The 138,777-nt window shown below is 51.5% G+C and overlaps 5 protein-coding genes and 1 non-coding gene across 12 annotated transcripts in view; 3 read left to right on the top strand and 3 right to left on the bottom strand.

Moving 5' to 3' along the window:
* The window catches only part of PCIF1 (phosphorylated CTD interacting factor 1), a 12,454-nt gene extending 683 nt beyond the window's left edge, over positions 1-11,771 (top strand). The window contains exons 1-17 of one of the 4 annotated variants that reach the window (XM_060030716.1): positions 1-565; positions 2,310-2,477; positions 3,835-3,977; positions 4,068-4,192; positions 5,455-5,592; positions 5,770-5,900; positions 6,015-6,169; positions 6,826-6,973; positions 7,068-7,151; positions 7,411-7,510; positions 8,569-8,731; positions 9,439-9,611; positions 9,754-9,840; positions 9,926-10,110; positions 10,764-10,857; positions 10,950-11,125; positions 11,275-11,770. The exon at positions 1-565 is cut by the window's left edge and continues 683 nt beyond it. In XM_060030716.1, coding sequence (XP_059886699.1) covers positions 3,854-3,977; positions 4,068-4,192; positions 5,455-5,592; positions 5,770-5,900; positions 6,015-6,169; positions 6,826-6,973; positions 7,068-7,151; positions 7,411-7,510; positions 8,569-8,731; positions 9,439-9,611; positions 9,754-9,840; positions 9,926-10,110; positions 10,764-10,857; positions 10,950-11,125; positions 11,275-11,329 — 1,938 coding nt within the window. In that variant the 5' untranslated portion in view covers positions 1-565; positions 2,310-2,477; positions 3,835-3,853 and the 3' untranslated portion in view covers positions 11,330-11,770. Of the gene's footprint in view, positions 566-2,309; positions 2,478-3,834; positions 3,978-4,067; positions 4,193-4,703; positions 5,593-5,769; positions 5,901-6,014; positions 6,170-6,825; positions 6,974-7,067; positions 7,152-7,410; positions 7,511-8,568; positions 8,732-9,438; positions 9,612-9,753; positions 9,841-9,925; positions 10,111-10,763; positions 10,858-10,949; positions 11,126-11,222 lie in introns of those variants that run through there. The other 3 variants (XM_060030713.1, XM_060030715.1, XM_060030712.1) reach the window with 3 other exon arrangements.
* A 392-nt stretch (positions 11,772-12,163) lies between these two features.
* On the bottom strand, positions 12,164-31,304 carry ZNF335 (zinc finger protein 335). 3 transcript variants are annotated; one of them, XM_060030710.1, is made up of 28 exons: positions 31,084-31,303; positions 30,163-30,413; positions 28,584-28,824; positions 27,575-27,652; positions 27,021-27,326; positions 26,802-26,933; positions 25,780-25,926; positions 24,238-24,490; positions 23,968-24,145; positions 23,198-23,310; positions 22,248-22,266; positions 22,000-22,116; positions 21,852-21,928; positions 21,609-21,769; positions 20,654-20,886; positions 19,643-19,736; positions 19,431-19,525; positions 16,719-16,978; positions 15,673-15,784; positions 15,208-15,582; positions 14,304-14,446; positions 14,063-14,223; positions 13,821-13,924; positions 13,650-13,727; positions 13,349-13,432; positions 13,195-13,260; positions 13,030-13,111; positions 12,164-12,937 (listed from the first exon to the last, which is right to left on the bottom strand). In XM_060030710.1, the coding sequence occupies exons 2-28, from the start codon at positions 30,361-30,363 to the stop codon at positions 12,810-12,812; spliced, it is 4,038 nt and encodes a 1,345-aa protein (XP_059886693.1). In that variant the 5' UTR covers positions 30,364-30,413; positions 31,084-31,303; the 3' UTR covers positions 12,164-12,809. The 3 variants fall into 3 exon arrangements, with proteins under 3 accessions (XP_059886693.1, XP_059886694.1, XP_059886692.1); XM_060030711.1 differs by having other exon boundaries at positions 26,802-26,930; XM_060030709.1 differs by having other exon boundaries at positions 15,208-15,784; positions 31,084-31,304.
* Positions 31,305-55,805: 24,501 nt separating this feature from the next.
* On the top strand, positions 55,806-63,379 carry MMP9 (matrix metallopeptidase 9). The gene is made up of 13 exons (XM_060032678.1): positions 55,806-55,943; positions 56,450-56,682; positions 57,046-57,194; positions 57,491-57,619; positions 57,708-57,881; positions 58,086-58,259; positions 59,012-59,188; positions 59,310-59,465; positions 60,517-60,802; positions 60,923-61,062; positions 61,411-61,561; positions 61,653-61,756; positions 63,086-63,379. Exons 1-13 carry the CDS (start codon positions 55,806-55,808, stop codon positions 63,202-63,204), a joined length of 2,130 nt encoding a protein of 709 aa, XP_059888661.1. The 3' UTR covers positions 63,205-63,379.
* An 11,836-nt stretch (positions 63,380-75,215) lies between these two features.
* SLC12A5 (solute carrier family 12 member 5) lies at positions 75,216-105,780 on the top strand. The gene is made up of 26 exons (XM_060030704.1): positions 75,216-75,267; positions 80,904-80,998; positions 81,347-81,478; positions 81,854-82,000; positions 82,810-82,864; positions 83,365-83,495; positions 85,461-85,702; positions 86,508-86,719; positions 88,335-88,505; positions 88,815-88,913; positions 89,062-89,119; positions 91,014-91,188; positions 91,763-91,881; positions 92,193-92,291; positions 93,203-93,322; positions 93,673-93,777; positions 95,322-95,490; positions 97,893-98,088; positions 98,920-99,089; positions 99,745-99,876; positions 100,780-100,887; positions 101,807-101,929; positions 102,021-102,220; positions 102,562-102,576; positions 102,839-102,972; positions 103,183-105,780. The coding sequence occupies exons 1-26, from the start codon at positions 75,216-75,218 to the stop codon at positions 103,272-103,274; spliced, it is 3,351 nt and encodes a 1,116-aa protein (XP_059886687.1). The 3' UTR covers positions 103,275-105,780.
* Positions 105,781-106,574: 794 nt separating this feature from the next.
* NCOA5 (nuclear receptor coactivator 5) lies at positions 106,575-137,094 on the bottom strand. 2 transcript variants are annotated; one of them, XM_060030706.2, is made up of 8 exons: positions 136,973-137,094; positions 125,137-125,203; positions 116,137-116,463; positions 114,327-114,463; positions 112,711-112,837; positions 110,640-110,839; positions 108,980-109,300; positions 106,575-108,530 (listed from the first exon to the last, which is right to left on the bottom strand). In XM_060030706.2, the coding sequence occupies exons 2-8, from the start codon at positions 125,172-125,174 to the stop codon at positions 107,941-107,943; spliced, it is 1,740 nt and encodes a 579-aa protein (XP_059886689.1). In that variant the 5' UTR covers positions 125,175-125,203; positions 136,973-137,094; the 3' UTR covers positions 106,575-107,940. The 2 variants fall into 2 exon arrangements, with proteins under 2 accessions (XP_059886689.1, XP_059886691.1); XM_060030708.2 differs by having other exon boundaries at positions 108,341-108,530; positions 108,957-109,300.
* TRNAG-UCC (transfer RNA glycine (anticodon UCC)) lies at positions 129,329-129,401 on the bottom strand. The gene has a single exon. It is a non-coding gene; the product is annotated as a tRNA-Gly (tRNA).
* Positions 137,095-138,777: the final 1,683 nt, after the last annotated feature.

Raw genomic sequence — 138,777 nt, 5'->3', positions numbered from 1 at the left:
CCGGAAGTGGCGGAGCCGCGCCGCAGGCAAGACCCAGGTCCTCTGTACGTCCAGAGATTACGTCACCAGGACTCCGCCCCCAGGTGGGCGTCTGGGCCTAGCCCCCGCAGGTTTCAAGCCCGCTCCGCGCCCCCTGGTGCGCACACTCAGCTCGACTGCCGGCGCACCGCCCACTCAGCTCCTGGGTCCCCAGCGGGTGTGCTTGCGGGGGAAACTGAGGCAGGGAGCGTGCTCGTGGGATCATTCCTGCCTCAGTCCACACCCCAGGTCCCGCAAAGCTGCCTCCCGCTCCTCAGACCCGCATGAACAGCAGGGAAGGACGGCAGGAAGGGGAGGGGGCCCACAGCAAGCGAGGTCTAAAGAGTCGGCCTGTCCTGCCACACTCAAGATGGCGGCGCGGCAGCGGCGAGGTCCCTCAGAGGCGGTACCAGCGCATGCGCAGCGCGGAGTCCCGGCCCGGGACACAAGATGGCGGCAGCGGCGTTGGGGAGGGCGAGGCGGAGGCGGCAAAACGGGCGGTCGAGCAGAACGTGTAGCCGCGTCCCCTCGAGTCCGCTGCGGGCAGGTAAGAGCCCCAGGAAGCCATAGTCCCGCCGCGAGCCGCGCCAGGGTCCGGGGTCCGAAGCCAGGCGGCGGTGGCCCCCTCCGGCGCTTTCCGCTCGAGGCTACCGCTTGCCCCGTCTCTGCCGCCGCCGCCATCTTAGGCCCACTGGGGGGCGGCCGGGCCGGTGACCTGGATGAGGGAGTTGGGTCCGGGGAGCGCGGGCGGACCGGTCTTTAGAGTCCCTCCGCCGCTGCCGCCGCCACCGCCTTTGTGTCGGTCTCCGACTCTGAGTCGCCTCAGCCCGGGGGCGGGAGCGCGCGGCGGGGCGGGGGGCGGAGCCCGGGAGATGGGCTGGCGCGCGCGCGCCAAACAGCCCGCCCCCGCTGGCGGGTAGGGGGAAGGTGCGCGCGCGGCGGGGGTTGGGCCCTCCCCTCCATCGCGCGCCCCCCCGCGCCTGCGCACTTTGGAAGCCCTTTGACTGCTCCCTGTTGGGCCGGAGTATTCTGATTGGTGCGTTACTGAAATGATCCCGCCCCGTCTTCCTCCAATCCTGGAGTCGGACTCTCTCTTCCTTCTGGTGTGTTCCTCTGGTTCCGCAGATACGCTTGTTTATCCTTAAGCTGTTGGGCCCTTGTCGAGCTGCGGTATGCGCGGGGGGCCGGGAAGCCACAGGATAAATAAAAACTTTTCCTTAGTAATAGCAGTTATCTCTTACTTGCAGAGATAACTTGCACTAAGTACAGTGTGCTAAGCTCTATGCATCGAGACCGTAGAGGTTGAGTGATTCTGGTTCTAATTCGGAAAGTGGCAGAAGCTTCTGGAACCGGGGTCTGTGCAAACCCAGGGTTGATGCAGCACCGACCTGCTGCATCCAGATCACCTGGGAAATTAAAAACCTTTTTAATCATAAAAAAGTTGGTAAAGATTTGAAGTGGTGTAAAGTGAGAAGATTAGTCACCCAGTCTCCCAATCCCACTCTTGAGCTGTGTTTAAAAGATACAGATTCTTGTGTATCTCCCCTCCCCACCTCTACGATGTGGAGTGAGCGACAGGAATCTGAGGGTTTTTTTTTAACAAGTTCCCTGGTGGTTCTGATGCACAGCTGGTTTTGGAAACACTGCAGAGTCCCCACTTGGCCTCACTAAGCTGTGCTGCTTGTCCCTCCTCTGCATAGTTCACCTGCTTGGTGCATTGGTATCACACAGTATTTCTTGGGGAAAATATTTCAGTGAAGGTGAACACGCTGTGTTATACAATGCATTGGCATGGATTATTATTATTTTTAAAATTAAAGACCTGATTCAAAGAAATGTGTTTTTCCCTCACTGTGGGTGGCTTGGGACCGTGCCCACTCCCAACCTGTGATACGTATGTTGTTCACTTTCGTCTTAGGGGTACTGTGGTTGGCCAGACCAGCTACATAATTTGTGACGTCAAATGTACAAATGAGAACACAGGCCCCTTGTTAAAAGTTTATTAAAGATGTGAAGACCGTGACAGCAGAGCATTAAACCAGTCTCAGGGCCCTTTTCAACTCAGGGTCCCGTGGGACGGTGCAGGCTGCAAGTCTGTGAGTGTGAACCTGTTGGTTTTGAAGCTTGAGAAGTACTGTTTTCATCCCCTGAATCCCCAGATCTCCCACAGAGTGTCCTGCCCTGTCCTGGGGGCTTCCGCCGTGCCCTGTGTCATTGCCCCTCTTGTTCTTGTCCCTGTTCTGCAGCATTTCACAGGTCTGTGACTCTCTTTTCTTCCCTTTGCTCTGCAGTTGCTGATGCAAGGAATCCCCTGGGCTCCCGTCCACTCCACTGCTGACCAGCCCACACGCCTGCACTGCACGCTTTCCTGCAGGCCTCCCCACTGCCTCTGTGGGACCAGGGGGTCCATCTGGCCGGAGAAGAAAGCCCTCTCATGCTAGCGTTGCAGACCCCAGAGGGTGAGAGAAAGAGGGACCTTGTTCAGCCTTGAGACCTGTGGGTCCGCCCCGAGGCACCGGGAATTCCTCTTCCCCAGAGGACCAAGGCATCTCCCCTTGGTCAGTGGTTCCAAACCTTTTTATCCTGGCCCCCTTTTGTTGTATGTGTGTTCTCTTGTTCCCTGCATTTTTATCTGCCAAACTGTACAGACAAAGTAACCGTTCATTTTCCCCTTTCCAAATTAACAAAGATGTCTGTGACTGGGTGTACAATAAAATCAACAAGCCAGTGATCGCTATGATGTCGCCAACAACCGTCAGAGCTTCTGATTGTCATGAGATAATCAATGTGACATCAGTCAGTTGATAAAATTTCAGTAGCAAAGATAACCAGTGTTTAAATGTGCCTTTGTGGTCTTTTTGTGGGTAAATGTTTGATTTCTTTTGGGTGTTGTGACATTGAAAACAACTTTAGGAGCACCAGGCTGACCTCAGTTGGCCCCTAGGAGTCTGACAGCCAGGTTGGGAACCACTTTGGCCATTGAGGCTTGTGCTGGGTGTGCTTTGGGTGGGGTAGTTAGGAATACAAATCAGAAGGAGCTGACCTTCTTCCTGGTGTTTAAAGTATGTTTTCACCTGGGGATTATGAAGGACTGAACTCGGTATTCCTTCTCAGTCCTACTGGTTCTTCCTGCTCTGTAGCGTAGAACAAGGCATCTAATTAGATGCCATGCCCCTTCCTGGGCTGTGCTGTGTTCCAGTTAGATTTTACTGGATAGGAAAAGGAAAGAGGAGCAGTTACTATTTCTTCTTATGGTAACAGCTTCTCAAGGGCAGACTCTGTTCTGTCTTGTCTGCCACTGTTGGTGCTTTGTAAACATTGGCAGAATGAATACAGCTCCTGCTGGGTCCAGGTACCATGCTGAGCACTGGAGAGAGCTGAACTGTACCCAGTACTGAGGCCTGGGAGTTCTGACAGTCTAATGGGGAGACAAACCAAGTTAGTGGACCAGACTATTTGAGTGCGACAATCCTACAATCCTAGGACTCTGATCACCTAGCCTGGGGAAGGGAGGACCAAGGAAGGGTCCCTGGAGGATGTGGACCTAGTGGCAAGCCAGGCAGAGAAGCGGGGAAAGAGTATTCCAGGCCAAAAGAGCAACGGGAGTGCACCCACTTACAGTTGAGGGAACTGCAACTTAGAGCTGAGGGCTCCTGTGGCACAAGGCTGGCCGTCCAGGAAGGGACTGGATTGGTTTCTCCACATGTGCAGGTGGTCACTGGGGCCCTTGTGGATTGTAACTGGGGTGCAGTGCGGGGGTGGAACTGACCTCCATGCCCTGCTGGCCCTGACACCCTTCGGTCCTCTGTGTGGCAGGTCCGGTGTGGGTGCTGAGATGGCCAATGAGAATCACGGCAGCCCCCGGGAGGAAGCATCCTTGTTGAGTCACTCCCCAGGCACCTCCAATCAGAGCCAGCCCTGTTCTCCAAAGCCCGTCCGCCTGGTGCAGGACCTCCCAGGTACTGGCGAGGGGCAGTGGTTGGGTGGTGGGGTAGGAAGGGTGCCTGGGAGCAGTCTTGACCCTGGCTGGGCTCCGTGCTTGCTTGCAGAGGAGCTGGTGCACGCTGGCTGGGAGAAGTGCTGGAGCAGAAGGGAGAACCGTCCCTACTACTTCAACCGATTCACCAACCAGTCCCTGTGGGAGATGCCCGTGCTGGGCCAGCACGATGTGATTGTGAGTGCCGGCCTCGGGCAGGGGTCTTGGCGGCTTCTGGCATCTGGGCCTTCCCCAAATGTACCCAGAGCAGCTATTACGTACCTAGCCCTGTGTCAGGACCTGGACCTGGGGACACAATGCCAAGCAAGACAGACACAATCCTGCCCTCATGGAACCTATACTTCAGTAGGAGAGACTGACACCTAGAAAGATGATTGTAGTGTACGATGCTGAACTCGTACTGCATGTTGGGCACTGTGCCTGTGATGTGCTTGTTAACAAGATAGGCCTGGTCCTGCCTCTGCATGCTCAGGGGACAGTCTACTGGAGGGGCCAGGAGGATTACAGTGTAGCGCCTGCGTGAAGAATTGTGTCCGAGTACAGCCGGGATTCTTAGCGGGTCTGGGGAAGGGAAGGGGACAGGGAAGGCTTCTCTGTGAACCAGCGTTTAAGGTGAGAAGGTAGGCTGAGTGAAGTCGGGTGCGGGGAGGAGCACTGTCTGGGAACTGGAGTGTCCACGTGATGGGGAAGTGGGGGCACGGGCTGTCTGGCGGGAATGTGGGCTTTTGGATTGCCGTCAGTTGGGGCAGCCTTTCTTGGCACGATCCACCCCCATGTTGCAGATGAAGACAGGCTCAGAGAGGGGAAGTGACTGGCTCAAGACCTCAAGCCAGTAAGAGGCAGAGCAGGACTCGCACCTGAGGGATTTCAGGGCTAGGCCCTGCTGCCCACCATCACACACATACCCTCGGTGTCTCCAAAAGACTTCCCAGAGTCTCTTGAGTTTTCCCTTTATTCCTAATTTTCATTCTAGTTCTTTTTTCTTTTTCTGGCCGCTCTGAGCGGCTTGCGGAATCTTTAGTTCCCTCACCAGGTGTTGAACCTGTGCTCTCAGCAGTGAAAGCTCGGAGTCCTAACCACCGGACTGCCAGTGGAGTCCCCCATTCTGGTTCTTAAGGAAAAGCAGCTAACATGTACTGGGCACTGATCCCATGCCAGATGTCATGTTAAACTGGTCCTTTAATCACCTTTTCAGTGGCGAGGTCGGTCTCAGCTTGGCTGTTCTGAAGGTGAGGGAATTAGGAAGGGGAAGCACTCCCCCGGGGTGCACAGTCGCAAGGAGCAGGCAGGAGTGGAGCCGAGCGTCCCTCCCGCATCCCAGCCCCTCTGCTCTTCTCCAAGGAGTGGGAGCGGGGGCATGGGAGGCGTCAGGCCTCCGCAGTACTGGGACTCCTAAGCCGCTGGCCCTGGTTGCAACTCTGCTGGTCTCCCTCCACCAGTCGGACCCTTTGGGGCTGAATGCGACCCCCCTGCCCCAAGACTCAAGCTTGGTGGAAACCCCCCCGGCTGAGAACAAGCCCCGAAAGCGGCAGCTCTCGGAAGAGCAGCCCAGCGGCAATGGCGTGAAGAAGCCCAAGGTGAGTGTGTGTGGACTCAGGAGCTGGCTGGGCCGAGGCAGCCCAGTCAGGTGCCCTGTGAGCGCTGAGCATCGGCAGACTGGTCAGGAGGGGGCCCGGGGCGCAGCTCACCAGGTGCACACGGCGTCGGCGCGTGGGCCAGCTCTCCTGACCTGACGCCTTTGACTCTTGCTCCAGATTGACATCCCCATGACACCCACGGGCCCGTCAGTGCCCAGCTCCCCCAGCGTCCCAGGAACCCCAACCCTGAAGATTTGGGGGACATCCCCTGAAGATAAACAGCAGGCAGCTCTCCTCCGACCCACTGAGTGAGTCCCTGCTGATTGGCTTGGGAGTGGCGATCACCGATGGTCAGCCTGCCTGGGACCGTGGGGTGGCAGGCAGGGCATCCCTTTCCTCATTGCTCCCGTCTGTGCCCCAAGGGTGTACTGGGATCTCGACATTCAGACCAACGCTGTCATCAAGCACCGGGGGCCATCAGAGGTGCTGCCTCCGCATCCCGAGGTGGAGCTGCTCCGTTCCCAGCTCATCCTGAAGCTTCGGCAGCACTACCGGGAGCTGTGCCAGCAGCGAGAGGGTAACTGCCTCCTGGGCCCCAGCTTCCTTTGCTTCCATCCACCGTTAGCAAGAGCTAGGGCTTGGCCAGTGGAGCCCAGTGGTTGAGCGTGTGCTGTGGAGGGGTCCCGGCTCCACTAACCACTGGCTCTGTGACCTCGGGTTTATCGATTAACTTCTCTGCCCTTGAGTTTCCTCATCTGTAAGATAGTGACAGTAACAGTGCCTACGTAAAGGGTGGCTGGGATCAGTAACGCCCAAACAACAAAACCAATCATTAACACTTCCAGTGCTCACTGTTTGCCAGGCACTGTTCGAAGCCTTGTCATGTATCTGTAAAAGGGCATAAAAACCCGAGCACCTGTACCTCACAGCGTTACTACAAGGAGTAAATGCGTAATAAACTGTAGCTTTTATTTAAGTAGCAGGTAAGCCTGCTTAACTTGGCTGAAATATAGAATCCATCCCTCCCCTCTTTGTTACCCTTTGTAACACCCTTTATAAAACTAGCAATTCTCAGAATACTCTGGGAAATGTTGCCTAGGACTAAGCTCCTGACATAACAGGGGCTGTCTTGTTTACTGTTGCACCTCCAGTGCCCATGCCATGCCTCCTGTGCCGGCTGGCATGGAGCCCGCTGACTCAATCCAGACTTTCATCAGCTCTCCCGTCCCACAGGCATCGAGCCCCCCCGGGAATCCTTCAACCGCTGGATGTTGGAGCGCAAGGTCGTGGACAAAGGCTCTGATCCTCTGTTGCCGAGCAACTGCGAACCGGTCGTGTCACCTTCCATGTTTCGCGAAATCATGAATGACATTCCCATCAGGTACAGCCCCGCAGCTGCGGCTGACCCCGGCAACTTGGTTTGTGTGCCCAGGCCGGTATAGAAGGGCTCTAACTCTGCCTGCTCTCTAACCCAGGTTATCCCGAATCAAGTTCCGGGAGGAAGCCAAGCGTTTGCTCTTCAAATACGCAGAGGCTGCCAGGCGGCTCATCGAGTCCAGGTTTGGCTCCGTCTCGTGACCCTGGCACAAGGGGGCTCTGAGCAGAGTGGGGGAGGAGGGCACAGGCCATTTGGCCCACTCTCAGGGCCCTGTCCTTGCGCTTGGCGGCAGGAGTGGGGCCAGCTCCCAAAGGCAGAACAAGGGTCATGATGTCAGCCTGGGTTTGATGCCCAAATGCCAGTGGAAGTAGGATGGGAGGAGGAGGGAGGGTGGAGCAGACGCTCAACAGCCGGCCCCTTTATGTACCCTCAACTGGCAGGAGTGCATCTCCCGACAGCAGGAAGGTGGTCAAGTGGAACGTGGAGGATACCTTCAGCTGGCTGCGGAAGGACCACTCCGCCTCCAAGGAGGACTATATGGTGAGTGGCCCCAGCCGGAAGGCCAGTGGTGGAAAGGCTCTGTGGCCACTGTCTTCGAGAAGCCCACTCTGCCTGCCGAGGCTGGGCGGGCCCCACATCAGCCTTCCGTACAGTAGTACAGTGGACCTTTGACAGTCATCAGTCCCCAGACTCACATCTGAAGATGTTCCTCTAGGCTCCTGGCTTTCTCCCAGAGAACATTTCCGTTCGCGTTCTTAATAGAATCCTGTGCTCGGCCACACACCATAAGTAGCTGCCTTTTCAACTTAATGAATGTTCAACACCTCCCTTTAGATTTTTGGAAACAGATCGACAAACTGCCTTTTCTTGGGTGTGTGTGGCCCTATTTCAGTTAAGAGCTACTACCAGATTCAATCGCCCACTTTAATGTGTTCAAAACAATTCTGTTTTCTGGCCTAAACCCATCACTTCTTTAACTCTCCACCAGCACTAGCAACGGGCTTTCTTTTCAGGACCATTTTTCACAAGAGACAAGGTTTCGCACTTCACGATAGTAACTGTGTACTTGACACGTAGAGAGTGACAAAGGTAGGTGTACTCACTAGCCAGAGTGACTCACTTTCACCCATCACTTTGACACGTGCAATTCAGTATAATTACAAATTGCTAAAAGCTCAAATTGCAAATCTGCAGTGACCACAGGGCCCCTGTCTTACAACAGTCTTTCTCCCCGTAGACTGCAAATGCCTTATAAGCAGGGATTGTGCCTGGTTTGTCTGTTTCCCCAGCAAGTATCAAGGGATTTGGCCCAGTGTAACCCCAACAATAAGTGCTGGCATTTATCGGACACTTACTGTATGCCAGGAGCTTGGCAAGCCCTTAATGGGAATGATCGCATTTAATATTCAAACTGCCCTGTTAGGTAAGTATTTTGTGTTCCCTTAGCAGCTGAGGAATAAGATTCACAGATGCTGAGGGATTTGTCCAAGTGACACAGCTAGTAAGTAGCAGAGCCTGTTTCGGAACGAGGACTGTTGGAATCTAACAGCCCTCCCCAGCCCGCCCACCAGAGCCCTGATCAGGAGTGTCTCCTCCAGGATCGCCTGGAGCATCTGCGGAGGCAGTGTGGCCCCCACGTCTCGGCCGCAGCCAAGGACTCCGTGGAGGGTATCTGCAGTAAGATCTACCACATCTCTCTGGAGTACGTCAAACGGATCCGAGAGAAGCACCTTGCCATTCTCAAGGAAAACAACATCCCAGGTAAGGCGCCAGGTGGCGAGAAGCCAGCTGTGACGCCACCAACTCGGTATCCCGGGCCCTGACAAAGGGACAAGTGAGGCTGAGCCTCAAGGCCGCCAGCTGGTTTGGGGAAGCCTGTTTCTCCCGGCAGCGCTTGGGGCGAGACATGCTGTGGCCTTCGGCTCTGGGGTTTTAGCACTCCTCTAAGAAACAGAAGAAGGGATGAGAAAGGGAGAGCCGGAGGAGGGAGAGGGAGACAGGCCAGGGATAAGTAGTCAGGTGGACCTGCTTCACATCCGTTCTCTGCAAGCCTCACTGAGGTGAGACACCTGGCCACAGGAGCGTGTGAGGATTCCCTGGGAACTAAAGTGCTGGGCCCCAAAAGATCCCTAAATAAGGTATTGTGACTATGATGACGAAGCAGTGCAGGTCTCATACTTCTGCCTGGCAACAAACCCACAGCTTGGCTACCAGGCCCCAAGGCATGGTGGCCCGGGGGCCCGAGTCAGTACGGAGCGTGTTGACGTGGGCCACTGGTTCTCGCGCCTGCCAGTTGCCTAGCTGTTTCCTTCGTTACCGAACTGTCTGAGCTGCAGTTTGCTCCTCCACAGGGTGAGACTTACCGCCCTTGGTTACTGGGCTGCGCGTGTGAAGCGCCTGGCCCTCGGTAGGCACTGAGGCTGTCCAGGGTGAGAGTTGGCGGCCCCTCACTCTTCTCCTGCCCACAGAGGAGATGGAGGCCCCCGAGGTGGAGCCCCGCCTGGTGTACTGCTATCCAGTACGGCTGGCCGTGTCTGCACCTCCCATGCCCAGCGTGGAAATGCACGTGGAGAATAACGTGGTCTGCATCCGGTATAAGGGCGAGATGGTCAAGGTCAGCCGCAACTACTTCAGCAAGCTGGTAAGAGCTGGGGGGTGGGGGAGGCAGGTGCCCCAGGAGGGGGGTGTGAAGGGCTGATCTTTCTGGACCTGGAGTCCTCTGCAGGAGGCAGTGACGAGGGAGGGAAGGGCTGCTGCTGAAGCCCCTGCTTTCTGTCCTACAGTGGCTCCTTTACCGCTACAGCTGCATCGACGATTCTGCCTTTGAGAGGTTCCTGCCCCGAGTCTGGTGTCTTCTCCGCCGGTACCAGGTACGGGCCTGGGGCAGCTGGAGTGGGGGCTCCTCTGGAGCGGGGGGAGGCTGCGCCCCAGAGGCTGAGCGCCGCTGCTCTGCAGATGATGTTCGGCGTGGGCCTCTACGAGGGGACAGGCCTGCAGGGGTCGCTGCCCGTGCACGTCTTCGAGGCCCTCCACCGGCTTTTCGGCGTCAGCTTTGAGTGCTTCGCCTCACCCCTCAACTGCTACTTTCGCCAGTACTGCTCCGCCTTCCCCGACACGGACGGCTACTTCGGCTCCCGCGGGTGAGGGTCCGGGCCCGGTGGGTTCCCGCTTGCCCAGGCAGCCATCCTCCAGAGCACAGAGCCCACCTGGGTCAGCTGCTCCCCGAGGCTTGAGGGCTTTGGAGCTGGGCAGTCTGGGGTGGAATCCCTGCCCCGCCCCCACCCCCCCCAGCTGTGTGACCTGGGACATGTGGCTCAGTGTCTGGGAGCCTGTGCCACGCCCTCACCCAGCCTGTGGCTCTCAAGGGAATTAGCCCAGGTGTGGAGCAGCAGCGCCTGGTTCCGGGCACTGAGAGGAGTGAGAGGTGTGGCGGGGGCCTGGGGGTGCGGATGGATGAGAGAGGCAGCTGCCGCCCGGCTAGCAAGAGGGCAAGCTCAGCAGCAGGGGATTCCTGGGTGTGGCTCGTGCTGTGGTGGCACTGGGATCAGAACTGGATTGGGGCTCCAGCTCCTCCACTAACCAGTTCAGTGAACTTGGGTCACCAAGCCTGAGCCTCTGTGTCCTCATCCACTCAACAGAGATGGCCACGCCTTGTCCCAGAATTAGGGTGACTCGTGGCCTCTGGCCTGCCCAGAGCCATCTCTCCAACGTGGCTGCCTACACGTGGGGGCAGCGCCTGTGTTTGGTGGAGGGACTGGGTCCTGGGACCTGAAATGCTCGCCTCTGTCCCCAGGCCCTGCCTGGACTTCTCCCCGCTGAGTGGTTCCTTCGAGGCCAACCCTCCCTTCTGCGAGGAGCTCATGGATGCCATGGTCTCTCACTTTGAGGTGGGTGTGTCGCCACGGGTGGGGGGCGGCGAGCAAGATGGCCGGCTGCTGGAGGGCCAGGCCCTGATGGCCACCGTGGGCCCCTCCCACAGAAACTGCTCGAGAGCTCGCCAGAGCCCCTGTCCTTCATCGTGTTCATCCCCGAGTGGCGGGAACCCCCGACCCCAGCGCTCACCCGCATGGAGCAGAGCCGCTTCAAGCGCCACCAGCTGGTCCTGCCCGCCTTCGAGCACGAGTACCGCAGCGGCTCCCAGCATGTCTGCAAGAAGTGGGTGCTGGGCGGGCGGGGCAGGGGGGCTGGGCTGCTGGGCAGGGCTGACCAGGCCGGGCCGGGCCCCTCCCTGAGCCGCTGCCTCTGCCCGCAGGGAGGAAATGCACTACAAGGCTGTCCACAGCACGGCCGTGCTCTTCCTACAGAACGACCCTGGATTTGCCAAGTGGGGGCCAACGCCTGAGCGGCTGCAGGAGTTGAGCGCCGCCTACCGGCAGTCGGGCCGCAGCCATGGCTCTGTCGGCTCCTCGTCGTCCTCCTCGGAGGCCAAGGACAGGGACTCAGGCCGCGAGCAGGGCCCCAGCCGGGAGCCTCACTCCACTTAACACATCCTGCGGGGAGGAGGAGCCCCAGGGTGCTGGTCTGGACTGCTGGCGCTCAGGCCTCCTGGGGCTGAGTGGATCCCAGGACCCTCCTTCTGGGGTGGCAGCAGGACCCAGACTGCCAATGACATAGGAAGATTACAGCTCTGTCAGGGCTTCCCCTCCCTGCCCGCATCCCCCCAACCTCCCACCTCAAACTCACTCCAAGTCCCCTGTAAATAGGCCCCATGCCTTCCCTTCCTTCCTGGCCCCCATCGTGTTGCCACCTTGTTTCATTTGTAAAAGGAAATACAGAACCACCTCCCCCCCTCAAGAATGTGTGAGGGTCTTGAGGGCAGAGAAGGCTGAGGAACCTGGAGCGACTTCTGGGACCACAGTCCGCTACATCCAGGCTCACCTTCTCATGAGCCCTGGGCCCGCACACCCAACCGAGGGCTCCGGTATCTTACTAACTTCTCATCCTGTCGTCTCCACACCTGGGTCCCTGGTGGCCTCCGCCTACGTCCAGGAGGTCTGAAGGGTCCAGAGCCCTCCCTGCATCAATAATCTGCAAGCCCCAAACTCCCACAGCTGGTATCAGCTTCACTGATCCCTCTGGGGAGCAGAGGGCAGGTAGCTGTGTCGAGGCAGAAACCTAGATGCCTGCTGGCCCTGGAGCCAGCACAGTGAGTGGGCAGCCAGCTGTGTTTTCCAGGCAAGGGTCAGGAGGAAGAGCAGGTCAGAGGCACCTGGTCGGGGCATGTGGCCTCTGCAGGCACCTGGCTGTGCTCTGAGGACCTCTAGGCAAGGAGCCAGTGCTCCCCCGAGGCCGGGGAGGAGGCAGGGTCTGAAGGTGCTCAGTGGGGCTTTCACCAGCTTAGCCGTCTCTCCCAGTATCGGGCCTTTGCCCCGAGGGTCTGCCCTGGTGGGCCACTGTACTTACAGAGGCAGGCCAAGATGATGCACTGCGGGGCTGGGCAGCTTCCACCTCGTTCCCACCCTTGCGGGCCGTGGTGGGCTCCTCTTCCTTCCTAAATCCTTGCCTCGTTCTGGCTGCAGCAGCACGTGGACAAAGTGAGCTGGCCAAGGCTGGACTCTGGTCCCTTTATTGAGGCTGAGGGGCCAGTGGGTCCATCCAAACAAAAATAAATCTCTCTCCCAAAGCCTGCCTGCAGGCTGGGGCCCGCAGCATGTCCTGGCTGGGGCCCACGGCTGTCCCCTAACCCCAGCAGCACAGGTCTGGCTCCCCAGGAGTGATAGGATGCTGGCTGCTCAGTATCTGGAGATCCTAGGTGGAGCAGCGAGGGAGTCCCAGTGGGTCCCCCCACCCCAAGCAGGGCTGGCCCCAATATCCATGGTCTTTGTTGGGCCCCTGGGGCTCAGTCATCGGTCAGGGTGATGACGTCGTACTCGATGCCCTGATGTTGCAGCTGTTGGATGTGTTCAGGCACTGCCTCCTCCGTGCCGAACAGGCCTTGGGCTTGGGCCATGGCAGCATCAGCCACCGCTGCCAGGGGAGGGGAAAGGATGGTGAGCCTGAGGCCCAGGAACTAGGCCTGGGCCCCAGGCCCCCAAGACCCTCCGGGTCCAGCCCCATACCTGTGACAGCTGAGTGTGCTGCAGCCTCAAGCTGGGCCTGTGTGACAAGCTGCTGGCCTGGGGACACCGGCACATACTGGATCTGGAGGAGAGCGGCAATGAGACGCGGCCTTACCAGGACCCCTGCCTGTGGCCCTGGCTCCACCTGGTCCCCAAGGGCCCTACCTGGGACTCCTGAAGGAACGGCGCCCCTTGTTCATACTGGATGTGTGTGATCTGGCCCTCCTGTACCTGCAGAGAGAGAGCCAATCCAGTTACTCTCCAAGGAGGATGTACACCCCTCTTCTCACTCCTCACCTGCGTCCCAGGCCTGGCCTACCTGGATGTGATGGCCCTCCGGGACCACGACATATTCCTGGGGGAGCAGGTGCTGGACTCCGTCCTGGGAGATGATGTACTGTACCTGAGGAAGGGGGGAGAAGAGGCAGGTGCTGGGGCCCCGCTCCTTGGGAGCTCAGCGAGGAAGGTAGAGCAGGGGGGTCAGGGACACCCTGTCAGCAATGGCAGCTGGAGGAGGAGTTTGGAAAGTACCGTTCCCCCAACCCCTTCCTGGGAATGGGGCCTGGAGGTTGGGGGGAGGAGGGTGGGCACTCAGGGCTGAGGTGGCGGCAGCAGCTCACCTGGTTATCAGATGTCACCAGGTGCTGGACCATCTGGCCATCTGCTGTAGTGATCTCTTGGATGTAGGTGGCTTCCTCCTGTCAGGGCCAGGTCAGCTCTAGCTTCAGATTTCTGTGTGCCCTCACCCCTGCCCATGACCTGCCAGCAGGGCCCCCAGCCCAGGCTCTCACCTGATCGGTCACTGTCTGTTCCTGGGCCACAATGATGTGTTCCTGGCCCAGTGCCTGCTGTAGCCGCTCTGGGCCCAGGACCCCGTGACTGGACTGGAGTGCAGCTGGGCAGAGAGGGGTGGACGCTCGTTCAGGGGCTCCAGGGGAACCTGAGACGCCCTGGCCCCGCCCTGGCCCAAGGGTGCCTTCTGGGGCAGTGGCTCAAGTCCTTTGTCCACCCCGGGGCCCCAGGCGCCACTCACTGTGCAGCGTGGCCAGCGTCTCGTCGTCACTGTTCAGGATGATGGTCTGGGTGGGGGCCTTGGTCTGGGCCGGGGCCCGCGTGGTCGGGGCTGCCGCCTTCCTCCCATCGGGACTGTGCAGCCGCTGGATGTGGAACTTGAGGTGCCCGTTCCGGTTGAAGCTGAGGGCGAAGGAAGGCGGCTCAGGGGCGGCCCCACGACGCGTGCCCGGCAGCCCCCGCCCGCCTGCGCCCGGCCTCACCGCTGCCCGCAGAGGTGGCACTCGAAGGGCTTCTCGTTGGTGTGGGTCAGCATGTGGCGCCGCAGATCCTTCTTGTTCTTGGAAGCGAAGCTGCACTGGTTGCACTGGTGGGGCCGCAGGCTTGAGTGCTGCGCCATGTGGGCCTGCAGGTGGGGCAGTCGGGGCACCGGCTGGGTGAGGACAGATGGCTCCGCACGGACAGGGGAGCCAGGGACCCTGACCTCAGGCGCGGTGGATGTGGGAGGAGCTGGGTGAGAAGTACCAGCCAGGCCAAGGTCTGGCACTGCTGGGTGTTCGAGAGCCACGAGCTCGGTCGTGAGGCCGCTCGGAAAGCCCTGTGTCTGCTGACACTCAGCTCACCCCTGTGAGACGTACAGGCTCAAAGAGGGGCCTCTGAAGGTCGCCCCCAGCTCTGACACTCTGGGTTCTGGGCCCCGCTCCCCTCACTGAGCCACTGTGAGGATTCAGCACGCGCTCGGATCTGAGAACCGATGATTTTCGGGTGAACAGACGGAGTCCCCGGAACCGACCCCCGCACCTCCCTGGGACACTGTGCCCTCAGTGTTCTGGACGACTCGACTCTCCCCAGCTGCCTCACGCCACCGCTCCTCTGCTCCTGCAGGCCCAGCTCAGCCATCACCTCTGGGACATCCCCCCAGCACCCCAAGTCCACGTGACTCGTTCCCCATCTGTGCTCTGCTGTGCGCACTTAGTTCACACTGGGGACGCTGTCGGGTGTTAGTCACCACCTGGCGTGCCTCCCCGCCAGACTGAGCCCCCTGAGAGCTGGGGCCTTGCTGAGTCATCTCTGACCCCAGCAGGGAGCGGAGGACCTGGCCTGGGGGGGTACTCAGTCCAGGCTTGTTACACAGACGGGTGCCAGCAGGGGGACGGGGGCACCTACCCGGACCTCGGGCCACTGGCGAGCGCTGAAGGGGCAGTCGGGGCACTTGAAGGCACTAGGCCCAGCGTGGGCCCGTTTGTGACTTTCCATCTCAGCTCGGCCGGGGAAGGCCTCAGCGCAGATCTTGCAGGAAAACTTCTTTGACGACGCAGTGGCTGCAGATGGTGGCGAGGGGGGCACTACCAGGCCCAGGGCTTTGCTGGCAGCAGGAGGTGGGGAGGCAGAGCCCTGGGGGTCCCCCACTCGGCGGGTCCTGGCTGGAGACGGGGGCTCAGGGCCGTCTCTGGGCAGCCCCCCACACTGCAGCAAGGGCCACTTGGCTCCAGAGGCCAGGGCGTCTGGACTTGGGAAGGAGATGGGGCCATGTGCAGTCAGCTGTGGACAGGCAGGGGAGCGTGAGGCTTGGAGGGACGGAGGGAGGCAGGAAGAAATGGGAAGAGTAGAGGTGGCTACCCCCAGCCTCACCTCGATGTGGTGCAGCTGGGTCCCGTCGGCGGCCATGATGAAGTGGGTACCAGCTTCTTTCAAGGTGTCGCTCACAACCGCGGCCTGGGCTGCCTCCCCGGGGGGCTCCTCGCTGTGGGCAGAGGAGCGGGGGTAAGGCAGCGTTCCAGGAGAGGATGGAGGGCCACAGGAGTCCCCTTCCCCAAGAAAGGCATCAACTGAGGAGTGACTGCCACCGCAGGTTGACCCCTGGCTCCTCCCTTTACCAGCCGAACCTCCGCTGCCTCTGCGTAAATGGCGACCAAGTGTCCAGAGATCGTCCTTCTCAGAAGCGGTCATCCCTGCCCCCTCGATGGGCATGCTGGGGGGTGGCGAGGTGAAGGGCTCCAGGGGTCAAGCCCAAGTCTGACCAGGTGGGGCAGGAGGAGAGGGCGAGTGGGGAGGCAGGGCTGCAAGGACCCACGGGCCAAGGGTAAAGGGCAGATGCTGAGAGACTGGGCTGCCCAGGTGCCGGCCCAGGGATTCTGACTCCCATCCCAGCTGAACAATCTGGTACTTGAATTCAGGGCTTCCTCAGACTGCCCAGGGGTTCAGCGAACATGCGAAACATAAACGTTTCTGCCCCAAACGTGCTCAGTGTAGAGAAAGCCAAGTGCAGCTGCAGGGCCTCCAATGTCGCTAAGGAGCCTGAGCTCGTTCCTAAAACGACCTCAGGGACCGTCCCATACAAGGAGGACGTGGGCTTTGGAACCACAGAGACCAGGGTCAGATCTACAGCCTGTCTGCCCTTAGGTGGGTTACTTCACCTCCCTCCTCATTTGTAAAGAGAGGGAAACATGCATCTCGTGGGAATGCTTTAGGGAGGTCACGAATGTCACGTGCCCGGCACATCTTCAGTGGCTCTTGACCTCCTGAAGGGACACGACACCCCTACAGCCCAATTGTTTTACGTGTATTAGGAGTTTTACCTCCTGCCAACTAGGCTTGGGTGGGCGGGGTCCTCATCTGACTCCCCCCAGCACACCTATAAACGGCTCGGGGGAGGTCTCGCAGGCAGCAGATCTCACCTGTAAGGTGTGCCAGGAGCCGATGTGCCCTCCTCCATGGTGGGTGCCGTGATGACGCTGTAGCCAGCCCCGCCAAATGGCCCAGGCGCCAGGGTGATCTGCTGTAGGTCCGGGGTGCCTAGCTGGCTCTCGGCGGCCACGCTGCCCCCTGGCTCTGCCATGTGGAGGGCTACCACTTGGGGAGTGGCACCTGCTGGGGAGGGCTGCCCACCAGAGGATGCGAACCCTGCTTCCACGTCCTCTGACTTCACCACAGCCACCTGCAACGGCACAAGTGGCAAAGGAGCTGGCGTTCAAGGCCCTTTTCTATCTCAGGGCCTCAAAGCTCACCCACGGTCTGGCGGGACCCAGTGCCACCACCACGTATTCACACGAGCCCAACTGTGTGTTCCTGGCAACTGGAAAGAGACTTAACGAGAACAGGCTAGAGCGTTACCACCCCCCAAGGGCACTGGGCAACGTCCGGAGACATTTTTGGTTGCCACAATTGGTTGGCACCTAGGGGGCAGAAGCCAGAGATGCTGCCAAACATGCCAGACGAGCAGGACAGCCCCTCAGCAAGGAGTTATCTGGCCCAAAGCGCCAAGGATAAGAAATCCTGAAGTAGAGGAACAAGTGGCAGACCGTTTAAGAAAAAAATGCAATAGTCAGAGTCTACCTCACATTCTACTCCAAAGCCTGCTTCAAATGTTTTCAAGATTGAAATGTAACAAATAAAACTTGAGACATATTAAAAGAAAATATGGATATTCCTATAATCCTTGGGGTGGGAAGTTTCCTAATCATGACAGAATATGTTAAAACCTACAGAAAAACAAACCATAAAATGAGATCAGAAAACAAAGAAGCTGGGGGCGTGGGGGGAGATGGTATTTAATAATTCACATAAGAGATAAAAAGTGGAGTTCCCACACATACAAAGAACCCTTGCAAAGTTACACAAAAGAGATTAATAATTTAATGGAAAAATAGATACAGGGCACAAACATACATCAGAGAAGAAATAAAATGGTCTATGAACATAAAGAAAGAAACTCGATCCCTTTTGTGATCACAAAATTATAAACTAAGACCCTGACATATACTTCCATCACATGGAAGAGATTTATAAAAACTGATGCCCAGCGCTGGCGAGGCTGTGAGGAAGCACACGCTAGTGGTGGTCATGTAACTGACATAGCTTTTATGAGGTGTCACGCCTTGGGACCCACTGATTCTATTTACTTCTAGGAGACTTTTTTTTCCCCCAACTAAAAAACATGTTTATGAGCACCCGAAAATGTATGTGCACTGAAGCACTGCCTTGAGTTAATGACAAGGAAGCCACCCACGTGTAAAGGCCTGACGAAATAAGCTTCAGAACATCCCTAGGACGGAATGACGTGGAGACGTCAGGAAGGAGTGGACGTGTGTGTGTGGCCAGGCTGTGCCTCACACACTGCAGAGGGAAGAAAAGCTAGGCTGCCTGTGAGCGCGGATGGCGTGATCTCATTTTTTAAGGATCAGGAGGTCTCTGTGTTAGTGAGCACATGGACAAAACTGCAGAAACGCTTATTAACCTGTTAACAGTGGAGTCGGAGGGGAGGGGAGGAACCTTAAGGACTTTCACCTTCTGAAGAGAACAATTCTTAACGCTCATTTTGGGTTTCACAAGCGTATGCTTTTGTAATCAGAAAAACAAACCAACCAAAATGGATGATACTGGCATGAGAACGGCAAACAGAGCAATAGAACAGAACTTGTCTAGAAACAGACTCCTGTACCTGGGGGAATCCAGTGCACGATAAAGGGGATGCTTTGAGCCACTGGGGAAAACGGGAGGATTCGATTTATTGCACTGGACAACTTCTGGGAAAAAAGTAAACTTAGTCCCCTACCTTTCTGCACACACCAAAAGTGAATTCCAGGTGGAGTAAAAATTTAAGTGTAAAAAATGAAACCCTAAGAAGAAAATACAAACGAATGTTTATATAATCTTGAGGTGAAGAGGCCTAAGGATGATACCACAGGCAAAAACTATAAAAGCCTGATACGTTGAACTATCTAAAAATGTAGAATTTCTACACACCCCCAGATGCCACAAACTAAACCCTCTGAAGATTCCAGGTCCAACAGCAGGCTCCCCTCCACAGAGCGCTGTCCCCCAGCAGCACGTCACTGTTCCAAGCTGCTGGAATTCATCATCTCAAACACAGTCTCCATCTTTTCAAGAGGCTGGGAGATGGGAGGTGCTAACAAACCTCTCTCCGCCTTAGAGAATCTGGAGAGGCACGGGGGGAGGGGAGGGAGAAGTAAAGATGATGAACCTGGGCGAAGATGTGCTAGGCTTAAGGTGCACGGAGCATGTGAGAGGTCGGAGCTCAGGAAAGCCTTGGGAGCCTCTGGGCTGTGGGAGGTGGCGTGGAATGAGGGTGCTAGGCTAGATGGGAAGCTAGTTCAGCCTCATGGGCACGGGCAGTGCTTACTGCTCAGCATGGCGGAGACCGCTGGTGACTCCGGACAGCGGAGTGGGAGAGCCTCTGCCCTCCCGGGGCCTCCCTGGCACAGCGGTCCCCCTCCTCTGCGTCTGCCCACTGGGTTTCAGTGGATCTGTCTCCCACTGACTGGGAGCTCCCTGAGGGCAGGGCACGTCTGCTCCATCACTAGCCTCCGCTCCCAGCGTCCAGCGCAGACCTGGCACCACGGGTAAAGCCGGGCCGGGGAGGAGCTCACCTGCAGGGCCGCGCTGCCCAGCTCCCGCCGAGCACTCATGTTCAGCAACAGGTCCAAGGCTGTCTGTGTGGCCATGGCCGTCGACTCCTCAGCTCCTGGGTGGGTGGGACCTGAGCCTTAGAAATGGCTGGAAAACTGGCACCCAACGCCCTCTTCCCCAGCTTCCGGCCCCCACCGGCACAAGCCCTGCCCCTGCTCCCACCAGAACTCACCTTGCTGGTAGATGATGGTAGCACCACCCAGGGTGTCAGAACACAGCAGCGGGGGTGTCTCGGGTGACTGGAGAGGTGCTGCCTCTGGGGGGATCTGCGGGGTGGGAATATGGCCAAGTGTGACAGGGGGCAGGCTCAGATTCAAGTGCATTCACCAAGCACCTCCTATGTGCCAGACACTTTACAGCTATTGGCTTGTTTCATCTTCACCCTCTTCAAGATATTTTCAAGATATTTACCAGCTCCACGCAACAGATGAACTGACTAAGGTTAAGGATCCCACAGCCAGTAAGTAGCAGAACTGGGACTTGAACACATGACTATCTGACTCCAGAGCCTCTGTGTTCTACCAGCACATCGTGGTGGTCCATCTTTTGGGGAGGGGAGGGGAGGGGGCAGGCAACATACTCAGCTACAAGACTATATTTCTCAGCCTCCCTTGCGGCTGGGTGAAGTGTGGCCCTGTAGTTAAGCAGGAGCTTCTGGTAAAAGTTCACGAGGAAGGTAAGACGGATAGATGGCGGGCATCATTTTTGCTCTTCCCCTATCCCTTCCTCCTGATTCTTGCCTGGGATGTGGCTAGGAAGGCTGGAGCTCCCGCAGCTATATGGGACCATAAGTCAATCACAAAAACGGGAGTCACATGCCTAGGACGGCTGGGAAAAAGTATCGAGAAAGCTTGGTTCCTGATGACTGATCAAGGAGCTGCCACATCAGCCCTGGGTTGCTGACCTCTGGACTTCTTTTACATGAAGACAATAATAAACTATCACCATAGTCAAGATACTGATATTTCCACGCTCTATTACTAGCACTGGAAAGCCACCCCTACTCTGAGATTAGGGTGACATATCTGTGACCTCAGCTGCTCTTCACCACAATCCAGAGAGGCAGGGGTCATTTCGCTGTACTCAGTGTGCCAGTGAGGATGCTAGGGCTGGGAGAGGCAGCATCACAGCAGCATTGCAGCCAACGCTCCTAACCCCCTTGTCTGCTGTTTGAGCTCATTACCTCAGGAGGTCCTGGGGAGCTGGGCGGAGGTCCAGGGGCTGCGCTATGCTGCTGCTTCAGCTCCTCAATCTGTTGCAGAGAGAAGAAGGGGCGACGGCGGGAAGGGGGCTCCTCGGGGTGGCGCCGCCCCCACTCCTCAAAGCTGCTTGCATGTCGGCACCGTACGTGCAAGCGGAGGTTCTTCTTGTGTCGCGTGCTGAAGTGGCAGTACTCACAGGCAAAGGGCTTGGCCCCTGCAGGCACATGTGTAGGGATGCTTGGGCTTGCCCACCCCCTCTAGGAAGCCTTCTGTGACCCCAAGAACGTCTCCAACTGATTCACTCCCTGCGATGTGTTCCCAAGCTCAGGGAAACCCATGCTCTGTGCCATTTGGTGTGCCAGGACAGAAACGAGCCAGGTCTCCCTCTGCGCTCACAGCCTTCCTCCGAGTGCCTATTTTCAAGGTCAGGTGACCACATACTTCTCTTATGACTCATCTCCCGAAGTGTCCCCCCAGCTCTCTTTCTCTCTTCTTCCCTAGTGTGTCTGCCAGAGGGCTAGGCACCGAGGAGGAGAAAGAACTAAGTTTTGCTGTCCATCTTCTGTGGGCCAAGATGTGATGCTGCTTTAGTGGTTTCCTCTGTCGAGGGCAGGGCCTATGTAAGACCTCTCAAGCCCCAGTGCCCAGAACAGACAGGGCTCAGGGAACAAATGGAACTCACGTTTATAACAACCCCATGGTTGGTACTTCTGATTCTCTCCTTTCACAATTAGGAAAGGTTCAGAGAGCGCCAGCAACTGGCCCTGGGCCACACAGAGAAGAGCTGGCTGCGTTGGAAACTCAGCTGAGGTTAGAGTGATAGTCCCAGGGGGGACTCCCTGCAGTAGAAGGGCTGGGGCTGCCGAGGGGGATGAAGAGGACAGAGCTGAGCCTCCGACAGGGGGCTACGGTGTTTTGGGGGGTGGCTGGCCTGACCTGTGTGCTTGACGGCCACGTGGGACAGCAGGAAGTCCTCTCGGAAGGTGCGGTAGGGGCAAAAGCTGCACTTGAAGGGCTTGTCGCTGACATGGGAAAGCTGGTGGTTCAGCAGCGCCTTCTTGTCCTCACAAACGAACTCGCAGAACTCGCACTTGAACCTGGAGGTGGTCGGAGAGGGGAGAGCTCAGCGACAGGGCGCGGTGGGGAACCGCAGCCCCAGGGGCCTCCTCGGGGATGTACCTGCGGTTGGCGACGGCCTGGATATGCGTGAGCAGGTGCATCTTGAACGTGTAGCGCTTCTTAAAGGACTTGCCACACTGCGGGGGGTGGCGAGGCGGGTCAGACCAGGGAGCCCCCAGGCGGGCCCCCTGCCCCCAGCCCCACCCACCTTGTCACACATGTGGGGCTTCTCGGTGCTGTGAGTCTTCATGTGCTGCGTGAGTCTCTTCTGCATGGGGTAGACACGGCCACACACAGGGCAGGGGAAGGAGCTCAGCTTCGGGGTCTGGGAAGGGACAGAAGGGGCCGGGTGGAGAGAAAAGGGGAGGAGAGAGGGTGAGACCATGCCTCCTCCCCCACCAACCCCCCAGCCGCCCTCAAGCAGGCTCCCTTCCCGGCCTGGGGCCCCAGACTCACCGGGTCTGGCCTCTTCTTCCTGGGGGAGAAAGGCACAGCAGTCAGACCATCTTGTCCCCAAGCCCACCCCAGACCCTCCCCCGCTGACCAGACCCATCCTCGGCCCTGTCCTCAGCCCCAACCCAAGCCCCTTTCTCTTAGAACAGTATTCCCCCAATGGGAGTTCGCTGGGGAAAATGCCAAGAGGTGTGCTGTAAATAAAGTTTTGCAGTCAACTAACTTTAGGCACAGTGCATTCTCCCCCTCTCCCCCTCTCCCCCTCTCCCTCTCTCTCTCTCTCTCTCTCTCTCTCTCTCTCTCTCTGTCACAAAATGCATTTGCATTTTAAAGGCTCTGAGAAGCTCTGCAGGGAAAAGAGCTGTTGAACCAGGTTTTCAACCTGGTGTCCCTAATCTTCTGTGGACATAGAACTCCCCCTCCCTTTTTATTTTTTTTTAAAGAAACACCTAAAAGCGGGAATTCCCTGGCTGTCCAGTGGTTAGCACTCAGCGCTTCCACTGCCGGGGCCCGGGGCTCAACTTCTGGGCGGGGAACTAAGAGCCTGCAAGCCGCACTGTGATACTTCAGTGAACAGTCACTAGGCCCTTGAGGATCTTTGTTTTTCCACCCACTTGTCCTACGTCTGCCCTATCAGTGCCGTGAGAGATGGAGTATGGACGTGGAGCCTGGAAGACCTTCAGATCATTTTCTGAGACCCTTTAGGTACACGATTTCCTTTAATCACCTCAATAGTGACTGTCCCCAATTTACAAAGCTCGAAGCAGGAAAGAGACCAAATAAGGGACCTCTAGACCCTGACACTGCCCTGTTCTGAGCCAAGTGATCTGGGATGAATCGCCCTGCCTTTCCCCCATCTGTACTGTGCTGCAAAGGGGGCTGGCCCCGAGCAGGGGCTCAGTAAGGGGGAATCCATGGTTACCCTGGGCCTCCACTTCCCCACCCCCACTGACCGGTCCCGGCTATGCACGGCCGCGTGCCGGATGACGTCCTTCCGGTAGACACTGGTGTAGCTGCATTCGTCACACTTGTAGGGCTTACTGCCCACGTGGTTGAACATGTGCTCCTGGGAGAGAGGCAGAAGGACAGCGGGCTGGGGTGTAGCCTCCCTTCCTGCCCACCCGCCCTGTGCCTACAGCCGTAGAGGCGCCCCCTCCCCACTGCACCCTGGAACAACCCCCGCTCCCCACCCCTACCGCAGGGGTCCAGAGAACAACTTCTAGGTCCGGGTCTGAGGGAGGAAGCACTGTGCGCACAAAGCACAGGGGCTCTGGCCATCTGTGCTCAAGCTACCCCCGACCTCCACCCGTGGGCAGCTCTGCCTCACTTTGGCCAAGCCAAGCTGCAGTTTCCTGCGTCAGTAAAATGGGGCTCTCAACACCTATGACCTTGTTGGGCTACGTGAGATGATAAAAAGGAACCCCTTTCTTGAGACACGTTCCCGCCACCAGCTGGGAGACTTTCTAACACACTGAATTCGATTAAAGCAGTAGCACTGCCATCTGCCCGCTGTGGTGGTTGTGAGGCAAGTCTAAGACGATGTGACGCCACCATGCAGTGTGAGGCCTACCACAGTGTGCCCTCGGCCCAGACGCGCAACGACACGGGGCTGGAGGGTGACCGCGGGTGCGGTGATCTCCACTCCCCCTGGGGCCTTCTCCCATCCAGCGTCCCTTCTCCCCCTGCCCTCTCGCGCCTCCGCTTCCGCTTCCCTCGGCCACACCTTGAGCGAGGACCAGCGGCGGGAGCGGTAGCTGCACTGCAGGCACTTGAAGAGCTGGGGGTTGCCAGCCTCGTGGGAGTTGACGTGGAAGCGCAGGTCCTCGTGGGACAGGAAGCGGGAACCGCAGATGCGGCACAAGAAGGGCCGCAGGAGGGGTTTGGGCGACTTGTAATAGTACCTGCCAGGAGGGTGTTGGGGAGAGGTCTGGCTGGGCCAGGGGCCTGGCCACTTCCCCCTGCCCCCAGCCCTCATCTCCGCTTGCCACCGTACTTGCGGTATTTCTTGCCGAGGAAGCGCCTGGAGGGTCGCCCACGGCGGCGGGGCGGGGCGTCGGGCTCGTCCTGGCAGGACGGTGCTGCGTTCTCCACATCTGACTGGCTCATGCCGGGTTCCACAGGGGGCCGGTTGGCCTTGCCCAGGGCCACCAGGCGTCCCGGGCCTGAGGAGCTGGGTGCCTCGGGGTCTTGTGGCTCCAGAGGGCTCTGTCCAGTCTGGGAGCTGACCAGAGGCTCTCCTTCCACACCTGCCATGGACACACCAGGACAGATGTGGACAGCTGTGCCAGAGGCCAGCCAAAATATCCTCCCCCACACACACCGTCACAGACCACTGATAGGCCCGTCAGGTCACGGGACAGACGCAGGCAGCCCGTGGTTAGAGGGCAGCGTGGACATACGGTTCCTCCTGCAGCTGACGGGCTGTTAGCACAGCACGACTTAAATGGGACAGTCTGGAGCAGCACTGGGAGAGCTGGGACCTTGCGGCCAGGAGACCTGCGGGTAGGCTAAGCTGTCATCGACTTGCTGTGTGTTCTCAGGCAAAGCCACTCCCCTCTCTGAGTCTCATTTTCCCCGTCTATCAAATGGATATAATTGTTGCTCTAGTGACCTCATGGGAACGTTCTAAAGTCTGGGGAGCAACAGCAACACTTAAACACTGGTTTTCCCAATGGAGGCTGTGTAGTTGGAGGGCAGACGGGAGGAAGGGAAGAGACATCACCGCACACACTCGCAAAGCCTCTGACGTCTGAACATCTGAATGCGTTACCTATTCAAAAACACTAACAGCATTTCAATGTAATGTTTTAAAAATTCAAAATTATATGCCATTTTGTTTCTTAATGGGGTGCCAGGTTATTCAGGTGTGTTCACCTTGTGAAAATTCACTGAGCTGTGAATTCACTAAGCTGATTCACTTAGCATACATGTGCTTTTCAACACATATACCTCAGTAAAAAGTTATTTGAAAAATAAGACTAAAAAAATACAACACCCACAACTGCATGTACAAAAACAGCTACCATGTATTTTTTCCCTGTCTATTTAAGCCTCAAAAAACAATCCTAAGAGGCGGGTGCTATCACCTCCATTCCTAATAAGGGAATGGGAGATTCAAGAGGCAAAGTAACATGCTCCAGGTCACAGCTGGTAGGTGGCAGAGCCGGCATTCATGCCCACGGCGGGTCTTTCCTGTCCCCGGCTTGTAATGCTCCAAGTCCGTGCTCCTCCAACATAGTCTCAGACCTCAGACTTATTCTCATTTTAGTAATAATTCTTAAAACTTATTAGTTCAGTTACAAATACTCAAACTTCTGTGCTGCGACAGCTTACCACGGAAAAGCCGTTTCAGAAAGCTAACTCTCAAGCTTGGTATGGGAGAGCTTTCCCCTTTACGAGGAGGCCTGCAGGTCACCCCGGTGGGATTGAGACATGCTACTCTGCAAGCATGTCTGCAAGGGCTCCATGGAAGCAAGCGGGGAACGAGGCCACCCCTGGGCCCCACCGCACAGCCCCACCCACAAGTAAGTCTCACCATCCAGGAGATCCGAGGTCTCCAGGCGAGGCAGCTTCCGGGGCCGGCCAGGTCTCCTGCGGGGTCTCGGTGTACTGGGAGTGGGGCGCTGGGGCCGTAGCTGCCGGCCCCGGGGCTCATCCTCAGCAGGGTTATAGTCGCTGTCCTCTGTGGGGACAGCAAAAGAAGGGGGGCATCAGCCTTGACCTTTCAGTCCTGACCCCTTGCCAGCTTCCCTGGAAAGAGGCCCACTTCCCTATCCCTCCCTGCCTGTTCCTCCCTTCAAACCCACCAGTAGTGCCTCCTCCGGGAAGCCCTCCTGATGTCCCCCTGGCTAACTGTGAGCGCCACTCTCTGGCCCCTGCAGTCCTTTCTCTGTACCTTTCCTAACACCTACCACTAGCTCAGATGGCATCTTTATGTGAATCAGAAAAAAGCACTCCTTCCTCAATACGCTTTACGGCCATTGTTAGAAAACAGCTGTCTAGTCACTCCAGTCTACAAAGCAGGACTATGCTATCCATTGAGGGAGCCAGTAGCTCCCTCACTAGCCATATGTGGCTACTGAGCACTTGAAATATGCCTCGACTAACTGGAGACATAAGTATAAAACACAACAGATTTCTGAAAATTAGTATGAGAAAAAGAACGTAAAGCTTACTAATAACTCTTTATAATCATTGCATATTGAAATAATACTTTAGACATAATGGGTCTATAAAATATATGACTGAACTTAACTTCATCTTTTTCATTTTACTTTTAACATGACAACAAAAAACACACGTGGCTTCCATTCTGTTTCTGCTAGACAAATGTGAACGTGACCCTCTTGGATACAGTACTATTTTTCAGCACGTGGCCCGTACAGCTGCACATAGAGCTCCTGGTCCCAGAGCTCCAACTCCTCTATCTTATGCTGGAGGCACTCGTGGCTGCGTGTGCGCCAGTTCCTCGTCCCTGGCCCTCCCTACAGGCCAGGGGGAGCTCCGTATTTGCAGATGTGGGTGTGGGTGACAGGACCGAAAGCCACGGTAGCCTACCTTCCAGGTCATCGATGGCGCCGGCATCTATGATGTCATCATCGTCCTCCTCCTCTGGGCCCTCTTCCTCCTGGGTCCTGGCAGAGGCACCCCACTTCCGCAGACGTCCCTTTTTTCCGGTGGCGGTGGCTGCTAGCGGTACAACAAGCTTGCTGCATCTGACTCTTGGCACCCCAGCCCCACCTGTGGAGGCGGCCAGGCAGGCCACCGTCAACGCACCTGGGCAGAAGTGCCGCTCCCGCATGTGGCGCAACAGTGTGGCCTTGGCGCTGCTCCGGTACTGGCACATCTTGCACTTGAACTGCTGCACCACCACCACCTCCATCATGGCCTCCAGGCTCTGCAGGTCTGGCTCCTCGGCGCCAGAACCCAGGCATGGCTGCGCTGGGGAGCTGGGTCCACCCTGTACCTCCTCAGGGGGCTCCAGGCACGTGGATGTGGACGTGGGGCCATCGGCTAGAGCTTCGATGGCTGCCAGGCTGTGGGCCAGGGTGGAACTGGACATCGGTGATGCCATGGGGGCCCCTGGGAAGGTGAGGGAATGAGAGGGGAGGAAGTGGAGGGGGAGGCTGGCCACGAGCTACAGCTGCCCCTCCCAGGCAGGCCCAGGGATCCAAGAACCCCACTCCTCAGCAGAGTAACAGTGGAGGAACTGAGAGGCCCAAGGCAGTGGAGAAGCTGCCAAGATCACACAGTGAGTGTACGGCAGAGCCTCCCTGTCCTACTCCCCCGCCCACAGCAGGGTTCCCTGGGTCTGGCGCCTGGAGTCTTACCATCATCTGGTCCCTGCAGGATCAGGTACCGTGTGGTCTCGGACCCACCGCCCTCAGCACTGGTCACGGTGATGCAGCCTGGGCAGAGGTGTGAGGAGGGGATGCACAGCTGATAATGACAACTGTCACTGCCCACACTCATTCTGACTCACCCGTGAGACTGTGAGTCCGCTGCCCCATTGCCCACTTCCCGTCCAGGGCAGGGCTGTTGAGAGGTCTGCTGTGTGTGACACGCTGGCCCAGCAGCCAGTCCACAGCTGCCCACCTTTAACCATTAAAGGAGGACTGGCTTTTCAGGCCATCCCAGGGCTTTTCCAGGTGCTACAACCCTTACACGGATCATTATTAATAGAAAGTAGTTTGGTAAATCACGAGCACCCGCTCTGGAGTCACTGTCTGAGCTCACGCCCCAACACTTGCTGATGACAGCGGGTACATTAGTTTACGTCCTCTGTGCCTTGGCTTTCTCATCCAGACTGTGAGAATAACAGCATCTACCTTTTGGGGTTACCAAGAGGATTGATGAACTACTGCAGGTAAAGTATTTAGAAGAGACTCCAGTACAAAGTTAGGTGTCACTGTTTCTATATTTATTGAGTGCTTATCATATGCCAGGAACTATACTGTACTATCTCATTAAATCCCCACATTGGGGCTTCCCTGGTGGTGCAGTGGTTGGGAGTCCGCCTGCCGATGCAGGGGACACGGGTTTGTGCCCCGGTCTGGGAGGATCCCACATGCCGCGGAGCGGCTGGGCCCGTGAGCCACGGCCGCCGAGCCTGCACGTCCGGAGCCTGTGCTCCACAACGGGAGAGGCCACAGCAGTGAGAGGCCTGCGTACCGAAAAAAAAAAAAAAAAAAAATCCCCACATCGTTTACCACTATGAGACGGGGTTACTGTTTCCATGTTACAAACTCAGAGTGGTAAGGTTATCTGCCTGAGTCTGCACAGCTGCTTCTGCAGGGAAACCCTTATGGGGCAACTCTTGCCTCCTGTGGCCTGACTCACTCTGGATGAGGTCGGGCCCGATGGTGGACTCGATGATCTTGTCAATGGCTGAGCCGAGGTCTGAGGAAGAAGCCGTGCAGTCGGACACCAGCATGTTGGGGTCTGGGAGTGCGCTGGAGTGCACCAGGGCTGGGGGGCCGCCTGTCACCCCTGCCACTGGCCCATGGGAAACAGAAGATGAATCAGGGAGGTAGCCATGGGGCAGGGGTTCTGTGCTGGAGCTGCTCTCGGATACCTCCTCCTGGGGGACGGGAAACAGGGGAGTTTAGGAGCCAGGGATGGGGCAGGGCAGGCTGCCCCCACCCTGGCCCAAGGACGTGGTAGGTGGAGCCACCCACAACCTCACCCCCATTGAGGACCAGTGAGAGAAACCCTCTAGTCACAGAGCTCCCCCAAGAACAAGCGCCAGGGTCCCTGGCTCTGGGCAGGTACAAGGCCCCATGTTTCCCACACCTCACACAACAGCCAGGTGAGGCTATTCTCGTCAGGCTTTCAAATAAGCTGCTCCCTCTGCCTGAAATGCTTCCTAGCATCACACCGTGGCTAACTCCTACTCAGCCTTCTCACTGCCATTCACCTGGTACCTTTCCTGGGAAGATGACCCTGACCCACAAAGCCAAGTTAGGACCTCTCCATCCTCAGTGCTATGGTCGCCTGTGTCCCGCCATCACATTATGGTTCACTCTGCAATGTTAGGTCTCCCAGGTCAGACTCCATAAGGGCCAGGACCGCATCTCTCGTCTCCTGCTGTATCCCCTGGGTCCAGCACAAGCTGGGCACATGCTAAGCCCACCTCTGCTGAATTAATAAAACCCCTGGACCCCAAAGTGGGGGCTACTGTTGTGCACCTCTATAATGTGATGTCCTGAAAATGATCACTATCTTGCAGACAATGACAACGGTATGGCTGATACTTATTGGCTGCTTACCATGTGCTGAGCCCTGTGTTAATTGCTTTGCATATATTAATTCATTTAGTTCTCAAAAAAAAAAAAGAGAAAAACCTATTGAGGCAAGTATATTTATTATTCCCATTCTATAGATGAGAAAACTGACAGCTAAAAGTTTGGGTGGCTTATCTAAGATCACAGAGCCAGGAGGCGGCAGAGCCAGGAGACTATTTTACAAAGCGTTTCCAAGAAAATGTCTGGTGGTTGCTCACAACAGAGCACCCTCAGGAGTAGGTATTTCTGCTCCGTTTTAAAGATTGACGACCGAGGTTCAAAGAGGTGTCCCAGTGAATCAGTGGTACAGCCAAGACTTGAACCAGGTCACCTGCATCCCAAAGAGTGAGGACAGTGGGTAGTGCAGTGGGTCAGCCCACAGCCTAGATTTGAATGCTGGCGCTGTGTCTCAGTTTGCTCCTCTGTGAGATTTGGAAAACAGTGGTATGTGCTTTACAAGGTATGAGACTTAAATGAGAAAATCCACGCAAAGGGCCTGGCATGGTGCCCGGCTCACAGTAAACCATAATCAAATATTAGCTATAAGCAAGCCTTGCTGGCTTCTTCCCCTTGGCCGCCAGGCACTGCTGCCTGCGGTCCCTGCCACCACCCACGCCGGCAAGCAATGTCCATACCAGAGAGCTGGTGCCGCGGTCCGAACTCTGCCCCACGCCAGAGTCGTCGGCCTCGGCTGGCCCCGAAGCGGCCGCGGCGTCGCTGCTGTCGGCCGACACGGCTTCCGAGGTGCCCACACCCAAGCCGCTCTCAGAGGGCTCCTCGGGCCGGCCAGGACCAGGGGCCGTGTCGCTACTGCTCTCCACCTCGTTCTCCTCCATCGGCTCGGGGGGCGGCCTGATAGGGGGGCCCAGGGTCCGGGGCCTTTACTCTGCGAGAAGAGGTGACGGGGGCTGGAACAGGTGGGCTTCATCTCGGGGCCCCGCGGCGCACGCAGCTGCGCCCATATGCCCATTTCGCAGATGCAAACACTGAGTAGCCGACGGGGCGGGGCTTTCTAGTGTATTGCGAGGGGAGCTTCGAGAAAACAGGACCAGGAAGCCTTGCCTCCCAGTCTCGGGTCCTTCCCCCATCCCCGGAGGGTGGTCAGTGGCGGGTAATCTTGACCCTTTGCTCCTCCCCTCCATGATTCCCGCAGAGTGGTTCACTCTACGGGCCGCGGCCGGGCTCAGTGGCTCAGCCCTTCGGTCCCCCGAGTCCCCCCGGGTGCAGAGTCGGTGGTACAGCCCGCAAGCCCCCTGGGTCAGCGGCTCGCTCCCCCCTCCCCTGGTTCCCGTGCGGAGGGGGCTGACAGCGACGGTCCCGGGGCCTGGAGACTCGGGGCTGTCCCCGGCGCTGCCTGCGCTCCAGGCCCGACGCCATCTTGTGGCGGCTCCGGGTTTCCGCTCAGGCAAGTGCGAGAGCGACTAAAGGGCCTGGGACCCCGGGGCCCTGTTCGGACAGCCCCGCCGGCCCGGGACCTCTCCACCGGGTATCCCCGCAGTGTGGCCCCACTTCACGGCAGGGTGCAGTGGGGCGACCTGACTCCACCCGACGCTCACCTGACGCTTTCGTAGCCGCGCTTCTCTCCGACTCCGGCATCGACGAAGTCGCCATCCTCTTTCCCCCGCTGCGGAGGGACCCATCGGCCTTCCGTAGGCCGGGACTACTTCCTACGCCGGCCCGGAGAAAGACAGGCTTCCAGTGTGCCGGAAGGTGGCCCCGAGGTCTCAAAACCATAATAGAGTTCTCAGAGAATATAGGATTTTACATGTCTCCTAGTATGGGTGACGGAGTCCTCTGTGGGTTGAGAGCTACTTTCTCTCCGGCGGAGGAATACATAGGAGTGGCTACGTGACGTCACTGCTGGGTCCCTTCCCTGGGCCGCAGGGCTGGGCGCGGCTAAGGCTGGCCCCACGTCCGGGGGCGTGGCTCCCAGTGGCCTGACCACGCCCTTCCCGGAACAGCTCAGAAAAGCGTGAAACTGGGATGTTTTGGCTTGGTGGGAGAGGAGTAAACGTTATCGGTCTTTTCGCCTGGCTTTCAAGCGATTATTTTACGCTCTCATCGAACCCAATCAAATCCTTCCCGATTAGGTTTGACGTGTCCTGGGAAGAGGGGAGCATATAGTCCTTGTTTTACCGATGGGGAAACTGAGCCCCCGAGATGGGAAGTGGCTGGTCCAACGTCACATCAAGTAAAAGGACTTGGAATGCAAGCCCCGATGGCTGGAGTTGGGGGAATGGAGAAGCGTCAGTACAGGGCCCTTACTGAGCTCTGTACACGTATTTGTTACATAATAGAGCTGGGAAGTCAAGGCATTCTCCATAGACTTCCTCTGCTCAGTGTAGATGTATTAAAGGCCTGCAGTCTTTCAGAAAGGTATGACCGTCCTTCTGATGCCCGAAATGCCACTTTTGGCAACACCCTCTGCTTAAGCCTTTTTAGCATTTTGCGCAGGAACCTGGCGCCCCGGTTTGTCCTGAAGTCTCTTTGTTGCATAAGTTGTTTTCGTCGATTGAAAAATACAAATTTGGCGGGGGGCGGGGTGGGGTGGGGAGGGCGGGGAGAATCTAAAAAAAATCCTGCAAAGAAAACCTATTTTAAAAGATAGGGTGCTTTGAGCTGTTATGATTTGTTGTACCTGAGTATGAGAGGGTTTCCCTGCTCCTTTCCTAGGAGCAGGTTTTTAGGGGGAATAGAGCATGAGGTCTCTGGATTGGCTATGCCTCTTCGTTCCCCCTCACCCCCATTCAGCAGGACCAGGCCGCCGAGCAGCCCTGGAAAGCTGGGTAAACAAGGGCATGACAGCAGGTTGGTTTTGTACCCACCAGGCAGTTTTCCAGCGTAAACTTGATTCCTCAGCCCTACAGAGCCACCTCCAACCCCCATTCCATGGGAGTAGGATGTAGCCTGCCTCCAAACAAGTCACCTCCCTCAAGGATGTCAGGGTACTCAGGAGTAGCTGCACACCACCCAATCCCATCCCCAGCCCAACTAAGGCTTAATCTGAACCTTGGCCTTTGCCACCAAATCACAAGATTGCAAAATATCGTGATACAGAAGGTAATAGCCTCGTCATGGAGCTCAAGACCAGAGAGGGAAAGCTCATGGCCTGAGGTCATGACTCCTTGAAACAATATATCAGAATTCTTCCATTACAAAGAGAAGGAAGCCAACCTGGTTTTCTGACTGCCAATCAAGGGTTCTTCCCACCAGAGCATGCCGTGTGTAGTTCTGGCCTCAGCTTTGATGGGGAGATTTCTAGAAGCAGTGAAGGGGCTCTGGGTCAGAAGGACATTCAAGTAGAGCATTGAGAAAAATGCTGAGGAGAGGAGCCAGGAGGAAAAGAAGAGGGAAGGCATTTTCCATGAGCACCTACCACATGTACCACATGCCAGGCACTGCACATGTGCTTTGCTGCATCAGGGAAAGCAAAGGGGTTCCTTAAGGAATCAGGGGTTGTTATAGTATCAGGGATTCCAATGTAGAGAGGAGGAAGCTGAAACTCAGAGAGGGGAAGTGACTTGTCCAAGGTCACACAGCCTAAAGAATAGAGCTGGCATATGGAGGCAGGTCTCTCTGATTCTAAAGCCTCAAGCAATTTAGGTACCATGTGAAGTATGCCTAGGAATCATAATACTTAAGGTATTCTGTGCCAGAAATAGAGACACAGATGTAGAGAACAAACCTATGGACACCAAGGGGGGAAAGTGGCGGGGAGGGTGGTGGTGGGATGAATTGGGAGATTGGGATTGACATGTATACACTAATATGTATAAAATGGATAACTAATAAGAACCTGCTGTATAAAAAATAAGTAAAATTCAAAAATTCAAAAAAAAGATATTCTGTGCCTGTGACTGTACTAAGCACTTTACCTACATTATTTTATCCTCACAACTACTCTATGAGGTAGTCGCCATCATTATTTCCATTTTAAATATGAGAAAACAGGCATAGGATAGTAAACGAATCTAAGGGTGGAGCTGGGATTGAAAATCAGGCAATCTGGCTCTAACCTCTGCACTTTTTTTTTTTTTTTTTTTTTTGCAGCACCGAGCAGGTTTTGGGATCTCACTTCCCCAGTCAGGGGATCCAACCTGGGGCCCAGGAGTGAAAGTGCTGAGTCCTATCTACTGGACCACCAGGGAACTCCCATAACCTCCGCACTTTTTTTTTTTTTTTTTTTGTGGTACGTGGGCCTCTCGCTGTTGTGGCCTCTCCCGTTGCAGAGCACAGGCTCCGGATGCGCAGGCTCAGCAGCCATGGCTCACAGGCCCAGCTGCTCCGCAGCATGTGGGATCTTCCCAGACCAGGGCACGAACCTGTGTCCCCTGCATCGGCAGGTGGATTCTCAACCACTGTGCCACCAGGGAAGCCCCCTCCGCACTTTTTGATTGCTGTACTATTTCTGTACTGTTTCTCGTGTAGTTATAATAATAGTACTACCTGGTTTATATATATATATAAATATGTATTTATATATATATAAATATATATATATACATATATTTGGGGTTTTTTGTGGGGTTTTTTTTGTTTGTTTTTTTGGGTTTTTTTGGCCTCACCACATAGCTTGCAAAATCTTAGATTCCCGACCAGGGATTGAACCCATGCCCTCTGCAGTGGAAGCATGGAGTCCTAACCACTGGACCACCAGGGAATTCCCTACCTGGTTCTTAGTTTATCCTTTAACTCTCTTTTCCTGAGCCAGGCAGTTTGGTTACTATTTTTTCCCGTTTTACAGATGAAGAAACTGAAGCCCAGAGAGAGAAAATTACTTGCTCAAAAGCACACAGCAAGTTTTCTGGTTCTAATGGAAAGGGCTGGGAGTCTAGGCCAGATCTCCTGCAGCAAATAATAATCATACTAGCAAATGTTTACTGAGCACTTACCAAGTACCAGGTGCTTCATATGCATTTTTAAACTGTATTCATCACAACAACCAGAGATCCTAGGTACTCTCAATAGTCCCAGGTTACAGATGAGGAAACGGAGGGTCAGGAGCAGTGAAATGACTAGTCCAAGGTCATGTGCTTGATGGTCGGTAGAGCTGGGATTGAAACCCTCGTTTCCTGACTCCCGGCCCAGTCCAGTGCTCCCTCCACTGTGCTAGGTGCCCCAGGAGGGTAGCAGAGCTCGGAGCAGGCAGTCAGCAGGTGCGTGCTCTGGGGCGCGTCTCTACCTTCTCTTTCCGTGTCACTGCCATCTATGGGTTTAGCTAAACCTGATCTTAAAAGACCTATTTATAGCTTAACACTGTACCACCACACGGGATAATGAGTGCCTTAGGTTGACTCCCCATGGTGTAAATTAAGTCTTTGTTTTATTCGTCCTAAATCTTTCTCTGTCAGGATTGGAGGGAGAAAGGGGAAGTGGGTAAAGGCCCTAGGACCAGAACACTTAGATTCAGAAAACAGGCTCTAGTCCAAATAGCGTTTGCCTAATGCTGGCAATTCCTGAGACCCAGGCAGCAGGTGACATTTATGCAAACATCTCGTCTGATCATTACAGAGTCGTGAGGGGTAGGCAACGCCTGGATTTTCATGTCTTTTAATCTGTTTTCTTTCCTGTGATATTCCCAACACTTAGCACAGTTTTGCAGTCACAAGGAACCTACTAGATACCTATTCGTTGAATGACTGGATGAATCTCCTTCTTTTAAAAAAATATTTATTTATTTAGTTTTTTGGCTGTGCCAGGTCTTAGTTGCAGCATGTGGGCTCTTAGTTGTGGCGTGTGGGATCTAGTTCCCAGACCAGGGATCAAACCCAGGCCCCCTGCATGGGGAGCACGGAATCTTAGCCCCTGGACCACCAGGGAAGTTCTGAACCTCCATTTTATAGACAAGGAAACAGAGACAATATCAGCGGTCTGGCCAGGAAAACAAGAGGAAGGCCAGATGATTCTAAAGAGGAAATCTAATTTAGAGAATTAGAAACAAAGTTGTTGGAAGAGCTGAAAGAGTGACTAAGGGGAATTGAGGCAAGCAAACCTGAGATTAGCAACTCAGGAAAGGCATGTCCTCCCGGAGGGCTAGCACTATAAAGAGGGGAGATGGTACTACCTAGACCAGGAACTGGGGCCACCCAAAGGAGACACTGTAGCTACTGAAACCACAGCTCCCTCACCCTGCCCTCCCCAAGACTGAGAGAGGTGGGGAGAAATACCTCAGCTTTTCCCTTCTTCTTACTCTGATCTCTCACCAAAGCTTCCCACTGGCTGGACAGAGCCAGAAGTTAGTTGGCAAGGGAGCCCAGGAAACATGGTTTGCCATAGGAAGTGGAGGAGAAGGGCAGAGAATGGATTTGGGATTAAACAGAAAAATTGGCCTCAATAGTCCCATACCTAGGAAGAGGCCATGTCATGTATGTGTTGTCAGGCAACCCCCCTCTCCACAACTCCATATGATTCTTCTAGGCTCTTCACCTTTTCACGTCTACCTTAAGCATCACCTCCTCCAGGAAGCCTTCCAGGACTCCTTCCCAGTAGTTACTATCTCCCTAGTGTGAGTTCCCCTAGTATACTATATGTGTCACTGTCATAACATATACCACAGTGCGAGGCTGCCAGTTACCCACTGGCTTCCTCAATAGATTGAGCCTCTCAAGGCCAGACCTGAGTCTGATTTGTTTCTCTGCTGGGAAGAAAATGGTTGTAGAATGAGTCAGCTCTTGGTAGGGGTGACGTGGGGTCTGGAGTCAGGCCAAACCTTGGCTCCAAATATCCCAGCACCTACATTTATATGTTGTGTGGCCTTGGACAGCCTTCATTCCCTCTGAGCCTCAGTTCCCTCATCTGTAAAATGGCAACAATAGAAACTTTGAGGGTAAGAGGGAGACTCCATGGCAGTGCAGTGAAGCTCAGGCTCTGGGATCAGACTGTCTGCAGTCAGCCCCCAGCCCCTCTTTGTGTTACTTAACTCTCCATGTCTGTTTCCTCACCTATAAATTAGAGATGATATTAATACTTCAGATGGAATCTGTGAGGAATAAATGAAACCATGAATGGGAAACAGTGTGTACTCAGGAAGTGGGCCTAGTAGCATCACCGATGGTGCTTAGCCCCAGGGCTGAACATTGAATAGGTAAGTTCTCAATGATATACATCGAACAGGGATCTTGTTTTGTTTACCACTGTTGCCCCATTACCAAGAACAGTTCCTGGCACATAGTAGGTGCTCAATCAGTCTCTCATGGGCCACTGAACAATGGCTGAGTTACATATGGTAATGTTATTCTGCCTGTGAGCCAGTGCCTGTATGCCGGTCCCCTCTGCCCCAGGAAACACAAAGGATGTGGCTTCTACACCAGCCCAAGCCTGGCTCGGAGACATCTTATACAGGTTGAGGGACCATCTTGGAAGGGAAGGTTGGGATTTCTGGGCCTGTGAGGAAGGGACATAAATAGCAGGGGACATAGGTCTGGAGCAAAGGAATCTAACATTTATTGAGCACCTACTGTGTACCAGATGCTGTACACACTTTATTGCATTTCATCCTCACAGGAGCCTGCAAAGCACTGATCATTACCCCCATCTCAGAGGTGATGAAATAGGAGTGCAGGGAGGTGATGAAACTCACCCAAAGTCATGCAGAAATGAAGGGGCACAGCTGGATTAGAACCCTGGACTACCTGGCACCAAACTCCTGTTCCTTCCATGGTACCAGCTGCCTCCCAGAGGGCAGAGGGATGGAATCTGGGCCTGCAGCCCTACAGGAAGCCCCAGGAGCCAATGCTGAGGCCAGGTTCAGGCTGACAGCTTAAGAGCACAACTTTGACAGCTGTGCTGAGGCTGGCCTGGAAGCAAGTAGTGCTAAACTTGGGTGCCTGGGAAGAGGAGCTGTGATTATAAAGACAAGAGATGTCCAGGGACTGCAGCAGGGCGCCGCAGAGGTGCTGGGCCCCTGAATAGAATGTCCTTGGTTCCACCCCCAACAGAAAAAGCTCCCTACTAACTGACTCTGTGACCTTGAGCAAGTCACTCAGCCGTCTTCGTTCAGCATCCTCGTTTGTCACACAGGGCCACCATGCCTGCTGGGTTGTCACGGAGCTACACAAGACAATGCAGAGAGACAGAACTGGGGCAAGTCCAGGCCAGGGCTCCAGTACTAATTAGTTGTGTGATCTGAGGCAAGTCACTTCACCCCTCTGAGCCTCAGTGTCCCCAGCTGTATAATGGGCATAGTACATGCCTCCCCAGATTGCCATGAGGATGTAGCAATAAGATATGGGCTCTGGAGTACAACTGCCTGGGTTCAAATAATACTCCACCACCGACAAGCTGTGAGCCTTTGGGTAAGTTGCTTGATCTCTCTGTGCCTCAGTTTCCTCCTCTGTAAGGTGGGGGTGAATATAAGTGCACTCACTGCATGAAGTTGTGATGGTTAAATGATATAATCAACAGAAAGAACAGAGCAGCAGCTGGCACAAGTGATCTCTCTGTCTCGGTGAGAAATCATTAGCCCTGGGTCTGGCATCTAATAGTAACGAGTCCTTGCATGCCGGGCACCACTTGAATCCTCAAAGCAGTCCTGTGAGGCAGGTGACATTACTGTCCTGTTTTATTCTTGAGGAACCTCAGAGTTATTCAGAGGTCCAATGACTTGCCAGAGGTCACACAGCGATCAGAAGATTGATCAGGACTTGAGCCCCATAGATTCTCAAAGGCACTCCTTTATCCCTAATAAAGGCTCCATGAAAGGGAGCTATTAGAATGTCTATTTTATGTGTGAACGTTTTTGAAAGCAGAAGACATGGCAGTCATTTGCATCCCAGCGGAGTTGGCCTTAAATGAGCGCTAGAGGTTGGAGGGAAAGGTAGGTGATGGGGGCGCGGCCGGGGGTGGGGTGGGGCGTAGTGGGGTGGAGGGATGGGGGAATCCATCCGTTCAGCTTGCGTTTATCTCCAGCAGGGGGCGCCCGCTGCCTCCATCACGTCTCCCAGGCCGGAACCAGGCAGCTGGGCTGGTGGCCTGTGCAGCGGCCAGTCCAGGCTGACCTTGGGGACCGCAAGGAGGGGCAGCAGCAAGTGACAGTGTTAGCCTGTGCAAAGCCATGGACATAACAGGAGGGGCTTACCTCCCCGTGGTTCCCAAACCGGGCCGCCTAGCTGCAACACAAAGAGCTTCCAGAAGGGGCAGATGCTTTAGCCCATGGAGCCCCTCCCCTCCATCAGAATCTGCGTCAGGGGCCAGGGATCCGAAACTTTTAAAACTTTAAAGAAATATTGTGTGGGAGCGAAAATCAATAAAGGAGCTATAGCTATTCATATAGATAATGCTCAAAAAATGTAATATTTCTGTGCGTCCAAAGGCACAGAATTTAATGTGGGGAGGGTCCAAGGCAAGAATACCAACCAAGGCCAAGCCCCCATCCGCATCCCACCCCCACTTTCGTGTGAGGGAACACTAGCCCAGGTTCAGCCCCATTTACTCCCCCCCTCCACCCCTTCTCAGCAGTCAGTTCTTGGCCAGCCCTCTGGCCTAGGGGTGCACACTTAGGTTGATGGCCCATCTCAGGAGGCTGGACCCTGGAAAGAGTCCTGCACAGAAGCTGGAAGCAGGCTTGGTGCCATTTGGGCTTGAAGTCCTGGGGTCCTGGGTACCCTGAGTGTGGTCTCGAAGAGGCTCACAGGCCCCAGGTGTGCACATTCCCTTGAACGCCTTGCCCCATGGAGTGGGGCACAGACAGAGAAGGGCCAGAAGGAAACCCCTCTAAAACTTGAGGACCAAGGCCAGATTTGCCTGGGTCTAAGAGCCATACTACATAAATTAACACTATTTGTATAAAGGAAAAACATGCAAAACAATATATTGTTTATTGATAAATATGGAAGTTATAAAAGATTTTTTATATATATGGGAATAAAAACATGTATGTCTGATATCACCAAATTTAGAATGATGTTACCTCTAGGGAAGAGGGGAGTGGGATCATAGAAAAGTGCACAGGAGTCTTCAAATTGTATCTGTCATGTTAAATTACTTAATCTGGGTGCTGGGAACCTGAGTTTGTTTCATTATTATCTATACTTTGCCTATGCCTCAACTATTTCATAATTTTAAAATTAACCTTAAAAAGTAATATATCCAGGGACTTCCCTGGTGATGCAGTGGTTAGGAATCCGCCTGCCAGTGCAGGGGACACAGGTTTGATCCCTGGTCTGGGAAGATCCCACATGCCGCGGAGCAACTAAGCCCATGTGCCACAACTACTGAGCCTGTGTGCCTAGAGCCCGCAAGCCACAACTACTGACCCCTTGAGCCACAACTACTGAGCCCGCAAGCCACAACTACTGAAAACGTGTGCCACAACTACTGAGCCCGCGTGCCACAAATACTGAAGCCCGCGTGCCACAACTACTGAAGCCTGCGCGCCTAGAGCCCGTGTTCCACAACAAGAGAAGCCACCGCAATGAGAAGCCCGCACACCACAACGAAGAGTAGCCCCCGCTTGCTGTAACTAGAGAAAGCCTGCACGCAGCAGCGAAGACCCAGTGCAACCAAAAATAAATAAAATTAATTAAAAAAAACCTGCTTGAAAAAAAGTAATATATCCAAAAACTAGTCTATATTCATGGTAAAAAAAATTTGAGAAGTACAAAAGGTGTGAAGTTCAGGCAAAAATCTCTCTCCCTGTCCGCCAATCTCAGTGTGACTTCCTAGAGGTAACCACTGTTGTCGGGTCCTTGTGTACCATCCAGAAATGTTTTAAGAATCTGCACACACTGGATATATAATACTCACTGTTGCAGACATTACCCCCCAACCCCACCCCAACACACACAATAGTTCTTGTCTTGGATAGTTTCCATAAGCACGTAGAGATATTTCTCATTCTTTTTTTTTTTTTAATTTATTTATTTTTGGCTGCGTTGGGTCTTCATTGCTGCGCTCGGGCTTCCTCTAGTTGTAGCGAGCGGGGGCTACTCTTCGTTGCGGTGCGTGGTCTTCTCGTTGTGGTGGCTTCTCTTGTTGCGGAGCACGGACTCTAGGCACGTGGGGTTCAGTAGTTGTGGCTCACGGGCTCAGTAGTTGTGGCTTGCGGGCTTAGTTGCTCCGTGGCATGTGGGATCTTCCCGGACCAGGGCTCGAACCCATGTCCCCTGCATAGGCAGGTGGATTCTTAACTACTGTGCCACCAGGGAAGCCCTATTTCTCATTCTTTTTAATGACTGGGTAGGATTCCACTTCATTGATGTACCATATATAATCAGTTCCCTACTAGTGGGCACTTAGGTTCATTGTTTGCTATCATAAACAGTGTGGCAATAAACATCTTTGAACCTATATTCGCTTGAGTTGCAAGAATAGTACAATTAATGTGTATGTAAGTATACTGGTAAGAAAAAAAATCTTAGCAGTGAAATTGCTGGGTCAAAAGGTATTTCCATTTAAATATTTCCAAATTACATTCTCAAAAGTTTGCACCTATTTACATTCTTAGCAATGATATATGAGGTTTTCTGTTGCTCCATGCCCTTACTGATTTATTAGCATTCTTTGTATATGAATTCTTTGTCTCCCTTTTGTGTTGCAATTTTTTTTCCCATTGGAGCATTTGGGTGTGTTTTGTTTAGTTAGCTTTAAAAAAAATTGTATTCGTATTTATTTATCTTTATTGAAGTAAAATTCACGTAACAAAACGAATCATTTTAAAGTTTACAATTCAATAGTGTTTTGTACATTCATAATATTGTGCAACCACCACCTCTATCAAGTTTCAAAACATTTTTTTATCACCTCAAAAGAAAACCGCATATTCGTTAAGCAATCTAGCTCCATCCCCCTTAGGGCCATTTTGGGTTTGGCCATTTATTTTTCTGTATTAAAATTTATTAATCTTTTTTGTTTGTTTGTTTTTCCTTTTCTTGGCTGCACTGCACTGCTTGTGGGATCTTAGTTCCCCAACCAGGGGTTGAACCCGTGCCCCCTGTAGTGGAAGCATGGAGTCCTAACCACTGGACCTCCAGGGAATTCCCAAAATTTATTAATATTTTTCATAATAGCTTTGCAATTTTGTATCTTGCATAGAAATGCTTTCCCCACTCAAAGATTATTAAAAAGCAAATAATTTTAAAATTATTATGAATGGTTAGTGAAATCTTAGAACCTGGGAACCACTGTTCTAGACAACCCTCATTAGTGTGAGTTCCCAGAGAACAAGGGTCTCCACTGGTCCCCATCTCTAGCACCAAGCACAAAGTTAGAGAATAAATATTCAGTGAATGTTTGTTGAAGGCAATTCCTACCTGAAGAATATGAAAAAAAAAATGTCTCACATTCTCTTGTAGTCCTTTTAGGGTGTTTTTTTTTTCTTAATTAAATTTTTCATCCTCTGGAATTTATTTTGGTGATTGGATGTAGAGATACAGCTTTATTTTTTTCTGAGTGGCTAGCCAGTTGGACCAACACCATATTGAATAATCTGTCTTCCTCCACTAACGTGAAATGCCACCTTTAGCAGATAGTACATTCTCACATGTCTTCAGCTCTATTTCTGGACTCTCTATCTGTCCTGGTGACCTCTCTGTCTGGGATTCTGTATCTTTTAAAGCTCCCCAGGTGATTCTGGAACAGCCCATCTGCAGCTGGTACTCATCTACTATGAGCTATGTTTTCGGATGCTTAGTAAAATGAAGGAAAAAAGTGTCATAAAGTTAAATGTCATTTGATGGGCCCATCTTTTATTTTGAGATATGTCTTTACAAAACTTCCTCTTTAAAAATTTTAAAATAAATGAATGCCGATAGTAGAGTCATTCTGATTTCTTTATTTTTAAGTACACGTCTCTTTGTAGAGAAACACGCACAGATCTTAAGTGTACAGCTTGATGAATTTTCTTTAAGTGAACACACCGGTGTTCGTGCCCTAGGGCTGCTGTAACAGATAACCACAAACCTAGTGGCTTAAAACAACAGAAATGTATTCTCTTAGTTTTGCAGTTTCTCAGTCTGAAATCAAGGTGTTAGCAGGGATGCACTTAGCTCTGAAGGCTCTAAGGCAGAATCCTTCCTTGCCTCTTCCAGCCTAGGGTGGTTCCAGGAGTTCCTTGGCTTGTGGCAGCATCACTCCAATCTCTCTGCCTCCATCTTCACGTGGGCTTCTTCCCTGTGTCTCTGGGTCCCAAATTTCCCTCTGCCTTTCTCTTACAAGAACAGTAGTCATTGGATTCAGGGCCTGCTCTAATCCAGAATGATCTCATCTGAAAATCCCTCACTTAATTAATCTGCAAAGACCCTTTTTCTAAATAAGGTTACATTTACAGATTCCAGGTGGATATATCTTTTGGGCGGGGGTGCGGAGGGGGGTGAGGAACAATTCAACCCACTGTACCATCATGTAACCCACATCCCGCATCAAGAACTAGAGCATCAGCACAGCCCTCCAGCACCCATCATACTCTGCCTGGCAGTGGGGTAACCATTATCTTGACTTCTTTTTCTCTCAACTTTTATTTAGAAAAATTCTCAAACTTTCAGAAAAGTTACAGGAATAGTACAATGAACAATCCTCTAAGCTTCAGCTAGATTTAGACATTCAGTTGTTAACACATCGACGCACTTGCTTTCCCTTTGTCTCTCTCTCTTTCTCTCTCTCTCTCTATATATATATACACACACATACACACACATATATAATACCTTTTTTTCTGAACCACAAGGTAGTTGCAGACATACTCCTATTTCACCCCTAAAACTCCACCCCTAATCTCCAAAGAACAAGGGTCGTCTCCTACATAACCACATACAATTATCCAATATGCAGTCTATCTTCAAAATTTTCCAGTTGTCCCACGAATATCCCTTAATGTGGGTTTTTAAAACTGAGAACCCGATCAAGAATTTCATATCACTCTTAGTGTCCGTGTTCTTTTTTTAAAAATTATTGTTACTGCTTTTAACATTTTCTGGCAAAATGAAGAGTTGACAACCTTACATCAGTTCCCAAGTACCTTGGAAAATGTACTGGTCCTGGAGTCCCTGCTCTAGACCAGCAGTACAGCCCAAAGAACTTCTGTGATGATTGCTGATGCTCTGTAACGTGTGCTGTTCAGCATGGTCGCCACCAGCCACGTGTGGCTTTTGTGCACTAGAAATGTGGCTAATGAAACCTGGGAATGGATTTTCAAATTTTATTTAATTTTAATTAAAACAGCCACTTGGGCCCCATGGCTATCAGTTCAGACAGCCCAGGGTGTAGACCAACCAGAGCGCAAAGCTCAGGCAGAGCCTGGGTCTGAGTTCTCTTGTCCATCCCCACGACGGTGCTGAGTGATGGGAGAAGGGAGAGGGAGGTGCTCTGAGGTCTAAGGTGGCCCTTCCACCTTGCCAGCCCATCATTCCCATGTCACTCCTTCCTAAGTGCGCCACACATGTTTATTGAGCACCTACTATGTGCTAGGCCCTGAGACTAAGGGATGAATGATCTCTGATGTGGCTTTGTCAGAAGGGATTGTAAATGTCTGTGAATGTGTCTTACACATCCGTTTGCTACCCCCTGAGGTCAGGGGCCCAGCTGGGTGCCTAGTAACTGTTTGCTGAATGAATGAATGGGATGAATAAAGGTGGGGGGTAGAATCTTCCAGATTGCATTCAAGAGGCCAGGACAGGAAGGACAGGAGAGATGGTGCTGTTTATTGAGAAGAGGCTGGTTCAGCTCAGGAGATGGGACTTCCTATCCAGGTGCTGGCCCTGACTTGCTCTGTATTCTTGGCAAATCTCTTCCCTCCTCCAGGCCTCAGTTTTTTCAGCAGTAAAAAGAGGTGGCTGGGCTAAGATCAGGGCTCAGGGCTCAGGGCTTCTCTCAGGGTTGGGGTCAGTAGAGATGGGGAGCCGCACAGCACTTCCTCTTAAACTATCTTATATGCTGTGATTCCCTTGAGATCCAGTTCCTTAAAAGGGTTCAGGGGCTTTAAAAGTTGGGGGACTCCTGAGACAGAGGAGGCTCCCAGAGTTTGTAAGGTCAGACTCAGGACAGCCTGAATGGGGTTTTGGGGAAACTCCCTGGCTCTCCAGGTCTGCTCTGGGCCTGCACCTGCCCGAAGGTGTGCTTGCCGGGAACTTCCCTCTGAGATGATGCTCCAATCCCTGCAAGGAAAGGGGATGTGGTTTGGGAAATGAGCCTCAAATCTGGGGGCAAGAGGGTTGGGGAGTGTACTCCTCATCCATCCAGGGACTGAAGGACTGGAGCCCCAGTGTTTGTGTAACTTGCCTCGCCCACCCGTGGGTGACTCAGGCTGAAACTGGATGCTGTCTAAGGCACTCACTCTGTCTAAGCCTCCTTGGACAGTATCTAGAGAGTTAATTGCCTTCCACTTGACCTTCAGGAAAATGCTGCTGCACTGACAGGTGGAGCCCAGATTGGAGGTTGTTGACGCTGCAAAGCCCTGCTCCTTTTCCACATGGCAAACTCCTATTCACTCCTGAAAACCCAGCTGGGGTGTTGTTCCTGCTGAAGCCTTCCCTGACCACTGACCTCTCTCCCAGAGAGTTAATCACCCTCTTTTCCAATATGCACACTCTGGAGCCAGACTGCCGGGCTTTGAATCCCTACTCTTCCACTTAATAGCTGGGATACCTAGGCAAGTTACTTAACTTCTCTGGGTCTCTATTTCTTCATCTGTAAAATGGGAAAAATAACAGCACCCACTGAACTGTGTAGTCATAGATTAAATGAATTAATACATAGAAGTATTTAGGACAGTGCCTGAGCTCAAAAAAAAGCTGACCACTATTACTATTCTTTTTTTCTATGTTTAAGAAATATCTGCGAATACAGTGAACACAACAGATATGGGTCCTGCCCTCATAATTATCTCAACGTGTGGGGAGAGATAAATGAATAAACAGGAAATTCACTCTGAATTATGAAAAATGCCACAATAAGGGAAGTGGTGAGTTGAGGGGAATCATGGGAGTATGGAAGAGCCCCCCTTCCCAGCCTGGGGGTGGTGGTGATCAGCAGCATTTTTCTGGAAGAAATGACATCTCAGCTGAAATCTAAAGGATGAATAAGATTTAGCCAGCACGGGGTGGGGGGGGAGGGCAGAGAGGGGAGAGGTGGGAAGGGTTTGAGATGGAGCAGGGGCGGCGGGGGCGGGGGGGGGGGGGAAGAATGGAGAGTGCAAAGGCCCAGAGGCCAGAGCATGAGGTTGGAGGAATAGGGGAATAGAGTGTGTGGGTGGACGCCCTTGGCATGTACACTGGTTATTGAATGCAGGTCTTTGTGGTCTGTCTCCCTCCTGGTTTGTGAGTCCCTACAGAACAAAGCTCAAGTCCCCTTTCGTTCCATCTGCCCAACCACCGCCCAGCCTGGCACTCAGCAGGGCCTCAATAAATGTTTGCCAAATGGAAATGAGAGATGAGAAACTTGCCTTTCCCATCAGGGAGCAATCTCCGGCAACCTTTTCCTTTGTTTATACTTGTGAGTTAGGCATTGTTAATAGCCTTGCAGAGTCAAGTTCATTTGTGTGTTCGGAATTGTCATCTGCTGTGCATGCCAGACTCCTGTGAGTTGGATGGTTTTGTCTGGACAAAGTCAAGTTTCTGACCCAACAAGGTGACCACAGGTCCCACTCCTATGAGTCCCTGTCTGGATGCCTTTGGTGTCTGTAAGCTATCAAGCTCAGTGTGAATACAGATGGCCTGGGGTCTGTGCAGGTGACACAGATTCTGATTCAGTAGGTTTGGGGCCTGGCCTGAGATTCTGCATTTCTGACAAGCTCCCAGGTGATGCTGATGCTGTAGGTCCATGAAGTATACTTTGAATAGCAAAGTGCTAGACAACATTGCCATTTTCCCTGGCCTTAATTGCAATGATGATTGTAAGAGCAGTTTGGAGCCTGGCTCTGAAGGGCCTTGGATGCCAGGCTAAGGAGTTCAGCCTTTATCCTGGAGACGTTAGGAAGCTATGGAAGATTTCTCAGCATGGTCAGGGACAGCTGATCAATGAGATGAATCTGGAGTGTCGGTGCTTGGGTACAAGAGGGGCTGAGCTATTGTACTACCAGGTGAGAAGTGGCAGGGCTGCAACTGGAGCAGTGGCAGTGAGGACACAGAGGATGGAGACTGTCATGGGCTGAACTGTGTCCTCCCCATTCATATGTTGAAGTTCTAACCCACAGCACCTCAGATTGTGCCTGTGTTTGGAGAGAGGGTCTTTTAAGAGGTGATTACGTTAAAACAAGGTCATTAGGGAGGATACCAATCCAGTATAACTGGTATCCTTATAAGAAGAAGAAATTAGGACATACAGATGCACAGAGGGAAGACCATGTGAAGACTCAGGGAGAAGACGGCCATCTACAAGCCAAGGAGAGAAGCCTCAGAAGAAACCAACCCTGTCGACTCCTGACCTTGAACTTCCAGCCTCCAGGACTATGAGAAAATAAATTTCTGTTGTTTAAGCCCCCCTAGTCTGTGGTACTTTGTTATGGCAGCCCTAGCAGACTGATACAGAGGGGATGGATCTAAGACGATTATCTAGATTGTCAACTCTCTGGATGACATGAGAGTGGGAGGGCAGCGCTATAGGATTACATGCAGATGGTTTGGAAATTGGGAGGCTTGGAGAGGAGAGAGTGCTGTGAATAGAAGCAGGAGGGGGGAGCCACAAGGGAGGAGCAAGGCTGGAGAGAAGTGCATTTGGGCCATGTTGCACTGGAAGAGGCTTTTGGAAATGAGGCTAGTGGTGCTTACAATCAAAGACACTCAGGAGGGCTTCCCTTGTGGCGCAGTGGTTGGGGGTTTGCTTGCTGTTGCAGGGGACACGGGATGTGACCCGGTCCAGGAGGATCCCACATGCTGTGGAGCAGCTGGGCCCATGAGCCCTGGCCGCTGAGCCTGTGCGTCCGGAGCCTGTGCTCCGCAACGGGAGAGGCCACAACAGTGAGAGGCCCACATACCGCAAAAAAAAAAAAAAAAAAAAAAAGACACTCAGGAAACTGAAGAGAAGGAAGAGAGAATGGTCCTTGTGTCAATGGGGGCCCTTGGCTGCAAGCAACCAACACTGGTTCAGGCTAACTTAAGCAAAAAGGAAGGTATAGAAAAGGTTTCTGGAGCCTCCCAGCAGTAATGTGAGGTCAGACTAGGAAAGTGAGCTGGAGGTAGAGGGAGCTGGTCAGCTGTGGGCAGGGACAGCCTTTGAGAATTCTCAGGGCTGCTGGGCTGGCAATGCCACTTGCACACACTAACAGATTCCTTACCAGTCTCAGAAGGGGCCTAGGAAAGATAGTCCATCACCGGGTAACCAAATAGAGACATGACTCCCATCACCATGTAATGAGCTTATTACTCCCATTCTAAAGATGAGGAAACTGAGGCTCAGGGAGGGAAAGTCATTTACCGCAGTTCAAATCCAGGACTGTCAGATTCCAGCCCCTTCCACGGCAACAGCTGTCACATGGCAGTCTCTTCATGGAGCCTGTGGTTGGATATAGAAGGGCCTTTGCGGTGGTCCCCAAGCCAGGCCCCTTCTAGGCTGGGAAGGAATCTCACCCACCCTTGTGAAAGGGGGAGCTCCTTCACCCTGTCTACTGGTGCTCCCTGTCTTTTCCCGCCGGAGAAATCCCGCATTGCCTGTCATCAGGTGCTAGGCTGTGATTCCAGACCTCAGGGGGCTTCTAACTTGCGTCCTCTCCGCCGGCCATCCTGCTGCATCCACACCGAGTCTGTGCCATCTTCCCTTTATCCCATCGCCTTGGCTTCAAGTGTATCAAAGTCCCAGCGCTGCGTGAGGTTTGAACGCATCTCAGCGGGCTTTTTGAATACATTAATTTTATTTTCCTCTAACATGCCACAGGGGTGTGGGGCGGGGGAAGAAGGGGGGCGCTGGAGCTCAATATGCAAATGTATGCAGATCACATCTAAATGAGGGTGTCCCAGGATTAATGGGAAGGGAAGGCAATCCGCAGGCCTGGGGCTCTGCAGTGGCGCATCCAGAAAACGGCTCTCCTGGGAGGGTGTCTTGGGCTGTGTTTCAGAGTATGTTCTTTGAAGCAATGTCTCCGCAGCATAGGGGAAGGAAGAACTGCGGAAATTGGTTCTGGATACTTCCTGGCAAAATGTTCTCAATTGCTTCAGCTATGTTGGGGGTGGGTTGGGGAAGAGGGGAGTGGAATCTCTGAGCTTCTCTCAGTTACCACAGCCTGCGGGGGTCACCGATTTAGAAATCAGGGGAGCTTGCTAACATCCAGTTCCGGGCCCCACTGATTACTGAATCAGAGTCTCTTGAGAACCTGTATATATATACACATATATATTTTTTAAGTCCCCAGCCTCGGGATATACTGGTGCAAACTAGGAGCTCTTGATCTGGAGTCTCTCACAGAGGTTTCAGGGGCTCTGTAGAGCATTGCTCTCATCCCCAGCTGCATATGAGAATCATGGGGGCTTTAAAAAACAAAAACCCAATGCTCAGGCCATACCCCAGACCAGTTAAGTCAGAATCTCTGGGGGTGAAACCCAAGCATCGCTATTCAAAAGAAAATCCCAAGAGACTCCAGTGTGCAGCGAAATTAGAGAAGCGCTGCTGAACGGTATTCTCATAAGACATTTGTTATACCTGTGCTCTTTTGGGGCTAAATTTAGCTCCAGGACCTCCACTGGTGGTACAAGAAGGAGTCTCTCCTAGGAAGGGGACTGTAGTCAGGGCTGAGGTTCAGCTGGTAAGCATCAGTAGTTAAAATATTGAAATAGTTCCCTACCCATTGGTAACAGATGCTGCTTCGAAACTTTTAAGTGCCCCAGAACCCTAGTCCCTTCCTCCAGACCCCTAGGACTGCAGATCCAGGAATGAAAGGGTTAATAATGGTCTCATACACCACCCCCCACTCCCCAAGGGGCCTCCTGGAGTTCTTTGGATAGAATCACTTCTGACTGGCAGAGAGGGGGGGCCTAGTTGTTAAATATTTGAACATCAATCCTTGTTATAATACTGGGGGTAGGATTATATTAACAGCTTTACAGTCAAAAGGCCTAGATTCCCACCTAATTTTGGTACTAGCTGTGTGACCTTGGGCAAGTGGCTTCATCTCTCTGAGCTCCAGTTTCCTCATCCGTAAATGGGGTCAAAAACTCTCTCTCTAAAGCAGAGGTCTCAAACTTGAAGCCGCGGAATCACTTGGCAGACTTGTTAAAACAGAGGTTGCCAAAAAAAAAAAAAAAAAACAGAGGTTGCTGGACCACACCCAGAGGTGCTGATTCAATAGTTCTGGGCCGGGGGGTGGGCAGGTGAGGGTCTGCATTTCTAACCAGTTCCCAGGTGTTTGCTGCTGCTGGTCCTGGGACCACACTCGGAGAACCGCAGAACTAGAAGGTGCATGAGAAAGTGTGCCCGGCCAAGAGCAGGGGTGCAACTCGGGTGTGTAAAAGGGGCAAAGAAGCTGCCAGTTGCCCTGTGTGCTGTGTGGATTCTTCTCTCCTGCTCTGTTCCCCAGGGTTCTTTCTCCATGTATCTGGGGTGACCACTCCAAGTGACCACTGAATGTTTAACCTGGATTTCCTGAGGGCTAGGGGTTCCCCCCGTCCCCCACCCCCATTGTGAACAGCGCCAGATTTAGACCTTTAGAAGCTGCAAGCACTGAGAATATGACTCCCCTCCCCTTATGTCACCTAAAGTAAAACGACACTAAACCCAAAAATGACTATATAAGGAAGTTCACCAAAGATCTGACTTTTCCCATGCTGGCTACTTTAAGGATATTTTTTTTCGAATATCAAAAACAATCTCTGTGGCAGGAAGGGATGAATGAGCGGAGCACAGAGGATTTTCAGGGCAGCGAAGCTCGTCGGTATGACAGCACAAGGTTGGATGCACGCACGGCATTACACATTTGACCAAACCCACGGAACAGGTACCACCACGAGTGAGTCGGAAACTATGGACTTTGAGTGATGGTGATAGGTCAGTGAAGTTTCATCGACTGTAACAAAGGTACCACTCTGGTGGGGATGTTGATAATGGGGGAGGCTATGCACAGGTCGGGGTAGGGGTAGATGGGAAATCTCTGTGCTTCCCCTTCAGTTTTCCTGTGAACTTCATACTGCTCTAAAAAAAATAAAGCCTTAATTAAAAAAATACAAACATACAAATTTTACACGTGTATTTGGGGGCTACACCTGCTTTGCTGGGACCCCCAGCATAGCCTTACCTGTCAGTGGGCAATCCGATGCCTGAGGAACTGGTCCCAGGTGCATCCTCTTGCCCTCTCAACTCGCACACCTCTCCCTCCACAGCATCATTGCCTCTTTCCTTAAAGGAAACTCCGCTTGACTGTTCCTCTGCCTATTCTAGCTACCTTGATCGTTCCTTTTCCCTCTTTTATTCACCCCCCTCCATTTTTTTTTTCCTATGGAGCCCCGTCAAATACCCCACACCTGTTCTCTCTATTGGTTCCTAGGCTTTAACCCCCTCTAGCCTGACTTCTGGGCATCCTCCACTCCAGAGGCTGCTTCCCCCATCGACTTCCTTCTTGCCAGATCCAGTGACCTGATCTTAGCACGAGATGTGGTGTCAGAAGGCCTAGGCAGGAGATCTGTCACTCATCAGCTGTGTGACAGTGAGCAACCTGAAGCACTTCTCTGGGCCTCGGGTCCGTCACCTTGAAAATGGCTTCCAATCTCTGCCTCCCATGAATGCCAAGGGATTCTGAAAGCTCAGATTCAAATAGGATGTTAAGAAGATCCACCATTAGGTACAAATCAGAGGTGATGAGGTACATGACGGCGCTGGATAAGCTGTCAAGTGTCCCCCCCCCCACCCCCCGACCCCAGCATTGACTATCAGAATGATCACTGACTGAGGTGGCTGGGGGCACACGCGCAATCCCAGACCTCCTCCTTGCTAACTGTGGGCAGCTCCCTGAGCCTCACAGATTCCTCACCCGTAAAATGGGCTCATGAATCCTAATTTGTAAAGGTAAATGAGATCATGAGTTCTACTTTGTACGGGTGAAAGCACTAGAGTAAGAGCGTCATAATCGCTAACATCTGCCCCATCCCCACCCCCGTACCTACTGTGTGCTAAACACTTGCAGCGTCTAATCTCATGGAATCCCTCCACAGCACTATGAAGTAAGGGCTGTTCTCTTTCCCATTTTACAGATGAGGAAATGGAGGCAGAGAGAGGCAAAGTAACTTGCTTAAGGTCACACAGCCAGAAGGAGTAGGAGCTGGAACTTGAACCCAGGAGGTCTGATTCCAAAGTCTATAATTCTATGACTCCCTATAGAAGGAGCTCAACACAGATAGTGGCAGGCATGATGGTATTATTATTATTAGGGCCTCTGCGAGTCAGCATGGGAATTGCCAGCACCCTGGGGCTGGGATGGTAGGTGTGTTTGTGGGTGGTGGGAGCTTGATGATACTTTCCCCTCGGGCAGTGTCTTGCAACGCACACGCTGCCATCCTGCTTTGTCCCAGACACCAGTGTCTTCCTCACATCCTGCCAGGACCTCTCAGGCCTGGCTGCACCTCCCCTCTTGGGCAAGTTTGGGAGAAACAGGCTGGACTTCCCCCAGTCTAGAGAGGGGGAGAGAATCCTCATCCCGTGAGGCTGACCTCTGTCTGGGGGCCTGGAGTTACTAATAGCAGCCTGCAGAGCTGTGTCATCCAGCTGGTGACTCAGGGCTCCAGGATCAGCCCCCTCCCCATCCTGATGGGGCCTCCACGTGGATGAGGGGCTTAGAGTCCAAGTTCTGACTCTAGACAGGGTGAGGGGGTGCGCACCTGGGGGTATACCCTGCTCTCCCAGTGCCTTGGCTAAACTCTCTTGTGGTGTTGGAAGGAGGGGCTGGGGGAAGTGGGGAAGGGATGTGGTGACAGAACCACTTCCTGCCATTGCTGTGTTGAAAGCCAAGCTCCCCCAAGTTCCCCTTCATGGGGGGTTGGGGAGCCCAGAGGTAAAGGAGGAAGTTGGGAGGTGGTGAGGAAAGGAGGGTTGGATTGATTCCAGGAATCAAGCTCTGGGGTTCCTGGCGGGATGCCCTCTCCCTGCTCCCCAGTTGGTAAAAACAGCCAGCTGGCCCAGAGGCAATCACAATTAGGGTTTGGACTCCAACCCCAGCAAGCACTCATTACCATGCGCCAGGCACTCTATATCTGTGAACTCATTTGATTCTCACAGCCCCATGAGGCAAGCACTATTATTGCCCCATTTTACAGATGGGAAAACTGGGGCACTGACAGGTTATGTCAATGGCTCAGATCACACAGTAAGTCGGTGCCAGGTTGGAGACTTGAACTTCTCAGCTGATTTCCAGAGCACAGGCTCTTAGCTACCACTCATTTCTGCCCCCCTCACTCTGTCTCTGGCTTGCTCTGTGACCTAAGAGAGGTAAATTCTCCACTCTGGGCCTCAGTTTCCTCATCTGCATGGTGGCGGTAATTGGAGTAGATAAGTTCACCTCCTTCTTGTGATGTTTGTCTCTCCATTACTAATTACTTATTCAATTTCTCCCCTACTGGACTTTCAGCTCCATGAGCTTGGGGACAAAGCCCATTTTGGCCACTACTATATTCCCAATTCGTAGCACAATGCCTGGCCCATAAAAACTCAACAAATATTTCTTGAGTAAATGGTCTTTAAGGATCATTATCAATGGCTTGAGTATATGATGAAAGTTTTGGACCCTTTACATAGAAAAATCAACATATATCAGTGGTTCTCAGCTGTGGGTGATAGTGACCCTTCCACCCACCCAGGGGACATTTGGTAATGTTTGGCAACATTTCTGGTTGTCATAACTGGCAGGGGGAGGTGCTACCGGCGTGGGGTAGAGGCTGGGGATTCTACCCAACATCCCACAATGACAGGATAGCAAAAAAAAAGATCTGGCCCCAAACATCAATACCGTTAAATTTGAGAAATGTGACGTATGTACATAGATATGGCATTTTGTACAATTGATGGCAAATTGGGGGTGGTTCATGGATTCTCCTAGAGTCCATGTCTGCTACCAGATGAAGATCCCCTCGATTGGAGGGTCTCTCTGTTTCCATCTCTAAAATCATATTGCTCTATGATCCCATACTCTCAAGTCTGGAATACAGTTCCCAAGTCCCCTGTCCTAACCTCTGATTCCCCAAAGACCTGAGCCTCCTCTCTGATCTGAAGTTGGTGCAGAGGATTAGTGGAGAAGGGTCCCAGTTTTAAGTCTCACCCCCGCCCCCAGTCATCTCATTTCCTGTAAACGGTACTAAAGGTGAAAAGCTTCAGAACCAGATAGCCCTAGGCTTGAGTCCTGATTCTGTTGTATTAACTCACTGTGTGATCATAGCCAAGCTCCTTAACCACTCTGAATCTCCGTTTCCTCTTCTAAAAATGGGAGGGGTACTTAAACCTACCTCACAGAGTGGTGGGGATGAAATGAGATGCTTATAGGGAACTTAACATGGTACTTAACACAGTAAATCTCAAAGAATGCATTATTATTATGGTTCAGAGGTGAACTGACTTGCCCAGGGTCACACAGCCAGGAGATGGCAGAGCTGGGACTGAAAACCAGAACTATGCGACTCCAAGACAGATGCTCGTTAATTCGTGAACTCTAGGGCTTCAATTTTCCCATAAAGGAAGTTAACTGCCTCCATCTCATAGACTGATTTATTAGATAGGCATATAAAATGCCTGGCACATAGTAAGCCCTTTAAATACAGCTTGTCAAATTGTTGCTGTAGTCCTTCCCAAATAATGCTTTGAAGAAGGCAAATATAGATCCTGCCTCACACTGGCTGGTTGGAAAGAAGGGAGGGAAGGAAGATGCTTGTTATTGGCATAAGGGGTGATAATTGGGGCTGGAGCTTGTGCTGGGTTGAGCAGTTCTGGAGAAGTGAAAGGGCTCCTGGAGATCATCCGCACCCCCCTCCTGTGATTTTGCAGCTGAAGAGTCCAAAGCCCAGAGAGGGGAAGGCATTTACTCTAGTTCACACAGCAGATTAGAGTCCAAGACCCCGTCTCCTGATTCCAGGTCAGAATCATGGTCTTGGCTCAGATAATTAAAAGCGATCACAGCCATCTCTTGAATACTTGCAACCTACACTGTCCTAAGTATTTTATGTGTTTGATCTCATTTTATCCTCACATCAATTTAGGGACAAAGGGCCCTTTTAAATTTATTTTTATTGTTTATTTATTTACTTTTTGGAGTTCACGTACATTTATTCAATTGACACCAGTGGGGAGTGGGGGGAGACAGGTTTTTCTTTTCTTCCACACAAACCGGAAGACGATTTCACACAGTTTCCCCAAGTGGGCAAGTCTAAATCAACGCACACCCAGTGGACAGAGAGTGCAGATAGCAGCTGGCTGTCCAGATATTTGCACGTAATTATAGGACCCCTGCCATAGGATGCGCCCTGGTCCACCACAGCCCCACCTCTCCAGACCCTCCTCTCCCACACCAACCTCATCGCCTTTAGCTACAGTAAATATCCCAGGGCCTGGGACATAGCAGACCACTTAGGGGGCTGCTGGCCCTGGATGGCTGGACCCAGCCGGCCACGGGAAAGGGGTAAAGGTCAGAAGGGTTTTTTTTACAGCTGAGGAAACAAACTCACTGTGGTGAAGACAATTTGCCCAAGGCACTGAAGGAATGAAGCCATGTCTGCTGGCTTCCAGATGCCGCAAACTCCCCCATTTACTATCCTGAACTATCCAGCCTGTTAAAGACGGGGGGTTGTCCCCGTGGAATCCCCCGATTCCTGTCATCAGAGCCCATGCCTTCTGCTCTCAGATGGAGCAGAGGAGGAAGCTGAATGAAGGAAGGCTTCCAGGAAGGAGAAGAGGACAGAGCCTGGGAGTGTAGGGAGGGGCCCACGAGGGGGTCTGACCAGGAAGGGGGATCATTAGGTTCAGAAAGAAGCCTCAGGGAATGTTCCATGCTTTTCTCTTAGGCTGACCACTTGGGGCCTTCAGATGGAGGGCTCAGGGAGTGCTCGAGCCGTGCCTCCCTCCCTCGCTCTCATACAGTTCTCACAAGCTCTGCAGTTTGCAAAACCCAATCCTTCCCCTATGGGCCTGTGGTTTCCTGTGGGTCTGGGGTCCCGCCTGACTCGGCAATGGGGACTGTGGGAAGGAGGGAGAGGGGGAGGTGGTGTAAGCCCTTTCTTTGCCTTCTCATGTTGGGACTGCCCAACCCCCCCCCCCCACACACACACACCCCATTCCCTGAGTCAGCTCTCGCCCGGGCCTGTCCGAGAGGGGCGGGGTCACTGATTCATTTGACAGCGCCTCTTTAAAGTCCCCACAAGGGCAGCTGCAGCCAGACACTGCTACCCTCACCATGAACCCCTGGCAGTCCTTGGTCCTGGCGCTCCTGGTGCTGGGCTGCTGCTCTGCTGCCCCCAGACCACACCAGCCCACCTTTGTGGTCTTCCCGGGAGAACTACGAAGCAATCTCACCGACAGGCAGCTGGCAGAGGTAGGCACACACTCCAGCCTAGAGTTGGGAAGGGCTGGCTAGGAATCCCAGGAAGGACATGGGCTCTCAGAGGAGATACTTAGGGGCATGTTGGGGGGTGATGGGCACCTCTGGAGAACAGAGGTGTCCAGGCTCGGGCACTGGGATGCTCTGGACAGTGGTTGCCAGGAAGGGGTTAATGAGGGTTTCTTAGATGGGCAATGGGAAGTGGTGAAGGGACATTGGAGGGCTCTGGAGTGGGGATGGGCTGGGGATGAACAGGGGTAAACCCTAGGAGGCCCTGAGGTAGGCATGGGCCAGGGGCATCCGGGGGTGGAAAGGAGCTGAGGATGTCTACAGGGAGGGGAGATTCTTGGGTGGGCACAGGCACTGGGATGTAGGGTACCCAGTCCTGGATACAACGCCTTGTTGCTAGTCCCTGAGAGCCTGGAGGGATGGAGTCCTCACCCAGCAGATCAGAGAAAGGAAGTCAGGGCTCTGGGATGTCTCTGCCCCTCCTTCCGCAGGAATATCTGTACCGCTATGGCTACACTAATGTGGCAGAGATAAGCAAGGATGATCAGTCCCTGCGTCAGCCTCTGCAGCGTCTCCAGCGGCGCCTGGCCCTGCCGGAGACGGGCGAGCTGGACAGCACCACCCTGAATGCCATGCGTGCCCCACGCTGCGGCGTCCCAGACCTGGGCAGATTCCAGACCTTTGAGGGCGACCTCAAGTGGCACCATCACAACATCACCTACTGGTGCGAGGCTGGGCCCCCCGGGGGCGAGCGGGGCGTAGTGGGGAGAGGCTGCCCGGTGGTGAACACGTCCCGTCTTAGGCCCATCCCTGGGTTTCACTAAACCAGGGATTTAGTGAGCCCAGGGCAAGCGGCTCCACCTCTGAGCCTTCGTTCCCCCATGGGAAACGACCTCGCAGTCTGAGTCCTCCTGTCAGGGCCGTTGTGAGAGTCCAAAGAGAAAAATGCATCTGAAAGTGCTTTATAGCTGAAAGCGTGGAGCGCACACAGCGCTGTGTATCTGAAGTTGCTGAGACACGGGGTGTCGCCGCTGCTCCGGATCCCGCCTCTCACTTCCGACCTCTAGCCTCCTGCCTTTCCCTGCAGGATCCAAAACTACTCGGAAGACTTGCCGCGCGACGTGATCGACGACGCCTTTGCCCGCGCCTTCGCGCTCTGGAGCGCGGTGACGCCGCTCACCTTCACTCGCGTGTACGGCCGTGAAGCCGACATAGTCATCCAGTTTGGTGTTAGGGGTGAGAACGCGAGAAGGGGAAAGCCAGGAGAATCGGAGAGGGGACAGAGGAGGGAGGACCTCGGAGAGAGTAGAGGGGGCCCTGGACCCGGATTTCTCTTGCCTGTGCCCGCAGCCCTGGCTGCCGCTCGCCTTTATGGCGCCCCCTGCTGACCGACACCTCATAGCGCGGGGACTCAAATCTTGGACAGCAGCTCCGAGGCTGGATTTCAGCCCGCACTCAGTCCAGCGCCCTTGGGCAGTGCACAACCTGCGCAACCATACGCGGCTAACTCTCTTCGCCACCTGCTTCTTCAGAGCACGGAGATGGGTATCCCTTCGATGGAAAGAACGGGCTCCTGGCACACGCCTTTCCTCCTGGCCCAGGCATTCAGGGAGACGCCCACTTCGACGATGAAGAGTTGTGGTCTCTGGGCAAAGGCGTCGGTGAGATTCCCGAACCGCCCGGGTTCCCATTCCCTTCTCCTCTCACGCGCATCACCAGCCGCCCTGACCCCGTCTCCCTTTCCTGCAGTGGTTCCGACCTACTTCGGAAACGCAAAGGGCGCCGCCTGCCACTTCCCCTTCACCTTCGAGGGCCGCTCGTACTCTGCCTGCACGACGGACGGCCGCTCCGACGACATGCTCTGGTGCAGCACCACGGCCGACTACGACACCGACCGCCAGTTCGGCTTCTGCCCCAGCGAGAGTGAGTACCCACCCTCCTCGAGGGTCCAGAACACTGGGGTTTTATCCCAGCCTTGCCGCTAGTGCTGTGTGGGCTGCAAATCACTGTCCTGTTCTCTGGGTCCGTTCTCCCGTTGTGAAACGAGGCGAGGAGGGGTGGAGGACACAGGTGGTTTGTGGGTCAATAAACTCGTGGCGCCTTCGGGTAATCGCGTGGGCCTCCCAGGACTCTACACCCAGGACGGCAATGCGGACGGCAAGCCCTGCGTTTTCCCGTTCACCTTCGAGAGCCGCTCCTACTCCGCCTGTACCACCGACGGTCGCTCGGACGGCTACCGCTGGTGCGCCACTACCGCCAGCTACGACCAGGACAAGCTCTATGGCTTCTGCCCGACCCGAGGTACCTCTGCCCCACCTACCTGATTCAGCCTCGCTCCCTAATTCCGCGATGGTCCCCGAGCGTGGCTCTTCCACCCATCAGTTTGTTCTTCTACTCCTCGGCGGTCCTCAGGACAGCCGTGACTCTGGCCGCCATCACCACGGCTCCTCCCCCTGCCTTCCTATTGCTGCCGCCGCATTCGCGGAGGCCTCGCCTTTTAGCCCTGCTTGCAGCCTCTCCCTGGGCCTCTGATCCTCAGGTCCCGCCCACCAGTCTAGCCTGGTCTCGGCTGTGTGCGGCACCACGCCCCCTAAGCTTTTTTTTTTATTTTTGGCTACGTTGGGTCTTTGTTGCTGTGCGCGGGCTTTCCTCTATTTGCGGCGAGCGGTGGCTACTCTTCCTTGTGGTGCGCGGGCTTCTCATTGCGGTGGCTTCTCTTGTTGCGGAGCACCGGCTGTAGGTGCCGGGGGCTTCAGTAGTTGCAGTACGCGGCTCAGTAGTTGTGGCTCGCGGCTCTAGAGCGCAGCCTCCGTAGTTGTGGCGCACGGGCTTAGTTGCTCCGCGGCATGTGGGATCTTCCCACACCGGGGCTCGAACCCGTGTCCCCTGCATTGGCAGGCGGATTCTTAACCACTGAGCCACCAGGGAAGACCCCTACCCCGCCCAAGCTTTTAAAATAGGCCTCCAAGTGTCTCTCGCTTCATGATTGGCCCGCCCCTGGGTCTTTATTGGACCCACCCATTTGGCTCACCGGAGGCCCTGGGTCTCTCCAGCTGACGCGACGGTGACCGAGGGCAACTCGGCGGGGGAGCTGTGCGTCTTCCCCTTCACCTTCCTGGGCAAGGAGTACTCGACCTGCACCAGAGAGGGCCGCCGTGATGGGCAGCTCTGGTGCGCCACCACCTCCAACTTCGACAGAGACAAGAAGTGGGGCTTCTGCCCGGATCAAGGTGGGCATGGTTCTGAGATTCCCAGGCTGGGACCTCAGCCAGGGCAGTGGTGTCCGGGAGGGATGGCTGGGGCTGGGAGCTCGGCTCAGGGCTCACGTCTCAGGCTCCCTCTTTCGTCCAGGATACAGCCTGTTCCTTGTGGCGGCGCACGAGTTTGGCCACGCGCTGGGCTTAGATCACTCGTCCGTGCCAGAGGCGCTCATGTACCCCATGTACAGCTTCACTGAGAAGCACCCCCTGCATAAGGACGATGTGCAGGGCATCCAGCATCTGTATGGTGAGGGTATGGGGCAGGGATGGAGGGAGGAGAGGGAAAGGCTGGGCTCTGCCAGCCGCGAGTACCCCGAGAATGCAGAGGAGGGGAAAGTTAGGACCCCAACATCTATCTTCTGGAGACCCTGGCCAATGGGTACAATTGTTGCCAGGTCAGTGCTTGGAGATGGTGATAAAGAGCCCAGACTCTAGAGTGAGACAGACATAGGTTCAAAAGCCAGTCCAGCCACTTCCTGGCTAGATGACTTTGGATATGTTACTTCACCCCTCAACTTCCTCATCTGTAAAGTGGGGCTAACACCTGCCTCATGGGGCTGTTGGGAGGCTTAAGTGAGCTAGAATAATGTCTGGCATATAGTAAGCACCACAAAAGTGTTCGACATTTTTATTATTATCACCACTTATTATCATTAGTATATTTCCTCATTAAAAAATGGGGATATTAAAGAATCTACTTCATAGGTTTTCTTTTATTTTTCTGAAGATCAAACAAGCTAACGTGAATTTTTTTTAATATAAATTTATTTGTTTTTGACTGCGTTGGGTCTTTGTTGCCGTGCGTGGGCTTCTCACTGTGGTGGCTTCTCTTGTGGTGGAGCACCGGCTCTAGGTGCACGGGCTTCAGTAGTTGTAGCACGCGGGCTCAGTAGTTGTAGCAAGCGGGCTCAGTAGTTGTGTCACACGGGCTTAGTTGCTCCGCAGCATGTGGGATCTTCCCCGGCCAGGGCTCGAACCCGTGTCCCCTGCACTGGCAGGCGAATTCTTACCACTGCGCCCCCAGGGAAGCCCCAAATGTGAGTTTATAAAGCTCCTAGCACTAAGTTTGGCACTCAGGTTGAGAGCTCAAAAAACACTTCTCTCCTAGCAGCCTGGGGATGGGGGTGAGTATGTGAAAGGAAACGGCCTGCCCAGGGTTGGGGGAAGGCAGGCTCCAGCATCCAGAGTGGGGAGAGTGAGCGCCAGGGGCCTGGCTGGTAGGCTTTGGGGGAGCAGGCAGTCCATGGGCACAGCGCTCCGTAGGAACAGGGGCTGTCTTATGCGGTGTCTCTTTTTAGGTCCTCGCCCCGAACCTGAACCACGGCCTCCAACCACTGCCACAGCTGAACCGCAGCCCACCGCCCCTCCCACGGTCTGCGCCACGGGGCCTCCCACTGCCCCCCCCTCAGAACGCCCCACTGCTGGCCCCACGGGCCCCCCTTCAGCTGGCCCCACGGGTCCTCCCACTGCTGGCCCTTCTGCGATCCCTACAAGGTCTCTGGATCCAGCGGACGATGTCTGCAACGTGAACATCTTCGACGCCATCGCGGAGATCGGGAAACGCCTGCATCTCTTCAAGGATGGGTGAGGGGCAGGGGCTGTGAGGTTTCGGAAAGGGGCTTGGAGGCGGGACCTGCCTGTGTCTCCCCGCCCACTGACCTTGTGTTCAAGGTTCAGTGCCAGCCATTCCCTTTTCTCGTCCAGGAGGTACTGGCGACTCTCTGAGAGCGGGGGACGCCCGTTGCAGGGTCCCTTTTTTATCAAGAACACGTGGCCTGCGCTGCCCCTCAAGCTGGACTCCGCTTTTGAGGATCCGCTCACGAAGAAGATTTTCTTCTTCTCTGGTTAGTTTCCTCCTTTCTTCCTTCCCTATCCGCCCCCCCCCCCAAAAAAATCCACGCACACACACCAACCTAGAAGGACCAAGAGACCGAGGACAATACATAAAACGTCTTGTGCGCATTAGAAAAAGACGCCCCCTTCTGGCGGATGCAATTTAGCAAATTTAGCAGGGGCTGAATTTCAGCCCTCCTCACCGCACCCTTGCACAATCGTACCGAGAGACTCTGCTCCTCGGGCACACAGACCGCGGGCTCACCGGGCGCGGAAAGGCCTCGCTGCGTTCTCCCTCTTGATATTCAAGGAGAGTATGTGCTCCGCCCCCAGACCGATGTGACTCTTCTCTCCTGCAGGGCGCCAAGTGTGGGTGTACACAGGCTCGTCGGTGCTAGGCCCAAGGCGTCTGGACAAGCTGGGCCTGGGCCCGGAAGTGGCCCAAGTCACCGGGGCCCTCCCGCGCGCCGGGGGTAAGGTGCTGCTGTTCAGCCGGCGGAGCTTCTGGAGGTGAGAGTCCCGGGACCGCCGGCAGGGGGAGCCCAGGCGCCATCCGACTGCCCGCCGGCTCGGCAACTGTCTCCTCGCTGCCGTCCTGCAGGTTCGACGTGAAGACACAGAAGGTGGATCCCCAGAGCGCCACCCCAGTGGACCAGATGTTCCCCGGGGTGCCCATGAATACGCATGACATCTTTCAGTACCAAGGTGAGGGATGAGGACGAGGGTCGGGGGAGGATCCCTCCCTGAGACACCTCCCACGGTAGGGTCCCCTGCCTTAGTGATTGGTCAAATTCTGAGAGAGAAAGCAAAAGTCCGTAGAGATTGAGGCAAATGCCCCAGCACAGGTGAGTTCCCTATAGAGGCAGGGATCTTACCAGATCATTCAGGGACACAGGAGTACAACCAGAACTACGACCCAGATTTCCTGTCTCCCCAGCTGAAAGCCCTTTCCCCTACAAGTAGGGATACTGCCACTGGGGATACAGTGATAAATAAGACAGTTCATAGCTGTGTGTCTTTTGGCAAGTCACTGCTACTCACAGAGCCTCAGTTTCCCCATCTGTAAAATGGGAGTGGTAGCTGGAGTTACACTTGCTTTCTCTTTCTCACTGCTCACCTCCAATCAGCTGACAAGTTCTGTTGACTCAGCCGCCAAAGTATTCACAAGCTCCTCTGCAAACACCCTAGTCCAAGCCGTACTGGTTGTCCAATACCTTTAATATATTCTGTGAGAGTAGGGAGGGGCTAGGAGTGGAGGGCAATGGTTTTGTGGGTGACTCTAGACCCATTCCAAGGTCAAAGAAACTAACATGACCTGATCTGACCCCCTCCCCCCTCCTCATCCCCTCCCACTACTCCTGTCATTCCCTTTGCTCTGCTCCACTCACACCAGCCTCTGGCTGTTCTCTGAACACATCAAGGTCATTCCCAGCTTAGGGCTTCTGTGCCGGTTGTTCCCTCTGTCTGGAAGGTTTTCTCCCCAGATTGTCACTGGGCTGCCTCCCTCTCATCCTTTAGGTCTCAGCACTGAGGCCACCTCTTTGGAGAGACCTTCTCTGACCCTCATTATCTGTTCACTTGCTCGCTCGCTTTTACTATTTCCTCCATCGCTTTCTCCATTGTCAAAACCAGTCTCATTTATTTATGCATTTGCTTGTTAATCGTCAGTCTTACCCCACTAGGGTGTAAGCACCAAAAGAACTGAGGTCCTGCCTGCATTCTTCCTCTGCTGTATCCCCAGTGCCTCTAACAGTGCTTGGCACGATAAATATTGTTGGATGAATGAATGGGATTTGTTGAATGAATTGTTCTGAGTATCGACTGTGTGCCAGGCTCTGTGTCAGTGCTTTGGACAAGGAGGTCTGTGCCCTCCAGCATCTCTGTGGGGGGCGGGGGGGACACAGGTGTCCTATGAAAACCTTGGAAAGATCTCGAAAGGGCAGGAGGGTTGACTGTAAAGATCTGACTCCTGTTTCTGTATGTGTATGTGGGAAGGCTGGAATCACCCCTCTCGGTCCTGCCTTTCCCTTGCAGAGAAAGCATACTTCTGCCAGGATCGCTTCTACTGGCGCGTGAGTTCCCAGTATGAGATGAATCAGGTGGACTATGTGGGCTACGTGACATTTGACCTCCTGCAGTGCCCCGAGGACTAGGGCCCCCCAGCCGGCTTCAGCACTGCAGTGGGAGTCCCCACAGGGGCCATCGCGACAGGGAATGAGCCAGTCTGTCGGATCCAAACTGGTGGGTCTGTTCTGAAGGACAAGGAGAAGGGGAGGTGGGCTGGGCCCTCTCTTCTCACCTTCTTTTTTCGTTGGAATGTTTTTAATAAACTTGGATTCTTTAACCTTTAGGAGCGGATTAATGTCTGTATTGTATGCACGCATGTATGTGTGTAACCAACAGAGGGCTTACTATGCGCCAGGCAATGTTCTAAGCACGTCATAAATATTAACGTTCAATCCTTCCTATTAGGAAGGTATAATGTAATTACTCCTATTTTATAGCTGAGGAAATGGCCAACCTATTATTCATTCATCAAACATTTATTGAGCCCTTACATGGAGCCAGGCCCTGTGCCGGGCACTGGGGATAGAGAAATGAGTTAGACTATGTTTCTATCCTCCACGACCTCTCAGTGGTCCTCAAATTTTCGGGTGCCTGAGAGAGCCCTTGCAACTTGCTTAAAATGCAGGCTCCGGGCTCCAACCCCAGAGAGTCCAGCTTAGTTACAAGGGTGATGATTCTGTGCCTGGTGGGGGTGGGGTCACACTTGGAGAGTGTGCAGCGTGTGACCCTTTTTCTAGAATAATGGCGCACGCGCGCGCGTGTGTGTTTGTGTGTGTGATTCTGCGTGTTGTGGTTGAAGTCAGGAAACATTTCCCAGCCAAGATGACATGTGAACTTGAACTGCATCCGGAAGGGTGAGCAAGAGTTTCTTCTTGTGCAAGGAAGACTGTCTTCTTCGAGGATAATTTACCAAGAACCATTAACCCTAAAAATGTTCCTACTCTCTAACCCTCGCCCACGTGTGCACAAAACAACACCTAGAAGGATGTGAATCGCAGCATTGTTCATAGAATGAGAAACTGGTAACAACCTAAGTGCGCAGAAGCAAGGCAGTGGATAAATAAAATCTGTATTATATACGTGATGATAGGAACTACCCCTAGCACAGCACTGACTGTGTGCCGGGCACGGCTGCACGTGCTTTATGTGAGTTAACACAGCCAATACTTAAAACAACCCTGTGAGACAGGTCCTACTCTTACCTTAGAGGTACTATTACTATTGCTATCACTCCCTCCCCCTGCTTTATAAATGGGTAACTGTGGCACAGAATTACACAGCTGACCTGCAGTCTCCTAGCTGGTGATCGTTCCCTTGGGATTGGAATGTGAGCTCTTGGGGTAAATGCTGGGAGGACAGAAAAAGCAAGGGGGCGTTTGGGGGAACTAGAAATGGCTCAGAACTCTAGTATGTGGTTTGAGCAGAGAGGGTTCTGGAATGGTTGAGATAGGAATGGTGGTGTGGGCTAGATGAGAGAAGGTCGAAGTGGCAGGCTGAGGAGGATGGATTTGACCCTCCAGGAGGGCAGAGGGACTTGACTGAAGGGTCGGGCCAGGCGAGTGGAGGTGATGGGCTTGGTCAGCTTTGATCATCTTCCACACCCGGGGCCCCGGGTGGGAGTGTAAGGAGAGGTTCAGGGAACTTCTTCCTAAGCTTCCTGTGGGTGGGGCCCCTCTCTCTTAACTCACCCATTTTTCACTCAGGAATGACCCACTCCCACTGGCATACCAATGTTCCTTAATATGGCTTGTTTAAAATCCCTCTAGACCCCTGTCTCTCAGTTCTGTTCCATTTCTCTACTGCCCACCCCCATCCACAGGAAAACGTCCCCAAAGTACGGTTTCTACTCACTGTCTCCTATTCTCTTCTCAGTCATCTGCAACCTGGCACCCACTGCACTCCTCCACTGAAATGACTCTCTTCAAAGCCACCTGTGATCTTCCCGTAGCCCGATACAGTGGGTACTTCTCTGGGCTCGTTCCATACCATCTCTCGGCTTTTTTGACCCAGTGGATAATGCCCTTCTTCCTGAAGTGTTTCATCACTTGTTCTCTGGGTCACCCCTTCCTCCTGGTTCTTCTCCCCTCTCGCTAGGATCTCCCTCTTGCCAACCTTTAAATGATGGTGTGCCCCTGTGCTCTATCCTTGGACGTCTTCGCTGTGTACACGCATTCCCTGTGATCTCTTCTAGCCCTGCAGCTTTACACAGCATCTCTCTGCTAAAGACGCCGAAATTTATATCCCCAGCCTTATACTCTCCCCTGAGCTCCAGAATCAGATGTTCTACTGCCACCTCCGCATGATCCTTAGGTGCCAAAGAGATATCTCAATATACCGGGTCCACCTGAGCTCTCGGGCGCCACCTTCCAAGCATACTGCTCCATCGGTTGTCACCACCTTAATAAAAGACAACGTCATCTGCCCTCAATCGAGCTTAGAACCTGATCAGTCTTAAAATCTAGGGATCTGTTAAACTCCTTATTCTGGCACAGGGTATCTCAACCTCGGCACTGTTGACAATTTGGATCAAATTACTCTTAGTTGTGGGGGACTGTCCATACACTGTAGGACGTTTGATGCCTTCCTCCAGGAGGTAGTGGGATCCATGGACAGATGCTAGACCCATTCAGGGTCAGTCTCCCTCCCTCTATCACGGGCCCTAACATGGGGACAGGGTGCAGGGAGGCGATGGTGAATCTGCGGCTCCTGGCTGGCAGTCTTGGTGTAGGACTAGATGGCACAGGTGGCCTCTACCAACTAGATGCAGTGCCACCCTCCTCCAGTTGTGACACCAAAAACGTCTCTGAATATTGCCAAACGTTCCCTGGTGGGCAAAACTGCCCCGAGTTGAGAACCATTGCTCTAATGTAACAAACCTTCAGACAGCTTGACCCATCATAAGTGTACATTTCAACAAACTGAACACGACTGTCTAACCAGCAACCAGATCAAGAAACAAAACATTCTTAGCACCCCAGAAGCCCCCTCATGCCCCTTTTTAATCACTACCCCTTCATCCCAAGAGTTACCACCATTACTTCTAACAGCTTAAAGATACATTTTGACTATTTTTTACTTTATTTAAAGAGTATTTTACAGTATATACTCTTTTGTGTCTGGCTTTTTTTTAAAAAAGTTAATTTATTTTATTTATTTTTGGCTGTTTTGGGTCTTTGTTGCTTCGCGCGGGCTTTCTCTAGTTGCGGTGGGCGGGGCTAGCTTGTTGTGGTGCGCGGGCTTCTCACTGCGTTAGCTTCTCTTGTTGTGGAGCACGGGCTCTAGGCCCGCGGGCTGCAGTAATGGCACATGGGCTCAGTAGTTGTGGCTCACGGGCCATTTCTTTGGGGCATGTATCTTGGAGTGGAATTGCTGAGTAGACAGGTATGTATAAGTTCAACTTTAGCTGACGGAACAATTTTCCCAAGTGGTGTTGCCCATCTATACTCCCACCAGCAGTGCATGAGAGTCTAGGAGTCCTCCTTGACTCCTCTTTCCTTTACATGCAATGTCCAATCCAGCAGCAGGTCCTGTAGGTTCTACTTCCAAAATGTATCTGGAATTGGACAACTGCCACCACCCTAGCCCGGCTAATCATCACCACTTACCTGGGGGTTGCAGGAGCCTCCTAATTGACTCCCAGCTTCCACTCCTGCCCTTAGTTGAGTCTTCACCCAGCAGCCAACGTTCCCCTACTCAAAAACTTCCCATGACTTCCCTTGTAGATTAGAAAAGAATCCAGACTCCTCCCTGAAGCCTTCAAGAGACCATACGATCTGCCCTCCTCTCCTCCCTCATCTCCATCAGTCTACTCTCCGTTCACTCTGCTCCAGACACACTGGCCTTCTTGCTGCTCCCTGAACAGTCCAGGCTTCTTTTCACCCCAGGGCCTTTGCACTTGCTATTTTCTCTGCTAGAGAGCTCTTCTTCCAGATCTTTGCTTAGCTGGCTCCTTCTCATCAGTGAGGGCTCAGGTCAAATATCACATCTTCTGAGAGGTCTTCTTAGACCATCCCCTAAAGTAGTCCTTCCCCCTAGTCATTACCCCTTGGCCCTACTTTTTCTTCTTAACATATACCACAGTCTCAAATTATCTTGTCTATGCGTTTGCTCACTTGTAATCTTTCTCCTCTCACTCATTAGAATTTGAGCCACACGAGGGCAGGAAGCCAGTCGATCTTATCCAATCAGTGCCTAGCACCAAAGCCTCAAACACAGGCGCGCTATCAAGATGTGCTGAATGAGTGAATTAAACCCAGGTGTTTAGGAGACCCCAGCCGAGGAGGGCCCGGGCTCCTGGTGCAGGGGAGGTGCAGGGGTGGCTCTCAGCAGCAGGTTGGATCCTCAAGCGCTTCCAGTGGAATTGACAGCCCAGGGCCTCAAAGCGCAGTGGCCAGATACAGTGGCTCAGCACAGAGGGCACTAGGACCCTGCGCGGCGTCACGGCCGGCGGGGGGCGGCCGGCGGGGATGGGGGAATACGCTCTCTCTGCCTCCTGGAGCCCGGCTGCGGCCACTTGTGCGATCCGGGCCCGTACCGCGGCCGCCCGGCTCCTTTCCGCACCATGAGCCGCAGGTTCACTGTCACTTCACTGCCCCCCGCGGGGCCTGCCGGGACCTCTGACTCGGAGTCCCACCGGCATTCAGCAGCCGATCTCCGTCGCCTCTCAGGGGAAGACGCCAAAGGTAGAGGCCGCAGGGGGCGGGGCCTGCCGGAGTGGGGCGGGGCGAGAGAAGGGGAGGGGACACAGTGGGCGGGCCTTCTGTTGGGAAGGGTGGGACCAGGACTGGTAGGCAGAGGGTCCCAGCCGAAGGCCAGAGAAGGGAGAGGAGGTGGAACCTAGGGAACTGGGGGAAGGCTGGAGAGGAAATGATGAAGGGAGGGACCACATTTGAGGTGGGAGGGGACACAGGGAAGAGGGTGGCGCTAGAGGCGAAGGGGCGGATCTTATAAAGAAGCTAGGGTCCAGGGTGCTGGGCCGGAGCGCAATAAAGGGGCGGGGTCATCTCGGGTAGGGGGCGGGACCAGAGGGGAAGAAGGTGGAACCAGGGAAAGGGAGGGCCGTGTGCGTCCACAGCCAATGGGTGGAGGCAGGACTATCTCGTTTTGGGGGCAGAAAAGGGCGGGACCAGAGACGAAGGGGTTGGGCTAGTAGTATAGGGGTGGAGTTGAGGGAGGGAGGAGACATGAGTCCGGGTCGCTAGGTCTCCAATCTTCAGTCACCCAGGAGGCGTCGCGGACAGCGCCTGGGGATCCCGGGAAGAAGACAGGAGAATGAGAAATTTGGTCCCCGGGCAGCTCGATCCTGGCAGGATTCCGTGGGCACTCTAGTCCCGTCCCTGGGGGATTCGCTTAGCTCCTTCTACTCCAGCTCCACAAGCGGTGGGTGGAGCCAGCTCAGGCTGTACTGGGGGCGTCTTCCTGGAGGGCCCACTGCAGTGGTCTTGTAATGGAAGTTACATGCAGGGTACAGAAGAGAGAGGAGGGAAGGGATCCTTCTAGGCTTCGGTGAAGAATTAGCATCCTGGATGCACACACAGTCTTCTCCGCAGGGGCCACTTTTCAGGGGTCCCCTGCCTGACTCTGGGCCCCTCAGGCCTGAAAGGAACGTGGAGAACTCGCTTGGCCCCAGCGCGGGGAGGAGGAAGAGCCTCCCCGGGCCGCCAGGGGTCGCTGCTGAGCCGCAGGTGAGCTCACCCTGACCCCAGCAAAACTAAGCACCAAAACCCCTTTAGGGGTTTATTTGGCGAACCTCTGCATTGGATAGATGACCAAACTGAGGCGTATATTTCAGCAGGGCTCCAGTCCCGTGAACCAACCGCCTCCTGGACGTTGTCATATTGGGGGGCTCTTTCCTTTCTTCATCTTTCCCATAATCTGCCCCTTTTCTCATTTTCACAGTTGGTATAGACGTAGATACACGAGCATATTTTACATCAGCCATTATAATTATTGCTATCCCCACAGGAGTAAAAGTCAGAGCTCTAGAAGCCATTCTCAACGCCCCCTTTTCTCTTCCCACCAGATCTGATTGGTCCTCATGTCTTGGCCACTTCACCTTCAAAACTTATCCTGAATCTGGCCACATCTCTCCTCCTGTCATCATCACCCTGGTCCAAACCTCCATCATCTCTCACGTGGCCATGACCACAGCCTCCTCACTGGTCTGCCTGCCTCCAATCCTGTTCACACCACACAACGCCCCCCCCCGCCCCCCCCCCCCATCGCTTGTAGGATAAATGGCAAACCCTTTAGTCTGTCATTCAAACCCTTCCCTCATCTGCTCCTGGTATACCTGTCCGTGTTCTTCTCCCACCTCCATTAGCCAGGGAAACTCCTCCTCACTCTGTAAGTTATAGCTCATTTAACCTTTTCTGAAAATCTTTTTCACGTTCCCTCACTTCCAGGCAGAGGCAGACATTCCTCTTCTGCCTGACCACTGCACTATTATAGCACATGTCCCAATGGATGGAAGTTATTTACTTGTGTGTCTCCTACATCTCAAGGGCAGGGACCACATCCTTTTAACTTTGTGTTCCGAGTACCAAGCCCACAGCCTGGCACTTAGTAGGTGCTTCCTGCTCATCAGATAAGAGGGGGAGTGGCTGTAGACTCCTGCTTCCCCTACCTTGCCTTCTCTCCTGTCATTCCCCACCCCCTGGCTTGAGAATAAGATGGCTCGCTCTCTTATCCCAAGGTGACTGTTCCGTCTTTCCATTCCCATTTCCAAGCTCTTGCATAATGAAGTAAAGTACGGCTCCCAGTGTTGGGTGTGCAGGTGTGTGTGCAAATTGGATGTGAATCTGGAACGCTGTGGGCTTGTGGCAGAGGCGGTGTGTGTGTGTGTCTTTGCATGTCTTGAGGGAGAAGCATCCCACGCTAGCTCTGTTGACCTGTGGGGCAGTCAGTGAGTCAGTGCTTACGTGTGTCATTGTATGCCAGTGTGTTGATTGGCATGTTGATGTGTGTATTTCTGTGTCTATCTGTGGGATGGGTACCTGTGTGCAGCAGTTTACTGAAGTTCCATCTTGAGAGTAATTTGGGGATTTTGAACCTCTTAGGCCCTGAGACAGCCTCCAGCACCTCTCCTTTGTAGGTCGCTACATGGGGAAGTGGACAAGGGCTCCCTAGGGGAACATAAAATCTGCTGGTATCTTTCCCACAGCTGTTTTTGTGCCAGTGCTCTGGCCCCAGGGGGATGCTCTCCCCACCTGTTGTCATCACCCAGGCCCCTTAGGGAGAGATGGCAGCATGTGGGAGGTGGGGGAACGCTTGGGGGAGGGTTTGTAGGTCATTTACATACAAGTGTTACCTTTCACTCTGGACCCAGGGAGTGGAGTTTGCCCCTGGAGGTGCTTCCTGCTGCCAGGAGATCAGCTATAGGTGGGAATGCGACTTACAGGGGAGGAAAGAAGCAAGTCAGAAGGTGATCCTTGAATCTACCACTAACACTGGGCAGCAGCCCACATGCCTCAGTTGCCTCATTTGTACCATGGGAAGATGGATGGTGACTTGGCTGGACAGAATTGAACCTGGGACCAACTGTTACAATTCTGAGCGACTCCCCCATCCCTTTGCACCACTCCCTGCTGTGCCTCAGTTTCTCATAGAGGAAGACAGGGCACTGGGAAGAGCGCTGGGCCTGGTTAAGACTAACAGGAGTTGGGATGTGTCCCCATGGAGTGAGAGGGAGCCAACTTACGCTAGGGGACTGGAGCAAGACCACGATGTAGCCTATCCACTCGCTAGCACAGCCTCTGTGGTGTGGCCTTGGGCACATTGCTTCCCCTCTCTGGGCCTCAGTTTCCCCATCTGTAGTATAAAGAAGTTGAACAGGAAGCTACCTGAGGGTCCTTCTAGCCATAAAAATGCTCAAATCCTTTGATGATCTAGAAGAGTGATGTTCTCTGCCTCCCCCATACCCAAACCTCCTGTTGCAGTCTCTTTATCTGTAAATTGGGAAGAATGACACTGAATTATTGGTAAAAATACCTGATCTGGAGATCTCTAGCCCATCCAAGGAGTTCTCCAGTCACCCACTCCTCAAGCCGGGACTCAGAACCTCACGGCCCAGTACCTCAGCCCAAGGTGAGGCCTGGAAATCTCCATGGCAACAAACTGGTTATGAACGGGGCTGTAGTTGCCATGGTGATGGGCTGCTCTCTCTCTCTCTCTCTCTCTCTCTCTCTCTCATCCCCCTCATCTCCCCTCCCCTCTTCTCAATGAACCAGAGCGATCTGCGGGCACCAGCTCTCCAGGTGGGGTGGGGATGGGGGGGTACAGTGAGAAAGGGGTCCTGATTCAGAAAGAGGGAAGATGGGCTGAATCTGCCGAGGAGTGGGGGGCTGTTGGGGTGCCATTTCCATGGTGACAGGGCTGCAGCCTGTTAATTAAGCCCCCGGTTACCACGGAGACGATGGTGGTTGACGTGTCTGCTGCGAGCCCTGTGTGTATGGGGTGTGCTCTGTGCCGGACTCGCCAATTCACTGCAAGGGTCTGGGGTCTGGAGGACGGGGCCTGCAGGTGGGGGAGAGAAGAGTGAAGAAAGGAGTTCAGGGCCTTGGTTCCATGAGGCCAGAGCTGGGGGTGGGTGGGTTAGGCCGTGGGGCTAATGATATAGAGACAAAGATGGATAGGGATTCAGCCATAAGGAGGAACACTGTGCCTGCCTTTCGTGGAAGGAGGACCCAGTCAGGTGGCTCCAGTTTCTTCCAGACAGTTCCTGGTCCTGATTCAGTGGCTGCGGCCCTGGGCTGCAGGTCAGGAAGCCAGATTCTGGCCCCCAATCTGCCACAAGTTCACCTCATGGAGAAAATCTGTACCTTTCCATTTCTAGACTCCAATTTCCCCATAAATGAGGACGATTAAAAAAATAACTTACAAAGTTCCTTCCAGTTCCCCAGTCCTGATATTTAGGAGGCAGCTTCCCTGACCTTTTTTCTCTATGAGAAGCATAAGGTGGGAGGGGAGAGGAATTTTAGAGACTCGGAGTTTAGAAATAAGACCCTGCCCAGCTCTGCATCTCGTGATGCTTTAATGAGGAGATTCCCCTGGCCCTAGATCTTCCAAGGGCTCTGGGTGGGGAAGCGGTGCTGAGCTGGTAGCCATGTTCCTGGGGCTCAGAGCTGAGGGTCATCTTACTGGCCAAGGCCAGGCTGGCAGTGCAGGAGGTGCCTGCAATGTGTTTTCTGAAAGCCTCACTGCAGAGGGTTGGCCTGAAGCCAGAATAGAGATCAGTCTTCTTGAGAGGTGTGTGTGTGGGGGGTGTGAATCAAAGGACCGGGGTCTCCCCTTGCGGCTGTCTCTTCACTTGGTCTTGTCTCCTCATGAAGAGCTCCCTGGCTTTAGTCTGAGATAAATTGAGAGAGCACTGAGAGTTTTCAGGGTGGGAAGAAGGCCCATGGGTTATGCAGCCTAACCCTTTCGTTTCATAGATGGAGGTACACAGGCCCTGAGAGGACGTCAGTTTTGCCCAAGGAAACACAGAGTTTGAGGGCAGAGGACAGACAGCACCAGCATCTCCTGAATCCCAGATGCCTTGTGAGATAGGAGGTCTGGTGGGGGTGGACAGATGGGATGCCCAGGGGAAGAGGATCACCCCTGCCTTCCCCTATACTCCCTTGGGATCTAGCTTTTCTCCATGGGCGGGCTCAGTCCCTGAGCAGCCAGGGCTCTGGACCACAGATGAAGAGAACTACCCCCAGGGGAACATCCCAGATCCGGGATTGCTGAAAAACCTCAGTATTTATTTCACAGCGCTTCTCAGACAAACCTACTGCACATTTTACTATATTACCTGTCTCTGCAGAGTAGTAGAAAACCATAATGGTGGTGATGGTGGTGGTGGTGGTGGTGGTGCGTGGAGTGGAGTGTTTAGAAACTCTTGCACACTGGCCTACCCACCTGCAACCCTTTAAACCTCTGTCACCAATCCAAACTCACTGCACTTTTTTGTGTGTGTGGTTTTCTCTCTGGGAAAGCCAAGAGGACCAGTTCTCACACCCGGTCTGAATACCTAGCTCTCCACCCTAAAGAGTCCTTCTGGCGTCCATAAAACACAGTGGCAGGGATAGCTTACTGGTGGATCCCTCAGAGGGCCCCTCCAGTCAGCTGCTGAAGACTCTGTGGTTGACCGAATCTGAAGCCACTGACAAATAATGCGACAACGGAATCCGAGCAGCGGGCCCTGTCCATGGTCCTGAAAACTCCCATCCTAGAACTGGGCCTCTGGTCGAGTGGACAGTTTTGTTTTGTTTTGTTTTTTAAGAATCCTTGAAGGTCTCTGGGCCCACCTCCAATTGCAAGCTGAGAGGCCACTCCAGCTGCACGTCTGAAGGCTGAGCACAAGAAAAGGGAGAGAGCTCATCTCCGACCCAGTCCCTGTTCCTTTCTTAGTAGCCAAGGATCAGAGGCCACTGAGCAGTTTGGATATGACTGCATTCGTGTCCCTTCTATTGGAGGCAGGACCCATTTAAAAAGAGGTTATGTTGAGGAAAAGAGTCCGAAACTGGAATAAAGGAAACTGGATTCTAGACCAAGTTCTGCCATTCACTGGCATAGTGTCCACAGGCAGTCATCTTACCCCCACCCTTTGGGCCTTAGCTTTTTCACCTGTAAAATGAAAGCTGTGCATTAGCTAAGATGATTGACACGAGCCTCTCCAGCCCTGGAACTCTCCTGGGATTTAGAGGGCTAGTGTTGGAGGCTTGGGTGAGTCTGAAAATCATTTCCCCTTGATCTGCTCTCCTCCTTGGATAATTAGTTTTTTCCAGGGACTCAAAGGGTCCAAACCTCTGATGCCGCTTCCTGAGATCTCTCCACCCCTGGCTCAAGCCTGGATTCTAAGGGTGCTGAGGGGTCCCAGGACAATCAAGCTTCTACGGGGATGATGTCAGGGGAGGGGGAGGAACACAGAAAGCATGTCAGTTCTGGAATCCTCAGAAAGCAATCCTGGATTAGGGGATTAGACACTCTCGCCCCGGGAGAAAATCTGGTCCCAAACGGACAGGCGGCCTCATTCTCCCCTCCCCCACTCTGTTCCTGGCATGCCTCCGACCCGCCTGCCCTCCCTAAAGGCTGCACCATCCCCAGTGGGGAGTCAGCGCTCCCTGAAACCTCACTGCTGCCTTCTCTCTTCCTCACCACCTCTCCTTCCCAGGGTCATTCCACAGTCAGAGGGTCCTTGTCTTTGGGCTCCAGTGATTTGCCTTGGAGGTGAGATGCTAAGACTTCCATCAGTCTAAGCGCAGTAGAGTGTTCACTGCAACTCCTCAGATTCATCCTCCCATTTCAAGACAGGATGAGCCAGACAGTTCAGCCAGTGACCCTGAACCCCACGGGGGGCAGCACAGTGCTTCGGTTAAAAGCTCTGGCCTCCATACATCCCTAGCTCCAACCTCTTGAACAGTGATTATGGGAGAGGGTCTGGTTCTCCACCGTTCTTTGGGGCTGGCCTTCCCAGCTTTGCAGACAGGCTCTCCAGGGACCCATATTCCATGGCGCCCTACCCCTGCCGCCTCAGCCCCCCTCATCTTCCCTCTAGGGGGCGGATGACCCTCGGCCAGGCAGCCTCTGCGGGGCCGCCTCCCCGCGGCCGCGACCTAGTTCCCTGCCGTTATTTTTAGGGCGCGGGATGGCACCTGCCCACGTGCCGGCCCCGCCTGCGCCGGAGAGTGGGGGGCGGGCGGAGCTACGTCTGCTCAAGGGAGGCGAGGTCCCCATCCCCCGCAGCACCCTCTCCATCCCACCCGCGCAAGCCCCCAGTTTTCGTGCGAGGGGGCCTCCAAGAGAGCACTGCCCGCCCCTCGTCCCCTCTTCTTTCTCCCTCCCTCGCTCCCCCCCGCAAAACCCCGCCAGTGGCTCATGCCTCCTGCATACGGGATGAGGCGAGCAGCGCCGCCGCTGAGAGGGGGCGCGCGCGGGTGTGAGCGTGTGTCCGTGTGCGAGTGTGTGTGCGCCGGGCGGGCGGGCACTGCAGCTTCTTCCTCCGTGGAGCGGAGAGCGAGAGAGAGCTAGAGCGAGCGAGAGAGCGGCGGAGGCAGGCAGAGGGGCGCGGGTGAGGCGCCGCAGCCATCCCCGGGCCCGGCGCCGCGCCGCCACCATGCTAAACAACCTGACGGACTGCGAGGACGGCGATGGGGGAGCCAACCCTGGTAAGCAGCGGTCCGGGGGCGGCGAGGAGAGGAAGCGGCTCTGGGGTTAGAGGCAGAGCGGGGGCCGCCTCCTTCAGAGGAGAGGCGGGGATTGACCGGGGCGGTGGGCGCCCAAGGCGGCCTGGAGCCCAGCTCCATTGGAATGCGCCAGGCACTGTACGAGGTGCTGGAATGCGCCGCGCCCGGGGACAGGGCTGGGGGCCAAGGGGCTGCCATTGCCCACGGCCCGGGGGCAGACGTGGGGTAGCTAAGCGGGGGAGGCGGTGGGAAGGGGTTGGAAGAGCTAGAACGGGCTGACGTGTAGCTCGACGGGAGGGAGGAGGGCTCCTCTTCCCGAGGAGGGACCCTGGCGTCCTGGCGCAGAGCGCGGGGGTTGCGGGGGGCGCAGTCTGCGGCAGTCCCTCGCTCTGAGACTTCCAGCTGAAAGATGGGGGGAAGGTGCCTATGGGGGGATTGGAGCCATATGACAGCCCCCGTCCGGCTGCGGTGTCTCCTTAAGGGGTCACTTGATGTGGTCCGGGCCTCCTCCCCCAAAGCTGCCCGGGGTCCGACCTCAGACCGAAGCGTACCCCCTCCGGGGATTTTCAGCTCTACTTTGCGGAATCTCCTTCTCCCTCTCGCGTTCCCGTGGGTTTGGGACGGGAAGCAAGATCACCCTCCTTTCTTCCCCCTTTCCCCTTCCTCTGAGTACCCTGGCATAGCAGTGTGGTTTCAAGGGCGGGGCAGGGGAGAGTCTTTCCAGTCAGCTCTGCTAGCTTCCCCAGTGAGGCCTCGGGAATGGGGTCCCAGCGGCCGAATTCCTGGCGCCGTGGCGCGGACACTGCGGACGCGCTGCGGTGGGTGCGGAGACTCGCTAGGAGCCGAGGGGCTTGGAGTGAGTCCGTTCGCGGCTCCCACTCTCCTCCGCGCTTTCCCTGCTCCGAGGTCTGCGAGGCCAGCCACCCCCTCGGGCTCTCGGGCCCCCCGCCGCCCCCCCGCGGTCTCAGCCACCCAGCACGGCCGTCAGCCGCCCCCAGCCCCCACCCTCCAGCGGTGCTGCGTCCCTTGCGCACTAGCGCGCCTCCCGCTCTGGCTGTCTGCGCTCAGCGCCTCAAACGCTCCCCTGGGCATTGCTTGACCCTCTGGGCCGAGACTCCTGCAGACCTCCCCCAGGGGTGGCCCAAGGCTGAAAGAGCAGGGTCTTCCAGGGACTGGCAGCCTGGCCTTGAAGTCCTCCGGATCCTGGGTCCAAGTCAGAGCCAAGGGGTCGCTTGGGAAGTCTGTGGACACCAGGGTCCCCGATCCTTTGTCTGACACCCCTTCTTCCTCCCTGAGGCTGAGTACGGGTAGGAACTACTGGCTGCCTAACTCATCCATCTCCACAGTCACCCTGAGGTTACCTCAGTCCGCAGCCGCCCCCCTCCACAGCGGGCTTAGGCTGCGGGAGGGAGGGGGTTTGGCAAAGTCGAGTCCGCAGCAGAGCCCGGCATCCCGTCGCGGTTCCTAGGGAACGAAGGGGGGCCATGTCCACCTGGGATCCCCTTCAGATGTCACCACTCTGAGGAGGGGACTCTGTTCTCGCAGACACGGGGTATGGGTCCAATCCCCCAGTCCCTGCTTTCTCTACCCTGAGGATGGCGTCTTACTGGGCGCCATGGGATTTCCATGGGGTCTCACGTGGCCTAGAAAAGTGGCCTCTGGGTGTGAAGCAGTAGTCAAACTAGGAACTCCTTCAGTTCTACCCCTCCCCATAAGTTTCCCAGACTCTGAGTGTAGCAGGCTCGTGGGGAGACTTTCTCCCTAGATATCAGTGTCCAGGATCTGGAACTAGAGTGGCCAGGACCTGGGTCTGGCATGTTGGGTCCCAGAGAGAGAAAGAAGGCCTCCCAGTGGTGCCTGGAGACGATGACAGGCGGCTCTAAGGACCTCCTGGGCTTGAGGGAAGACCACCAGGCCGACAACCACTGGCATCTCTTAACTCAGGTTCTTGGAAATGTAGGAGGGGACCCTTGGTCCTGACCTCGGGGAGGTGGGAATGACCAGAGTAAGAAGGCTCCTCTGGACGAAAGGACACAAGGATATTTATTGTCTCTGGCCCCCAGGTCTCCTTTCCTCTTGGGGTCTGACGCCTTCCCCTACTCGCCCAATCTGGCTTGGGGATTCCCCCAGGCCTGGCCCCAGGCCCCCAGGGGAGGCTCCTTAGCCCGCGCCGCTAGCCTGTTTCCTCCCCGGGAGCTCTGGCCGCCGCCGCTTAATTGAAAGCCGATTCGGGCGGAGAGCTCCCAGGGGGCGGGGGGGGGGGGGGGGCCGAGAGGGCTCAGCCTCAGTCTGGCCCTGCCTCTCGCGCGCGCGCCGCACGGCGCTCTCCCATCATCCTGACTCCTGGCTCCGGGGAATCAGGGCGAGTTCCCCCTTCGTAGTCCTGCTCCTCTGAGAACTCATGAAGCTCACCCCTCCCCTTCAACCGGTGTTCCAGGGAGGGGACGAAATCAGCCCTGGCAGACGAGACCGGGGGCCTGGCGTCCCACCCAGGCGGCGGGTGGAAAGGCGGGACCCAGGACAAGCCTACGAACCGCTCCCTCCCCTGCCCTCATCTCGGGGCTGGGATCCGGCCGGGAGTCCGGCTCCGCGCTGCGCGTCGCGTTACATAAGCCGCTGCGGGCGCGTGGCCGGCTCTGCTCCGCGCGGCGCTCTCTGCCCGCGCCGTCGCCATGGAGACCGGCGCGGAGGTGCTTCGATGCCGGGTCTCGGGCCGGGACGCCCCCCATCCCCGCCCTGCACGCGCCCCGCGCCCCCACGAAGGAGGAGGGGAGGGGGTGTGAAAGGAATGGGGGGCTCTCGTGTCTGGTTGTCCTGCCCCTAAGAGCGGACGCTGTGGAGAGAGGGACCCAGTCCCACAGGAGACAGGGCCCCTAAATCTTGCTGCCGGGGAAGGCGTGTGGGATAGGGAGCCCAGGCTGGACGGGGTACCACGTCTATTAGTAATCGTAATTGTAACAGTAACGGCAGTAGCTACACTTAGGTGCCGGGCACGCCCAACAGGCATTATTTTACTTAATCCCCACAACAGCCCTATGAGTTAAACACCATTATTATCCCTTTGCAAAGTAGGAAACTGAGGCTTAGTTTAAGTGACTTGCCCAACGTGTCGACACAGCCACCAAAGTTGGGACTGGAACCTAAATCTCCTTGGCTCCAGCCTGTTTTCTTAACCATTAAGAAATTTCTTCTCACCTCATCCCCCTTCAACCTCTCTAGTTACCACCATAGTGTGATAGGAACATCTTGCCAGCATTTTAAAAGGAGGAGGGACCCACCTCACTTTTATTTCTCCTTTTCTCTGGCCCCAAACAGCTCTTCTGAGACACTGGGGGTCAGGAAGGGAGCCTGGGGGAATTCACCTCCACAGACTTTATCCTGAGCACCTATTACATGCCAGGCTCCCACTGGGAGGACCGGTCTGCAAGTCCCAGGAACCCACATATGTGAGGAGAAGAGTGAGCTGGTGGAGGCCCCTGTTGGGAGAAGTTCTTGGCTTGATGAGTGAAGTGGAGGTGGTGACAGGAGATGGTGGTGGGTTTCCCTTGAGGATGTGAGGCATCACTTCCACAGTTTTGAGTCGGGATGAGATTGGTTATAGCAGGTCATGCTCTGGGGATGGACCCTGGCTGGGAGATGAAGGAAGGTTTCCAGGAGGAGAGGCTGGGGAGGATTTGGGGAGATGGGGAGAGAGAGAGGGACCAGGAGATGAGGGGACAGGAAATTCAGAATATGTAGGGCCTCAACTTCACTTCTGTTTTGGTCATTGGCGAGTTTCTCCGGAGTCCAAAGAGATGTCTACTGCTGGGGTTCAGCCCTGAAACTGAGAAAGTGTGATGGCTGAAGCCAAGGGAGTGTGTCTGTGGAGGGCCCCTTACATCTCTTTGAAAGGACCCTCTCCTTAATGCCCTAGAGGCTTTCTTCTTGGATGATCTCCAGGCACACGGTTTCACACACTTCCTACACGCCTTTTCATGGGCTACCCCCATGTCTTCCTCCTGTCTGGCCTCTCTCCTGGGACCCAGACTGATCCGTACATCCAAGTGCTTCTGGACATATTCACTTGGGTGTCCTATAGCGCCTCACCAGCAATCAAATTCAGCAACTTCCCCACCCCCAATCTCCTTCTCTCCCCTGTTTATTTATTTATTTTTTTGCGGTACGCGGGCCTCTCACTGCTGTGGCCTCTCCCGTTGCGGAGCACAGGCTCCGGACGCGCAGGCCCAGCGGCCATGGCTCACGGGCCCAGCTGCTCTGCGGCATGTGGAATCTTCCCGGACCGGGGTACGAACGCGCGTCCCCTGCATCGGCAGGCGGACTCTCAACCACTGCGCCACCAGGGAAGCCCTCCCCTGTTTATTAAATAGCACCATATCCACCCATTTACCCATGCTAGAAACCCAGGCCTTATCCCAGATTCCTCCTTCCCACATCCTCAAATATCTGGCATGGAAATGTGTGCCAATAATTCTGGAGTCTATTCATTGTTCCGCCCTGCTTCTGGTCTGGGTATCATTGGCCCTTGCCCAGATTTCTGAAAGTCCCTAACTAGCTTCTGTATTCTTCATCTAAAGGCCAGAGCAATTGCTCTAAAACACAAATCTGTTCATGGTGTTTTTTTGCCTGAAACTCTTCAATGACTTCCCATTGTCCTCTGGATGAAGTCCAAAATCCTTAACATGGCTGGCTAGTCATTTAAGGACCCGGCCCGCAGTTACCTTCCTAGCCTCTTTTTTTTTACATGCTACTCCCCATCCTTGCCCCCCACCCCACCGTACTCCTTCCTTAGACTCCTGCCGGATCAAGCTTCCTCCAGCTCCTCTGACCCACTCCTCTCACTCTCACCTCTGGGCCATCGAACATGCTGTTCTGCTGTTCTATTTGCCTGGAACACCCTCCCGCCTCCCTCCCAGTCTAGCTCTTACTCATCCTTCAGTTCTCAGCCGACACGTCACTTCCTCTGGGAAGCCTTCCGTGACCTCCCAGGCTGGACTGAACACTTCTCCTGTGTTACCACAGCTCTTCTTTCATATTCTACCACGGACCTTATCCTCTGGGTTGGAAATTCCTGGCTGCTGGTTTATCTCCCCTGCCTTTGGGTTCCCCAAGGGCTGGGATGGTGTCTTATTCTGTGTTTTACTCCCCCATGCCCATGCCCACGCTGGCACACAGGAGACATCCAGTAAATACTTGTTGACTGAAGATGAATGAGAGACACAGGAGATGCCAAAGGGGGGTCACTCTTCCAAGAGGTGGAGTATCCTTGGGGCCTCAGCTGCAGGGTTCTCTGCCTTCCCCCCACCCCCAAACACCAGGATGGGCTAGTTGTGGTCAAGGAGGGGACGCTGGAGAGTCTAGGGTGCCCTGGTGAATGAAGTAGGACCCCCAAGAGCAAGGGAGCACTTCCACGTTCATTAAATACCCCGTACGAGCCAGGGAGCACACTAGGCTCTTCGTATGCGCTGTCAACTAAAATTCTGCAAGGGAGGTTGTATTAGCGCCAGTTTTCCAATGTGCAGACCGAGGTTCAGAGAGTTAAAGCGGCCACTCAGCTGGACGCCCAGGTATGTGGGCCACAACCAGCTGGTGCCAGGCCCCTGACTCCTCCGCCTTCTCAGGTGATGGCAACCCCAAGGAGAGCAGCCCCTTCATCAACAGCACCGACACAGAGAAGGGGAAGGAGTATGATGGCAAGAACATGGCCCTGTTTGAGGTGGGTTGCCAGGGGAGTTGGGCCTCCACCCACAGTTCACCTCCGCCTTCGTCAGCCACCCCCTCCCTCCTTCCCTGGGGAACAGTCCCCTCCTCTCCATCTCTCCCTCAGGTCCACCTTCCTCCCTGAACCTCCCTGTCATTTCTTCTCCTCCCCTTTTCCCCTGCTATCCCCCTTCTTACCCCAACCCGCTCTCTCCCTGTTCTCCTTGCTCTCCTCGTCCTTGCTCATCTCATCCTAGCCTCAACGGTTTGCCCCTGGTCTGCATCTCTCTCGGCCTCCTACCGTCTAGCCCCCCCACCCCCGACCAGGGCTTAGCCTCCCAACACTGAGAGCCTCCCTCCACAGGAGGAGATGGACACCAGCCCCATGGTGTCCTCCCTGCTCAGTGGCCTGGCCAACTACACCAACCTGCCTCAGGGAAGTAGGGAGCACGAAGAGGCAGAAAACAATGAGGGTGGAAAAAAGAAGCCGGTGCAGGTGAGGGCCTCGGGGAGGAAGGGCTGAGGGAGGAGGGAGGGTGGGAGGGGAGAGGGGGTGGGGCAGGAAAGATGGATTCAGATGGAGGGGTGCATGATGGAGACAGAGGGATGGGAGGTGGATGCTGAGGGAGGGGAAGGGATGGGAGGTGAGGGATAGACATGGAGGGGAGAGGGAGGGGAGGCTTGAAGGGTAGGTGATAGAGGCCTGAAGGGAGGAGGGAAGCAAGATGAGAATCAGAGGGAAGAGGGATGAAGGGACGGGGATGAAGAGAAGAGGAAAGTGGGGGATGGAGGGGCCGGGGTAGGAGGAGTGGGCCTGGGGTGTTGGCAGTGACTGGGGGGCTGCAGAAACTGACGCTGGCCTCCCTGGCAGGCCCCCCGCATGGGCACCTTCATGGGCGTGTACCTACCGTGCCTGCAGAACATCTTTGGTGTCATCCTCTTCTTGCGGCTCACTTGGGTGGTGGGCATCGCGGGCATCATGGAGTCCTTCTGCATGGTTTTCATCTGCTGTTCCTGTGTGAGTGACACGCTCCCCTCTCCTGACGCCTGGCAGCTGGGGCTGAGCAGGGACCTGGCGGGGGGAGGGGGAGGAGGGGGAAGCATGAGACCTGATCTTTTTATAGGAACCACTGCGTGTAATCTTTGAGAGTAAATTAGGTCTGCCTGGTCCTTCCAGCATCTCACAGGCTAGTCCCTGATGGCTATTAACCAGGTTTCACCTGGCTGTGTGTGTGTGCTTGGCTGTAATTACACAGGTACCGCAGACTCATTGATGAAAAAGATAGGTGTACATTAATAAATAAAACTCACCTACAGTCTCACAGTAGTTAACATTTCAGTAGGTCTTGACTCACAAAAAATGGGATTACGGGTCCCAAACAGCTTTGTAACTGAATTATTCCCATCCTCTCTAAAAAAATCACATGTTCACTAACCACCTACTTCTCACGACATTTACGTTTCCTCACATGTGACCCTTGAGCCCCCTCTGCGTGTGAGTAGCCAGTGCTGAAGCTAGTACACCTGCCTATTTAATAAATGAAGAAACTGAGGCTTAGAGAACTGAAGTGACTTGTCTCCGGTCACACAGCTGGTCAGAGGCCAAGCTGGGGTTTCCAGAGCTCTCTGATGCTATAGCTTGCGTTTCTTTCATGTGCTTGGTGAAGAAGGGGTTTTCTGGACAAGAAGGACTTGGCAGGAGTAGGAGTTGGAACAGGACCGAGGACAAGCTTGATGGAAGAGGACTTGTGGGTCTGGCGGGTGTTTATGGGGTAGAAGGTTTGGCCCCCACCCTACTCGCCACTCTGACGATCTCTCTCCTCACAGACGATGCTCACGGCCATTTCCATGAGTGCAATTGCAACCAATGGTGTTGTGCCTGGTATGTGACTGGGGCTTCTTGGAGGGGAAGGGGCCTGGATGGTTGGGAGGGAGGCCTGGGTAGTTGGAAGGAGGGACAGTGTCCTGGGCTTTGGGTACCATCGGGACCCCAGAGAAGCAATACCGCAGATTCGGGGGCTGGGTTACGGCGTTTTTGTGGGATAGATGGGGGCAGCCGTGTGAAGGTGAGGGGACAGAGGTGTTGATGGCGTTGAATGGGGCAATGCAAGATCTCCTCCCTTTGCCTGAGATCCTCCTCTCCATCATCCTATTTTCTGAGCCATGACCTCCTTAGAGGGGTAATTAGCAACGTGGGAATTAGTGCTAGAGAAGCCACTCAGAGCGTCTGGCTGGGTCTCCCTTCAGTCCTAGGGCTACAGCTTGTAAGGCTTGGGAGGCCCAGAGCATCCTCCTTCCCACCACTGTCTCTGATCCTCCCTCATCCCCTACGGCAGCCCAGTGCCCCTCGAACCTCTTGCTGATACTGGGTTTTTTCTGCAGCTGGCGGCTCCTACTACATGATTTCCAGGTCTCTGGGTCCAGAGTTTGGGGGCGCTGTGGGCCTCTGCTTCTACCTGGGCACTACGTTTGCTGGGGCCATGTACATCCTGGGCACCATCGAAATCCTGCTGGTGAGAGGGGCCAAGGAGGAGGTGTGGGCCCCAGGCTGTCAGTCAGTTAACTGATGCTCCCTGGACACCTCCTGTAGGCTGGGTCACTAAGTAAGGCCAAGGGAAAATCAGACACGGTTCTGTCTGGAAAGAGTTCACAGTCTAGTTGGGGAGACAGGATACACTAATTATGTAACATGAACAGCTGTCGTTTATCAGGCACCCACTGTGCTCTCAGCAGAGTTCCAAGTGCTTTACGGTCATTAGCCTGAATCCTCATGAGGTTTAAGTATTATCATGCCCATTTTACAAATGATAAGCTCAGACAGGTGAAATGACTTGCTCAAGGTCACTCAGCTACCGAGTGGCAGAGGTGGGTTGGGAAGAGTAAAATCATGAAATAAGAAATAATAAGTCATGTCACACAGTGATTGCCTACTGTGTGCCAGGGACAGTGCTAAGCACTCTGTGAATGTTAGTGGTAGGGGGCTGATGGCTAGCGGATGGCAGAGGAGAAGAAGAGGGAGCTGAGAAAGAGATCTGTTAGAAGCAGTGACTGATGAGAAGTCAGGTCCCTGGGCAGTGTTCGAAGTGGACGGCTGCTGACTTTGGTCTCGGTTCTTCCTGCCCCTGCAGGAGGAGGTGAGGTGGGAGCTGAAGAGGGTTCCTTGGTATATAGAAAGTGGGGCTGACATTTATTTCCCAAACCCCTACTCTACCCAGGCCCCGTGGCCTTCAACGTACCATTTTATTTTATCCTCACGACCCTTGCATTAGTTAGAAGATGTCCCCATTTTATGGATGCGGAAAGCAAGGCTCAGAGAGTTTAAGGGATGTATGGAAGGGATATGAACCTGTGTCTTCCTGACCCTGAAGCCCGTGCTTGTCCACCCAACCACTCGGCTTCAGAGAACTAGAACTAACAGATATTGCAGCTTCTGGTTTTGGGATGGAATGGAGGAGTCCAGGGGCAGGGAGGGTAGATGGGGAATAAAGGACCCCAAAAGCCAAATTATGAGAGAATAATAATAGACCTCTATGGCTTTTACAAAATCAAAGAACTATTATAAAAGCAATTCTACCCATTGCATAAAATTGGAAAAAAATCAAAGAATGTAAAAAAGGAAATACCAGTCTCCTAAGGCAAATCATCACTATCATTGGGTGCGTCCTTCTAGTATTTTGTGATATTGTATTCTGTCTTTAGAAAATATAACTCTATAGCTTTCTCTAATCATGCAAGACCCTCTTTGCAAATATCACAAGTGAAAATAACTTTTGTAAGAATATAAATATATTAATATTTAGTATAGAAATTATGGAAAATACAGATGTGCAAAAAGAATAAAGATTATTCACATTTTTACCATTCAGGGGAAACGACTGTTAACATTTTGATGTATCTACACACAGACAGACATATATACACATATGTGTGTATATAGTCACATGTAAGTACACATATATATTTACAAAAATGAGATAAGACACATTCTTTTCAAAAATTGATTGTTTTTACCTAATATAACATGGATAGCCTTTTTGAGTCAGTTCATATAAATCTATGTTGTCCTTTTTAACAGCTACATAGTCTATTCGGAAATATCATGATTTATTTACCCAATCCTCTAGAGATGAATGTCTAATTTATATCTGCCTTTCTTATTGAAATAATAAAAACAATAAATAATCATTAAGAACTATACTTGATAACAAAAGAATAGAACTTAATAATTGCTCCCAACATTTCTGCAATACAATCTTTTAATGACAGTATAATAGTCCTTGCAGGCTAGACCATGATTTCCTTAACTATTCCCCTATCATTGGATGTCATTTCCAGTCTTGTACTACTGTAAATATGCTGTGATGCGTATCTTTTCTCCAAAGCCCTGCCTGCACCTCAGGTTATTTCCTTGGGGTGATTCTTAGTTGGTTACTTAGTGGGTTACCTACTTACTTGACCTCTGCACCCCTTTCCCACAGGCTTACCTCTTCCCAGCTATGGCCATTTTCAAGGCAGAAGATGCCAGTGGGGAGGCGGCAGCCATGCTGAACAATATGCGTGTGTACGGCACCTGCGTGCTCACCTGCATGGCCACTGTGGTATTTGTGGGCGTCAAGTATGTCAACAAGTTTGCCCTTGTCTTCCTGGGTTGTGTCATCCTCTCCATCCTGGCCATCTATGCCGGGGTCATCAAATCTGCCTTTGACCCACCCAACTTCCCGTAAGTGCTACTGCCCTGAGCCTCAGGCATCCTCCCCCTCCTCCCTGGACTGGTTTCAGGGCCTTCACACTAGTGTCTGCCAACCCCCCTGCCCCCATCTCTCAGAATCAGAGTGGTTGTGGATTTACAATAAACTCCCTTGGGAGGGAAAACCTCTCCTGGTTTAAGGGAAATCTCTTTAGGATGGGATAACATTTTTTGGAGGTGTGCACAGTTTTCCTTGTGAGGGTCAAGGGCTGGCTGGTGAGGTGGACTTAGGAAGAGCCAAGTGGAACAATGTCTAAAGGGAAGACCGGTCTGTGTTAGGTAACCTTTCTTGGGTAGAGACAACCTTCTGGAATGTGACAACCTCTTAGTATTAAACACCTTCCCTATCATGGGAAAGGACATAGAAGAGAGGGTCTCGGGGCTCAGATCCCTGTTGGTTCTGCCTCTCTCCCTAGGGCACATTCCCCTACATCCCACTGCCCAGAAGAACGGCACACGGAGACTGCTGTCCACGGTGCTGAAATAGCATCGCCCGAAAGCAGTGGTTCTCTGCCGTGGCTGCATATTAGAATCACTTGGGGGGAGGGAATTCCCTGGTGGTCCAGGGATTAGGACTCCCAGGGCCTGGGGGAAAGAAAAGAATCACTTGTGGGGAGCTTTGAAAGAACACAGATCCTGGGCTCCATCCCAATTACATCAGAATCTCTGGATATGGGGCCCTGGCATCTATGTTTTTCGTGCTCCCATGGCGATTCTACTGTGAAACCAGGGCAAAGCTACGTCCCTCACCACCCTCCTCCCTTGTTTCTCTCCCTAGGATCTGCCTCCTGGGGAACCGCACACTGTCTCGCCATGGCTTTGATGTCTGTGCCAAGCTGGCTTGGGAAGGAAATGAGACAGTGACCACACGGCTCTGGGGCCTTTTCTGCTCCTCCCGATTCCTCAACGCCACCTGTGATGAGTACTTCACCCGAAACAATGTCACGGAGATCCAGGGCATTCCTGGCGCTGCCAGTGGCCTCATCAAAGGTCTGAGGGAGGGAAGAGGTCTGGTGTCCAGGGAATGCTGCAGGGATTGTGGCTTAAACAGGATTAAGGGACTCCTTGGGATTCAGTTAAATTCGATCAGTTTTAATTGAGCACCTACTCTGGGCCATGTTCTATCCTTGGGATCACGGAGAGGTAGAGATGAAAGGGAGCCTTCGCGTACCTTACCACCTAGTGGGAAAGAAAGTTATCAGCTTAACAAGTATTCGCTAAGTACCTGCTAACTGCCTAGCACTGCACTGGGCACCAGGAACACAACATAAATAAGTCACAGTTCTTGGCCTCAAGGAGTCTAATAGCAGAGGCAGAAGTAATAGCAAATAAATTAGGACATCTGTAGGTGTGCATTCAATGAACAGAGACCTCCCAAGGGAGGGAGTGGTCATGTGTATAAGGTGGTGAGACAAGGCTTCCTGGACTCATCTGAGAAGGGTTTTGAAGGACAAATAAGAGATTTTCAGTTATACAAAGGGAATAAGGGAATTACAGGCAGAAGAACAGCTTGCCTAAAAGTATGCAGACACAGAAGAGCATATTGTGTCCTTCCAACCACAGGTAATTTGGTGTGACTGGGGCATAAAGTACAAAGGAAGGAGGGGAATCAAGAAATGATGTTGGAGAGGCTGGCGTGAGCCTGACTGTGGTCAGCCCTGGAAGCCGCGTTGAAGGGTTTGGACGGTGTTCTGAGGGCAACGAGGAGCCACCAAAGGGTTCTGAGTAAAGGGACGGACCGGGTCAGCTTGTTGCTTGTGAAGGTTCACTCTGGCGCTCACGTGGATGGGCTGAAAGCAGAGAGGGGACCGAGTCAGGGAGTCTAGGAGGAGGCTGATGCTGGGTCCAGGTGAGAGCTGGTGGTTTTCTTACCTGGAGTGACGGAGTGACAGCAGTGGGAATGACACAGTGGCTCTCCACCAGGGCTGCTTTGCCCCCCAGGAGACGTGTGGCAACGTCTGGAGACATTTTGCGTTATCACAACTGAAGGCTTATTATTGGCATCCGGCGGCGGAGGCCAGGGCTGTTCTTCCACACCCTACAGCGCTACAGGACAGCCCTCCACACAAGAATTACCTGTTCTCATCACAATTATTGCTGAATTTGACATTTAGTGCAGAAGTGGAGGAACCCTGGAAAGGAGAGAAGTGGCGTATTTGAGAAATATTTAGGAGGAATAAGGGACAGGAGTTGGAGATTTTTGAAACGGAGATGGGGAAAGGGTGCAGTTGAGGGCAATGCCAAGCTCTCTGAGTTGATGGTAGTGTCATTTACCAAAATAAGGGATATAGGAAAGGAGCCATTTGGAGTGAGTAGGTGGTGAGATCAGTTTGGGACACACTGAATCAGCCTGAGATGTGTGTGTCTATGTCCCCCAGTAGACTGGACCATTTGAGGGCAAGGACTAGATCTGATTCATGTGCAAAGTCCCTGCACATGACCTGGCCCAAAGCGGGAGCTTCGGAAGTGTTGGTGGAAATAAGGCCCAGGGGGAGCGAGAGGTGGTTGACCCTGACCCTTCTTTCTGCCCACCCCACCTCCTGGCCCCAGAGCTCTGGCACCCTGACGTCTGGTCTTCTCCTTGAGCATCCTGTCTCTCCCACAGAGAACCTCTGGAGCTCCTACCTGACCAAGGGGGTGATTGTGGAAAGGCGTGGGATGCCCTCGGTGGGCCTGGGAGATGGTACCCCTGTCGACATGGACCATCCCTATGTCTTCAGCGATATGACCTCCTACTTCACCCTGCTGGTTGGCATCTACTTCCCCTCGGTCACAGGTGAAGGGGAGCTCAGAAAGGGAGGACTCTGGCTGGGAGTGGATGGGTAGGGAGAGAGTCAGTCACGATGTGGGGAATTTCTGAGTCCAACAGCCCCATTACATAGGCAGGAGCCAACAGTTCAGTTCCCACTGGACAGACAGGTGAGGGAATTAAGGCCCGGAGAAGCCAAGTAACAAGTCCAAGGTCTCATAGGAGTCAGTGGACCAGGACTAGATCCCCGGCTTCCTGACTCTGAGGCTGATGTCCTTTCTTCTCAGTCTGTCTGGTCTCCTGTGGCTCCTGTCCTAGCTGCTCCTCTGTTCACAGGGATCATGGCTGGTTCTAACCGCTCTGGGGACCTGCGGGATGCCCAGAAGTCAATTCCCACTGGCACCATCCTGGCCATCGCCACCACCTCCGCGGTCTGTATCCTTCACTGCTGGGCAGGGACCACCGTGGGTGGGGAGGGCTAGATGGAGGGCTTCTGAAGCTGCCGCCTCACCTGGCTGGCTCAGGAGGGGTGGGGAGGAAGGACAGCGCCACCCTGGGGATTCTCCTTCATCCTCCGCTGCAGACATCAGCTCCGTTGTTCTGTTTGGGGCCTGCATCGAGGGGGTCGTCCTTCGGGACAAGTAAGTAAGGGGATCAGGGAGGATCCTGTTCTGGGGGGGCGGGGGGGCATGGAGGGCCGGGTTCTGGGAAACAGGCCTGGCAGGGTAGTTGAAACGTGGGCAAGGGGCCTTGTGGGAGGGAGGCCACAGAGTTTGCCTGTCAACTCACTTTCTTATAATTCACCTTTTTCTTGTCACTCCAACTCAAGAAGTATGAGTGGTGTCTGATTTCCTTTAAGATAACGATCCTTTCCTTTCCTTTTTCTTTAAAATCTACTAATTCATTTACTACTTCCTGGATGTCTATGTGTTAGCTACTGTCCAGGGTTCTGGGGGCAGGGATAAATAACAAAGATAAATAACTAATGATTTTTGTTCTGAAGGAGCTCTTTGGAGCTGGTCACCATACTTGTCAAAAGACTTGAAACGCAGAGCAGTAGGGGTGGCGATAAAGCAAAGCCTGGGGGTTATGGAGGCTGCGATCCAGTCCCAGAGGGTCGGGCAAGAGGAGATGCTGTGGGAGTGCCTTATTCACGCTTTCTCATCTCTCCTTCCCACTTTACGCGCTGAGTGGTAGAGACTACCTAGGAAAGTAGGAGGGGGAGGGGCACTCCAGGCAGTGGGAACAGCATGGCCAAAGTAGAGGGGACCCAGAGCCGCGTGTGCGCGCGCACGCATGTAGGTACTAGTGGCTGTAAGCATTCAGAGCTTCTGGAGCACACAGCTCTGGAGGGTGTGTGCACACACGACCAGCGGGGTGAGACAGGAGGTCCTGTCACAGAAGTCAGTTTCCGAGGCGCCATTCTGGCTTCCAGGAAGTGGGGACATGAGGCTGGAGACCTAGGCTAGGGCCAGTCCTGGACGCCTGGGTTTTGGCACCAGGAAACTGGAGCTTTACTTTATAAAAAATGGGGGAAACCCTGAAGGATTTTAAGTAGGGAGGTGACCTGGCCAAATGGGCAATTCGCATATATTACACCTATTAGCTTTTAGGGCAACTTAACCTCCATTTATCTCATTTCATTTCATCGCAGACCTCCCACAAGATTGCAAGGGATTCGGCAGGTCATTCAGGATAATCTTTCATCTGCTTCTTGAAGTCCTTTAGCAACGGCCCATCTGAGTGTACCTTTGCTTGCACACTGAAGGGACAGGGCTCTCTCTACCTACTGAGGCAGCATCTTCCATTTGAAGACAGTGTCATTGTTCGAAAATGCTTTTCTTGATCCTCACACCACATACCATCACTACACGATGAGGCCAGAACCCCCAGTTTTCAGATGGAGACACTGAGGTTCTAATAGTTTGAGACATCTGCCCAGGATGACACAGTATCACACAATTGACCTCGTACTGGAATCACTATTGGGGGGAGGGGCGAGATAAGGGCAGGCGATTAAAAGGTAGAAACTACTATGTACAAAATAAATAAGCTACAAGGATATATTGTTCAGCACATGGAATACAGCAAATATTTTATAACTATAAGTGGAGTACAACTTCTAAAAATTGTGAACCACCATGTTGTACACCTGAAACTTAAATAATCTTGAATATCAACTACACCTCAATAAAAAAAAATAGTGTCACTCTTAGTACCACGTAGCAGGCACTGTGCCAAGTATCTTACATATGCTATCTCCTTATTCGTCCCACCAATTGTATGAGATAGGTTTATAACGATCCGCACTTTACAGCTGAAGAATTTGAGGCACAGAGAGGTTGACTGTCTCGCCCAAGGTCACACAGACAGAAAGTGCCCAGGTCATCAGGGGCTTTGTCTGTCCCCTCTCCCCTGCACAGCCTAGCCTCATAGTGGACGTACAGTTGGTCCCGCAGTTTGTGCGGGAGACCTTGGAAATCCAGGTGGCGGTGCTCACCCAGCATCTCTTGTCCCTTTGCTGCTTCATTCCAGGTTTGGCGAAGCTGTGAATGGCAACCTGGTGGTGGGCACCCTGGCCTGGCCGTCCCCCTGGGTTATCGTCATCGGATCCTTCTTCTCCACCTGCGGGGCTGGGCTGCAGAGCCTCACGGGGGCTCCACGCCTGCTGCAGGCCATCTCCCGCGATGGCATAGTGCCCTTCCTGCAGGTCAGCGGCAGGGGCAGGGTGTGGGGACAGCAGTCCACCGCCTACACCAGCCAGCCAGGCCCCTGCCCAGGGCGGCTACCCAGGGAGCAGGGCCCTGCTGCTCTGTGCCGCCACTAAGAAGAACGGGTGTGCCTTTGGGCCCAACATCAGGGCCATCTCTTTGGGCAGGGTTGTCCACGCTTAGGGGGAAAATGAATGGTCCTCCTTTGGCCTCGTGATTGGGCAGGGACTCAGGGAGGCAGCCAAAGGGCAAGTAAGAGGAGGGTGCTCTCTGTGGTACTTAAAAAAAAAAAAGATTTATGGTAAACTCAGTCATGGCTGCTTGCTGGCCCCCTGCAGCTCCTCATCCATGTGTCCTTTTCCCCTTCAGGGATCATTTGAACTGCACTGCACTGGGGTACCAATGTCAGAGTGGGCAAGATACAGCAAAAACCTGGTATCCCCTTGGGTACATTTAAAGGATGAGAAATACAGCATCCTCTCCCTGCCTCTGCCGTACTGGTCTCCAAGACTGGAACAGAGACACAAGAAGTCCTAAGGTCTCAGCCCCCTGTGATGGTTGCTCTGTCCTCAGGTTTTCGGCCACGGCAAAGCCAACGGAGAGCCAACGTGGGCCTTGCTTCTCACCGCCTGCATCTGCGAGATTGGCATCCTCATTGCGTCCCTGGACGAGGTCGCCCCCATCCTCTCTATGTGCGTGCTGGCCTCTTGCCCTCCCCATCATCTCTGGGGGTCTCTCTACCTGGGTCCTTCAGCTGTGACCCTGGACAGCCCACCCAAACACTTTAACAGTCCCACTGTCGTAGAAACCTGTCCTTTGTTATACGGAGATTCACCCCCACATGCACCAGGGCATGTTGTAAGGGGATTTGGCCTTTGAACCTCTTCCTAAGCCGATGACTTGGCCATCTCCGCAGTTTCTTTCTCCCTTTCCTGTCTCTCCCTGTGCTTCTGACTGTCTCCCCTTGCATCTCTGTCTCTCCTGGGACCTTTCCGTGTTCTAGGTTCTTTCTGATGTGCTACATGTTTGTGAACCTGGCCTGTGCGGTACAGACGCTGCTGAGGACGCCCAACTGGCGGCCACGCTTTCGCTATTACCACTGGTGGGTGCCCGTTCCCCCTCCCTGCCCCAGAGGACCGTCCTCTCCTCTCCCCCTCACCCCAGCCCATCCCCTCCAGGTCTAAGGATCCCAAACTCCACTTTTCACAACTAGCATGAGAAAAGTCCTGGAGAAGGTCTCCTTATAATCACAAGTAATAACACAACACTGTATAAACGGTCTCAGCCAGAATCCCTCTCCTGTCAATAGTGTGCAACACCTTCCAGTCTTGACAAGGAAACCTCAGTTTCCTCAGCTGTGAAATGGGACAATAACTGCACCTACCTCATAGGCCCTTGTAAGCATTACACTGCTTGGTGCACGGAAGATGCTCCTTACGGGGGCTGGACTTCTGATCATTTTCCTTGACGGCTCCTTATCTTCACAATAGGCCTGTGGGGCAGACAGGGCAGGAATGATCATGCTTGTTCTACCAAAGGGAAACGGAGGCTCCAATAGGGAAAGGTGGCCTAAGGCCACCCAGCAAGACTATGGTACACCTGGCCCAGAACCCAGGCTGCCTGCCCCCCATCTCAGTGCTACTGCTGTGCCAGTCACCTCTTCCCTGGGGTCACATTCCTCCTGGGAGATCTTGCCTCCAACTTTCTCCAGACACTCCTGCCTCAGAACCTCCCTGGCAGGGCGGTCTGGCAGGGTCTAAGGCACTGGGACAGGGCAGGGTGGTGACTTAGGAGTTGGGTGGGGCGAGGGGAGGTGCCCTGGCTGCTCGTTCATCCAGAGGCCCCACGTCCCCGTGGTGCTCATGGAGATGACGGTGTGATTTCCCCTAGACCTGGCTGTAGCCTCCCCGGTCTTGCCCATGCCCCGCCCCATCTAACTCCTGCTGTCTGAGCCCAGGCACCAGTGACAGCCCCACCAGGGCTCAGAGGCTGGCCCTTCCTCCCCCTGTCCAGGACACTCTCGTTCCTGGGCATGAGCCTCTGCCTGGCCCTCATGTTCATCTGCTCCTGGTATTATGCCTTGGTGGCCATGCTCATTGCTGGGCTCATCTACAAGTATATCGAGTACCGTGGGTAAGCGCGGGGAAGTGGGGAGGGCTGGGCGAGACTGAGGGATGGGAGGAGGTGAGGAGGGGAGAGAGAGGGGTGATGAGTGCTCGGGGGTGGGGCGGTCGGGGAGATGAGGCAGGAAGTGGGAGAAGGTGGCACTAGAGTGGAGGGCAAAGGGGGATGGGATGGGATGGGGAGAGACGGAACAGGAGCAGAGGGAGGGGCTGAAGCTTTGAGAAATGGAGGTGGCAGGAGCGACCTCCTTTCTGAGCCTGAGATAGACGGCTCTGTGCTGGGGTGGCCACTTCGGGGTGGACGGCTCTCCCTGACTCTCCTTGGCTTTTGCCTCTTGCGATCCCCCTTCCCGGCCCCAGGGCGGAGAAGGAGTGGGGCGATGGCATCCGAGGCCTGTCTCTCAGTGCGGCTCGCTACGCCCTGTTACGCCTAGAGGAAGGGCCCCCGCACACCAAGAACTGGAGGTCAGTGGTGGAGGCACAAGCGTGAGGGCTCAGCGGGGGGAGAGGCAGGGAGCAGGGCCCAACCCACCCCGCTTGCTTTGTTTTGGGGTTGCTGAGTGGTGTTCAGCCTTGTCTGAACCCTTCCCACCTACAACACCGAGGCTGAGCTGAGTTCCAGACATTTGTTCTCCGAAACCCCACCCGCCAGGCCAGTCTCCTGACCATCTATCCATCCATCCATTCATTCCATCATGTGTTAGAAAAAATATACGAACGTGTGATCTATGCCCTGCCCCCTTCCTGTCTCTGGGGATGTAGTGAGCTCACAGTTCCGTGGACAAGGCATGCGCACAGACAGGTAAACGCAGTATCGTGTAGCATTTGCTCTGGGAGAGGTGAATCTTCCACCTTGAGAGTTATGGGGCCTCTTAGAAATCTCTAGATGAATAACAATCTCCATTTTATTCACGTGACAGTCAGGGCCTAGAGAAGGTCTCAGGGGTCATGGAAGGCAGAACTGGACCCAGAATCTTCACCTCCTGCCTCTCAGCCCAGGGTGCTTTTTTAAAAAAAATTTATTTATTTAGTTTTGGCTGTGTTGGGTCTTCGTTTCTGTGCGAGGGCTCTCTCCAGTTGTGGCGAGTGGGGGCCACTCTTCATCGCGGTGTGCGGGCCTCTCACTGTCGCGGCCTCTCTTGCTGCGGAGCACAGGCTCCAGACGCACAGGCTCAGTAATTGTGGCGCACGGGCCCAGTTGCTCTGCGGCATGTGGGATCCTCCCAGACCAGGGCTCGAACCCGTGTCCCCTGCATTGGCAGGCAGATTCTCAACCACTGCGCCACCAGGGAAGCCCCCCAGGGTGCTTTCTAACTAATTGCTCTGCAAGGCCAATCCCTCCTTCTTCTCCCTCAGGTTCGTTTTGCTAAGAGTAAGGCCTGGAACCCTGAACTATGCCTAGGACATCGTTGGCTTGTCCTTGCTGATGTCTACTAAACTGGGCTTCCAGAGACTGGGGCTTTGCATAATTTGTCTGTGAATCCTCAAATGCTTAGCACAGGGTCTAGCCCAGAGTAGGTGTTTAGAGAAAGCTATTAAATTGATGGTGGCTGGCTGGCTGCAGTGGCTAAATGAATAAGGAAATGAACAGATAAATCAATGGGTAGATGGCTGAATGTGTATATGTATGGGAGGGTGGTGGGGTGAATAGGTGAATGTGTGAATGGATGGCGGTAGAAGGATGTGTAGGTAAATTAACATGGATATGAGTGGATAACTGAAGGATAAAATGGGTGGGGGCGTGGATGGAAACATGGGTGAGTGAGGTAGATGGAGAGATGGATGGGTGGGTAGATGGATAGATGTGTGGGAGATGGTTGGATGTCTTGATACTCAAGGCAATGGATGGATGGATGTGTAGGTGGATGGGTGGGTGGTGGGTGTATAGGTGGACAGGAGTATGGAGGTCGTGTGGTTAGTGAACTCACCAGCGTATGGCGTACGGGTGTATGAGTTTATGGCGGTTGGGTAGGTGGTGGATGGATCATGTGACCTTGCACCCTCTTCAGGCCACAGCTGCTGGTGCTGGTGCGTGTGGACCAAGACCAGAACGTGGCACATCCACAGCTGCTCTCGCTGACCTCCCAGCTCAAGGCAGGGAAGGGCCTGACCATTGTGGGCTCTGTCCTTGAGGGCACCTTTCTGGACAACCATCCCCAGGCCCAGCGGGCGGAGGAGGTAAGTAGAGGCCCTGGTGGGGAGGGCGGAAGGATGCAGCACTCAGGAAGGCAGTCCTTGCTCCTTTCCACTTTCCCTCCTGCCACCTTTGCCATCAGCTGGAGCTCAGGCTTTTCTGTCCTCTTCCTTAGAAGAGGAGTCCAAGGGCTCAGCAAGTGAGTTCCTTAGAATCCAACTCGCAGAACCAAAGACGATCAGAGCCGGAAGTGCCCATTTTATGGATAAGGAAACTGAGGCTTAGAGAAGTCAGGTCATTTGTTTAAGGACAGAAAACAGAGACTCACATTAAAACTGCTAGACCCCTTCTCCACCTGCCGAAGCATAAATCTTTTAAAGCGTTTTCACATAGGTGGACCCTTTTGGTCCCCACACCAAGTGGAGTCGGCAGGGTGAATACCCCTGTTTGGCCCAGGGAGAAACAGAGGCCCAGAGACGGAAAGCAGCTTGCTGGAAGTCACAAAGGTGGCTGGAAGCATAGTCAGGATTTGAACCCGGGTCCCTGACTCTGGGTCACCTGCTCTTGTTCTAATCCCCTGGTCCATGTCCACAGAGCAGTGTACACAGCCAGTGTGGGCTGGGGCAGCTGGGCTCTGCATTAAGCGTCATTAACAGGTGTCTGGTGGGTGACAGAGGAAGTGGGTTCTGTCGGCGATTCAGGTCTCTCTCCTCTTGGGGCCATGGCTAAAAGTGGAGAGAGGAAAGGGGGCCTGAGGGAGGTGAGATGAGAGGGGGAGGGACACACCTAATGGCTTGCGACAGTTGCTGTTTCTGCCTCACTGGGCCGTTCACACTGATCTGTCAGGGCCCTGGGCTGGAGGCCTCCACTGGTCCATTTAATTCAACTTGCAGTGGCTGCAAATGTGCTGTGTACCAGGCACCAGGCTAGGCCCCGGGGGACGTGGAGAGGTAGATGACCAAATCTCAGCCCTCAAGGTGGTCACAGGCTGGTGGGGAAGATAGAACACACACAGAAGGCTCTAAACCCGTCCGAGGTTAGAGTGAATAACTGCAGAGCAATAGAACGTGTTGAGTGTTTAGGATCTCTCAGGCTGTATATACTAAGCTCTACTCGCATCATGTTATGTCATCCACCCTCTTCCTGGACGAGGTAGCTGTCACGATGCCCATTTGACTGATGAGAAATCTGAGGCTCATAGAGGGAGGTGATTTGCCCAACATTGCTCTGCAGTTATTAACTCTAACGTAGCACCTGTCAACCTCAGGTGGGCTTGAGAGCCTTCTGTGTACGTTCTGTCTTCCCCACCAGCCTGTGACCAGCTTGAGGGCTGGGGTTTGGTCTTGTGCCTCTCCATCTCCCCTGGGGCCTGGCCCGGTGCACAGCGCATTCTCAGCCACTGCATGCTGAATTAAACAGGCGGGGGCAGAGATAGAAATAGGAGCCCTCTCTTTTTTTTTTCTCTCTCTTTTTTATTTTTGGCTGCGTTCGGTCTTTGTTGCTGTGCGCGGGCTTTCTCTGGTTGCGGCGAGCGGGGGCTACTCTTCGTTGCGGTGCGTGGGCTTCTCATTGCGGTGGCTTCTCTTGTGGCGGAGCATGGGCTCTAGGCGCGTGGGCTTCAGTAGTTGTGGCATTCAGGCTCAGTAGTTATGGCTCATGGGCTCTAGAGCGCAGGCTCAGTAGTTGTGGCCCATGGGCTTAGTTGCTCCGCGGCATGTGGGATCTTCCCGGACCAGGGCTCGAACCCATGTCCCCTGCATTGGCAGGGGGATTCTTAACTACTGCGCCACCAGGGAAGCCCAGGAGTCCTTTCTGTTTGACATCAGAGGCTTGGTTAAGAGTGTGAAGGATGGAGTCAGACCCCTGGACTTGAACTTCTACAGTAACATCCATTATCTGTATGGCCTGAAGCAAGTCTTAATTTCTCTGAGCCTCAATTTCCTTACTTATAAAGTGAGAGTAATAGAACACTTCCCTCATTGTGCAGATTGAATGTGCGTTTTAAATGCTTACTGTCATGCTGACTTTTAAAAACTGTTAAAAACCAAATTGTCTGGCTATGCAGAGGGGCCCAGTTTCATCGTGGTTTGGGTGGACGGGTGGTGTCTGAGGAAGGTGATGGTTGAGTTGGGCCAGGCAGAGTGTCATGGACAATGGGGTCGGCCGGGGAGGGGCTCTGGGTGGTGGGTGAGAGCTTGCAGGGGGACTGTGTGAGCAACGGCAGGGCGGTGGGAAGCGTGGTGTCCCAACATGAAGAGCTCTGACTGAGCAGCGGGGAACGGGGGCCATAGGTGATGGGGTGCCAGAGGCCGACATGCTCAGAGCTGAGCTTCAGGAATGGAGGGTTGATGGCGGGGAGAGATGGGGGCTAGGGAGGCTGCAAGGGGCTGGGCAGGGCTAGGGAGGCCTGAGGCTAGTCCTTTTCAGAGCCCTCCCCTCCCCGCAGTCCATCCGGCGCCTGATGGAGGCAGAGAAGGTGAAGGGCTTCTGCCAGGTAGTGATCTCCTCCAACCTGCGAGATGGCGTGTCCCACCTGATTCAGTCCGGGGGCCTCGGGGGGCTGCAGCACAACACCGTGCTTGTTGGCTGGCCCCGAAACTGGCGGCAGAAGGAAGCTCATCAGACGTGGAGGAACTTCATTGGTAAAGCTGTGTGGGCTTGGGGTGGTAGAGGGCTGGGTGTGTGTGGGGTCCTTCTTTGGGCCTGGGGATCATTTCCCAGGCGTAACAGGTATGGAGTCGGCATATGCAGGTGATGGCGTTCAAAGCCTCCCATGTGCCAGGCACTGTGCGGGGAGCCCAGGGACTCAGGTGTGGAGGAGACAGTCTTGGCTCCGGCAGGGTTCACAACGCTGGCAGGAAGACAGTGCAGGGAGTGGGAAGAGCTACAGCTTTGAAGTCGCTGAGGCCCGGGTCTACATCTCCCCTCTGGCCCTTCCTCGCTGTGTGACTGTTCACAAGTGCCTCACCCTCTCTGGGCATCAGATGCCTTGGTAGTAGTGGGTACTAAGTAATACAATAACTAACACTTACAGACTGTGTTCTGTGTGCCAGACAAGTGGAGGCTTTCTCTCATTCTCTCAGCAGGCCTGTGAGGGCTAGGCATTGCTGTCTCCATTTTATTGGTGTGAAACTGAGGCACGGAGAGATTAAGGTCACGCAGCTGGTAAACCCTGAGGCGGCTTTACCGGTAGATCCTAGTTAGAAGGTGGTTGGGAGGATTAAGTGAGCCCTGCATGGTCGAGTTCTTAATCAGAAAGGGCAGGTGTTGTTATCACCACTTGAACGGTGGGGAAACGGAGGCCCAGAGAGGCTTCCCCAAATTCAAACAAGCGATGAGGCCCAGGTAGGTGGGGTTTTTCTGACTCCTCAGCCCAAGACCAAGGCGGGATGGGGTGGGGGTGGGGTGCTGGGTGCCAGAAGGGGACCAGGGTCACTGTTTTACCGTCTGGCCATCTCTTTGGTCTCCTCCAGAGCTGGTCCGGGAAACCACGGCCGGTCACCTGGCTCTGCTGGTCACCAAGAACGTTTCCATGTTTCCTGGTAACCCGGAGCGCTTCTCGGAGGGCAGCATCGACGTCTGGTGGATTGTGCACGACGGTGGCATGCTCATGCTGCTGCCCTTCCTGCTGCGGCACCACAAGGTGCGCATGCGTGTGCGTGAGTGAGCGTCCGCGCGTGCTCGCGCCCACATCCATGGGCGGGGTTTCTGGGCTCCGGAAGGGGCCAGCCTCCACGTGAGCTCCTGGGAAAGGGCTCCAATCCCCTCCTTAATTCTGAGGTGCTTGGAACTGAAGGTGTCTCCCCTTGCAGATGTCCTTGAACTATAAAGGAGAGCAATGTTTAACTCAATCGAGTGATGCTTTAATGAGGGGACCCTCATCTACGCAGAGGCGTTTTTCAAAACTTTTTTTTTTTTTTTTTTTTTTTTGTTTGCGGTACACGGTCCTCTCACTGTTGTGGCCTCTCCCGTTGTGGAGCACAGGCTCCGGACGCGCAGGCTCAGCGGCCATGGCTCACGGGCCCAGCCGCTGCGCGGCATGTAGGATCCTCCCGGACCAGGGCACGAACCCGTGTCCCCTGCATCGGCAGGCGGACTCTCAACCACTGCGCCACCAGGGAAGCCCCGCAGAGGCGTTTTTGTAGGGAGTGGCCGCTGAGATAGAGGACTGGGGGGCTGCATGTATGTGTGGGAAGGTGCGTGGGAAGGGTGAGGGACAGGGTCCTGTCTACGTTCTGGCCCTGGGTCTCCGCACTGCACCTGGGCTGGACCTTTCTGGGTCCCCTTCACCACTCCAGGTCTGGCGGAAGTGCAAGATGCGAATCTTCACTGTGGCCCAGATGGACGACAATAGCATCCAGATGAAGAAGGATTTGACCACATTTCTGTACCATTTACGTATCACCGCGGAGGTCGAAGTGGTGGAGATGGTGAGTCCCCAGGAGCCACCTCTGACGTTTTGGAATCCCTTCTGGACTCTTTCCCTTTGGCCCCAGAACCAAATGGGGAACTCCAACTCCCATCAGCTTGTGATGCTGGATCCCTTCCCTGCATCCACTTTTTAGCCTCTCACGTATTCACCTGAGAGCCCATCCATCCATCCATCCATACACCCTCCTCTCGTTCGTAAGAATAGCCATGTCTAATAATGCTTACTACGTGTGAGGCACTGTACTATGCACTTTATGTATATTACTTCTCACAGCAATCAATGAAATAGATACAATTATCAGCATTTCCATTTTACAGATTAGGCAGTTGAGGCACAGAAAGGTTAAGTAATTTGCCCCGAACACACACTAAGTGGCAGGGCCAGGATTCAACCCCAAGCAGACTGGCTCTAGAGTCCATGCTCCTCGCACTTACATGCTACAGCCTCTTGTCTGTCCATTTCTCTCAGCTTATTTATCCATTTACCCATCTCTCTGTGTATTCATTAATCCACCCACATATCCATTAATGTATTTATTCACTCACTCATCCATTCATCCATGTACAAAATTCATTCATCTCTGTGTTCCTTTTTATATTTCTCCCCCATCTCCATTCACCCAGGTAATTAATTAATCCACTCATTCATTAATTCACCCATTCATTCGCCCAGTCCTGTGCTTGGCTGAGGAGGGAATGAGCCGCATTGCCTCCAAAGAGCATCGCCCTCTGCTTCGTCCTTGCCTCCCACAACTGTTGATTAAACTAGGTCATTGGATAGGGAAACCCTAGGTTGGCAGAAAGAAGGGGGCCTGCCTCCCTCCCCTTGGCCTTGCACCGAAGCTCGTACTTTCCCCCCCTTTCCCCTCCTCCACCCCATCTCCACCCCTGCCTGCCCACAGCATGAAAGCGACATCTCCGCTTACACCTACGAGAAGACGCTGGTGATGGAGCAGCGTTCCCAGATCCTCAAGCAGATGCATTTAACCAAGAATGAGCGGGAGAGGGAGGTGAGGTTGCCCTGGCTGGGCTCGGAGAGTCTCAAGCTGCTGCCAGCTCTGGGCGTGCACAGGTTTGGGATGGCCCACTCCTGGCCATTGGCACTGCCACCTTCTGGCACTGGGTTCCCCAGCAGCAGGGGTACACACAGCGGCTGCATCTCTCAAGCCTCCCAGCCAGGATGCAGAGGGGCTTTGGCATGCGTGACAGATCTTCCGCTCACTATGTGACTTCTGGGGCCCAAGGGAGAATAGTGGATGTTAAATATGTATGGATGATTCCTCAGGGGCGTGGGCTGCCAGTGTGGGGGACAAGGGATTATGTGACAGACCCTTCGAGAGGCTTAGAGAGTGGGTAACAGATGGATATTTCAGGATGCAGCTGATGATGAGAGTTGGGGGCAAACCTCCAACTGGGTTCTCAGGGGTAACAATGATGAGCTCTCATGGGGTATGGGTGTAAGATCTCCCCAGTGTGGGTAATGTGGGACCACTGGCCCTCTGGCATTTGAATGAAAGCCCCACCCCAGGGAGTGGGGTCCTTGGGGAAATGAGCTATGGTACCCTGGGGGTTGGGGACAGAAGAGATCTTGGAGGTGGGTGACAGTAAAATTGTAAGAAATGGCATGTGCTATGACCAATCAGAACTGGCACTGGACCATAGTGCTAAGGTAGAGCCCAGCTGGACCAGGTGTTAACCCTTTGGTTGCTGGATAGTGGGGAGGTCAGGGGTCCTGGAGAGGGGTTGGAGTGGCCAGGTCAGTGGCGGCAATAGCTATTTGATGTGGAAGCATTGCAATAGTTTAACAACTGGTAGGGATCCCGAAAGTGCACATCCTGGCTGAACATCAGCTCTGGGGGTAGCTCTTTGCAGGGCGGGCATGGGTAGTGATTTCCAGCAGAGCTGGCACCAACATGTGTCACTCCCTAGATCCAGAGTATCACAGATGAGTCTCGGGGCTCAATCCGGAGAAAGAATCCAGCCAACACTCGGCTTCGCCTCAACGTCCCAGAAGAGACAGCTGGTGACAGCGAGGAGAAGCCGGAAGAGGAGGTATGCAGCGGGGTGGTTTGGCTCCAGCCAGTGCGAGCAGGAACTTTGGCCTCCAAAGGAGTCACATGTTGTCCCTTCTTTTATCCCTCAGGTGCAGCTGATCCATGACCAGAGTGCTCCCAGCTGCCCCAGCAGCTCACCATCCCCGGGGGAGGAGCCCGAACGGGAGGGCGAGGCAGATCCAGAGAAAGTGCATCTCACCTGGACCAAGGACAAATCTGTGGCAGAGAAGAACAAGGGCCCCAGTCCTGTCTCCTCAGAGGGCATCAAGGACTTCTTCAGCATGAAGCCGTATGGGCCTGGGGGCTAAGGGCTAGGGTCTGGGGTGAGCCTACAGGGTCCTTGCTCCCCATGGCAGAGCAAATGAGCAGAAGGGGTCCTGGCCTGGTAGTCGGAAGACCCCGCCCAGACCTTGTCTTGGTTTCCCCATCTGAGGACTCAGATTGGGCTTGATTGCTAAGGGTCAGAACTCCCTGGGGCAGGCAGTGGAAAGGCGAAGCCTGGGGGGCTGGGAGAGCGGGACCAGTTTGCACACAGGGTGGTTGATGGTGGCTCAGGTAGTCCTCAGCTTCTCCTGCTTTTTCTGACCCCTCTTTTTCTTCCTCTCTTTGCTTCTCTTATGTTTCCCGAAGGGAGTGGGAGAACTTGTAAGTGCTTCAGAATTTTTAACTTCTCACCTAGGTTGGCCAGGGTCCCTCCTCTTCTCACTCCACCATGAACCCTCAGTTTGTGCCCCTGACCTCTGGGGTCTCTGAATAGCCCAGCTTGGAGAAGTCTAGGGTTGGTGGTCCCTGGCTTGCAAGGACTAGATCCCAGCAGCCCAGTGCTGGGGTGGGGGGGCTGGAAGAGAGACTGGATCCAACTCTCCCTTCTCCCAGCCGTACGTGCCTCCCTCCGTCCCTCCCTCAGGAACCAGTCCAACGTGCGGCGCATGCACACCGCTGTGCGGCTGAACGAGGTCATCGTCAAGAAATCCCGGGACGCCAAGCTTGTTTTGCTCAACATGCCAGGGCCTCCCCGCAACCGCAACGGTGACGAAAATTGTATCCTGGGCTTAAAATTGGGAGGAAGCGGGAGGTGGATGTCAGGGGACTTAGGTCCTGGCCCTGGGAAGGAAGAGTTGAGACGGGTCTGCTTCAGAATCAGCACCGTGAACAGGGACGCGAACCCAGCGTTCCCCTGGCGCCCAACACGCGCGGCCCTAATTCCAACGGGAGGGAAGGGGACGGTCTTTCTCCTTGACGGGCGCTCAGACATGGAGTTCCTCGAGGTCCTCACCGAGCACCTGGACCGGGTGATGCTGGTCCGCGGCGGCGGCCGCGAGGTCATCACCATCTACTCCTGAGAGCCAGGACCTGCCACCCGGGCCCGAGCGCGTCCGGCCCGCGCGGCCCCGGAGCCCTCGCCGCGCCCCCCGCCGCTGTCACCGTTTACATACAGACCCTGTGCCCGCGCCCTGGCCCCCTTCCCCGCTGCCTGAAGCCCGGAGGCCACGTCGGTCGGGGCTGACTCGGAGAGGACCGCCCCGCGCGGAGACCAGAGCCCCGAGCGCCCCGTTGGCGCGTCGCCCTGTCGGCCCCGGCTGCCCTTTTTCTAAGCCCGGCCTCGCCCCGCCGGAGGAGACGCTGCAATAAAGGTCGGAGGAGGCGCAGAGAGGAGCGGAGCTGGGGCTTTGAGGACCCCCGGTAGTCCGCGCGGCCCTTTCCCTCTCTTCCCGCGCCCCGCCCCGTCCTCGCTCTGCACCCCTCCCCCGGCGGCCCGGAGGGCGCGGGGTGGGGAGGCTGCGCTCCGCCGTCTACGTCACTTGTCTTCGCGCGGCCGTAGGCGCCGGCCGGCCGAGCCTATACATAGTGTACAGGAGACATCGCGTGTATTTTTAACGTCCCCATATTTCTGTGACTAGAAGCGCAACGGACTTCTCTTCTCGCCACTGTCGAGCTCTCCCGCTGGGGGCGCCCAGGGAAGGCGGAGGCCTCGGGAGGCTGGGTTTTCCTTGACGTCCGAGAGTTTTGAGAGCAAAAGTGCTTTAGGCCCAGGCGGGAGTCGTGGTCCCTCGACACCCCCTCGACGTCTCCTCACCCTTTCCTCGCGCCCTTGGCTTCCGACCCTTCCCTCTAGTTCTTCTCGGAGACGAAGTGAGACAAGTGTCCAGCTTTTCCTGGATTCGCCTCCCAGCGGAGTGAGCTTCCACTGTGGCTGCAGAGACGGGCACAGCCTCTTCTCATCGGCTCTTATGCAAGCTGGGGCCAGGATAGGGGAGGGGCGCTCCTCAAGGAAGAGAAACCGAGAGAGGCCCTCGCCCCACCGAGGAAGCCCCGCCCCGGTGCCTTCGCTGGGGGAGCAGGCAGCTCTCCTCAATCGGCTTGTCGCCTGCTCCTCCTATCCCATGGCTCTTCGCCAAAGACTGAAATCGGGGAGCTGGAGGGCGTCCCTTCCCCTGGAGTTTCCTCCCTGGGACAGATGAGGGAGGCGGGGGCGGTTCTGGGTTGGGGGCCGGACTCACCGGGGAGGCCCCAGCGCTGTCCCTGATGCTCCCTCCTCTGTGTCCATCTGGCAGCTCTGGCCTCGGGGACCCAGCCGCCTTCTCCGCGTCCCGGGGCCCGGCCTCGCTGCCTCTAGCTGCGTCTCCCAGGCACCTGGGCGTGGGGGAGGGCTGGAGTCGCTATGTGCTTTGTTCTTAGCGCCTCTCTGCCCTCCTCCAACTAGGAGCCAAGGCCTTTGGCTTCTCCAACACCAGTCCTTGGCGCTTCTGCTCCACCAGCCCGGTTGCAGGTGCCCTCTACCCTTAGGGAAACCGCATTGGCCGGGCTCCCTTCCCCCAGGGCACCTTACTAAGGGCGGCAGGCACTGCATGCTCGTTCCAGCGCCCTCTGGGACTGGGTACAGTACCTTCAGCCCCAGGGCCCTGAACTTTGCATCTAGTTAGACATCCTGCCCACCTCCCAGAGCTGAGGCTACTGGGTACTCCTGACCTCACCACCTCCTTTCCTTTGAGCCCAAGGCAGAGCTGGAGCTGGTGCCACCTAGACTGGGCCAGGTGTGGCTGGAGGTAGGTTTGGATGTCTGCCGGTTAGGCCAAGGCCCCTCTGAAATTTGATCAGGGGGCTGGATAGATTCTTCCGGGTAGTAATCAGAAGTCGGAGGTATCAGACACCAGCACTCCCCACGCTCATCCTCCAAAGAACCTCCCTCTGACAGACGCAGCTGGGTCTAGCCTTCTGGGGTCCTGAGCACTCCTGGGCTGAAGTGGTGGGCTAGGTAGAAGGGAAAGGGGGTATATTAACATCAGTTAGGGAACCAAAGTTGCACTATCTGGGCCTAGACTGTCTGGTTGGCAAGAGCAGTTTCGGTTGATGAAAACAGACATCCCACAACAAAACCCCAAGTTTTCTGTGCTACATGTGCAATATTTGTTATGAACGTTATCACACGTCACTCATCAAATTATCTTTATAATCATGTAGCTAGATGTTTCATGTCCATTCAAGTGACTTTTATTCTGAGTGCAATATTTCAATAGCCTTGTAGTGATAACTAGTGTTGCTTTTGTTTTAGACGATCTATGTGCAGGGCAATGCAATGAAGTTGAACACCCTTGTAAATAGGAGAGGTTGCAAACCAAATCAAGAGTATTTATTACTATTATTAGGCCTGCCTTTAACTTTCCATGTGTTTCAGTATTCCGCATTCTGCCTCAGTATTGATCTTGTGTTCTCTGTGCCAATATGAAAAGGAGAGGGTTGGTTCTTTCCTTTATTGTTGAATGCTCCCATTTAATGCTTTATAGCTTTTATGTATTAATTTTTTAGACTCCCATCTGCACAAAATGCAATAAAAATAATTTTATTATACCCTTCACAGCCTGAGGTGTGCTGTTTGGACACTCCAGGGGGAAGAATTAGTAGGTGGGAAGAGGGGTGTTAAAAGGTGGCCCTCCAGGAGGACCCTAGACTCTTAATCAGAAACACTGACCACCACTCCAGGCGGGTTGCCTAGTGTACTGATAGTTCTGGGGCCCTGTCCTAGAGGGACAAAGGCACTGGCAGCAGGGGCATTGCACCCACATCTCCTATGAGATGGTGAGCACTTCTAGGTCAGGCTCAGCAATGTCAGCATCTTGGTCCCTAATCCACTGGAGGCCTTGTGCCAGTCACTTCACCACACCCACTCCAAATTTCCTGATAGGGCTATTAAATGCTCTCCAGAGCTCCTACCTGTGACTCTGCTTCTGCCAACTCCTTGCATAATGGGCTGGACAGAGGGCGGCAAGTGAGACAAAATCAAAACAGGAGAGCACCCCACTCTCCATTCGCCTTTGGCCAGGAAAGGCCTCTTCACAAGTCCTGTTTTCCTTTCCTAGAATAAGAGGATAAGTCTCTGACACAATGCAAGTCTGCCACAAACAAGGATGTTTACATAGCATTATAATTAACCAGCAGGCTTTTGCTCTGAACTGTACTAGGTGAGCTGCATAAGGAGAGAAGCTAGGGTTAAAAGAGGTTCTGAGGCCTGACTGCAGGCTCATGGCAGACCGAAACCCATCAGTGCTCTGTCAGGGAACCTCACCTTCAAACTCTGGGAAGGAACGCTCACAAAGAGGTCCTGCGGATATGCACACCCAAGAAAGACAACACAGCTTTCACTTTTTCGTTTTAATTAAAAAGTAATCATCTCATCTTATTAACAACACAAAAGTTCCAAAGAGGAAAAAAACACTATATAACACAAACAGGTCAGAACATAAAATGCTGCCATCTGGGGACCTTGAGTTTTTGAAACCACTGTTTACTCAGCCACTGGCAGGGACTCAGGTGAAGTCACTGCTCTCCCTCGTTTCTGCCAGGGGCCCCTTGAGACTGATCCGCAAGGCTCTAATGAGCACCATCCCTAGGGAGAGGGCAGCTTCCTTTGTTTCCATGTAGAGCAGCAGCCAGAAGTCCTCCCTCTAGTATCTTCACTCTGGCTCAAAAGTTATGAACAGCCTCCTGTAACAAGAACATGTCCAGCTACCAAAAGTCTGACATCAAAATGGTCCCTATCTCCTGCTGCTTAGAAAACAGAACAAGAGCCAGATTTTTGAGTCAAAAGCTCAAAGCAATCACTGAAAAAAAAAAAAAGGGTGTTCACTGCCAGAGTCTAGAGTTGCCTTCTCAGAGCCGATTCCTTTCAACTACCACTGGTGAGGGAGAGGCTAACAGAAATATTAGGGGTAAGAGTGGCTGGGGCCCAGGTTCACAGTTTGTGTTAAACTGCTGGTGACTGGAGCTGTGCAGTCCACGGGAGATCTTTCATTGAAATGAAAGTCAAAAAGAAAAAAAGAGAAAACCAAAACCCAACAACCCTGGGTCAGGCAGAAAAGTGGCCGGCTTGGCCACTCCTCAACAACTCCAGTAGCTGAGTAGCCAGCCGGCTTCTGAGTCCTCAAGCAGACCCCACGTCATGTGGGATGGGGTAAGAGGACACTGTGCCCACCAAGCCCAACCTGCTGCTCTGGAACCCTACACAGGAGCTGCAGGCAGAAGCTCGAGCTCTGGTGGGCCTGTGTGAGGCTGGACACCCATGGTAGGTTCAGAATGAACAAAGGCAGTGGCTTTCAACATGAAAATGCTACCCCAAGCTCACCCAGCTGGGGCTCAGCTGCTTCTTCCTCCCCTGCCCCACGTCCAGCTGACAGAGAGACAACTGAAATACAAATGGAGCCCAGACATCTATACTGCCCATGACCCCAGAGATATTTACTTTCTACCAAAAAAACCCACAAAAAAACAAAAACAAAACCCCCCAAACCCCCACCCCACCACCACCAAAATACACCTCCAGTGCAGTATAAACTCGAACTCTGGAAGGGGTAAGCAACATAGCCTTGGGCAGAAGAGAGCAGATGGTAGAAACTTATGACATTCGATGTGGACCTGGAGAGGTGCAGAGAACATCTTCCAAATAACTCTATTTAGAACGCAAGAGGTGGGAGGCCAGAGGAAGAGGGGACCAGGGGTAGTTGAGATTTAGCCTCAGTAATGCCTCTGGTATGATCCCATGGGGGCTTGGGGCCGCCCCACCTGTGCTGTGGTCTGGCTAACCAGGTGGGAGAGAGCAGGGCCACTCTGTATCAGAGTGTCCAGAGCCTTCTGTACACTTGGATTGTCAAAGTTGATACCTGTGGAAGACACGGGCCTCTGGCTAGCCAAGTTGCTGGCGGGTGCCAGGCGAGTGGAAGGCTGGCCAAAGAGCCCTTGGGAAGGAGCCCCAGGCCTGGGGCCCATGTTCCGAGCAGATCCTGCCTGTCCCAAAATGTTTGGAGGCTGATTGCCAGAGGCCTGTGATCTTTGCTGAGGCTGGCTGTTCGCTGCTATGGAAAAATTCTGGTTCTGGGTGTTTCCGGCAGCAACTGAGGGGGATGCAGAGCTGCTATTGGCCACAACCGTGCCACTATTGAAGAGGCTGAGGATTTTGGCCTGAAGCTCTTGCTGGGAGGTGGGGGGTGCCGCTGGAGTGGGTGTAGCAGAGGGGAGCACTTGGCCGCTCTGGAGCGTTTGGGAGCTTGGCTGTGTCTTCAGCGAGGCACCCGAGGTCGCCCCGAGTGGTTGACGGGAAATCGGGCCTACAAGACAGAAGGAGGAGGTATCTGGTTGAAAGTACCCTCCATGGGCAGGAGGCTTAGCAGCCCAGGGAAGAACAACAATCACTGATCACATCAATCACACAGTACACAGACTATAACATCAATTTCCCAAAGGGGCCACTTCATGGTACGTGCTGTTCCCAGAAAACAGCTTCATTCCTCCAGACAACTACTTAAAGAAAGAAGGTCGTCCACCTTGGTTCCCAGGGAGCCAGCATACTAACCCACCCACCACGGTAACTACAGAGCAGAGCCCAGGTCTTAAGTTATCATTACACCAGCATGGCTGGCCCACGGGAGAGCCCAAGGGATGCGCTCATTTCCCTTGCCCACCCCAAGAGCCCTGGGCCTGCCACCCTCCCAACAGAGCCTGGGGATTAGAGAAATGCAGAGTCAGAACTTCACCTCGGCCCTGCCACGTAGCTCACCAGGCAGAGAGTCGGCGCTGCTCCTCATCAGCCGCTCCTTCCGCTCTCGAAGGTAGTTGATGATCTTGTCAGTCTCTTCAGCAGTGAGGTACCTGTTGTCGGCCAGCAGGTTGATGAGGCTCTGGATGGCTGGAGGGTGCCCCCCGCGCAGTCCCTCCTCAGGGCCTCCCCGCTCTCTTTCCTGGAGGAGGGCTTCATCGGCCATCTTGGCCGCCTGTCTGGCAATCTCCTCGCGTTCCTTCTCCCGGCACTCGTTCTTATAGCGCTCATAATTTCTGGCCACCAGCACCATGGCATCTGCCTGGGGCATGTTGCGATGCTCTGCAGGAGGGAATGACCTGAGTTATTTTCTCCCATGACAGATCTGAGTGCCCACCTACTGGACTCTACCAAGCTCAGATGAGCAAGAAAACCATTACAGTGACAAAAAGCCTTGGGATGGGGATGGGGAGAGGTTGGGAGAGGAGGGGGATGAAGGTTGGGAAGATAGGTGAATGGATTTCTTTGCTGGGCAACAGACACCCTTGTACAGAGCTAGTTCTTTGGGGAATTCTTAGATCACAGACGTGTAGTAAAAACCAAAGAAACATGACAGTCTCTCACAGATTCAAAAAGACCATGCGGAGAATAACCACAGGAGGCAGGCCACGGGGGTCCAAAAAGCCCTTCTGTAAAGCCTGGCTCTCTACTGTGCTCCTAAGAATAGAGCTGTTTTTTTAATATATCAGTTCAAAGGTTACGGATTAAGATCAAACTGTGACCCTAAATAACCTCCTCTCCTCACCCCTGGGCAACAATGATTTACAGCGTTGTGAGACTTCTCAGCACTTGATAGAAATGTCTTCACACATCCTGAGGGGCTGTTCCTCAGAAAGACAAACGACCCGCTGGAGAGGCTTCTGCACTCCATTGTTATGGGTAAAACTGGTGGGGCAAATAGAAAGCCCCAGGGTGGCGGGAAAAGCGAAAGGTCTGTGCTGTGAGCGCAAGCAACGAGCAGGGAATCAGCTGGCTGAGTCTCAACAATCTGGGAGCAAAGGACTAAAAGCTACTTCAGGAAGGACTTCAAGGAACCTACTCTGGGCCTCCTCCCTGTTCTCACAGCCCCTCCACCCACTTCTCTAGCACACTTACAGAGTATCCTAATTGCCTGTTGTATGCTTTGTCCCTCATTAGAAAATCTGGTGAAAGCAAGGACTCTATTGCATTCAGTGTAGTATGTGCCAGAGCTGCGCTGGAGCCGGCCCTCACTGGTGAGAGCAGACTGTGTGCATCTCTTCCCAACTTGCCCTGAAGTGACTTCATGTTGGGAGCTTGATATAGAACACAGTGGGAGTATTTACACCATGGAAATCAGCAAATGCTATAAACCACACCGCCCCCCCCCCAGAACTGGTTGTTAAACATTTGCCAGCACATCACTGTATATACCTAAGTGCTAAATATAACGTCATATACAGCAGGCCCAGAACTGTATCCAGTGAAAGAATATCAGACGACTAAATGACTATGCAAGTCTCTGCCGTGCACTTATAAAAGGGCCCTACTACATTTGAGCTGAAATACATTTACCTAAAACCTGCTGCTTCTGAGTAAGGCATAAAAAAATTAATGGACTAGTGACTACTTCTGAAATTCTGACCCGCTTGGGCCTCCATACCTTGTGGGGTTCCAAACATGATGTTGACTGTACAGGAGCGGTGAATCTGGTGTTGCTGGGTGATGACAATAGCAAAGGGAGACCCTCCCCTGCTAACATCCTCCAAGGCTTGTGACAGTGACACCTCTGTGTTGAGGAAGATCAAGTCCACTACCATGCCTAGGTCTCGAACCTTCCGCCCCACAGATTCAGCATAATCTCTGTAGAAACAAACAGGACCCAGTGAGTACTCCCTGACCAACTCCCAACTCCCACTGTGGCACCTCAGCTAGCTGTGTGAGCTCCTATGAAGACTTCAAATCCCAGCTCTACCAGTGTCTCCCTAGCGCCCTCTTCAGGCTCCAAGAATCTAGACCAATTCCTTCTCTATATTGGCTCAGAATGGTCACACATAAAGTTGCCAATAGCACAGTATTTAGTACCCAGGTCCTTCTCTTGATTCTCTACTCTGATGTTCATTCCTAAACACCATCCTGATGCCTAAGACTTGTAACACATGTCCGTCTTTGTAGAGGCTACACAACATAGTGGGAAAAGCATGGGTTCTAAATGCTAGAAAGACAGGCTTGGATCCTACCACTAACATTTACTTGCAAAGTTGAAGCTTTAAGCAGGTCCCTTTACCTCTTACAAACCTCAGTTTCTTTACCAGTCAGACAGGATTAATATGGCTCAGCTCATACGTCACTTCTTTGACTTTCTCTGCAATCTAAATCAGATCCTTGATATATTTCTTATAAGACACATCACCAATACATTTATTTCTGTCATTTGTCCAACTAGGGTATAAGCTCCACAAGAGGAAGGGGCCATGTGTGTTTGCTTATTAGCATTACAGCTCCAGGACCTAGCACCTGTCACACATAGAAGAAATTTGATGAGTGAATACACATGAAACAGGATTACTGTGAAGATTAAAAAATTTATTTAAGTGCCTAGCATGTAGTAGTTCGGAGTAGGTGCTCAGAAAATGACATTATCATGAGTCAAAAGTGGGGGGGGGGGGCAAAAAAAAAAAGCCATCTGCAAGTTAAAGCAGCATCTGTTTCTAAACAAGGCAGCCCAGAGCCTGTGAATGCTGCCTGCTGCTTGGTGTCTCAACACCTATTTCCCTAGTCTCTGCCTTGAAATTAGCTCTTTAACCCCAAACTGCTAGAAAATACATGAAGTTATTTACTAACCACTTGGGGAAAGGGAACATAGCTACTCTCAAACTTGCAAGCTGCTATATACTCCCTTCTACACCTCTACTCTGCTTCTTCAAGGAAAAGAATGTGAAACAGAGGTACAGTAAAATACTGCTGTAACTCTGGCTTGGCTAGCATGGTCACCTAACAGCTCTGCAAGGCCACGGCACTTCACAAAGAAAGCCTGGCTCTTGGCTGACAAATGCAGAGACGTATGCCTTCCAAAGTACTGGGGATTCGGTGTTGTCTCACAAAGGGGACATTTATTGCTTTGCCTGACCAGCATATATTCCCCTTCGATTTTCCTTGGGAAGGCACCCCTTTCCCACTCAGTCCATATGGTTCCACAGGGCTAATTCCACTTTTAGCTCTAGGGGTGGGCACATGACCTAGCCCTGGCCAATCAGGGCATCCCAGCACTGCTGGTCAGAGTGATAGTTCAGGGATGGGAAAGTAAGCCTGGGCAGTCCAATGAGAAACAATTCCAGGACTTCAGGTGGAAGCAATGGGAAAGAGCAGCTCTCTTTCCACTGGTTTGCTGAGCTAAGAAGATACATGTCTAGAGCCAGTGCTGTTCTGCCTTTTTGAGTAGAAAGCTTGTCTGAGAGTGAAGGCAACAGAGAGAACAAGTCTTTATGACAGTGTGACCCTGTATGTGGCCATGCCTGAACTTCCCAGTCAAGCAAACTAAAAATTTCCCTTTGGGCCTAAGCCAGTTTGCAATGGGTCTTCTGTCACCTACAAGTGAAAGAACCCTGGTTAACACAGTATAACAATGCCAGAGTACACAACAGCCCAAGTTAAGTGTGTACAGCTGCCAAGGAACCTGAATTTCTCTTCTGATCCTTCTCCTCACTCAGGAAAAATATCCAAAGGGTTCTTACTTAGTCTGCTTGTTGACCACAATCACAGAACAATCAACAGGCCTCTCAGCATCAAAGCGTCTCTGGATTTCCTCAAAATACTGACGATAAAGCTCTTCTCTACGCCGTTCCTCACGTTTCAAACGCTCTGCAGGATGACACCAGAGAAAACTGAAACATGCACCGTGCCTTTCTATAAAAATAAGTCACAGGCCTTATTTTCAATCCTGAACTACTTGCAGGCAAAGGTCATAACACACACACACACACACACACACACACACACACACACACACACACACACACACTTCTCTGAATTAATCCTCTAGACTACCTCCTAAAAATAACCCTTATTATTGTCTTTTACTATTATAAATCCATTGACATGGAATGATTGGATTCAATGGCATGGTTGTTTTAATCTCATACATGCTGCCAAAATGCCCTCTAGAAAGGCTGTTACTAATTTATCCTTTCACAGGGGTGGAGCACCTAGTGCTATTTCTCCACATCTTAGTCAACATTGAGTATTGTCATTAAAAAACAAAACAAAAAACAAACCAAAAAAACCTGCCAACTTGATAGGTAAAAGATGGTATTTCATTATTATTCTAATTTTCATTTTTGGGACAACTATTTAAGTCCCCTATTGACAGGTAATTGTAATTTGTTTAAAAAAAATCAGGCAGTAAACAAACAAACACAACCCCCACCCCAAACAAACAAAATCAGGCAGTAAAGTGTAAGTTTTGTAACAAATTAGAAATGAGGTTCTTGGGCTTCCCTGGTGGCACAGTGGTTAAGAGTCCGCCTGCCAACGCAGGGGATGCGGGTTCGGGCCCTGGTTCAGGAGGATCCCACATGCCGTGGAGCAGCTAAGCCCGTGCGCCAAAGCCACTGAGTCTGTGCTCTAGAGCCCACAAGCCACAACTACTAGCCCACATGCCACAACTGCTGGGGTCCGCGGGCCTGGAGCCCGTGCTCTGCATCAAGAGAAGCCACCGAAGTGAGAAGCCTGCGCACTGCAACGAAGAGTGACCCCTGCTCGCCTCAACTAAAGAAAGCCTGAGAGCAGCAACGAAGACCCAATGCAGTGAGAGAGAGAGAGAGAGAGAGAGAGAGAGAGAAAGAAAAAAAGAGGTTCTTAACTTGACCAGGTGTAAAACAATCTAAAAATCTTTAAAGATGTATTGAATATATTGAGAAAATCAAGGCTTTTATCAATAAAAAACATGTTTGTCTTTACCTAAAAAGTAGATGCTGTTAGGTAAAAATTATAAATAAAACAAAAAACCCCACATACTACATAGATAATGCAAACAGTTTTACTTGGTCAATGAGCAAAAAAAAAAGCAAATGACCTCTTCTGCTCCCATCTTTTGTTCATTTTTTTTCTTATTGCTGGAATTTCGTATTTATTTCTTCTTGTTAGATGACTAAACCAGATGACGGTACTACTTCGCATTTTAAAAATGATTTTCAAGCTGAATGTTCTCTACACATGAATAGGATATTTGTATTTCTTCTTTTTGTGAATTGCTTAGCCAAGTCATTAGCCCCTTTCCAGTTGGTTATTAGCTTCCTCTTTCTTTTGTAAAGTGTCCTACCAGTGCTAAGTGCTGTTTCTGCTACTTTACCTTTTGCACGAGACTGACTTTCTGGGCCTGGAGGGCCTCGTCCATCAAAGCTATCTCTGTAACGGTCAAAGTAAGAGTCATCCTTCCTCCTGCAGTAGTCATCCATTCGCAGGTATCGGTCGTAAGAGCCTTCTCTCCTGAAAAGTTACAGAAATGTGCGCAAAGTTAAAAGTCTTATCCTGCAAAAATCAAATACAGAGAATTCTTCAAGACCCAGTTGTCTGTGAGGAAGTAAGGCACAGTAAGGCATAGGACTTTGGGATCAGACAAACGAAATTAGTATCTGGGACTCACTGCTTATCAGCTCTGTGGCTGGGACTGAGTTAACCTACCTTCCAAAATGACTGGGAGGATGTACAGAAAGCTCTCAGCATAAAGTAAGCTCTCTGGCCTAAAGTAAATACAAAATAACTGGTAGTAATTATTATTATTATTATTATTTTTTTAAATTTTATTTATTTTATTTATTTATTTTTGGCTGTGTTGGGTCTTCGTTGCTGCACATGGGCTTTCTCTAGTTGTGGTGAGCGGGGGCTACTCTTCGTTGCGGTGCGCAGGCTTCTCATTGCGGTGGCTTCTCTTGTTGCAGAGCATGGGCTCTAGGCACACGGGCTTCAGTAGTTGTGGCTCGAGGGCTCTAGAGCACAGGCTCAGTAGTTGTGGTGCATGGGGCTTAGTTGCTCTGCGGCATGTGGGACCTTCCCGGATCAGGACTCGAACCCGCGTCCTGTGCATTGGCAGGCGGATTCTTAACCACTGCGCCACCAGGGAAGCCCTGGTAGCAATGATTGATATTAGTTTTGAGGAACCATTCCATGCCCTCATCCCAAGCCTCCTTCCCTGTGCTTTTGAAAAACTGTGGTTAAAAACCAAAAAAATCAAAAAATCCACATAAATAATTTTTCATCACCCCGAACACAGACTCAACCCCCTTTGCTGTTACTTTGTCTCTATGAATTTGCCTTTTCTAAATACTTCATATAAGTGAAAACATGTATTTGTCTTTTGTGTCTGTCTGGCTTATTTCACGTAGCATAATGTTTTCAAGGACCATCAAGGTTGTAGCAGGTGTCAGAATTACCTTTCTTTTTATGGCTGAATAATATTGTTTTATGGATATATCACATTTTTTTATCCATCTATTGATGGACATTTGAATTGTGTCTACCTTCTGGCTACCGTGAATAGTGTTGCTATGTACATTCACATTCATCTGTGTGAGTTCCTCTTTTCAATTCTTTTGGATATATATTCAGGAGTGGAACTGATGGATCATTAATTCTACTATATTTAACTTTTTGAGGAACCGCCCAACTTTTTCACAGTGGCCATACTACTTTACATTCCCACCAGCAATGTATGAGGATTCCAGTTTCTCCACACCTCGCCAACACTTTTTTTTAAATAAATTATTATAGCCATCCTAGTAGGTATGAAGTGGTATCTCATCGTGGCTTTAATTTGCATTTCTCTGATAACTAAGTATGTCGAGCATCTTTTCACGTATTTATTGGCCATTTGTGCATCTTCCCTGCGGTTTTGCACAGCCAAAACAATTTGTACTCCATCTTTTTTTCCATTTGCATGATGTTGCCTTTCAGAGGCCACAGGGAGATTCATTCACTAAGCACAGTTCATCATCATTCACACATTCACCACATACTTATTAAGCAGCACATCTACCATTTGACAGACATTGGAAATATAGGGCTGATAAAGTCACTGCTATACAGAGCTTTCCATTAGTTCAGCAGAACACACATAAAAAAGACTATTACAAAAAAACCAAGCAGAATAGCTATACAGGTACCTGTACATGGGATCTCGGGAGTCTCTCATATCTCTGTATCTGTCATACATGGGGTCCCGGTGATCTCGAAAATCCCTAGAGTCTCTTAGGTCACGAAAGTCTCTAGGATCCCTCATGTCCCGAGCATCACGCATACTTCTGCTGTCTCTGTGATCCCGAATGTCTCTGCTCTCTCTGTGGTCCCGCAAATCTCGGGGGTCTCGCATGTCTCTGCTATCTCGAGCATCCCGGCCATTTCTGCCATCCCTGGGCTCTCTTCTTGGACTTCCTCGAATGGGGGATCGATCGCGTCTTGTATCTCGGCTGTCTCCAAAGCCATATGGATCCCTGTGGGAGGTAGCAAGAAAATGCTAAGACAAAGAAATTGAAGGAGCCAACCTTTCAGCTCTTTATTGGAGGAAGCCCCCACCCTCTAAGCATTTTTCTCTAAAATACGGCAGTCAGTGAGAACGTGATTAAAATTTTAAGGATAGTTACCATCTGGTCAGCAAATAAAGACTAGTAGGTTCTAGAATCTCAAAAGATTAGGATATTGAGGGAAGAATGTATGATCCAGAGTCAAAAGTTCTGACTGGGATCATAGTGTCTATCAGGCTTCAGGGACTAATTCAGTATTCTGTATACATGTCAAACTATCATCTCTATCTCAACAGATTTTCAAAGTGAAAGTGTCTTCCCTCAGAACCTATTTCCTCCCATCAGACTTGTTCGAAAGAGACTTTAAAAGGGGCGGAACATTGCATGCGTGCGTGTGTGTGTGTCATAATACGGGGCAAGACTCATGAAGAAAAAATGAGCAAACGGCACCATCTCATACAAAGTAACGGTGATCAAAGGCGTTGTCCTTAAAGTACAGAAAACCGTCACTTAAAACATCTAGCAGGATTAATCAAATTAAGGGGAAAAAAGAAAGAAGTACAATATGAGACATACAGTCAGGTACAGGTACACTCAGTTTCTCTACCTTCTTAACATACTTATTGAGAAGTGGTCTCTCTCAGTCTGAGGTTTATGTAGAACCTGGTTCCTTTTTTGCCAAGGTGTTTTTTTGTTTAAAAAAAAAAAAAACCCAAAAAAAACCAGTATTTGAAGTCACAGGTATGTTTGGCCTGATCTGCTTCAATATTCTTCATGAGACATCCCACCCAACTGGGAACTCACCCCCAACTTCTTATTCAACCCAATCAGGCCCAGACTGACTTTTTCATTTCTACCTAAAATCATCTTCCCATTTACCATGGTTTAAGTCCTTGAAAGTTAACTGGTTTTTCCTCTCTATCTCCACTAGGTCACTTGAATCCTGTTTGTTTTCCTTGTTCATTCTCATTGGATTTCTAAGTTCAATGCAAACTCTTATTTTTATGCTGGCACCACCAAGAGTTTCCAAAAAACAAAATCAAAACCCAATCTTCCAGATTTCAATTCATTCAGCAAATACCAGATTAATCATCTGAATTTCCACCTGTTACCAACTGCAGCTTGGCTATCACGCTTCTGGGCACCCTTCCCTAACAGATCTGGCCCCTTTGCATTTATTATTTCTCCCCCATTTCCTGATCCAACCTCCTTAGTTTTACTTAAGCTGTTCTTATGACTTAACTCACACTACGCATCTCAGTATTTCTGTTCATACGGCTTTTCAACATGGAATGTTCTTCTTGCACTAACTCTGGTGTCACCCAATCCTCAAAGGCAAGTTCATGTCCCATGTCTTCCAAGGAATCTCTAATCTCTAGCAACCGCTGACCCCTCCTGCTAAACTCTCTGAGCACTTACTATTTCTATTACTCATCTTGATCTGTTTACCTTTTTACGTCTTCCCGTGTGACCCACTTTAAGGATTACCTCCTCCATAGAACCTACCCTGAACTCTTGATCTTTTCCAACAAATATGCTCCTCCTCCATTCTTTTCCATCTCATCTACCTACTCAGTTGCTCAAGCCAGGAAACTGGATGTCATCCTTTCCTTAAAGTCGCATCCACTCTTCCAATCACATTTCCAAATTCTGTTAACTCTTTCTCTGAAATTAATGTCCATTCTGCCCGTTTCTTTTACCTCTATAAAGTACCACTGAAGGCCAACCCCAAACCATCTCTCCCCAAAACCACAGTAAGAGCCTTCTAAAGCAGTCTCCTCACCTCTCCTCTTGCCTGTTTCCCAATCTTTCTCCAGATTACTCTAAAGTGATCTTTTACACATATAAAACCCTTCACTGGTTTCCCACAGTATTTCGAATTCAGTCTAAAATCTCTACTGAGGCTAGTAAGATTCTCCCTGGCCTTGGCTCCTGTCTTCTCCAACCTAGTCTCACCTTCTCCCTAGTTCACCACTTTCTTACCATACTGACTTTTCAGCTATAACTAGTCAAGGTTTTTCCTGATGCCTCTACTTGAGTAGCAGGAACGAATCCATACTCATTTTCCAGGTCTCAGGCTTAAGTATCGCTTACTCCCTGATTCTGTTAGTTTAAAAGTTTATCTTCTGTCCCTAAATCCTGGCCACTTTCTCTCACAGCACTTTGTTTTCACTCATTTATCACAATTTGACGTCATTTATCACAATTTGACGTCATTTATCACAATTTGATGTCGCATTATCAATTTGTTTAATGTCTGTTTGCCCTACTAGACTGTAAGTCCATGAGGACAAGGACTGTCAGTTTCACTCTCCATGATAAAGCCACCGCATAGGTTTATATTGTCTGGCATGTAGCAGACGCTCCATGAATATGTTAAATGAGTCTTGCTCTGCACACGTATTTCTACTGCTGCACTTATCACACTGTTCTGTAGTTATTTGTTTACATGGCTTCCCTACCAAACAGTAAGCTCTTCCAAATGCTTTGTATCCATAGGACACAGAAAAGAGTTCAGTAAATGTTTAATGAATTGAATTGTTCAACTAAAATGTAAGCCTCTCAAGAGCAGGCACCATGTTTTCTTTATAGTTTTGTTATCTACCATGACTACACATATGGGCATTCATCATGATGCCCTCAGCTTGGAAGAGAACCTCAATTTCACTTCATCCACATGGTCACAGCAAAAACAATTTAAATGCCAATTCTGCTTCTATGAAAAGTCCTTGTCATATGTTTTAAGGCTCACAAGTACTCCTGATTTGTGGGAGCAAACATATGGGAGACTAGAGAATTTAAATGAGGACAGCTAAACATTTTTCCTATTAAAATAAAGTGCACACTAACCAAGATTTTTACTTCAACTTTTATTATGTCACATAAATCCGCCTAACACGTGTAACATCTGATCTAGTGTATAATATGGGCAAATACCCAGGATCTAATGGAAAGGGACAACTGTAAAGTATTTCTGGATTAATGATCAGCAGATAAACCTGCCTTGGGGAGCAGTTAGAAACAGTTATTAGAGGTGGAATCAGATTTCAAGTGTTCCCTGGCAATCAAGGCTGAAAGGGATCATGAACCTGACAGACCACAGACCACACAAAGCCGTGGGCTGGTGAAAACAGGGGTGGGGACAGGGATAAGAACACCATGTCAGAGCATGTTTCTCACAGACTCAGGATAATTATAAATGCCATATTTGGTGCGCATTCTTTTGAATCCACTGAAATACCTTACTCACCTGTCAAGAGTTTTCCCTGGAGGTTGACCATAACACCCTAGATTCCCCAAATCTGGGTTCGTGCTTCCAGTTTGGGAAGGCAAGCACTCTCCTCCCCTCAATGAATCTAAAGTCTGTGTGCAACAAAACTACAAATTTCCCCTCAATTACCTTCTGGGTAAAAATGTAGAAGAGACAATATTCACATGGGGAAGAACCAAAGGAGTGGTAGAAGCAGGGACAGAGAGGATAGTAATTCTCTAAAATGAAAAGGCAACGCTTTTTTCCTTTCTCCAAAAGACGAGCAGTATGGCAGACTGCTGCTCTTCTGGAGGCAAAAACAAAAAACCCTTTAAGGTCACTTTAAAACCCAAACAAAGAACTCGCCAGAACAAAAGGGCTCCTGCTTCTGGCCCCAACATGTTTCTCAAAGCAAGAACCGGGTAACAAAAAGGTGGTACAGTGTGCAGGATTCAGAGTGCCGCAAGGATGAAGCCTGCTGAATGAGATGCTTGACCTCAGATAACAAATGGGTTAGAAGTAAGTTTCTGGAGAATACAGTTCACTATATCATCCCACAGTACCAGAGGTGTTTAACTGGAGACCAATGCATTGTACCCTCAGGTACTAGGTCACTAGAGGCTAAAAAGAAACTGAATAGTTGTTAAAGAAATTTCAGAACCAGAGTCCACAAACTGAAGGCAAATGATAAAACCCACTAAAATTCTGTTGCAAATTCCTCAGCTATTCAGCAGGAGGGGGGAAAAGGCCAAATACTCTTTGCCTTGAGAGAAATAAAGTCACACCATTTCGAAACATCTGAGAGGTAAGGAGGGATGGGCGAAGGGAAAAACCATGGCAAGTGAGGTGCTTCTGGTAGAAGTGCTTCTCTTCCTGGGGATGATAGGGGTATGCAGAGCACTAGGCATTTGACAGCTTACTGATAAGATGATTATCTTGGACAACTGATGTACTTTGAGCTTCTCTTTGTCTAGAGACTGAGACCTCAAGCCCAGGATGGTGTCCTTTGGCCTTGGCTGTACAGAAGATTAGGGAGGAAGGCCTCTGTCCTATTCTTTGTCAGCATCTCCTTTTTTTCTTTCTGTTCACATTAATATTTTCCTTGGGAGGCCAGCCTTTTTTTTTTTGCTCCTGAAAAAAAAATCCTTCATCAGCTCTTCGTACTTCTGTTCTGTCACAGATACTGTCCACAAATACCATTCTCTAAATGGCCGGCTGCTGTGTGATGTTGATCCCCCACCATGCGCTCCATGCTGTTAGAAACAGAGACAACAGACTTGTACAGAATTTTGCCATTAGGTGCAGGTAGGATAATGGGGTGCAATGAGATATCACACATTACAAATCCAAATTTTATAAGTGCCCATGCTTCTCCCTAGGAAGCACACTGATGATTTTCTCAAACACAAATACGACTCTTCTGTTGGTAGAGAGAGGCGGCACTTGCTGAGAACTGACGGCTCTTCTTTAAGTGTTAGTGCAGAGGTAATCACAGCCTGCAATCTTTAATTGTGAAGCCCACCTAGAGCTAGGGCCGTCTCATACCCAAGGAGCAAGCAGTTATCAAAGGAATTAACACTGTGGATACACAGAAATCACCTCGGGCTACATAAGAAACTTGTCTACAGTTAGGTTATTTCTTTTCTTCTTTAAAGAACTGAAATATAGTTGATGATGACGAGGTTATTTTTGATGAACCAATCCTTGATGATTTTCACCAAAGAGGCACCAGGCCTAACATCCTTCACGAATACATAGGGAAATTCTCTGCAGAGTTCTTTTTTTTTTTTTTTTTTCTGCAGAGTTCTTGATGTAGACAAGTTAATTCTATTTGCTTTTTTTTCAGGTCATGCAGGAAGGTTTAGGAAATGCAGAGTCTCACTTGGAGGCCACGTCTGCATAAGGATATATTCCAGACCTGGATTGTCGAAGTGTTGAGCTGAAGATGGAAACTGAGAACTGAGGTACGACTAGAATCATGGTCCAGTCTCTGAGGAAGGTAAGGACTGATGCCTAGCACCAATGCTAGACAAGCTGCATGGTAACTATGCAATGTACTCAATGCATACAATGGAGTCCAATGAAGTGGTCCAAGGATTAAATGATGAGAATTCAGGCTGAAATCTGATCCAGAGCAGGGATCCCTGATGCAGAATTCTGTGCTTGGCTGGGCCAATATTGTCAGAACCACATTCTGACAGCTGGAGTCATTAGGGAGGCATATTACTGAACGGAGAGCAAAGCCAGCAGAACCGTGGCTTACAGAGACATTTGAAGAGGTGATAATCCTGTGAAAACTCCCAAAGATACTGAGGTGTTTTGACACTCAAGGTTAAAGTCCAGCAAAACAAGATGTTACAAAGGTCCTGCCAACATGCTTAAAAACAATTCTCTTATTAAAAGTAGCAACACTGAAGACACAGAGTTACAACTTAAGGGAAATGTGTGCTATAGGTAGTGGGGTTTTTTCCTGTGAATAATGCATTTCTCTATGCCTGGGGGCACATAAAATGATTAGGGTTGCCAAATGAAGGCAGTTGGATTGTTGTCAACATACTGGTTCGCTTGGAATTATCTCAAGGTTCTGACTGAAAGCATGCACCCAAAAAGACAGTGCTATCCAGTGTTCACCCTCAGAGAAATGATTAGCCCCTTCCAGACTAACCACACACTTTGCCTACTTACTGTATTTTATTTCTACCCTATTGGTAGATATACCTATTGGTATATCTTGAGATAATTTGTGATCAGGGCAATGATCAAAATGTTAGTGTTCTATTCTGAATACAGTGTTCAATTTATCTGGCTTTAAGGTTTGAAAATTTTTATTTTTATTAAATGTAAAAAAACTCTGCTTAGATTTTTAGATGGGGCCCAGAAAAGATTTTACTAAATGTGAACATCCCTCTTCCCCGAACCTTACTAAAGCATGACTATATGAAACTTAATCATGGCAAACACCACGATGAGGAATCCAGTTAGGGACTATCACCAAGGAAGACTGATTCTTAATGGAATTTGAATTAGCCTAGCTGTCCCTTCTATTGATTGTAAATAAAGTGGGAAGCCACAGCCCTATCCACATCCCAAACAACCTCATTTTAGAATTTATTTCTGAGGAAGATGATATATTAAAAGGTATATAAAGGTAACGTGTATTTATATTTGTAAATCTGGTTAAGGAGAACATTTTAAAAGACCCCCTCCAATGTTGTTTGTATGTTTTTCCTTGGGGGGGGGTATTAAAAGAAGAAAAACAGCATAAAATATTTCTTCTATCACAGATGAAATTATGGAGTGGCATTTTAGGTTGGGGTGAAATTAATCTTTTAAATTTAATGCAATTTAAAATGTAAATTGCCCTGGCAATGGCTATATTGGATTCCAACCAGGTGAGTTGGTTATTTCCCCTACATTGCCAATGCAGGTTGAATGCCTACAATCAACTGGAAATGTTAAAAGCATCTGGTTAGGTATACTGTTAATGGAATGACATAAAATATTCTTCTCAATCCATAGCACAAATGGGAACTACTCTGTATTCTGCAATGTGCACTCCCCCTTTTTTGCCTGCGGAAACACACCAACATTATCTAGAGATCATAAGCATCATGGGGACAACAGAAAGGAGGAGGATTTTACCAATGGAGTGTTTTATAGTGACCAATTCCACACTCCTGGTAAGCTACCTACTTCAGAAACACACACACTAGAGCTCCTTAGAAATTAGGTATACACCGTATCTCCTTTCAAGTCATTTAGCAACCACAACTTCCAGTGCAGCCCCATATTTCTGACCAACAGATACAAACTCTTAGCCACCTGTATTCCATGTTTACCGGGGCAAGGAGCAACACAGAGGGACTGCCCAACATCTGCAGCACGGTTAGATGCAGCACAACGGAAGCAGACATTATATGGATTTGCTGAAGCTCTACAGGATTCGTTTATGTTCTTTAGCATACTCACACATACACACAAAATGAATCAATACAGTATTTACCTGCAAGCTGCAGGTGTTCGTTATGGTGTTAGAGAGAACAAACAGAATACCAATGTATATGCTCATTTCTGCAGTGAAACCAATGGATGACCAGGGTATCCACCTAACAGCTGTGGTGTAGCTATAGTTGTGGTGTCAGACTCAACTCCTCTGTGCAGGCAGAGTGCTCAAAGAATCTAACTGAAATCAGCAGCATTACTTTGCCTCTAGGGTCTGCTTGAGCTCTGCAGAACAGACACGCGTAATTTAATCCTGGTAGCTTAGAAAATATCCTCACATCCAAGTGGGGGCATATACACCAAACACACAGCAGCCATTCCTTCCTATAAGTAGGTAACAAACTATAGGTGTTTTTGGTCCAAAGCAGGACAACTGTATGTTATGTGTAAATGCCAGCTAGTTGGGTATATCCCTAGGTGACCTGTGGAGCTACCAGTACAGACTAGGATTCATTGTACTCAGCAGTGTTCAGTTTATCATATGAAATGTAGTTTACTGTGGTATATAGTTTAGGCAGAAAACTGGCGTTTTACTTAGGGGAAAAGTCAAAACCCATGCTGAATATCCACTTGGGCCATGAAGAGACACCAGATATGAGATATATATGTCCACATTCCACACAAAACCGCACACACTACATCCACTTGTGTGCTGTTTACGGAGCCAGACAGTTTGAATATAATATTCTCATCTTTGGTATAAATGGTAACGTTAATAAGGCTCTTCTTTAAGAGAAGGGACCAATTTAATGCACACCTTGAGGATACACATCAGGACTACCTCTTTTGTAAATAGTGGAAGAACATCTGGGGAAATGCCTTTTATTTCCAGGAAAGCTAAGAAAAAGGGAGACTTCTGAGAGGTGGGGTGTTTTTGCCCTTTTTATTTCCCCTCGATAGGTAACCCAAGCATGCGAGCACACAGGGGATCTGCAGCACAGGCACAGTAGCAATCTCTCAAGCAGCACTTTCTGTAAACCTGGGTTAACATCTGGACCAGCAGCCATTTGGAATGAAGAGTCGAATCTCTGCTGCCTGCTGCAGTGCAGCGCAGCACACACCAACGACCCTTGGGCACTCCTGCTGTGGAGGCTCCCATTGACACGTGAGCTGGGGACAGACAGAGATTTATCCTCTTCCAATCGCCTGCAACTTATGTTGCAAGCTGAACTTGCTGGGTTTGTCACGGAAAACACAAAGCTTCCTCTGCATCTCCTGATGTAAGTTTTAAAAAAGCAGCAAGGCCCTTCACACAAGGTTCATGTTCTTATTGTTTGCTTGAGCGTTTCTGATTTGTTGGGGGGAAGAAAAGACCCTTGATGTACGAAGTTGGGCTTAACTCCCCAGAGCCCAACTCTCCCAAGGTAACTCACTGCTTCAGGGTACTTTACCTTCGTGTGGGGCTGGGTCTTGATGGAGCCGTATTCATATTTCTTCTTTCCGCTGCCTTATTAATATCTGAAAAGAATAATCAACCCATCTGTTCAATGCTACGGAATAAAAACAAGATCATCAGCACATTTCAAATGAAAGCAACAACAAAAAAACTACAATGACAACCAGATGGTGTAAGAAAATCCATTCAGCAGACGCACAGTCACTTGGGCAATTTTTATTAAGTTACGGCAGTACATTGTCATGGCTTCGTAGGGAATGCCCCTCAGTTTTCTAGCTAACACATAATTTGTGTAAAACTGATTATGTCAATGCTTTAACACTATGCCAAGCCTAAACCTAACAACTGCCCCCTCTGAAAGGGGAAAAGGTTGTCTTCTAAACTCTTGGAGAACCAGCTGTAAGATTCTTTTTTGAGGGAGGAGAAAGGAAGAAAGAGAATTAAAAAAAAAAAAAAAGAAAGAGCAAAGGCAAATCGTTCCATTTTATGCTATAAAGAAGTAATGGCTAGAATCCACTGTCTTAAAACTTCGAATATTCCATGAAGCAGGGCCTCCTTTTAGTTTGCCTTGTGTTGCATTCCACTGGATAGAATCTTCCAGGATGAGATGTAGGAAAGAAATTTATTATTTTCTAAACAAAGTATATGACATGTTAACATCTATAACCCTCATAGGCAAGTACCTAAGAATAAAAACTGTCATCTGGTATAGTAAGGTTAGGTAATAAAACACTCACTGTAAGTTTTCGTTACAGAAGCCTAGCATACACAACCAGATAAAGAACAGTGGAAACATACAAACTTACAGAAAGCCAATTTGTGCAGTTAAAGCCTCCCTGCTAAAAACAAAACAAACCTGCTCTGCAAAAACTGAATAATAAAAACACCATTATGTAAGTAAAAAACTGATGAAGTATCTAAAGTACCAATCCATGCCCAAAGATAATACTTGACAATTTTTATATGCCTTAAAGATAAATAAGTACATTAAAGATTTCATACTTTAGTAAATGGAGAAATAAAACTGCTTTCTGCTGCAGTGTAATTTTATTCCCCTTGTTCCATATTAAGCAGTTAACAGTGTATCTAGTGACATTAAATGGTATTAAGCACTCACATAGAGTGCTTTAAAATAGTAATTATGTGTTTGAAAAATTCTAACCAGAATCTTATCATGTGAAAGACCTCAGTAATAACAAAACTTAAGAGGTCTTGGATAGCCTTTACCCTGCTATGTTGTCAACTTGTGAGCTCCTGTTCAAATGAGAATGATCTTCAATTCCATTTTAAGTCAAAGCCCATTATCTTTAGTAGAATGGCTTTTGACCAAACTGAAGGTAACAAAATATGTTCTCTAAAGACTTGGCCAGTAATACCTGACCATGGGTTTGGTACTGCATGTCACAAGTTGCAACCCTTAAAGTTCACTAAGGCCTGAATTACATGTTGTATAATGACAGGTCTTACAGGGAATATCTAGTTCCTTTTATATGTAATTGTGAAGAGTATCAGTTCAGGTTTAGAAGGGCCTACTGACCTAGGCTGCTCACTTACTTTGTACTGCTTTCTAATACACGGTGACTATGATTCAGAGATAAATGTAATGTCTTTATTTAAGTAGTTTTCAAAGTATCTCTGGAATACATGGGGAGTGGTGGTGGTGGTGTGCAGATTTTTTTAAACAGGTACCATAGGGACTTCCCTAGTGGCGCAGTGGATAGGACTCCACACTCCCGAAGCAAGAGGCCTGGGTTCAATCTCTAGTCAGGGAACTAGATCCCACATGCGTGCCACAACTAAAAGTTCACATGCCACAACTAAGGAGCCCACAAGCCGCAACTAAGGAGCCTGCCTGCCGCAACTAAGGAGCCCACTTGCCACAACTAAGACCCGGAGCAACCAAATAAATAGCTATTTAAAAATAAATAAATAGGTACCATATTTCCCAGCAGGATTCCATGTATTATTAAATGGCCTTGTGAATGAAGAAAACTCATCTAAACACTGACTTGACCTGGCAAATGTTTAGGTGACATGGAACATATGGTACTACTCTAATTGGTGTCTATAAATACTATATAATTTTGCCCTCATCATATGAAAAGGACTACTACATTGTATAATTATATCCAATTCTGTGAGGGCCATTATATACAGGACTGGGGAGACCAAAGTAGTCGTGTACCATACACCTTTGGAGCAAAACTGGTTCCAGTTAGAATGAAGGAGGTAAATATTTTCCTTTGAAGTCGGTGAAATTTTTTTGCAATCATTTGAAAGATTTAAAAATTCAAGATTATATCTTTAAACGATTCTGATTGTAATTTGCCTCCTAGTATCTATTTTCATGGAGTAGTACAAAGGAATTATATTTGGATGGTGTGGCTTATGTTTCTTTTGCAAAAAAGAGAATTCTTAGACTATTTTCTTAATTTTAGGAGTTAGCAAACTTTTAGTGTGGTATGTCAAGTGTTTGTTTATTCATTCCTATTTAAGAGTTCCTTAAACCTCCATCTTGAGTAAGATATGGAGAAAATGAGACCTGGAAAATTTTGATAGTCTCATTGCCATCTAAGAGGACTCACTGCTCAGGTTAGGGTAGAGGTGGAGGGGTTTTCAGTGAGAGTTATGAAAAACTATTATCACCACCAATTCCCATACAGAAAAAATCCTAACATATATGCACACAGAACTTTTGGAAAACCTAGGAGTTCAGAAATACAGGAAGACTACAGAAGCTACCAAAAGTGGAAATAACTTCAGGGGGCTTATCATGGTACAGCAAAGATTTAAAGAATCAGAAAAAAAAAACCTTGCCCATTCCCAATTTTCTGTCAAACAATTTGAAAACTCATCAATTGGAGGTTCATTTGAACAAGTTTCTCTCTGAAAATGAAAATACTGGGACTGGTAAAGGAGGCTTTTGTATTAATTAGTTGAATTAGATTATTTTATTTCTTAATCCTTACTGAGATACATAATCTACACCAAGGAAACAGAAATATTAATGTAAAGGAGAAGGGAAAACAGACGGAAAGACAATTTGGGAATCTTTCTGGACATTAGGTGGGAAACAAAATTGGAGAGAATATAACTAATAAGAGGGCAGTGGTAACTTAAGAGCCTCCAATGAGAGGTGGAATGCCTCCTCTGCATAGAAAAGGGAAGAAATGGTGCTTCTTTTCCCTCCTGCTTTACTTTATCCGGGCCAACTCAGTCTCTTAGTGTCTCTTCCACCTCAGTTTGGTTGGTAGTTCTATACTTTGTCAATTTATTAGCAATGTGAATGCCATTCAAAATCACCATCACCACAAGGTGCTTAACTTTCACCTGAATATCTATAATTTCCAACGGGTGAAAACAGTTAAAAGTACTACTCAGGTAAGAATTTTTAGACAAGAAAAACAGCATCAATTGAAGGGATTTACATAAAAGGAAAAAATGCGAAAAAAATCTGGAAAACATAATGTTATACAGGAAGTGGCAGAGCTATTTTAAATCACAAAAGAATGGGGTAAAGAACTCCCAAAGGAAGACACAATGCCTAACCTACAATTTTATTTTAGACTAATATGCCAGACAGGGTTCACACAATGTTCTTAGATATGTTATAAATAAAAATGCATGTTTCATTCATAGTATCAGAAACTGCTTTGGCTCTATTTTTTTTTTTATTTACTTTTGGCTGCGTTGTTGCGGCACACGGGCATCTCATTGCAGTGGCTTCTCTTGTTGTGGAGCACGGGCTCTAGGTGCTCGGGCGTCGGTAGTTGTGGCACGTGAGCTCAGCAGTTGTGGCATGTGGGCTCTAGAGCACAACAGGCTCAGTAGTTGTGGCGCACAGGCTTAGTTGCTCCGCTGCATGTGGGATCTTCCCGGCCCAGGGCTCAAACCCACGTCCCATGCACTGGCAGGTGGATTCTTAACCACTGTGCCAACAGGGAAGCCCCATGCTCTATTTTTTAACTGTATCACTGTAAAATAATTCTTTTCCCCTTAAAACCAATTTTTATACTTCAAAGACTATCACAATGGAAAACAGTGAGAACTACTTTAAACAAGTGCATTTTGAACCACAACATTTGACAGTACCACGACTGGTTGAAATAACCCAGAAGTCTATACAATTTCTTTTCTCTCTCTTTTTTTTTTTTTTTGGCTGTGCCACAGGGCTTGCAGGATCTTGGTTCCCTGACTAGGGATTGAACCCAGGCCCCCTGCAGTGGAAGCACAGAGTCCTAACCACTGGACCACCAGGGAATTCACTACAATTTCAATAAGTGATTACAAATGAAATAAAGCTTGCCAAAAGGTCTAGTTGAAAACCAACCAACAATCAGGAATTATTAAATTGGAGATACATGATGACAAAGGTGATGTACTTGGAAAACCATACTGATGAGACAGTGGATATCACACAGTAACTCCTAAAACTGGGAAGGGAAAGGACAGGACTTCTCATTGAAACTATATTTATGAAGATGACTTTGATGATATATTGTAACATCAGGGATATCATTTATGCGTTATACTGTAAAGAGTCAGGGATAAGAGAATGCCCTGCTTGCTGTTTCTAAATCAATCCTTTACGCTCACTTTGAAAACTACACATTCCCTCATATTTGATTATCTCCTTCAATTTCTAATTAAAATAATTATTATGCCCTTAATGGTAGAATATTATTCCAGGGAACAGGAATGGGGGAAAGAGCCTGCATAAGAACATTATGTGCATTATCTCATGCAATCCTTTCTACAACTCTTGGAGTTAAGTACTATTATGATCTCTATTTTGTGAATGAGGAAATCTGAAGTTTAGAGAAATTAAGTGACTTAGCTGAGGTCACAAGATGATCAAAAGGCAGAGCTAGAACTCAAAACCAGGTGTGTCTGACACTAAAGTGCTTAAACATGTTATGCTGACTCCAACAGGGAGTAGAAAGACCTGATTTCCATTCTAAATACTGGCGAGGACTCCCTGATCAAATGCTGATGGAATCTGGAAAAGGCACAGTCTATGCTGGTCACTGCAATGTGTAAGTGCCCCAGACACTCAATAGGATAGGACCTGCTTATTCAATTACAACTTCGATTTCTATCACCTCAAACCACAATGTTTCTGGCTTTTGCTACTGACATTCTATTCACTTCAACCTCTCAGACAAAAATTCTCTGTCAACATTTAATTTTCTGCCCTTTTGACTTCTTTTGAGAAAAGAACACTTGGCTCGGATCAGCAAATCTGAGTTCTAGTCCTACTTTGGGGGGGTGGGGGCGGATTTAGTCAAGTCACTTAATTTCTCTGAACCTGATAAAGTGGATATTCTACCTGTATTAGTTATATTGATTCAAGATTATCAGCTAAGAGAAAAAGCTCACTAATCTGGATTGACAAAGGTTGAGCTAATCTAAACTACTAAAAAAGTTGTACCTACACAAAATTCAAAATACAGGTGTATTTAAAACAGGTAAAATTTCAGTAAACTGTACAAGTAGAGATCCTTAGAGAACTAAATTAATGAACTTAAAAAGTACAGTACATCAAATGCTTCTATACATACCACGTGTCACACTCTATACTAGGTCTTAAGATATATGGAAACAACAAGGCTAAAGTCTCTGCCTTAAAGGAGTTCACTGCTTAATAAAGGAGAGAGGCACATGTATATAATCACAATATAATTTAAAGTGGGATTGTGGCAGAGACAATGAAGGCCTAACTATGTGTATATGTGTGGCAGGGCAGAGAGAAGACTGGGAGGAATAGGGGGCAAAGGAGAGGTGGAGGAGGTGGGAAGGCCTAAAAGTAACATTTAAAATGAGTCCTGAAGAATGAGCAGAAGTTTACCAGAAAGAGAGAAGTCACTACAGCACGTGCAAAGGGAAAGGAGTGGTGTGAAGGACATAAGTTAGAAATACCATAGGAGTTTAATGTAGGGAATGGGAGGATAGGAGCAGGAAAAGAGAGGAATTACAGATGCAAGCCAGAGTAGACTAGATAACAAAAAACTTTGCCATGGCAAAGGAAGAAATTGGTGGCAAGAGGGCCTGTTAGGAGGCTATGCGCTGAACTACCATAAACAGAGTTTCAGTGAAGCCAAATTAAGGAAGGTTTACTGTATGTATATTCAAAAAAAGAATGTATTTAAACCTCAGACATTCAAAATACTGCCCATTATAATAATGTCCTTCAAGGATCATTGGTTTGACACTGAAGGGACCATGTGGGAGAAAAATATTTAAAACGTTATGATTTTACCTTCAATAAAGGGATATAAAATGAACTGATGGCCAGAGGAATCAGTATTTAATAGCAACAATCCACTGATTACGAAGAAGCAAACAACAAACCGCTCTTCCTCATTTTTTTCTAATATCGTAAAAAAAAATCTAATTGTGATAAAAAACACATCATATACATTTATCATCTTAACTATTTTTAAGTGTACGGTTCAGTAGTGTTACGCATATTCACACAGTTGTGCAACAGGTCTCCAGCATTTTTTCACCTTGCAAAACTAACTCTTATACCCATTAAACAACTCCTCACCCTCTCCCTTCATTTATATATATATTCTTTTCACTCTCCACATCACATTTCTTTAATGAAGATACATCAGCGCCATCTGAGAAGATGTTTAAAAATCAGATTCCTAGACCCTTCTCAAACTTTTAGAATCTGAGGATGAAGCCTGGGAATCTGCATTTTAACAAGTTTCTCAGGTGATTCTTGGCGGGTATTTGGGAACTACAGTACTACTCTATTATCTATTTATCCCTGTAGTTTATGCATAACATATAATTAGGTTCTCCATTTAAAAACCCTTCTAAACTCCTGTGTTCAAGGGGAAATAGCTCATAAACATGTTACAAAGAACATGTCACAATGGCTAAAATCTGTAAAAATACAATCCCTGAAAACAGTATAGAAAGTATAATCACATAGCAACCTCCAAAGGAAATGGGATCAACCCAAGTTTCCATAGTGCTAAAGGTAATAATAATATTCAATTATAAGGTCAGTGCCCCCTCCCCCCACAAGGAGTGTGCAGTCCATCACTTCCCTTCAATTTCATCTGATCATTTAAAAAGTATCCTGAAAATTTAAGCTTCTTTTTCCAATCCTGTAGTTACAAACTGGCAGGAAAAATATTAACCACCAAGTTTGCCACTTTTTAACAGCATGTTATCCACTTCTTTGGCTAAAAAGGGTCAAACTACCCATTAAAGTTCTCTCTAAATTCTGCAAACTAGAGCTGTCAGTATAGTTTTGCTGGCAGGGGCTAGAACTTCTGAGGCATTTTGCTTTCATACCTAAATGCAACAAAGAGAAAAATGGACACATACATATAATTTCACATTCACACTATTACAAGCAAAGTGAAGCAAATCTAAAGTTATTAAGCAGACCATGCAATCTTGGTAGGTCTGCTTTCTTCTCCATAAGGTGAAAGCTCTGACTGATGTGAATGGAAGGGATTAAAATATTGAAAACTCCAGACATTATAACTATTCTTCTTACCTCTAGTTCAAACTATGAAGCCAAAAAACATTTTATAGTTAAAATTAATGTCTCTCTTAAAACAAACGCATTAACGGAAACTCAACCATAAACCAGAGCTGTCAATTCCCATTAGTAATCTTATACAAATAGATTAGTACTAGAACCTGCTTCAACCTTCCATTTTCAGTGAAAGCTCATTTTCTAAAGTCCTACATCGGGGGTTCTCAAAACTTTAACGTACATAAAAACTGCACGGGTGGCTTCTGAAAGGCAGATTCTCTAGCTTTCTCTTCCAAAGATAGGTCAGTTAGGAGTTGGGGTGGGGAGCTGCATCCAAGAATCTGTATTTCCAAAAAGCTGTTCTAGTGATTCTGATGCTGTCCTACTGTAAGTTTACCAAAGGCTGCAAAAAAGTTCAATTATATATTTATAACTCTAAGTTGTAAAATTGAGCGAAAGTCATGTTTTTCCTATATTTTTCTTTTGGATATCAAAAGTAATTTCTGAATAGAGATTAAAAATAAATTTCTTGTATCATCTCTGACCCTAAATACTTGTTATTACTATCTCAATCTCCAACTGCATGATTAAGTATGCAACTTCAAGCCAAAGTACTTACAATTCAAAGTTCTTCAAAGCTTGCCCACTAACTGCAGAATCAACCTAACCTTCAGTAATTCAATCATTCCAGATCCAAACCAGGGGACCACTCAAGATATTTTTTAGAACTAAAGTTATAAGACACTCTGCTTTATAACTGTTCACTAATGCAACTTAAGTTCCCCTGCTCTTTGCCTAAAGTTGTTGGTCTTTGCATAGGTCAACAATAATGTTGTTTTGAACATGAAATAAAGGGAAAAGAGTCTTATGGTCTGGAAAAGTTCTGATTCTTTGAGGGGAATTATTTTCTTAACATAAAAGTAATTGGTCCAGTTGACCTATTATCTTTTATTTTTTAGTGACAGGATAAAGAATGAAAATGACCATCCCTATAAATACTCGTATCTGGTGGTAATAAAACCACCATTTAAAAAGCAGCAGGCATGCTGGTATTATATATTTAGCTGTCAGTACAGTTCATATTTCCCTAATGTGCTGCTGCTTCAGCCAGTGGCCTTACCCTGATCCTTTCCTTAATGCCTCTCATTAATGAGAATTACACAGAGGGTAATTTTCTGTTTGTCACTGTTCTTTTAACTTCCTGATAGTTTACTTCAAGTAACTGAATAGTCTGGACAATGTGTACGCTGTTCACAGGACAAATCTTTTGGCACAAAAAGGCTGATAGAGCTTTAAAAGTATTTGTCTTAAAGACATATGGTAATCATTAGTTAACAGCAAGGTACAGAGAGCAAACCGAGAATAGAAGAAAGAGTGGTCAGTTTGGGGGAACACTACTACCATAGGATGTTCGTGGGAGGAGAGCAAGAGAAAGGCATCACAATACCTTCCTCTCTTGGACATCTACATTGCACATGTTCAGTATATTAAAGCCTCTGAGAAGTTTTGGAGTAAGAACAATGCTTTACCTCAACAATTCCCAATTTTGCTTGACCACAAAATCTTTTACCTTCAATAATTTCTTGAATATGTTCTACTAATACGTTATATTGGGCAAGAAATATAACCTCTCTGAGCCACTGTTTTCCTCATATGCAAAAAAGATATAACAATAAGACAGGTCTACCTATCTCACAAGAGGATTGGCAGGAGAAAATGGGTTGGTATTTGTAAACCTGCTTTGTGAACCATAAGCACTGCTAGTTGTATGTTATCATTACCACCAAGAGTAATAGTGAGTGTAGGAATAGATGTTTCATTCCTAGTGTGGAGAGTCAAAAACAAAGAAACAGGGCTTCCCTGGTGGCGCAGTGGTTGAGAGTCTCCCTGCCGATGCAGGGGACACGGGTTCGTGCCCCGGCCCGGGAAGATCCCACATGCCACGGAGCGGCTGGGCCCGTGAGCCATGGCCGCTGAACCTGCGCGTCCAGAGCCTGTGCTCCGCAACGGGAGGGGCCGCAGCAGTGAGAGGCCCGCGTACCGCAAAAAACAACAACAACAACAACAAAAAACAACACAAAGAAACAATGTAAACAGAACAGAATAAAATATTAAATATACTTCCTCCAAAGGTTTTCCATTCTTAAAAGCACAACTGAACTCCAACAATTTGCACAAAAATAATAAGCTGTACAAAGGCACTGCCATCTGCAGGCCATAAAGAATGAATGCTTGCAATGGTTATTTAAAATGAAGTTTCAAACCATCAGGTGCTCCTTCTCATTAGACTTCTAAAGCCTTTCCAAAAAATGTTTATTCTTAGCCTTGGAGCACTGGTAGATGAGGCTCCATTTGCTGAAGTTCTGAAACTGACTGGAGTAAAATAACATTCTCATTTCTTCTCCACACAGGACTGCTGCTTAGAAATGTGAAGAAAATTACCTTAGCCTTCCGTAAATTCTACACTGTGCTCATACAAAGTAATCCCAAGGAATATGGATTTTTCACACAGCCTTTGAGGGAAAAAAACCCTTGAATGGCCTATGCTGACTTTTCTCTCAGTGAGTTAGAGGCAATCTACTCTCTCACACACAAAAACAGAGCTTATGGACATACTGCAAATAGGAACAGACGGTTAACTAATGAATAAGTTAATTCACCAATGCCTCCTTCAAAGTGTGGTGTTTAGAGGCGTGTGCCATTGAACAACCTGCGCCTAGAAAGATTCCTTCCACTGGGCCTTCTCCAGCACAGCCTACAAGGAAAATCACTGTTTCTATGTTTTAGGTTAAAAGACTGTCAGAGGTTTCAAAGAATATCTGGAGAGTGACAGATGAGCTAAAAGAAAGGCAAAGAGATCAGAATGAAGGAAGAAACTGATGTTGAAATATAGCCAAGTGATCGCCAATATTCACAGCGCAAAGCTTGGGCTTTACTGTTTTGGAAAAGTCAACACCAAAGTTAGTTTTCACACCCAGACTGACTCGTACAGAAAACATTAAACCTAGAGTTGTCAAAAGCCAAATCCATCGGCGCTGGCAGAAACATCTTTTTTGAACTGTCCGGTAGCTACCACACCACGATGCTACAAGAAAACTGAGGAGGCACACCGGATGCCCTTGAGCGCAGTCCCTGAAGTTCTCTGGGACTATCCCGCGTTAAGTCAATAACGAGAACAGTTTACAACGAGAAAGCTTACAACATTATTATCCCTGAAGACCCTGGGGCATTTCATGGAATCTGCTATGCCTCAGGGAACAATTTCGTGCACAGAGCTAAACGCAGAAGGAGCACAATTAACCCCATACTCCTAGAGCAGCGTTTCCCAGAGCGTGGAACGCAGAATAATTTCAGGAGGAATCAGGACGCACTGTTTATTTTAATACATAAGTATTTATTTCTTTATGAGCATTAGAAAAATAACTGGCTTTCCATCATACGCTTCGTGATTTACGTTTCCACCTTAAACAAATATATTTAAAAAGAAGAAAAGAGTCAGTTTAAAGAAGAAAAAAGTAACATTTGGTAAATAAACAGCAGTACAATGGGTACACGGACATAAAAGTGCAACGCGAGAGACTGAAACAGGGGAAACGCCGTTCTAAAAAAAGCCCCCGGCGGGTCGTCCGGGTGCGGAAAGTGCCCGGGGTCCAGAGAAAGAGAGCCAGCCGGTTGGGACGCTGGCTCGGTCGCTAGTTGCCAGGGTAACCGCAGGCCCGGTTGCTTTCCCCGTTTTCTGGGCCCGGGTCCGCGTTATAAAACGGGTGTGTGGGGGGAGGGTGTCACATAACAACGAGACGCCTCGAGGATGCTATCAAGGGGCCGCGAGGCGGGCGGCGGCGATGGGGGACAGAGCATTCGGTTCGCCGCCCGGCGCCGCGCGCCCAGCGGAACGCCCGGTGAGGCCGGCCGCCTCGTCCCAGGTTTGAATCCCGACTGCGCCACCGACTCGCTGAGGACCCGCAGGCGAGCGACTTCACGTTTCGAGAAAGGGGCGCGGGGTGTGCAGCCCTAGCCTACAGAGGAGCCCGGAGGGCTGTTATCGGCGGGTCGCGCACAGACTGGAAGCGGCAATGCGGCGCTGCCCGCCCGGAGCCCACCTCCAGCCGCTCCGACTGGCCGGGCCTATGCCCGACGGGAGCCAAAGAAGGCCGCGCCCCGCACCGGGCATGCGCAGCCCCGCGCGCACCCGGAGAGGAGCCGAGGCCGCGGCCGCGCGTCGAGCGGGCCCTCCCGCTTCAGCCTCCCCATCCGGCCCCGGCCCCCCTCAACCGCCTGCCCGTCAGCCCCACGCCTCGGCGGACGGCCACCGCTTCCCGGCACTCACCGCTACCAGCGCGGCGGGCTCCCGGCCGCTTCTTCGCCTTAGGCCCGCCGCTGCCGCCTCCGCCTCAGCCCACCTGCCCGCCGTAGGACAAAGGCGCCACCAACCGACCAGCGCGGGCACGAGGCAATGGCGGCCGGGGCGGAGAGTGGGGGCAGAGGGCGCGCACGCAGCGGCAGGCGCGGCAATGTCGCAAGAGCGCGCAGGTTTGCGGCAGGGCTGAGTTGGAGCGTCGATCTCCTTAGCAATGAGGGCGTGGAAGTGGCTCGGGCGGTGGTTGAGAACGCGAGGGGTTGCCTAGTAACGGCGTCCCCGGCTGAGGATGGGTCCCAGTCCTGGTCCCCTCCCCCTAAAGGGCTTCGCCTTTCTTCTGATGTTCAGGGTACTTTCTTTCCTCTCTAACTGTGGAAATAGATCATTTAAATTCTAGAATACCTTGATTTCGTCTTGCATAAAACTCAACACCTATAGATGTGTGTATTGGAGACTAGTATATATATTCCCGTAATCTGCGGATCACAAGGAACAAAGAGAGCAGAGAGGTAGAGAAAATGTTTTATTTAAATTTACATTTAAAGAGGCTGTGTGTCCTATTAGTTTCACTAACAAGAGGCAAAAGGATTCTGGTGATATAGTCACAGGTTCTTTTTGAATTATTTCTTTCTTTCTGGAATATTCATTCAGTGTCAAAAAGAAATTTCCCAGAATGTTGACCGTGAAGCACGTAAAATGTTGTATTGTTCATTTAATCTGTAGAATATATTTGTCACAGGGAATAGAATTTGCTCACACAATTGTAAATACACTCTATTAATCACGCCGATGGCTATGTGAATCAGGTAGGCTTTTTTATTAGTTAGGAAATGCCCCAGACCCCATGGGGTCTAGTTTTTCTCCTTGTGAATAGTTCATGCAAAATAAAAACGGTGGCTGTGAAATCTGAACACTATGGGAAATCAGATTTCTTTGACACCAGCTCATATGCTCCCTCCTTCACTAATTTATTCACTGAATGTTTATTATACACCTACTAGGTGGCCCTATGATTTATTATACACCTACTTGCTAGGCACTATCATAAGCAAAGGCAGACCCATCCCTGCTATCTTGGAGATGCTGTGCAGTGGAGAGATAGAATTAGGCGAATAATCACACTTGTGTACAAACAAAAATAACTGAAGGAAAGAAATAGGGATCCACTCTTTTGTCTAGTCTTTCTCCTTGTGAATAGTACAGGGTGTGTCTGATGCCTATGAGCAGATATGTTTGGCCTTCAGATCCTTCCCATAATTCATCATGGCACCTGGGAAAATGGAAGCTGTGTGTTTTTTTCCGACTCCACTGAGAGGTTCTGAAGGCAGATAGGGACTTCTACTCCCAGGAGTTTCCCCTTTATCCCAGGTTGTTCACTCACTCTAGATGAGAAGGCTCAGGATTTTGTGGATTCACCTGCTTTCCTGATATCCTTTTCTGGGTCAGGTTAAAAACCACACTGACTCAGTTTAGAATCTTCTGTTTCTTTCCTTGATTACGCCTTTTTGATGTTTATGCCATAAAGTTGTACCCTTTTCTTTTTAAAAAAATTTTATTTATTTATTTTTGGCTTCACTGGGTCTTTGTTGCTGCTCGCGGGCTTTCTCTACTTGCGGCGAGCAGGAGCTACTCTTCTTTGCGGTGCACATGCTTCTCATTGCGGTGGATTCTCTTGTTGAGGAGCACGGGCTTCAGTAGTCGTGGCACACAGGCTTAGTTGCTCCACGGCATGTGGGGTCTACCCGGAGCAGGGCTCGAACCCATCTCCCCTGCAT

Source organism: Delphinus delphis, chromosome 15 (assembly GCF_949987515.2).
Source record: "Delphinus delphis chromosome 15, mDelDel1.2, whole genome shotgun sequence".
Classification (NCBI taxonomy): domain Eukaryota; kingdom Metazoa; phylum Chordata; class Mammalia; order Artiodactyla; family Delphinidae; genus Delphinus; species Delphinus delphis.
Note: the sequence above shows the minus strand (reverse complement) of the source record. Positions and strands in the feature narration are given on the sequence as shown.

What these genes read in the sequence shown, in the direction of transcription:
- SLC12A5 (XM_060030704.1), top strand. Translation starts at nt 75,216, where the DNA reads ATGCTAAACAACCTGACGGACTGCGAGGACGGCGATGGGGGAGCCAAC. An exon ending in GGGGTCGTCCTTCGGGACAA is followed by an intron (nt 89,120 to 91,013) that starts GTAAGTAAGGGG and finishes GCTTCATTCCAG; the next exon opens with GTTTGGCGAAGCTGTGAATG. An exon ending in CCGCACACCAAGAACTGGAG is followed by an intron (nt 93,778 to 95,321) that starts GTCAGTGGTGGA and finishes CACCCTCTTCAG; the next exon opens with GCCACAGCTGCTGGTGCTGG.
- MMP9 (XM_060032678.1), top strand. Translation starts at nt 55,806, where the DNA reads ATGAACCCCTGGCAGTCCTTGGTCCTGGCGCTCCTGGTGCTGGGCTGC. An exon ending in GTCTCTGGGCAAAGGCGTCG is followed by an intron (nt 57,620 to 57,707) that starts GTGAGATTCCCG and finishes CCTTTCCTGCAG; the next exon opens with TGGTTCCGACCTACTTCGGA. An exon ending in GGGCATCCAGCATCTGTATG is followed by an intron (nt 59,466 to 60,516) that starts GTGAGGGTATGG and finishes GTCTCTTTTTAG; the next exon opens with GTCCTCGCCCCGAACCTGAA.
- NCOA5 (XM_060030706.2), bottom strand. Translation starts at nt 125,174, where the DNA reads ATGAATACGGCTCCATCAAGACCCAGCCCCACACGAAG. An exon ending in TCCCGAGATCCCATGTACAG is followed by an intron (nt 114,464 to 116,136) that starts GTACCTGTATAG and finishes GTAACTTTTCAG; the next exon opens with GAGAGAAGGCTCTTACGACC. An exon ending in CATGTTTGGAACCCCACAAG is followed by an intron (nt 109,301 to 110,639) that starts GTATGGAGGCCC and finishes TCCCTCCTGCAG; the next exon opens with AGCATCGCAACATGCCCCAG.
- ZNF335 (XM_060030709.1), bottom strand. Translation starts at nt 30,363, where the DNA reads ATGGAGGAGAACGAGGTGGAGAGCAGTAGCGACACGGCCCCTGGTCCT. An exon ending in GGAGCGGCACTTCTGCCCAG is followed by an intron (nt 26,934 to 27,020) that starts GTGCGTTGACGG and finishes TTGTACCGCTAG; the next exon opens with CAGCCACCGCCACCGGAAAA. An exon ending in GACCTCGGATCTCCTGGATG is followed by an intron (nt 24,491 to 25,779) that starts GTGAGACTTACT and finishes TGTCCATGGCAG; the next exon opens with GTGTGGAAGGAGAGCCTCTG.